This window comes from Mesoplodon mirus, assembly GCF_964341445.2.
Source record: "Mesoplodon mirus genome assembly, chromosome: 12".
Lineage (NCBI taxonomy): Eukaryota > Metazoa > Chordata > Mammalia > Artiodactyla > Ziphiidae > Mesoplodon > Mesoplodon mirus.
This window is the reverse complement of record NC_138988.1, coordinates 8,697,374-8,841,552: the sequence shown is the minus strand read 5'-3', so window position 1 is coordinate 8,841,552 and position 144,179 is coordinate 8,697,374. Positions and strand designations below refer to the sequence as shown.

At 42.7% G+C, this 144,179-nt stretch overlaps 1 long non-coding RNA gene across 1 annotated transcript; it reads right to left on the bottom strand.

The window, feature by feature from the left end:
• Nucleotides 1–57,822: 57,822 nt before the first annotated feature.
• On the bottom strand, nt 57,823–137,973 carry LOC309813962. Its single transcript, XR_014295565.1, has 3 exons — nt 137,753–137,973; nt 63,760–63,943; nt 57,823–57,953 (listed from the first exon to the last, which is right to left on the bottom strand). It is a non-coding gene; the product is annotated as an uncharacterized lncRNA (long non-coding RNA).
• Between the last annotated feature and the right edge of the window lie 6,206 nt (nt 137,974–144,179).

Below are 144,179 nucleotides of genomic sequence, written 5' to 3'. Positions count from 1 at the left end.
AAACAAATCAGATTCATCCAGATACAACTTCAGACAATACTTCCACACTCTAAAAGATCATGTTCCAACCAGAAGTCTTATTCTTTCATCGTATTTGATGACGCCATCAGGTGACATTGAGAGCCACCCGGTCAGCCCGTGAAGCCCTAGCTGACAATGATATTAGGTACATTTTGAGCTGACCACTGCGGGCAAGACCATGATGGACATAAAGAGTCACTTAAACGCCATGGGACATCTGAACTCAGAAGGCCAGCTTAATACCTTAGATATCAAGGTTCTACCAGTTTAGTTCAGCTCGTGTCAATAATTCTTCTAGTGAACTCTGAGATAAAAATAGAAACTTTACTACAATTTAAAGTTCAAGATAATTCTATAATTACTGTAACATTTCACAGCCATTGACTAAGTGAAGACACCCTGTTTTAACATAAAAAACAATGGTAATATCTTAAGTCAAATGTGCAAATGAATACTAAGTGTTAACCACCTAATATATGTCATACCATATGTATACACAAAAACACAGGATATTTACTAAAAATAACTAGAGCTGAATGGAGTATTAGAAACACACTAGTGTGTATCCCTAACTTTACAAGTGAAGAGACTTTGACCAAGGGAAGTCAAGATATATACACAGGATGTATATGTATAGTATGTATGTATACACACGACACACATACATGCATATATATATATATATATATATATATATATATGTACATACACACACATATATGGAGAGGGAGGGAGGGTGAATGAATGAGTGAATGTGCATCTGTACATCAATTAAAGTATATGTTGGTGGCGTGGTAGAAGCAATCAAGTAAACAGCAGGTATCAGAATTCCTGTTGGGGGATTTCCCTGGCGGTCCAGTGGGTAAGACTCCACGCTCCCAATGCAGAGGGCCCAGGTTTGATCCCTGGTTGGGGAACTAGATCCCACACGCATACTGCCACGAAGAAGTCCGTGTGCCATAACGAAGACCCAGCACAGCCAAAATGAGTGAATAAATGAATGAATGAATAAATAAATAATTGTAAAATTCCTGCTGGAAGAGAGGAGGGTGAGGCCATGATGAAATGGCTGAAGTGGACCAAACCGCTCTGAAGAGGAAATAAGCAAGATACAAGGGTGGGACAAAGAGAGAGGGGAGAGAAGACTGGAGAAAGGAGAGGGGGATGCTAGTGGGCAGCATGACAATCAAAAAAGTTTTAAAAGCAGAAATTTGTGGTATTTAACTTATTTGACATATTTAATGCAGCTGTGGTCGCCCTGATATAAGGACTCTCAGAGCCTCTAACTCTCAGCCAAGTCTGCGATGCATATGAGCCTTGTGCGTGGGTTTGGGATGAAATCAGGGTAAAGAGGTTGAGATCCAGGCGTAGAAAAGGCTACAGGAGGTGAGTATGCAGAAAGGGCAAGTGCTCAGTGGGGCAGAATCACCAGCAGCAGGAAGCATGAGGCTGCAAGGTCTGGCAAAGGTCTGGAGAACTTGAGAAGAGCATGGACCCGGGCCTGAGCTGCCTGGTGAGCTGTGTACACACATCTCACGGACATCCCACTATGGATGCACTGAGGATTTGGGCGGGTGTGGTCCTTCATTTCTGGGTTGCTGGCAGCAGTCTGAAAAGGTGGTAGTGACGTCTGAGAGTTGAGGCTCCTCGGGGGTGGTCAGATGAGAGGAGAGCCACAGCCCCATGTCCCCCAGAGGCTGGCCGGGAAGACTGAGAAGACTTGACAGCCAGGAAGGGAGTACCAGCCAGGGCAGGAGGGAAGCTCTATCCTGAAGCCATAGAAATTGGCTGAGGATGACGAAGCTATGGAATGATTGCCTTATCATCTCAGTGTCCTTGATTCCCAAACCCTTGGTTAGCCTTCTGTTATGGATGGTCACTAGCTATCACCTCAGTAAATCAACAGGATTTGTGTCCTAACAACCCAAGTTGAGCTCTGAAAGTCATATGCTACTATCAGCAGGGAAAGGAAGGTAGAGGGAGACAGGCATGTTTAAATTGAGTCAGCGTCCACTCCAGAGGACTGGCCGGGAGTGGTCATCAGGTGGAGTGGCGGGCTGTAATTGGAAGTCGGAGCTTACTCCAGCATTCTGGAAAAATACGTTTGCTTCACTGGTTGCCTTCTCAACTTGTAGACACACATTCTGGCTCTGTTTCTTCCTCTCACATCACTGGGAGTGTCTCAAATATGCCTTTTTTTAAAAAAAAACAAGTAACAGAAACCTAATTCCAACCAGCCACGTTTAGGTAGGACCAAGATCCAGGTGACGGAGTAGGGCTTGGTCTCTCCCTCCTGCCTGGCACTGCCTCCCTCCATGTATCCTCAGGCTGCCTTTCCCAGAAGGGAGATGACTCCCGACACTCCCAGCTTTACCTCCCACAAGATTAGCCCCTCCTCTGGGAATCAGGAACTTTCCTGTCTCCCAACACCCTTTTACAAATTTAAAAATGGTTTTGCAACTAATATTTGAGACTCTTATCCATGTTGTAAGTACTTACTGAGTTCTTTGAAGTAAAAGACAAATCTCTTCCTCTTGCGAAGCATCTATTTCTGTGCCTGTGCTAGTCCCAGGAGCAAGAGGTACTGTGCCTGAAATCATCTGGACCAGATACTCATCCCCGCGGGGCGGGAAGAGCGCACTGTGATTGACAGCCCCGCTCAGGCCTCATGGAATGAGGGAGGGGTAGCTTTCCCAACGACGCCGACGAGGAGAGCGCACAGAACACCACATGCACCATTCGCCGCCTCACTTCCCATTTTCTCTCTAAATAAATTCCAGAACTGTAACTTCAAGCCCACCAGCTGTATTTAGGCATTCAGACAGGAAAGGATGCCAATGCCAATGGTGGCTTTTTCTGGAACAGCTCTCTCAATCCCTGATAAGGCAGCAAACACACAGGTGTAGAGCAGACAGGCGGAATACTGCCCACAATCTCCAAGTCCGCAAACTAGGTAACCGCGTTGGCATCTTAGCAGCTGATCTTGTTTGCATTTATAAATTAAGTTTTTAATACCCACACTTGTAGAGGTGAATGTTTTTTGGCATTTGACTTTTGTCTCAGAAGCAAAATGTCATGGTATTTTTTAAAGTGCATAGATTTGAAGCAAATGCAAAGCAAGTGCCTTCTGGCTTGGAAAACAACCAGACTATACTCATCCTAAAATGAGATGTAATGAGTGGCCCAGAGAGCACTTATCATTTCTTCCTACAGGGGCCATGCCTTGGCTCGCCCTTTACTGTGAAATTCCAAATACTTTTAGCCTAGTACGTGTGCAAGAATGTTGGAAATATAATTTACAAGGCCTGGGAGATTCAGGAAATTTGAGATTATACCCAGAAGGGGACAGGCAGGTCTTACAGGTGTCACAAACATTTGGTGGGAGGTTGCTAAAGAAATAGCTTGTCTGTTTCACTGAATGCCAAAGCAAGTCACGTGGCCATGAGTCTGAGGTAGAAGGCTGATAGGAATACTCAGTATATGACTAAGGGGATGACACCCATCAGCAACCCTGGGCATCGCCCTTTTATATCTGCTTGATCACTTCTCTTTTTCCTACTCTAGGTTATAAATTCTGTGAGGACAGTGGACAAATGGTTCTTATTTACATTTAAAATCCCAAGGCCCAGCAAAATGCTTGGAGGGGGAGGGGGGGGAGGAAGAAGAGGAGGAGGAAGCGGAGGAAGGGGGGGGGTAATGATTCTCAAACAAGAGGATATAGAAGAATCACCTAGCCTTTGTTGACCACGCAGATTACCCAGGAACAACTCCCAGAGGTTCTCAGGCAGAGGGTCTGGGCTGGGTCTCAGGGGTGGGGCCGGATAGTGATCGGAAAATCACCAGCAGTACGATTGCTGAAGGTGCCCCTGAAGTGGGGTACGTGCACTGCCCCACTACTGTCATCTGTCTTTTCCTCTAACAGAGAAACGAGCTTTACTAATGATTAATGCGTGTGCTGACGGTAGCACTTGTGCATAATTAATAAACACACATAAGTTAAAGCTACATATGAGAAAGGGAAATTTTTTTTAAAGAAAATAGAAGTGTTTGGAGCCACCACCAAAGCGAGTGGAACAGAGTGCATGTCTCCTTCCCACTCCTGACACCCATTCCTCAAACGTCCCTCTCTGAGTTGCCCCATCAGCACTGTTGTCCTCTCTTTCCTTCTAAAGAGAGCCTGTGCACATTCAAGCATATCAGAACCTCTTTGTCTCTGGACATAGATGGTATATTATTAAATACATTGGCCAGTATCCTGCTTTCCTTTTTTTTTTTTTAACTTAAAAATACAAGTTGTTGACTCTTTCTTACCAGCACCTATTGATGTGTCTCATTCTTTTTACGTACAGGGAAGCAACACAATCAAGTGATTTTGAGCACTGACTCTAGGACTAGACTGTGTGAGTTCAAATCTCATCACTGCCAACTACTAACTGTGTGACCCTGGGCAAGTGACTTACCCACTATGAACCTTAGTTTCCTTATCTGAAAAGTGAGAGTAATAATAACAGAACCTATCTCATAGGGCTGAGAGAATATTAAATGAATTAATGTATGAAAAGTAATTAGAACAGTGACTTCTACATAGTAAGTGCTTTTTATTTAAAAGGATTAGCTGACTGGTGGGAGTGGGTAAGGAACATATTTTGAGAATCTTTGCCCTACATTAAGATGGTTTCATCCATTCATTCATTCGTCCATTCATTTATGTGTTGAGCATTTACCAGGTATCAAATAATGAACGTATAGAAGTGACTGAAAAGAATTCACTCTTCCCTTCATGGAGTTGAAACCCAATCACAGCACAGATCATGTAAAACTCCTTATCCCTCCATCCACCCAATTAGTCTGGAAACCTGTACTTTTCCTTCTCTGTTTTCATAACTGTATAATAAGGTATGCTCAGTAAATGCTTTACTATTGAAGTAATGGTAAATTTGTTACCATACAGACATGATCTCGAATATGTGTTATGCAATAGGGATTTAGCAATTCAGAAAATAAATGAAAATTTCTAAGACCTGGCTCCTGTCTGGCAAACTTGTGAAGCTGGGCCATCTCCTTCTGGCTCGGTCTCTCCCCCTTTCTCTCTTCCGCCACAATTTACTCTAAAGATCAGGGCCCGATACACTATGCCAGCAGAGAATCACTGGCCCGTATTAAAATGTCTCTACCTTTCCCCAAATCAAGATGTCTTAGCTCTTGCTCTCTGCCAGAGGCACCAGTCCCCAAAGTTAACACATCAAATATTGATGATTTGTAACTGTCTACTGGATATGTGCCGTTCCAGGGAAATGCACTCGTTAAAGATACAATTCAATCCAAAGAAATGAAGATCTAAGAGTAGAATTTTAGGAAAGTATACCATTCATGGAAGGTTTTTACAACACGAAGACTAACATGGTCAGCCTTGATAATAACCTCCCCACCCTTCATGGTTGTTAGTCCCTTAAAATTTACAAAATCCTTCAGCATTTTCTTTATCAAAATATTTCTAGGGGCTGATTTCACTATTCCTGCTTTACAGGTTAGGAAACAGGATGACACCAGATGTAAACAACTTATTTTAAATTCAAGGTGCCATAAGAAGCCAGAGCGATTCAAACTCTGATCTTCAGCCTTGATGTTCAGTCGCCTTCCCATCTCACTGTAGCCAGCTCATACTGGGGAGAGAGATGGCTTGAAGAAAGACGACATATTACCAATACCATAACCTGCCCGTTGTCTCTGAAAATGACACCCCCGATTCAGTGGTGATCACTTATGAACCCAGTCAACTGTTTCAGCAACCTGCGTGTGGCTGTGATAAGTGTAATTTACACTGAAGTACAAAAGGGGTGTCTGTGATCTCAACTGGAAATGCAATCTCCCTGCAGCAAGCTTCCTAATTCACTAGTTTGGGGCCAAAAAACACTTTTCTCTTGTTCCTGTAGCTGCATTGCCCTCTAGTGGGAAAAGCTGGCACCACGCCCTGCAAAGTTACGCTGAATGAGGGGATGTCAGTCACAGCCCTTCCTTATGGGGATGTAACAATCCCCAGGCATAAACTCCAATCCGCCTGGGTGTAACTCAGCCGTGTGCATTATTGAAATAATGGGTCACGTCCTCAGGTATAAGAGTGTCCTTAAAACCTCAGCGCGCAATATGTATATGTATAACTGATTCACTTTGGTATAAAGCAGAAACTAACACACCATTGTAAAGCAATTATACTCCAATAAAGGTGTAAAAAAAAAAAAACACCTCAGTGCGCAGAATTATCTTCATTATAATGAACATTATAACATTTCCCCTTTTATTTTAAATTACATATATTTCCTACATTTCACGGGATAGGGTCCTTATACACACACACAAATCATAGAAAGTAACAGCTAAACTTTAAAAGTATCTGACCCAGAGATTGCACAGAAATAAGGCGAGACTGAAACTGTAGAAGTGCTTCTGCAGAGTCCACACAGAGCTTTTTGCTTATGTGCTATTTTTCTAAAATGAATGTAAATGCTTTCAGGTGGATTTGCACTTTCCGGCTACCCCCAGGTTTTTCTCACTTCCTATTTTCTCAGTTCACGTTCCCCAAAGCAGACCCAAGATAAGGACTTGGCTACAACTGGTATACTAGGGAGAGGACCTCGGAGAGTAGGGAGACAGAAGGGAAGGAAAGAAATGCCAAGAAAGGGTGTGTTATGGGATGGATTGTGTCCCCCCCAAATTTATATGTTGGGGTCCTAACCCTAGTACCTCAGAAGGTGTCTGTAATTAGCAGTAGGGTTTTTCAGGAGGTAATGAAGGAAAAATGAGGTCATATGGGTGGGCCCTCATCCAATATGACTCGTGTCCTTATAAGAAGAGGAAATCTGGACAAAGACACACACACACAGAGAAATTCACATAAAGACACAAGGAGAAGACCACCACCTACAAACCAAGGAGAGAAGCCTCAGAAGGAACCCTGCTGACGCCTTGGTCTTGGACTTCAGCCTCCAGAACTACTCAAGACGATACACTTGTGCTGTTGAAGCCTCCAAATCCATGGTCCTTTTTTATGGCAGCCCCAGAAAACTAACACCAGGTGTGTGAATGAGGGGGTCACCACTGTGGGCAACCAGAGCTCAGCCCTCCTGGGGATTCTCTGAGAAACCGCAGGGAACGCACCTCAAAATTGTGCCGCCAGAGAGCAGGGAGGCCGGGCGCTTCTCTTGGGATGGTTCCCTCTTGGCTGAGGGCTGTTCCCATGAGCATATCCAGTTTCCCAGGCAGAGAAGGAGACAGAGTGGGAGATGGAGGTGAGACGCTCTTAGCAGGTTAAGGGAAACTGTCCACCTTCCCTGCAGGCAACTCAGAAGTGGGTGAAGGGGCTACAGGGCAAGCAGCAGCACTCAATCTCTATTACCTGTATTAACGTCTCTGAATATACTGCGCTGCTACGTCACCACTGAGTGCTGTGCACATTCACGTCAACGACGTGACTCCTAAAGTGACCTGGCACTTGTGCACGAACTGCCCCTTGCCCTTAAGCACCCCTCCCCCAGACTACACATGTCTTCCTCCCACCAGCTCACGGGTCTCTTCCAGAGAGCCCTCCTCTGACCACACCAGCTGGTGCTGCTGGAGAGACTCGTCCAGCTTAGGATCCCCGCCCCTCCCTTCATCACGCAACTGTGCACGTGATGCTAACCACCCCTGGGCCTTTGCACGTGAGGCCTTTTATATGAAGACATATGTGATGTTTCTGAACCTTAATGAGAGGACAATGCTTGGCACTGCTGGACAAAACAAGGTAAATGACAGCTATCACTTCACTGTTTCCACTTGTCCGTTTGTCACACCCCCTTCCCATGACATGCCTTGTTCCTTTAGTATCTGGGCGGAGCTAATGGTGATGCCCCTGCATCAAGTGGTGCTTCTCAGCTACTAGTCACTTTCAGATGCAGAGTCTCAGGAGCCCCCAAACCCACGGCTGAGACGTGACAGAGGGGCCACACCACCTCACATCCTACAGACTTGCAGACCAGAGGCCGGCGCTGCTGTGTGAGGTGCCCCAAGGTCACCCTACAAGGTTGTGACAGAGCCACACTGAGAACCCAGGTCTCTGGATTCCCGCCATGAAGTCCTTCAATTTCCAGAGGCTGGTCAGAAACATGAACCCTCATTTCCCATGCAACACAGGAGGACCCTGAACAAAAGCACGGCAGCGAGTCTTGGCTTCCAAGGAAATTCCCCACGAGAATGGACTCTTTCCTTGGCAGGAGCTTCTTCTCTCTTAATTGAAATTGTTTTGTTATTTGGTTAACAATGGTCTTCAGCTGCCACTGTGCAATTAAGCTCCTTTCTGGTTGAGAAAGAAATTATATGATAGAATACTGGAGGGGCTTATTCCTCCCCCCAGGGAAGAATCCATCAGCCTATTTGTCTAAAGTCTGTTTTCTATCAAAATGATGTCACAGATTAATAACCAACTATTACACTTGTAATCATGCCAAAGGAATCTCAGCTTCTATCTTTGCACTTTCTCCCACCCCACACAGCAGGCACAGAGTGATCCTTTGAAAGCATATGACAGATTGTGACGCTGCTTTGGCCAAAAGATCCCAGTGGCTTCCTATCACAGTCAGAGTAAAAAGCACAATCACCACAAGGCCCTACATGCCCTGCTCCCCGCCCACTCCTCACCTCTCAGACCTCACCTGCTACCCCCTTCCTCATTCATCCTGCTGTGGCTTGCTTCTCTGGCCTCCCTTCTACTTTTTAAACACATCAAATGTGTGTATGTTTCTTGTGTGTGTGTGTGTGCATGCGTGTCTGTGTGTGTGTGTGCACGTGTGTGTGCGCAGGGCCTTTGCACTTACTGTTTCTTTTGCTGGAAATTTCTCCCAGCTTTGTGCATGTCTATCCTGATGCAACCTTTAGGACTTTGTTTAAATATCACCTCTTTACTGTGTGCTTCCACACAGGAAAGGATTTGCTTGTTTGATGTGCCGCTGAATCCCCAGCTTCTACAACACTCAATAAATAAATATTTGTTGAACCAAAAGACTCAGTAAAAATGGGGGGGCTAGACGTAGTGTTTGGGTGTTGGTTTACTTGGGTGTTTGTTTGGGTGTTGTACATTTACTTGAAAATAATTCCAATAAGGAATCAAATGTATGCAACGGATAGGTTATCGCCCACTTTAAGTATGTAAAGATCTTTATGACTGGCCTCTTGTACTGTAGGGAAGTGAGCGCAGATCTCTGACCGTTGCAGAGAGAACTGATGGTCTGTGAAATTTCAAGCTCAAACGTTAGCGATGACATCTGTCAGGCAAATAAGACAGGGAGGAAACAGGTGTCAATGAATATGCAGCCCTTGAAATGGATGGTTTTCACAATCTGAGGTTGCGTAATCCTCTATGAGTCTGACTTAAGTCTCTCATGTCAACTGTCCATCAAGCACCTATGACGTGATTAAAGGAGAAGATGCTCTGAGGAGTCACACTGTTTGGGTTCGAGCTTCCTCAGAGCAGCCCGAGAAAAGGATTGGAGGGACGCAATGTACTGGGGAGGTGATGCCTGGAAACAACAGGAGAGAAAGGAAAGGAAACCAAGGAAAGGAGCCTTAACAAGCAAATTATCACTGAAGACAAGAGGGACTCAGCCGCGCCGGGAACTCTGGGAGACAGAGGCTCCTGGAAAGGACAGTGCGTGGGGTCTGTGTGGTAGAAACGAGCTGGTCTGTCAGCGCTTCCGGAAGCATCCAGAGGAGGAGACGGTCAAGAGGGGCCCTGCCAGCCAGAGACGTTGAAGCCAGTGTGGGCAGAGCACAAAGGGTCTCCTGACACAGATGTCAGGTCACACACCTGGGTGTTCCAGACACGTGACAGTTTCTCCAGCAGCTGAATTTAAGGCTTCCTTTGAGCCCCCATCCCCTGGGCGGCAGATAATCTACTTACACCTCCCCTCACTCTCTCACGCCAGGGATGCATAACAGAACTCCAAAGAGAATATGGGAAATGAAAGCATCTGGGGCTCTGGTTTAGGGTCCTGATGGTTAATTTTATGTCTCAACTTGGCCTAGGACACAGGACCCAGATGTTTTGTCAAACACCAGCCTAGATGTCATGGTGAAGGTAATTTTTAGATGAAAGTAACATTTAAATCAGTAGACTTTGCGTAAAGCAGATTGCCCACCGCAATACAGTTGGGGATCCAATCAGAAGTAAGAGAGAAAAGACTGGCCTCCCCTGAAGAAGGAATTCTGCCTCCAGACTTGAGGCTGAAACGTCTGCTCTTCCCGTGATCTCCAGCCTGCCAGCACACCCTGCAGAATTTGGACTTGCAGGTCATGTGAACCAATGCCTTAAAATACATCCCCCGCCGCCGTACACAGACAGACAAACAGACAGGCAGACACACACACACACACACACACACACACACACACACAGCCTATTGGTACTGTTTCCCTACAGAACCCTAATACTGATCATCAGCTATTTGCTTAGGAATTCCTGGGAACATCACTGTTCCTTCCAGCCTCTGTTCACACTTACCCACAGATGTAAGACAAGGTCTGTATGGGTCTAGCTGTCACTCAAGTACTCTGTGCCCCTGTAGGAGGGATGGAAACACACCTGGCTGTTCTCTCGTGTCTCTGGGACCAGAAGGATCTCTCTGAGGTGTGTGTGGCCTTCTCTACCTGAGCACGCCAAGGCAGCTGTTTCTATGATACAAGCCCCGTGACATACTGAGTACAGAGGAATTTGACGACACTTGCTACCTCACCAGTCTCAGCCCAGGGCGCTCCAGCTTGGAGTCCCCAGACTTACATTTCTATTCCCCCAGCCCCTTGCCAGAACTGGGTGGGGAGTGAGTTTGCAGAAGGCATGAAAGGAGGAGGGAGTGGGGCTTTTTCTCAGAGACCCGGTTAGCAAATGTCCCCGGCTCTCCCCCACCAGGCATCAGCCTCTCTCTACAATCTTTAATTGTCATTTGTTCCTCCTGTTCTCTACTTTTTTTTTTTTTTTTTTTTTTGCCTTGTAGGATGTTTTTATAGTTTTATGCTAGTTCCTCTTAATTACTCATCTTTGAAGGAGATAAATTCTTCTGAACTGGCTATGGAGACGTCAAGAGTGTGTTTCAGGCATGCAGGAATTTCCTTTGACCCAAGTTTTGGTTTGTTTAGCCTTTAAATCTCTCCAGGCAATGGAAAAAAAAAATGGCTATGAGATTGCTCACAATGTAAATTCTCTCTTTCTTCCACTACACAATGACACACTGCGGTCTGCAAACATGGTTGCTCTGTGATGCTTCACTTAGACCCACCTCCTTGATTTCTCAGATTGAAACTGAATCCAGGGCGACTCCATCTGTCTGCCCATATTCTTGTTTCCCAAACCCTACCTCCAAGGAATTGATGTTCTTCACATCAAAGTCTGCTTTCTCGGCTTCAAGAACTGTCCTTTCCAGGTGTTTCCTGAGATCTGCAGTTTCTTAAGACACCCACTTCCTCTGACACACACCCCTATGAAACTTCGATTTCTTTGGCCTGCCTTTCTTTCCACCTACATCATGGTTTGGGTTTCAACAATCTCCTCCTTCCACTGTTTGTATTTCTGTTTCTTCAGGTGATTTTCTGCCACCATGTTCAAACCAGATGTCTCTTATGGGCTCACTATCTATTCTGAGTGGGCAAGGGGACTGGCTCTGCTGAGTCCTGTGTTCTGCTATACCTGATTGTTTATGTTTGAAAATGCAGGGCCTGAGTTCTCAGAACTGAGAAGCTCGAAAGGTCTGGCAACTGAAAACCCTTCCCTCTCAAAACTTCTCTATCTGCGATGTACTTAAAAAGTCTGCTTTAAAACTCAAAAGCCAAGACTTGACTTCTGTGTTACCTGAGGTGTGCCAACACTGCCATATCCTCAAACAATGGACGCTTTAACTTGCCTGGCAGGACAATGGATTTAAAAAAGTATTTACTGGGAATAGAAACACACCAGCTAACATATCAAATGATTACCCTGCTACACAATGTAACAGATAACATTTCAGAGCTAAAACACTAAAGCAAGGGCTAAATAGCTTTCTTTTAAAATAAATTTATTTATTTGTTTGTTTATGTTTGGCTGCATTGGGTCTTCGTTGCTGCACGTGGGCTTTCTCTAGTTGCAGTGAGCGGGGGCTACTCTTCGTTGCGGTGCACAGGCTTCTCATTGCGGCGGCTTCTCTTGTTGCGGAGCAAAGGCTCTAGGCACCCGGGCTTCATTAGTTGTGGCTCGTGGGCTCAGCAGTTGTGGCTCGCGGGCTCTAGAGCGCAGGCTCAGTAGTTGTGGCGCACAGGCTTAGTTACTCCACATGTGGAATCTTCCCAGACCGGGGCTCGAACCCGTGTCCCCTGCATTAGCAGGCAGATTCTCAACCACTGCGCCACCAGGGAAACCCTAATTATCTTCTATTATGATGCAGTGAATCATTTCAGACAAAATAAAAATTAAAAATAGATAAGTACCAAGGAACTGCAAAGGACAGCATTTTGGTAAAGAATCTTTAACCATCTTTCCTAAAGCAATCAATCTCTCATTCTCTTGCTCTCTCTAAGGCTGTGTTCTGACTTAAAATACTAAATCTTTTATCCCCCTTTTTCAGTGATTTGACCACCATGTCAGATTTGTTACACAAAAGACATGATAAAATTTGCTATGATTTTGTCAGAGGCAGTGTTATCTAGAAATCAATGATAGTATAGTTAAAACTATTTTCATAGGCATCTACTCTTGAGATACATATTACACTTCTCCCTTTCCCAGTAAACTATTATTCCCAAGGCCTGCAAACTACACCATAGCATATTTTTAGAACCAAACTAATAACTGCTTGGTGGTAACATTAACTAGCATCAATTAATATTTTTAAATGTTACTCTTTCTCTGACACAGACTTGGAAAGGACTTAAATTTCTCTTGGCGTTATCTTGTCTGAAAAATAAACTCTGAAAAGTTGTTTATTTGTATATGCAAAGACTTTCTTTCATTCTGTTTTGTATGAAGTATCATAGCCTTTCCTGCAGAACACATTGCAACTGTTTGTCTTTGGTCAGGCAGTTTTGCAACGGCCTGTGCCCAAAGCAATAACATTCTGACATTTAGAAGGTATCGAATATCTCAAATGGGTTGTTTCATTTTTGTTTTTTGGTCTAAAGGAATCCAAAGTGATCCAGAAGCTTCAGTGCTCAAAAGTGGATGGCAAAGCAAGGTCAGTGATTCTGCAGCCACAAAACAAAGATTTCAACTGAAAAAAGTGCATCAGGAGAGGAAGTCAGACCGGGAGGTGGACAAGGATGAAGAGCACAAAGCATGGTGCCAGAGGACCTGGTTCATGAGATTATTCAAGTCTTGTAACTGCCCTGGGCCTTGTTTTTCTCATTGTAACTCTGGGGAAAATAATAACCCCCCAGTGGAACTATTTTGGGGGAAAGTTGGCAGATGAAAACACCATGCAAACTGAAATATATATATGCCAGCTGCCATTATTAACAAAGCATTGCTTTGTATTGAAAACCACACACAAGACAAGGCATCTCTTTGCTGTGTCTTCAGATCCTCTCTGTATTAGGCTGGGATCCCTAAAAGCAGAGTCTGAAACTGGAATCCTTAATCAGGGAGGAAGATGAGACAGGGCGAGGGGAGAAGCCCAGCCGAGATGTGGTTTCGGCGATGGTCCAGCCTCAGCCTGACCCCACAGGGAGCTCTGAAGCGTGAGTGACACCACCGAGGCACCTTCACTGCGGCAAAGGGAACTCTGGGATCCCTCCATGCGCCACAGGCTGCAGGGGATGTGGGAGTGACATAATGTCCCAGGCATTTCCAGGTGAGACAGCCCTGTTTGCCAAGGGCAGCTGTCCAAGGAAGGGTACAGCTGTAAGCTGTCAGCAGCCAGCCCTCCCTGTACTGGGGGAAGGATGCCCCAGCTGGGCAAAGGAAATCTGGACGGGCACCAAGAGCCTCTCCTACGATCACCCTTCTGACCCACAAACATAACATCACCCAGATCTTTCTCACACTGACCCCCTGTGTAGCATCGAACTCTCTGCTCGTCTACTCAGAGCCTTCAGCTACAAAACCAGCAGCAACTTAAGTAAGAGAAACTGGGAATCAGTTCAAAAGTCACTAGCTACGTACTGGGTAACACCACCATTCACAGGCAAAAGCGAGATCGAAAAAGAAAGGTTTGCTTCTGTTTATAGGGCCAGCTGACACCTAATGAATTCCCACTGTGTGCCAAGGCCTCTGCTAGTTACTGCCACGCGGGAAGTCACGCTATCCTTATAACCGCCCTATGAAATCACTAGATGTTATCTTCCCTCCACCCAATTTTTAATTTTATGATTCAGGACAACTGACGTTCACCTGGGAGACAGAACGTAAGATGTAAGTGCTCCAAATCACCAGGAACTGAGAAGCTCTTTGAGACCTCCTAGTTCATAATTAGAGGATGCTGAAAGTCACTGCTGGTACCTACCAACATTAAGTACAATAAGTAAACGTCTGGGAGCCTCTATGCACGCCAGGTTGCACGCAGGGGCCGTGAAGAACAGAGCAGTCAGGCCTGGTCCCTGCCTTCTAAGAGTTTACAGAAGGGTGGGGGGAGGTTGGTGACATGCATGATTCCTCATGGAACGTGGTATCTCCAAAGAGAGCCAAAGCATTAGTTCAGGATGCCTTTACTGAACACCTACTATGTGCCAGACCTTGAACCAGGAGTAAAGGAAAGTACAGAAAGGAATAAATGACAGTCTCTGCTGCAAAAAGGTGTATGATCTGATTTGTTCTTAATGTTTCACTTTCTGGCTCTTAAGTCTTTATCTTTAAACCTTATCTCCACCTCAGTGTTGTGTCTCACGTATTCCAGAATGGACATGATGGCAGCGGCACCATAGGCTACATCATTCCACAAACTCATTCACATGCAGTGTGTCAAGTCCTTAGTGGAGAATAAATACGGACATTTGTCCTACTGGGACCACATCAGGCAAAATAAGAACTAAATTAGATATTTTTTACTTTGGTAAAACAGAAAAAGCACCTTCCTAGAGAATGAGTTAAACATCAGCCATAATCTAGAATAATCTGAATTGCAAGAGCTGCCATTTCAAATAGATATGTTTAATTTATTGGAATAAGAACTTTGGTTATGCCAAGCATTTCAAGTATCCCAAAATGCAAACACTAATTTAATTTAATTACTCCCCCCTTTCCACCAGATTCCATCCTGATTCCACCTGGGAAACCAGCAAGTCATTTCTCTTTCTGAAACGAGTGGGGATTCATCTATCTCTGACTAATGGCACTGGTCGATTTCTGCCTCACATTAGAGATATTTTTGTACATATCTTGCTTTTTTCCCCTAAAAATCCTCTTTTAGATTTTCAGCCTTTTGAAGTCAAAATACTTGTTCGGATTACTCTTTGCCACCTTCACAGCACTCAGAAGGCGTTCAATCAATGATGACTGAATGGCTGGCTAGACTGGTGCAAGGATGGCTGAGTAAAGGAATGAAGAACACTGCATTCATTCCCTGCTAATATTCTCAGGGGTCTGACAAAGACTACAGGGCATGATCTGATTCATCCAGGACAAAGAATGAAGGGAGACGGACTTAGGGATAGAGCAGTTGCCAGTGGTAGGAACCACTGGCAGAGGACATAAGCCTTGCACATAGTACATGCTCAGGACTTCTCTCTGCATCGTGTCTGAATTGCACAGATGCAGACTGGCTTAGGGATGTCCTGAACACATAAATTAGGAGCCAACATACTGGCCAAGAAAACCTAGCAACTCAGGCATGGAGCAGGGTCCACTATCTCCTGGGCTACATTAGTGACTACTGCCCACTATACCCTGTGCCACGCCTGCTCCCAGACATCTAAAACACTTTCAAGAAATGACATTTAGGGATAAATATTGGTATCTAGTTTTCCTGGATGGTGGTACTGGACGCTGACTGTTTGGCATCTCAACATCTATTATTCCTTCTGCAGGGGACAGTATCAACTTCCTTTTGAAGATCCACTTCTCCCCAACTTGAGCCTATCTGGACTCACAGTGTGGCATGGGATATAGGTCTAAGACAACTGATGCATCACATCCCCTGAGCCATAATAGGTGGTTCAAAGGTGGATATGTGACGTAGAGGAGTCCAGTAAGAATGAAGTTTAGAACTTTTGCTACGCATTCTAACTAAACAAAATGTTCACTCTTCCACTGGATTTGAACCTAGAAGGATACAAAAATACATGTTGCTAGCAGCCACTTTGACCATGAAGAAAGCCTTTCTGAAAATAATGCTACCACACAGAGGAAATGGGAGACAATGGGATACAGGAGCCCCTGCATCAGGTAGCACCTAAAACAGACCCCACTGTGGACTTTGCTTCTACATGATCCAAAAAATTCCTCTTGGACTTAGAGCCAATTCGCGTTCAGTTTTCTGTCACTTACAACCAAGCGCCCTAAGAGAGGATACCAAATGCCTTGAAAGAAGGGTTACCAAACAATTAAAATTCACACTAAACAATGGCTACAGCCGATGCAGTGGGTGCCCACCCCCGGCCCTCTGTCCACCCAGGCAGAGGTGAAAACCACAGCTTCAGTGCACAGAAATCATACACGCTCATGGCTTCCTTTCTCAATTGCCCAGATTTCTGTCTGAGGACTTTCTCTGACCAGAGGAGCATGACTGACAGCCCATTCATATGGCAAAATGGGAAGTTAATGCCCCCAAAAGCAAATGTCAACCGGTGATGGATAGGAGCTGGCTACCCCTTCGTGGGACCGTTCTGAGCTGGGTTTTACAAAGCATATCTGGTAGAACAGAGCTCCGGTTGCTCACAGTGGTAACTCACTCACGGAAGCCCTCTTTACTGATTCTCCTCCCTTCCTGTCTTGCTTCCTCATTCCCTCACCGTGCTACCTGGGATCATCTCCCAAATAAACAATCTGCACTCAAAACTTGTGTCAGGGTCTGTTTGGTGGGGGACTCAAACTTAGAAAATGATTAAGAGAAAAGTGCTTCTGGACAGCAGGAGGAGGGGGAAAGGGAATACCGAGTGGCCCCAGACAGAACACAAGTCAGAGAGAGAAGACACCACCACTCAGAAGCCATTCTGAGAGGAGCAGCCCGCAGCACAACTGTTAGGACAGCGAGTTCATCTTTGTCACCCAAAGCCTTCCCTTCTCAGTCATAATGAAAATAACGTGAGATTCGGAACCCCGAGATCTTACATCTCTACCACTTTCTGTTAGTGTTAATTTTCAGGAAGTGACCCAACATCTTTAAATCTTGTTTCTCCTCATCAGGGGATAATGATACCTTCGGTAAAGAGTGGTTTTAGGATAAAGAACAAAAGATGGGGAGATGATTTGTAAACAATAAAGCACTAGGCAAAAGCAACAATTTCTGATTCTTGAGTACGAAAGAATCTTGAGTACATTTCCAGACTAAAGCCACATCTGAACATAAAGGAGAAAATCACACTGAAAATGCAAAATGAAAACATTCTCCCCCAGGAGATTACTCCGACTTGAAAAAGGGTAAGAACGTGACACAAATGTGTTACGTTCATATTAGATGGCGCCACCTCAGGAGTTACCAGTTTACTCTGATCCTTCAAATGAGAAGTAGAGTATTAATACAAATTCATCACCTACAGATACTGCATAAATAAGATTGGTTGAAAAGAAGATGGGATACGTGATTCTTTGAAGGTCCCAGCTGGATATTTTCGAAAAGCAAGGCAGCAGTAGGTGTTTTATAGCCTTAGAAACGTAACTAACTTAGAATCAGAAGTTTACTGCTTCACCAATATTTATGGCATTACAAATCTATCTACAACTTTGTTTTTGTCCCACACACCCAAGGTTATTCATGGGCCAGCTACTGGTTACTAATCTTCATTTCCTAAAACAAAACTAGCTCTGTGTTTCTTGCAGACTGTACATCACACACACAAACCATATCCTGGAAGCCAAATTAAGTTGGAGTCAACAGCCCATTAGAGCCAAGAGCTGTGGGCAAAAACTGTGGGGAATCCCATGTCTAGAGTTGCGGTGATCAAACCACACTGAAATGTAGGAAGGTTCTGGAAACACTGTATTTTCTCATTTAGCAAATAGCACGTGGCTTTACACCTTGTTTTCTTGTTTTGTTTTGTTTTTTTCCATTCCACTCTATTTTTGTATAAATGTTTTCTCTCTTAAAAACTGGGCTACAAAGACAAAGTGAAAAGAAGGGCTGAGCCAACATCCATCTAATGACTGGCCAGAAACAAGGAAATAAGTTCTTATGAAGCAGAATATTAATAACATGAATATGGATTGTGAGTTTAGCATGTTTCAAGAGGTGCTAAGTGTTTAGTTACCATTTTATGTCCAAATCAAATGTAGAAACTGAGACTCAGAGAACTTTAGTGATATGCCCAATATCATATAGATTATTTGTGGTACATCTCAGGTCTGAACACAGTTTGTTCCAGAGCTCTGCTCTTAACAACTACTCCATCTATACTACCCACAAGAAACAAGCTATTTGACTTTAATAACCCTTATTAAACATAAGGAATGAAAGAATGCACTAGAAAATTGCTCAGACTTTCACTACTCTTTGCCAGAGGAGATGGTCTTCTACATAAACGTTCAAACTCAATTTGAAACTGACATACTGCAGCCTGTCACCTGCCACTGGGTGGTGGTTGGTCTTAAACTGTTTGTCACTAATGGTCTACCAGATGCCCAGAGTGAGATGCAGCTTGGATTGCTTGGAATGAGGCTGGAAAAGCTTAGAACAAAGGAAGTTTCAGATATAAGTCCAATTTTTACCTTTTGTCATGCCAGATAGGAAGTTATTCTATATGTATGAGCCAGTTTGGAACACCAGTTGCTGGAGTTGACAAGAGATCCAATACTCATCATCAGAGGGGCTTCCTCCCTCTGCTAGGTGGTACAGGAATCCCAAGGAGGTTAATTCAACATAAGAAATTTGAGGGACTTCGCTGGTGGTCCAGTGGTAAAGAATCTGCCTTCCAATGTAGGGGACCTGGGTTTGATCCCTGGGTCAGGGAACTAAGATCCCACATGCCACGGGGCAACTAAGCCTTCACGCCACAACTACTGAGCTCCCCTGCCTCAACGAGAGAGCTCACGTGCCACAAGCTACAGAGCCCATGCGCTCTGGAACCCGTGTGCCAAAACTACCAGAGCCCACCCATCCTGGAGCCCATGCACCACAACTAGAGAAGAAAAAACTGCACTCCACAACTAGAGAGAAGCCTGCACGCCGCAACGAAAGATCCCGCGTGTCTCAATGGAAATCCTGCGTGCCGCAACTAAGGCCCGATTCAGCCAAAAATAAATAATAAATAAATCTTAAACACACACACACACACACACACACACACAAGAAATTTGATGAAGGGCTTTTCGATTTACACTAAAGTATTCACTGATCAAGGTCATTAATTCGTTCATAGTTGTAGGTCCCAAATTCCCCAGGATTCAGACCTTTCATGTTCAGATTAGCGACTGGGTTTTGACACTGAGGAGTTTATGATCGGTCCCCACCTTAGAGGACCTGCACCGTCCGTGGGTGCTGCATGGGAGTGAAACACTGGGCTACAGCAGTCTCAGAACGGGTCACCTTTACTCTCCTGCCCGAGTCTTAGAAACTCAAAATCTCTCCTTCAAATGAGGCTGAACTTCTTCTAGCTCTCCCTTTCTCACACAAAGAAACACTTAAATTAACTTTCCCACGGGAAGCCCCTGGGAAGAAGCGAGGAAATATGGCTCTCATTCTTTCATGATAAGAGTACAGAAATTAAAGCATACTTAATTTCTCAATTCTCATCCCTTGCCACATCTATTTATACCACACTTCATGGACTTTCCTTGCCTTGTGATAGGGATGCAGCAAGGATGAGTAAGCATTCTCTGCTCAACTCGTCTTACCTCTGATGCCCACTCCCCAGAGGAAACCGCTCCTCCCACCTTTTAAGATTTACCTCCACATTCTATATAACATTTATCTGCTATATGTTAATATTATAGTTGTTCTAGTAGTTGTTAACTTAGTCTTTTTTGTTGTTTTTTTTTTTTGCGGTACGCGGGCCTCTCACTGCTGCGGCCTCTCCCGTTGCGGAGCACAGGCTCCAGACACGCAGGCTCAGCGGCCATGGCTCACGGGCCCAGCCACTCCACGGCATGTGGGATCTTCCCAGACCGGGGCACACACCCGTGTCCCCTGCATCGGCAAGCAGACTCTCAACCACTGCGCCACCAGGGAAGCCCTAACTTAGTATTTTTAAAAATGAAAATTCGACTCTTTTACCTTACCCCACAAAACAAACACCCCCCCCCCACTTCTTGGATATTAAACCAATAGTCAGTGGTATGGCTTTGTAAATACTGTTCACAGTTAATCCTGTAGCATTCTATGATTTCACTGCCTTCTCTATATAGCTTTTTGCTTTCCCTGGAATTAATCATTGCCTCACTTTTTATTCATCCATCTAGCTTTCGATCTTCCTGTTAACAAGCCACTGCTTGATCTTGCAGCATAACCATAAATCTCCTCTCAATACACTTTTATCTTATTAAGTAGCCTATCAGTCTTCTTTTATTCTTGGAAACATTCTGGATCCTTCCTTCTGTCCTCCTTAACCTTGGACTGGCTGCTTTCTAGGCTACTACATACCCTTTGTTCTAACACTTCACCTTACCATTATCTTGGGAATTTCCTTCTTACTTCTTCCTGCTGAGACATGGAGATGAGGAAGGGGATGGAGCAGCTCTGCTACAAGCATGAAGCAATAAGCATGAGCACAAGGGCCAACATGCCAAGGAGGGCAAAACTAAAAGAAAGAGCGAGCTTGGGTTTCCAATCACATGGTTAACCTACCCTTTCAACTCTAGTCTATCTTCCCCAGATGCTTTGCTGTTTGAGAGGAATAATCTTTTTTTTTTTTGAGCCACTGTAGTTTTCTGTTACTTGTATTAATAGTAAAATGCATTCCAATCTAAAACAGACACTGTGAGATTAAGTGACTTGTCCTCGTTCACACAACCTGCAAGTCAAAGGCAAAAATGGAACTTGATCTACATAGGTCACACAAAATACTGTGACTGTTACTATCTACTATGTAGTGAGCAACATGCTAAAAATGTTATATTGTCCTACCCTGTGAGGTAGAAATTATCTCCATTTTTCAGATAGATATTGAATATCTTGCCCAAATTCTTATAAATTTGGGCACTGCAGAGTTAGAATTTGAACTCCAGCCTGTCATCTACGTCTATGTATTTAAACACCATGATATATCATCTTTCTCTACGTGATTCAGTGCTGTTGCTCTGCATCTGGAGAGTCACCATAGAGTCAAAACAATTTTAGATTTTTGTTCTTGGCATTTGTGCCAGGCAATGGCCCTCAGTGAGCCCTGGATCCTGGTATTCATGCCCGTGGGAAACCCCTTCCCTTTGTGTGTAAGTGGACCTGGTACTTGTTTCTAAAAAAGAGAATATGGCAAAAGTGATGAAATGTCACTGCCAAGATTAGGTAACAAACGGCTGTCTTCCATCTTGCTATCTTGCTTCCTCTCTCTGACGATGCAGGCTACCATGCTGCAAGCTATCCTATGGAGAGCCCCATGTGACAGAGAACTAAAGGAAGCCTCTGACCAACAGACGGTAAGGAACTGAAGCCTTTAGTCCAGCAGCCCAGGAGGAAGGGAATCCTGACAACCATCACTTCAGTAAGCTTGGAAGTGGATCCACCCTCAGCCGAGACCTAAGATGCGACAGCGGTCTCAGGAAGTACCCTGATTAAAGCCTCGTTAGGAACACACAGGACTCAGCTAAGTCATGCCCAAAGCTCTGAGCCACGAAGCTGTGAGATTAAAAAATGTGGCTTTGTTTAAGTCACTAATTTGGGGGTGGATTTGTTAAACACCAGCAGATAACTAATACAGCAATGTTCCTACGTGTGCACATCTGCAGAGCTTGGGAAATCCACACGGAAAAAAACAACGCAACTGTGGAGGTTATGGTTTTGAAGAAAGGCTTTCCACAAGAGAGGGGCAGGCAGTCAAATTTTTTTTGCAGCAACCCATTTTTGAAACATGAAATTTATACACTTTTTTTGTTAGATGACGCATTTGGCTGAAGTTCTTGCCACAAACAAGGTTTTCCATCATTCTAGGAAAGTCTTTTTAAGTAGTTAGAGGCAGAAGTAGACTTTCACATTCAATTATGACTTAGGACGGTCCTACAGATTCAATCATAAAGCTTTTATCCATAATAACGCAATGAGCATGGAGCAGTGATATTCTTAATGAAGTTGGGTTTCCAGAATGTGTATGGTTTCTTACCTGTTGATGCAATGCATCTTTGTCTCCTCCTGATTTCTTTTCATGGGATATTTGGAAAGACAACACTTCATAATCAAGGAATAGAGAGAGGCCAATGACGGGTAAATGGCTTTACTAAATGCTTTCAAGCTTTTCCAAAGATCTTAGCCTGCAGAGAAGATGAGTCAGGGTTGATTCCTAAACAACAGCTTACTTTACACCACTGGCTTTTATTCCAACTTAATGAATCTAGAGAGATGCACGAGGCAATGATTGCTTACCATCCTCCACAAATCCTAGTGATTATGTCTGAGCATTTTATTCCTCTGTTTTCCTGTACTTGCTTCCATCTTTTAAGAGGGCTTTCTAACTTATGTTCAAGGTCTTGCCAGAAAAGTGAGTGGTGAGAAATTCACTTTGAACAGTGTGAGGGCTGAACTGTTTAAGGGACAGCAGTCTATATCAGAAAGGCAAGGACCTGAACTGTTGAGTATTTAACTTACATGAAAACAGAGAAGGTGGGAGGGGTTAGGACTTAGAATTCACTAGCACAATGCCAAGGCAGCAAGCGAGACCCAGTGTCCCAGGTGAAGGCATCCTCACACTCCATTCTAGAAAAGACTGGGTCAGGCGTTGAAACGGCTCAGCCTTAGTGCTCTGCTAGCTAAGTAAATAGACCCATGCTGACTCTTTGATCTTGCATTAGGTTTGAAAGGTTTACTGTTCCCTCCATGGATTTGCAGAAAGCATGTATTTTAATCCTATCAGAACATTTCTCCAGAAACTCTACATCTATCACCAGAGATGGTACCTGAGCTATGAGGCATCAGCAATCTATGATGCTGATGGCTCAGCCTCGGAACCCCTCCCCACCAGGGAGACTAGGAAAGGGAATTCTGAGGTTGGTGCTTTAATGAGACGACACACAGAGCTATGGCTCTAAGCCCTATGATCCAGCTGCTTCTTTGTTTGGGTCACATTTACAGTTTCTGCAGAACTGCAAGGCTGTCACTCAAAATGATGCATGACCATTAATTCGTTGGTCAGTCCAAGCATGGAGGTTTGGCTGGGACAAGGCTATGCAGGAAGGAGGGTGAAAATTCATGGAGCTGAAAAGATCGAGAAACTTGAAGACAAGTCAAACTGAAAGTGTAGCCGACTGTCAGTGTCAAAATTGTTACTGTGCATTTCCTGTTATATCAAACCCTTCTGATGTAATATCTCATTTAATCCTCACGGGGCCCCTGTAAGACATGACTACTTGTTGTTTCTCTCTATGGTATCTATTTATGGTTGAGGAAGCTTAGGATCAGAAAGGCAAGGCGACTTGCTCAAGGTCAGGATCCTTAGGTAGAAGAGCTGGGATTTGAGCCTGGATTTGCCAGCATCTAAAGCTACACTGGGCTGCCTTCTAAACCCGGCTCAGAGCGTGAGGGAGAGATGCTGAGACAGCGGGACCCTAACCAGGAAAGGAGAGGAAGGGAAGGAAGCACAGCCCCGTGAGGAGTCCTGAGCCAGCAACATGGCGACAGTGGCTTTATCTGTAGCATCAGGGTCCGAGTCCAGATGGGGTCTCAAACTCCACTCAGCAAACAGGGATTCTGTGGAGGGCCACTGTGTCCCCAGGAAAGGACAGATCCGGGTGTTAGTTCATTCATTCAACCTGCCATCCATTCATTCAACAAATATTAAGCACCTACTGTGCACCAGGTACTAGATACATAGTGATAAGAGGAGTGGTAAAGTTTCCTGCTACAACAAGGGTACGTTCTAGTGTAGGAGATATGTAGGGAGGTTTGTAGATAGATAGACGATTTCAAATAGCTGTAAAAGCTTTAAAGAAAACGAAAAAAGTCATAACATAGATTAATATAGATTTCTTAGGGTACTATTGAAATGGCGGTAAGAGAAGGTTTCGTTGAGCTAAAAGATCATAGAAAGAGCCAGCTAGGCTAGGGTACAAGGTAAGGGATGTGCATTCCAAGCAGGAGTGGGATGTGCAAAGGCCCTGAGGTGGGGACAGGCTTGGCATATTTGAGGAGCAAAAGAAAGTCAGTCTGCTTGGAGCACAATAATTAACAGGGAGGCAGAAAGAGAGAAGATACGATAAAAAAGATCTTGTCTTCTAATGGTAAGTGTGATAAGAAGCCACCGGAAGGTTCAAAGTAGGAGACTAGCAGGATTTCAATGGGGCCTGGAGGCTGGGAGGAATTAAGGGCTGCTGCCCTTAATTCCAACCAGAGCACTGGCCGGTGCTGAGATGTAGGTCACAGGAAGCTGGCGTGAGAGTGTGAGGTCAGGGCTTGGTGGGAACAACACTTCAGGGGGGGGAGGGGGGAGGCAGAAGGCTCAGTGGCCACATGGAAGAAACCCAAGGGATCTCAGGGTCAGGCTCTGGAACCTATAACCGAATGCCGTGCCTTCCTGGTCACTGATTCAGCATCCGTTTTGACACTCGGTCTGGGTGCAGGGATTTAGTGCACTGAGAGAGTTGCTTTTCTAGTTGGAGAGAGAAATTAAACAACTAAATGAAATAATTACACTTTAGACTAAGTGCTCTGAGATAGAGCGGCTGGATGCTGAGCTGCTTTAGATCAGAGAAGGTCCCAGTGAAGAGGTGACTCCTGAAAGAACCAACTCGCAAAGGAGAGGTGAGAGCACTCGAGGCAGAGAGAAGACTGTGGACAAAAGCCCAGAACCAGGGAAAATGATGCCCTGTTTGAGGTAAAGGATGTCAGACAAGGGCCTTGGAGCTCTGCCAGCAGAGTGGAGATGCCTAGTAGATAAAGCTGAGGCTGGTCGGGGCAACTCATGTTGCCACGATCAGAGCATGGAATTTATCCTAAAGCATATAAGGGTTTTCTTGAGAGGAAAAGCACAAGTCACTCTTTTTTATTTTTAAAAAGTAATAATAGTTAAATGTTAACTGAGGACTTGATCTTGAGCAAATATGTCTCTGTTGTTTTTACTGGGTGCCATTAACTGTTGTAAGCACTTCACTTATGTTAAAGCTTTTCCTCCTCAAAGCAGCTCTTTAAGCTAGCTAATCCTTTCCTCATTTTGCATATCAGAAAAATAAAGAACAGAGAGGTCCAGCAAGTTGCCAAAGGTCACACAGCTCATAAATAGCTTAGCCAGAATTTGAACCTGCCTTTGACTCCCAAGTCAAAGACAACCAAGGGCAGGAAGTCACAGGGAGACGTGAAGAGAAAGAACATGGGCAGGGTTAGCATCTACGTTCATCCTGAACAAAACAAGTAGAGCTTTTTTTTTCACTTTATCCCTCTCCTGTGGATTCATTCAAAAAGTATTTATTGAGCATCTACTATGTTCCAGACCCCATGTTAGATGTTACAGATCTAAATCAGACAAGAGAGCAAAATCAGACAGAGATTCCCCTTTGTGGAGTTTCTGTCTGTTGGGGGTGGTGGAACACATATATTTAAAAAGTATAGAAATAATATGAAATTAAAACAGCAGTAAGTATTGTAGGGGACAGGCAAGTGATGTTTCAAGAGCAGATGACAGGCAAGGCCACTATGAAATAGTAAAACTGGAGAAGGATTATCCACTTGGGAGATTATCCCTTGTTGAGGAGGTGCTTCTTGCTCTGGATTGCTGAGCGGGGCTGGGAACGAGGAGGGCTGGGTAAGGGAGGGATGGTTAGCATGCTGACACGCCAGGTGGCTCAAGGTGACTCTGGGCTCTAGATTTACATACAGGTGAGAAATAAATTTTATCTTTAATCACCATTCCTGACTTTTCCAGGTCAGCCCAGTCCAGCAGACAGGAAGGCCAGATTCAGAATAATTGGACCAGGATTAAATCTGGCATTTGGCTGCGGTGCCCTGTGGACCCTGGCTCTGGTGAATCTGCTTCTTCTCCAGCGGGACAGACGAGGAGGCCCCTTGGGAAGAAGGAGGTCAGCTCTCCCAGAGCTGTCACCCGTCACTGAGATGTTGGCATCTCAGCACTGAACGAGGAAGAGGAAGGCAAGGAATGAGCTCTAGGAAGCAGGGTGGTGGGTGGAAAAAGCAAGCAGAGCTCTGGACTCTGACCAACCTGTCTTAGTTTGGGTCCCCCCAGAAGCGGAGTTTGAGGCAAGACTTCAGTGCCAGTAATATATCTGGGAGGTGATGGCAGGAAACACAGGTAGAAGCATGAGGATTCAACAAAGGGCAGGTTTCAAGTCCGTTACAACTGAGGGGAACCGAATCCTGTGAGCTGAATCCTGCTGGACAATCAGTGTGAACATGCAATGCAGGATTACTTCATCCGGTGGGTGAAGCAGATAGGGTATTTATCTACTAACTCCCATCCGTCATTGGATGAAGGCATCTCCCAGGGAATGCTAATTCCCCAGACCCTCCTACCTGCCCTGCTGATGAAGAAAGCTCAGGTGGGCAGAGAGAGCTACAGATAGAGTCACAGGTACAGACAGATGTAAATCACGCCACATGCACAGACAAGGTAAATGCTAAGGGGATGTGGGCATGTTATCAACAGCAGCTTCTATATTGTCTCTCGGGGCCTCAGTTTCCACATCCACAGAAGGAACACAATTCCACCCAAATCTCTAAGGACTGAAGAGTCCAGTTGAAAGCCTGCTTTGTAAGAAAGGCTGCTATTTCCCTAACATTTCAGCATACAAATGGTGCCCGTAAACATCTGCTGGATGGATGAACCCATGCAGTTGTACGCTGGAGCCAGCCTGTCCGGGATCACAAAAGCAGACGGTTAAATGCTCAGGAATTTTGCAAGTCAGTTGTTAAACTGTTGGTAGCTCGAAACCAGCCATGCTGGGTGTCTTTACACATGACAAAGTCAGCAAACACTGCAAATGGGCTTTTGGTTTTCCTTTTTTGCCTTGGAAAGCCAGTTTTTCAGCACAGTACTGAACGAATGTGAAATGGCAGAATGTTAGTCATGTAAGACATGCTCGAAAAATGTGTGTATTTTTTCTTCCATTGAATTTGAAGTTGGCGTTGAAAAAGCTACCCTTTTCACTGTTTTACTTTTCATTTCTGGTTACCAACATGTGTTCCTCAAAGTGGGCCACAACTCTATCTGTAAACCTGTACGCATTTCAAGAAATTAAAAGGGGGAGTTAAAATAAGTATAATGAAATGTTAAATCTGGGTGATGAATACATGGGAGCTTATTATCCCCTGCAATTTTCTGAATGTTTAAAATGCCATCAAACAAAAGGAAGAGGAAAAATTGAAGATGCTTCTCAACTCAACTCCCAGTCTGATGCCCGGGGGCCCCTGGGAGTGGATGGAATGAGAGTTTCAACAGCAACACACCGAGAGACACCTGAGCAGCACGAGTGCCGTCCGTGCACTGCGGGACCGAGGCAAGGCTCCAATTAAGCCTTCAGCTGCCTGCAAAGTTGAGCCTAGAGAATTACAAGAGCTCCCCAGACTCAGATGGGGCCTTCCTAACATCTATAATCAGGGGTAAAGGGGTAGAAATGATAATTAACACATGTCACGTACACCTTGTAAATGTCACCAAAAAGCATACCTGAGAAATTCAAAATTATTTGTTGCTTTCATCATAGAAAACTTTTTTCACTGCATGGTTATTAACCATTACAAATTGGTTAAACCAATGAAATCTTGCATCCTTGACTTGGTTCCTCTTCATTGTAGAATGATCAGTAAACATGATATAGGCAAGCAATTGCAGAAGGTATTTCTTTTCCTCTCATGGACCATATCCCATAGAAGTTTTCAAAATAATCAATTAGTAATATCAAAAAGTTTACACTAAGTTTTTTTTTTTTTTAATTCACTTCCCTGTATCTCTACCAAAGAGTCATGAAGAAGACCTCAGGCAGTATGAAATTCAACACTTGTCACATGCACACATCCCTGTTTGAGTCTCTGACAGAGGGACATATCCAAACTCTGTTAGAATCCTTCTAACTTCAAAGGCCTGATTTGTGATCAGCTGCCTGGACAGACCTCTTACATCTCCCACCCAAGCATCAGCGCATCCCTGTAGTCTGGCCTTCTCAAAAGCTTCTCAAGTGAGACATTTTCTGGGTACGCCACTCCTCTGGCCTCTGTTCCCCAGACGTTCTAAGTCATCATGCCTTTTGGAGAAGCCAGCATCTGTCCTGAATAGAGCGGATGAAATGTGACCACTCAGGGGATGCAGGACTATTCATTTGTTTTCATGCCTTCTTTCAGCAAGCCCTTAACTAACCCTGTGTGGATAATGTTAAGTTTCCAAATATGTTTAAAAAGTGACTGTAACAAAAGCAATATATCTAACTTGCATCACTCTGGTAATCTGATTTTCCGTGGAGCCTAAAGGCGGGTTTTATGCTCACTGATGTAGTGGAACTGTGTGGATTTTGCCTGCCCAGCGCCTCTTCCCTCTTCTTCCGGGAAAGCACCCGACTGTGTTTTGGAGAATTGCTCTCCCCGCCCCCCAGTTGAGTATGGTCTTGGTGGGACTGTTCCTCAAGGCGGTCACCTTGGGGATGGGTGTCAAGACCTCTCTCCTGGGAATGTGAGCCTTGAGCACAGAGACGGTGGCTGGGAGGGGCTGAGACAGCCCAGTGGGGGGACCAGCGCTGGCTTTTTCCATTTGTGCCTTGACTCCCGGTCCTTGGAGCTCCTGTCTCCCCTCGTTCCTAGCACTCATGTCCTCCCAGCTGATACATCTCTGCAGCCAGTCTCAGCTTCTGTTTCTTAAAAAATAAAGAACCCAAGACAATACAATTGCCAAATAAGCCACAGACTACATTGCTAAAAAGAGGCCAAAAATGGCAAAAAGCGATGGCATTTTTCATTTCTTTACTCACTGAATTACTCATTCATTCAACCATTCACCCGAACACCCGTCAGTAGGTCCCCACTAAGTACCAGAAACCAGAGACCCCTTCCAAGCCAGAAACATTTCTTGGGAAGAGCTGTTCAAACAGCTTCAGATGCACTGCATACTAGCAGCATGTGATACGTATGTACCATTTTATGCAGAGAGTTATCAACAGACACTGTCACAAATGTTCCTTCAAGTCCAATCTCCTTTGAAGGCAAAGTACTCCCCCACCTCCCCAAAAAGAAAGAACTCACCTAACATTTGCTTTAACTTCAGCTTTTATATATACTTATATTTATAAAATATAAATTTAAACCAAACACATACTCCCTTTTACAAACAGTGTCTGAAATAAATACTATAACAGACATGGTTAGGCTTCCAGTTTCTACTTAGGTATGTGTGACTGAAAGCACCTTCGTCCGGAGTATTTCTCAGCAAACCAGATGTTCCCACCTCTCCGCATTCAGCCCCGGGACTAACGTTCATCCCGGCGGTCTCGGCTTCTTGTGCTCTCTGGAGGCCTTTTCTGAAAGTGCTATACCTCATTTAGATACACCTATGTTTCCACCGCCTGGGATTAAATTCCTTCTAGCTCCATATTTTTTCTGATGGGAGTAAACTGATTTCTCTTTTTAACTGTGGCTGCTTTAACCCAGTCCTTATGTATTACATGTAATAATTTTGTTTAACTTAAAATGTCCCCTGAAGCTTAGAGAGACTGGAGCGGGCAAGGAGGTGGGAGTTTCAGATCTTGCAGCAGGAAGATCTAGTTCCTGGACCTGCCTCCGTCTGGAATTTCCCTTTGACCTTGGGTCAGTAACTTAACCTCTCCAGGTCAAGTTTCTTCATTTGTAACGTGCACTAGACCCCAAACCAGGCATAGTTTTTGAAAGTTTCTATTTCTATATTTTACCCCTGATCTGCTGAAGCAAAAATTCGGGGGCTGGGGAATCAGGAAAGTCTATTTTCCAAAGCCTCTCTTAATGGTTGTGAACAAATTGATCCACGGATGTGTGTTCAGGAAACATTAAAAACCTAACAAGAATGGCTAACACGTGTGGAGCGAATCATAGATTCGCAGACTGTGGTTATCTTGCTTTCACAGCTAAGGAAACTGAGGCCCAGAGATGTTACGAAACTTGCTTGAGGGCACACAGCCAGTCAGAAGGGAGCTGGGGTCCCAGTGTAGCTAGTCCATCCTTGGAGGTCCAGCTCCTCATCACCACACTTGACGATACCTGGGAATCACTGTGTTAGGTGATGTAAATGATCTTTTCCAAATTTATTACGAGCTTTGAGTTTACTCAAAGCTTTGATTTTACTCGAAGTTTTACAGCTTTTGAAGTGATTTCCGAAGGCTCTACTTTGTTTGTGACGTCTTAAACATATTTTAAAACAACTGACAGGGAGAATTCTTTTACCATTAAAAAAGGTTCTCTGCAAATGTTGTTCCTCTGCCTGGAATACCTCCTTCCCTGTTCTTAACCATCATTGCTTTTGTCCTCCAAGGCCCCACGTAGATGCCATTCCATCCAGGGAGTCTTAATAACACTCTGTCCCTATTAATTAGCATGCCAGAGCCTTAATGTGGGGAATATAACGTTACCTTCAATGACAGTGCACACGTCCCCAGACTTTCAGTGTCTGGGCTAAAAATCATGGACCCTGATCAGCCTCTCCTTTGGCTCTTTGCCCAGGAGATGGAGCCAAAGGAGCCAGGGAATGGATCAGGCCATCTTGGAGGTCAGTGTGATCCTCACAGCCGTGTGCTTTGCACCAAATCTTCAGAACCCGATCCTCAACTTCCACTTGCTTCTCCTAGAAGCCTTCCTCACCGTCCAGAGTGTGGGCCTGGACTCCTCTATCTTTTGCCCACAAGGTGTATGTTCTGGGGTATCATCAGCAACTAAGACACACACACATACAAACAGGCACACACTCTAGTAAGCATCATCTAATTAGGCAAGAGCCTTTCCATTAGTCCCCTCTCTTCAAAGAATATCATACAATACCTTCAAAATCCAATCCAAACTTAAAACTCAAAACGCATGATGACTGCCTTTCCAAACTGATTCCAGCCCTAGTATGTACCCAGAGGCCCTAGTCAACACCGAGGCATCCTCCTCCACACCTCTCTCACGTCCAATCTATTCCTATTCCAATCTAGGCCACCGTCATCTCTTACCTCCTAAAGATCTCACTGCCTCGAACCCTGCTCCACCCCAATCCATTCTAAAAAGAGTGATCTTTGTCAGGAGCCTCCCACTGTCCCAAGAATACAGTCCAGTTTGAGTCCTGTTTCCCTCAAAACAACTCACTCTCCCATTTTACTGAACCACTATATCCTTTCTATATATTCCCTAGCAGGGATTCCTGTTCATACACCTTCCCCATATTTCGCTCTTTTGTCAACCTCTTTCTATTTCCCCTTCAGTGTCCAACCTCGGTGTCATTTCACCCAGGAAGCCTTTGCTGACACTTTCAACTCTCACCACGAGAACATGACGCACCTTTTCTATGGCCCCCATGCTTCCCACTGTCACTCATCACACTTTGTTGTGACCATTGGCTTATTTTACTCTCCACACAAGCTATTTAAGGAAAGGAACTATGCATTCTGTGATCCTGCTTATATGGTTCAAGAACTGGCAGATGTTTGGCACTCATGAAATCTTTATTGAACTGTTTGCCTTTAATCAGCCAAAGGTCTTTGGTATATTTAATATCCAAGATGGCAGCCCAGTTAGAACATTACATGAAAAATAAATTATCGTGAAAGGATAGACACAATTTAGTCTCATGCTTCCTGGAAAGGTATGAAGCCCTGAAGCCACTAACCCCATCCATTTAGATAAATACTGTAAGGTGTAAGTAGTCTTCTATCTTTAAAATAGAGACCTTCTTTCTTTCCCTTGGATAAGGCACAATGAAATCCATTTCTCATTCTGAAAATAAGAAAAAGAACAAATTTCTTTCCAAGTTAATACCCAAGAATTTTCCATCAAGTTTAGCAGCCATAATTTGACCCAGAGTATATGTGAATCCTTGTGATAATATGTAACATTACAACAGGTCTGTACTTTCAGAGTAATGTGGGACTCAACTAAATTTATAATAGGGCCACAAAACGATACAGATTTCAAAGACTATTTCTTGGGTATGGATTTCAAAGACCACAAACAAAGTATGGGCTTTTTTTTTTTTCTATTTCTGTTTACCTTCTCAAATAAGTTATGAAGAATTTCTCTAAGATACAATCATTCCTACCATCTCAGGGACTATTAAGAGAAAGGATACTGTAACAGTTCAGACTGGAGGCCTATATTAAAGTACATGGCTATTTACACAGGACTAACTCCAATTGCTTAAGAGGAAAATTTCTTTGGTGGCTGAGTCAGATAGCTTAGCTGCACAGTTCTCTCCCCAGTCACCCGAATGACCAGTTTGAATCTTGGTTCATTTAGCCGCATGGGGACCTCATTACATGCTGTATACTCAAAAGGTCAACAACTCCTCACACTGAAAAAAAAAAAAAGAAAAAAGAGAAACACCTCCACCCAAACAGCTGAATAGCACTGTAAATGTTAACAAATGAGAAAACGCAGAGAAGTCCCTGCTGGAGGAAGACACACGGCAAAACAACAAAAGCACAAAGGGAAATTCTCTGTCATCCACCCTGGCCCCTAAGCAGGTCTGCTGGTCAACCCATGTGTTGCTTAATTAAAAATTTATCACTTATTCAGATGTCTAGCTTTCAAAAAGACGCAACAAAATTAGATATACTTAAACTCATTTACTTCCTCTGGGGCTTCAGGACATGGCAAGAACTCAGAGAAATCCAACAGGACAGATTATCCATCCATTCTTACCATTCTTTCCCCCTAAGATCAAGCTTCCACAAGAGTTCCGCCACCAGGAACCTCAGAAAGTCAACTACACTGGGCCTCCCTGCTGCCATTGCCATTTAAAAAATGACAGTGATGGGGGGTTGGTGTCTCTCCCAGTTTTAACTCAATAAATAATATATTCTCTTGGCTAGAAAGTTATACTGATACAGGAAGAACCCAGTTATTGGTTTCTGCAACCACAGTTATTTTTTTCTATGTAAATAGTGCTAAGGTCTTTTACCGTTGTTAAATTTCTTAATGGAGTTGTTAGAAAATCAGATTCAGAAGACAATTTGTAAAGTTGTTAGATCAATTAATTCAGAGAAAGTCGGTTGGTGCTTTTAAGTGTGTTGAAATTTTTAGATATTTTCTCAAATACAGTTCCTTTATCACATCTTTGTGGTTGTCTTTAAAATTAATATTCTGATGCTAAAAAATCCATAGTGGATAAAATGGGCAAAAGATATTCCATAAAGTGAAAAAAATACAGTGTCTGAGTAAACAACTGCTAAGTTATTTTTATTTTTTTCCTAAGAGAAGGCTGTAAGACCCATCAAACACTATCTCAAGCAGGGCAGCGCATTTATAATTAGCCACTGAATCCAACCCTTTTCTTAAAATTTTCCTTATTAATGACAGTTCCTAGGGATTACTCCCATTTAGGAGGTTAGGAATCATTATGCTTTATTATCTTCTATGTCAACAAATATTATTAGGAACATGTAAATTAAATATTCAAGGCACTTAATGCATTTATTTACAAACCCCAAAAATGAATTTATTCATGTTGTCCCATTTGGAGTCATGCTTCATCAAGCATTAAGAAGCCTTCTACCACAGGCCTTTCACACTTTGACAAATCTGTAAGCCTGGCTCTAGGCATGAGAATCAACAGGTAAATCTGTAAAGACACAAGGTGAGCTAAAATAAAACCCTAGTCGTTTTCAAATGACTGCGCTAATCATTCCAATTGTGCTTCTGCTGAAACATCTTCTCCTTAAAGAACTCCAGAATCTCATGTCCACCCTGTCCAAAATAACAACAAATTCTCCTTCCACATCAAGTTCAAATTACCCATAAGTTTGCCATTCACTTTGTCTCTTCTTTTCAAATCCGTGGATGATTTCTTTAAAACGAGCCACTCAAAAGAGGGCCAAAAATTAAGGGCAGTCATTTTTCAAAACAGGTATCTAAATCACTGAGACATTTTTGCCTTGTAGAAAGGTTGACACATACAGTGTCGATTCATTTTTATTTCTAAATTTGATTTGTTGAGTGGGTTGGAACCCTGTAAGGCAAAAATTCTCTTAGGCACCTGAGATGTTTTCAAAACAGCATATTAGGGCCAGATTGCATCAAATATAGAAGAACACTGAACTATCACTGTCTCTAATGGAATTTCTGGGGAACCCTCTGAACAAGGTAGGCCACTTGACTGCCCTAGTAAGTGGAGACTAAAGATGACTTTTTTTTTTTTTTTTTTTTTTTTTTTTTGCAGTACGCGGGCCTCTCACCGTTGCGGCCTCTCCCGTTGCGGAGCACAGGCTCCGGACGCACAGGCTCAGCGGCCATGACTCACGGGCCCAGCCGCTCCGCGGCATGTGGGATCTTCCCGGACCGGGGCACGAACCCGTGTCCCCTGCATTGGCAGGCGGACTCTCAACTACTGTGCCACCAGGGAAGCCTAAAGATGACTTTTTAAAAAGAGCTGAGATTTTGTCAACGGTGGACATCACAGAGTACTGCAAGGATGATCTGCATTTTCACATTAACAAAATTCTCAGTGAAGAGGAGAAATCAGAATGAAGACTGTTTACCTGCCAATGGAGATGAGAAGCTTTGGGAAGTATCTAAGAGGTGCACTGAGATTTATTAGATAAAAGTTGACCATAAGGGCTGTGAGAAAAACCTGAAAATATTCAGGCTAAAAAGGCAGGAAAATGTGGAGAATCGATGAGAGAATTCAGGAAGACCAATTTTTCAGTACTCCTTTTCTAAATATACTGTCAGGGATGCTAGTGATTACTCTCTCAAACTGTGCTTACGAATGACCCACTTTGACGTCCTAATGTCCTATTTCCTCATGACACCTCAAGTAGATGAATTTCTGAAAAGCTTCCTTACAGATCGAACATATAGCAAACGTGACAACAAAAGGCAGATCTGGAGGGAATCAGACCTACAGCCACGGCAACCAGTGTAATCAAGCAGCACATTTTCTGAGCTGGGAATAAGGAAGATCCCAAAATTACAAAGGCAGGGTTGGGGTAGGAGGCGGAATTCTTTCCTAGCTCACTGTGGGTGAGCGATGATGGAGAACGTTAAGTTTGGATGAATTTGTGTTGGATAGGAGAGTCAAAAGCAGTGCGACAAAGCTAATGTAGGACGTCAGTATGTTAGGCAGCACATGCTCACCCACCCATGTAAGGCACAGAGTCACATGGGCTGTGTTCCTTCAAACAAGAGGAGGATGTTCAAACTGTAAAGCCTCGATGAGAATGAGAGAAAAGTAATGCTTGGCAAAGGGGATGCTCTATTGAAACCAGAGAGAAGGTGAGCACTAGTATCCTTGTACCTGGTCTTTCACCCAACGTATATACCTTAGGCACCTGCATCACTGGGACAATCCATCCAATCAGGATGATGGCTGCCTAAATGGGAGAATGACCAGGAGGTGACCAGCACACCAAAGAGATCCATCTACAGAGAACAGGATTCCTCTAAGTATGTAAAAGCATACAACTGTCCTCTGGCATCTTCTTCCAGCTCGTCAGAGCATGCTCTCCCCCTCTCCATCATCAAATTCCTCTGCAACATGGGACCCTACACGTATGAGACTCTATCACAGCCAAGAGCCGTGGTTTTTAAACATTAGCATGTCTAAGAATGACCTGGGAAGTCAGTTATATATTTAGATCCTTGAGTCTCAACCCCAGTGGTTCTAATTTACTAGGTCTGAGGTAGAACCCAAGAACCTACATTTTTAACTGCAGGGAATCCTTGGACCTCAGTTTGGCAAACACTGGCATAAGGAAACCATTCTTCCTTCTTGGAAAGATGCACCCTTGGAAAATGCAGATCATATCAGACAGAATCTACTTCTTCCAGACTTTGTAGAGGGAACAAGGGAGAAAGGCAAACCTGTGCTTTCGTTAATAAAAGGTAGTTAATACATGGAATAAGGGTTAAAATTTAAGCCCTGCTATTATGAACACTTCAAGCTTATCCTAGAAAAACTGACCACCTCCTATAATTAGTCATGGTAATTGTCCACGAGAGGTCTTGATCTGATAAAATGGCGGTGGACATGAATGGGACTTCGGGAATCATGCTTGATCTTAAGAAACCCCTCCTTGGTAAGCAAACCATTCCTAGTAGAAAGGGTTTACATACACAGTGGCCACGTAGACTCTCTTCCTTTGCGTATCAAGAAATCATCCATGGGGCTGGGTCTGAATTCTAAACTAGGGCATCCTGTTATGATCATGGCATGGCCAGTAGAAACAAGGAGAATATCTTACTGCTGGAAAGACAAGAGATGCAATAATAGGTTTCACTCTGTTATCAATGATAGGGAATTGTCTTTGCAACTATTTGACTTCTATTTTAATTGCTTTAAGGAAATCTGTGGATATCTGGTATGTTTCAAGTAGGAAAAAAAAGGAACTTTTACACCATTAAAACAGAGAAAGGTATGCAAGTATCAAATTATAGAAAGTCAATAAGATTTTAATTCACATGTTCCTATTTCTAACTACTCCAGGAGAGTTGTGATCTGGCTGATTTTTTCTGCAAAATGTGAGTATCCAGCCCTGACCTGCTTTGTTAAATCTGGCTTTGCATATAACAGAGCTTAACTTTCTGACTTCTGAAGCACCGAGAAGAAACAGAAAAATGTGTAAGGACACTTTTTAAAATTGAGAGCTTTTTATACACAAGGGATTATCCCTCTCTCTCTTTGATAGATTCATTATTGTTGCCCTACGCTCCAGGCAGTGTTATTCTGACAGTCTTAAATTCTGAACTCCTAGAGAACTGAAATTACACTGTAGCCTTGTATTTTATCTTAAAAGGGTCACAAGAAATTTGCACTAATGATCAAAATACCCCAGACAGATCTCCTTTCTACAGTTGTGACCTAGACAAGTAAGCTTATACCCCTATACCAGGGGATTGGAGGAAAAACAAAACAAGCATCCACTTCAACTGTCAGTGGAATATCTCATTCAGCTGCCTTCTGTTGCTTCCTAGGTTAACTTCAAGACAGCTGATCTTGCTAGTACAGCTAGAAAACAAGTTTATTAGCTATAGAGGAGACTAGCTGATATTTTCCAAAGTGCACTTATACTTCTTTTTCCCCACTTACTCTAAAGCACTATTCTAAGGGAGCTAGAACAGAAAACAATATTCAAACTGGAAACAGAGGAAGCTTAGAGTAAAGGAAGTGACATGTTTTGTGTAAACTAGTGATGGTAGAAGTGGATCTAGAAGTTTGATCTCTGGATCTCCTGCAAGCCCTGGCCAAGTCTGTTATTTTCCCACTTCTCTTGTCAAAGTTCCTCGCCCCAAAGATTTATCATTAAACATGTATTGAGCATTGAGGATGAGGCAAACACTTAGTTTAGCTGTACACGTCAAGATCTCTTCTTGTCTTTGACTTGCCCTATCCGAGAAGGCCACCATATCCCTCATCTGTGCAAATGGAGGGATGGACTACATTTTCTCTCAGGTTTCTTTCTAGCTGGGACCAACCCTGTAGTTTGTCTTCAATATACAGCAAAAAGGAGGAAGAGACAAGTTACTCAGATCATCATCAAAAAGTTTGCCTAATCAATTCCCATTTGTATTTGCAGAGAGGTTGAAAGACCTGGCATCCTCACCTATTTCTGGTGGGTTAACAACTTCTACACTATATGAAACACTGGGTTGCTTAATGATATATCGTAATAAAGGGTTGTAATAGCCAGAGTGCGTGCTGGTTCTGACCATTTGTCACGCTGCTGGCTTGAAATCATTTATTTCTCTTAGTCACCATGTTAATGCCCAGGTTTGTACTTGTCCTGTTACATAAATCAGTAGTTTAAATGGAAAAGAGATCAGATCCTTATTGATTGCAATCAGCCTTTGAGACAACCTCCCCCCACACACACACACAAAAACCAGACATAGTCTAGTCTCTATCTGGTCCTCATCTCAATCATTTCAGAAGAAATTGCTCTGAACTAGTACAATTCTGATATCACATCCATTTGTATATAACAAGAAAAGTTAAAATATTTTTCCAATAAATGCTTAAGAATGAAAACTTGTCTCTTATGTATCTGCTGTCGTGTAAAGATCTGGCTTCAGAAGGTCTAGCTTGTACCTCTGAGAAGGCTGATTGCTTACCCTGTCAAGTATTCTTTACTTTTCAAAATGTTCTCATGCTTTTGATCTCAACAGACCCTCACCACAATGCAAGGAGGTAAATGGAACACTTGCAAACGAGGAAAATGCAATATTTATAGAGGACACATAGGGTCCATAGGGAACAGTGTGTATGTAGTCTTAAGTCAGCCTGTCAATGATAGAGACAGAAGTCAGACCGAGCACTGCTAACTATCTTCAACAGGGCCATGATTTTACTCAAAATAGGGTGGACGTTACACAGGGCACAGGAGCTAAGTTTCCGGGCTCTGACTCGGTCCTCTCCGTCAACCGATCACCCCGACCTTTTCTCTTCCCTGGTATCACCCCATCAGCCATCTGACTCACACTCTGGAGCTGGGCCCTTGGCCAGATCTGAGTAGGATGCTTAGAGTCTGAGGCAATGCCAAGGTTCCTGTACACACTTCAACCCAACCCGATGACAATCCAAATACTAAACCAGAAAAGAAGCATGAGAACATTCCAATATGGTTCTTGGTTTTCCTACAATGGCTACTTGGATGCTTTCTTTCACATATTAAAACTTTTCCAAGAATACTTTGGAGGGGTGCCCCTGCTTTGTGGATACCCTACGCATGAGCCCACGGGGGCATCAAAATCAGCCACTTGGAAGTGAACGGCAAAGAATACAAGTACACACTTCTCCTCACCTACAAATAACCAGTGCCCATGGCAGGGCCTCTGCCACACCAGTGCCACCTCAGACCCAGATCCCTGCAGGGGTCTGCTGTCTGCTCTCTGACGAAACCTTCCATGAAGAAGCACAACAAACAGTGAGCTTCCCTGAGGTGCCATGCTGTGGCTTCCGGTTCCTGCCACCAGGGCCAGAAGCCCAGGTGCTCTTCTAACTGAGTCAGAATCATTCAGCTCATGAATAATCCTGTCACAACTAGTGACACGCTCCATAGAATCGTTCAAAGTTAATACAAGTCTAAGTTTAAGAACCTGATGGAATCCAAACACAGCTTCCTCGCTGGGGGCGGCAGCAGTGGCCAAGAGAGGAGGAGTCACGGGCCCAATAACTTCATAATAAATACGCTCCTCAAACTGCCGGTGGGAGGGTGAAATTCCCATCGTATCCATCAAAACTCAGGAACTGTTCCTTCCATTTGCAAGTGAGTTTTAAAAGGAACAATTTGCATTTCCAACCACAGTGTCTGGAGCCAGAGACAAGATTTAATTCCATACCCAACTTCACTTTGGCAACTGTGTATTATCCTGTCCTCACTCTTTGATGAGACACTTAGTTATGAATCGATTTCCCTGGCAGTAGTTAGCAGTGTGCGGTGGAGGAAAGGTAATGTACTGCCGTGTAACCCCCCTTCTTTGCAGCTCTGATTTGCTTGTCCAGACATGCGTTTGCGGCGGAACCGAATGGTCCAGTTATGTTTAAATTCCAAGTACAAACTTTAACAAAAATTATTCATGGTTTACTATGGAAGAAAGCCAGGGTGACAGTTAGACACTTTCTTTGTAAATAAGCAAGATAATGACCGGGGCAGCAAATGCAGACGATATAGCCACTGCATATTTTAAGCAGCTATGGTGTCACTGCTAAAACAATACTTTAAATTATGTTTCATCTGAGACCAATATATGGGGACTGGGTCATGAGCCTCTGTTCCCCTTTGAGAAGAGCTGACTGTCTGATATGTATTCTAAAGACCTACCTGTAGTTAAAGCCATGAGCTGCCCTCTGAAGCCATCAGGATGCTCACCTTGTCCAAAAGAACAGTCCCCACAGACCTGGTGTTAGGTGCCTCCAAGGAGTGGGCACCCACTGAAAAGCAAGGTTTGCACATTTAGGAACAGGAAATGAGCCCATTGTAACCTCGTCGCATACTGGCTGAGGGCAGGGTCTTATGAGTTTGAGAAAGAAGGGAGGGGCGGTTTGATGCTGCCTGATCGTCCCTGTGCACACGTGTCTCCACGCGGGGATCAGCCTCACCTCTTGCAGCCCCTTCTCACTCAGCCCTCTTCCCCCCATATAGACACTTCTGCATGAATCCTGATTTGAGGATAAAAGGAGGAAGCAGTCGGCCCCGACCTTATCCTCTGCAACGCAGCACCTTCCCCCATTCTCGCCCTACTCTCTTTCACCCCTGGTCTGAATGGTGAACTGATACCATCGTGAGATGCAAAGAGCCTGAACTCCTGAAAAACCAAATGAAGAAGAATTTCCATGTACTTGCACTGAAACTTACCTGAGCCAAAAGCAAACCTGTCCTGTGATAATTCACTGAGAAGGGGGATTTATTAGTTGCTAACAAGTGATAAAAGAGAACACCCCCCGTTCCCTGGACCCCCACCAAGCACCGTCACTTAGCCAGCGTGCAGATATGCTGTCATTTCAAATGCCAGTCCTACCCTTTAAAATCTACCTCAATCGTTAGTCTTCGTTTTACTCCTGGCAGGTCGCCACCGCCCATTGAAACGTTGGCCGTCCTTCCACTGTGTGAAGGGGTCAGTAGGAAATGAAATGAATCAAAGCTTCTGGCTGTGCCCCAGCAAGTCGGCTGCAAGTACAGCCAGTCTTAATTGATGGAGCAACTTAGTGAGTCTCTAAATTAAAATATTCGATTGGAGCCACATGACAGCCCCAGGATCCGCCTGACCTCTCTCTGGAGCTCAGAGGTGGTGACATCAGAACACAGCAAGCAGCGGTAAGTGCATCTGCTCTGTAATTAAGGTACTTCCCCACCCTCCAGCGAACGGTGCCAAAGCTTTGACTTGAGACACAGGGCAGATAACATGTTAATTGCAACCGTGTAGGAGGAGGTATAGGGTAGGAGTTGCGCTTCTCACCTGGATCAGTCACATTTCAAGAAGGCAGCATCTGAGGTTTGATCACTCTATTAGTATTCTGACTGTGCCTTCAAAGCGTGTAATGTTTGCAAAAATCTCTCCTCCAAATACTCGGTTAAGGAAGAGAAAAAGGTGCCTGTAGGTAACAGCAACAGGGCTTACAAATGGTGATAACTTATAGGATTGGGGGTGTTATACAGGGAGAGTCACTACTGCTATGCTTCCTACCTTAAGCCTGCAGGGGCTGGATGATTGTTACCTAATTCTATCGTACACAGAACATCAAAAAACATATGCTCTCTTAAATATGTTCCCTTAGAAAATATCCACAGGAAGATATTTTCTCAATAATTGGTAAGCATTTTGTCCCTTAGTATATCCGTCAGTACTGACAAATCAGCAGGTGCATTCTGAAAAGGCTGCCTCTGCTAGTCCCTGCACCCTCAGGGGAGAATCAAGCCAGGTCTTCTGACAGCAGCCTGCTGGCTTTCCCCATCCCCTTACGTGGTCCCACTGTGGTCACACCCTTCTTATCAATAAACTAAGGATGTCAAATATATGGCATTTGCGCAGCCACCCTATCTTCCCTACATCAGATATAGCGAATCAAACTCAGCACCGTTTCTCAACCAAGTTCTTCAGATGGCTACTTCTAATTGGCCAAGGTTAATAAAAGAGATGAAACCAATTGTTCATTCAGATACTAGATACTGTATTTCTTTTTCTTCTAATAACTGCTTGAAGCTAGCCCACTAGCCTCCATCTCTCTCCCCACCTGCAGGATCTCCCCCTAGTCTGCCCACAGGAAGTCAATCCACCTTCATTATTCACTCAATTCAACTCAGTTCTGACACTGTCTACACAGAGGTAGCATCAGATTGCAGAGGTTAAAGGTTCAGTCCTACAATACTGCTCCCCCGCCCCTGAGGTCAGCAGCCAGTTGCAAGTCTAGGCTGTTAGCTGCGCGTCTGGCCCTGACCAACTGGCTATAAACCAGAGGTTCCCATGGCCTCCTCCTTGAGATCAATTAATTTGCTAGAGAAGCTCACAGAACTCAGAGAAGCATCTTACTAGATTACTGGTTTATTATAAAAGGATATAACTCAGGAACAGCCAGATGGAAGAGATGTATAGGACAAGGTATATGGGAAGGCATGTGGAGCTTTCTTCTCGTCTTTGGGCACATCACTCTCCCTGAATCTCTGTGTGTTCACCAACCAGGAAGCTCTCTGAACCTTGTCCTTTTGGGGTTTTGTGGAGGCTTCCAGACATAGACACATACATCCACTACACAGTCGTGGTTGATTAAATCACTGTCAATTGGCAATTGATTCAACCTCCAGCCTCTCTTCCTCCCTGGAGGTCAGGGGGTGGGACTGAAAATTCCAACCCTGTAATCACATGGTTGGCTCCTCCGGTGACCAGCCCCCATCCTTAGGTGCTTTCCACAAGTCACCCCATTAACATAACAGATCATTATTGCTATGATCGCTTAGGAAATTCCAAGGGTTTTAAGGAGCTCTGTGCCAAAAAGGGGGAGGAAGACCAAACATATATTTGTTATAAATCATAAGAGCCCAGTTCCCAAAAACGTTGGCCGAGAAAGTTGGTAGAAGGCAAAGGGTCTCATACACTGCTAAAATGATGTTAAAAGTTTCTGCATTTTCTCCATCGAAGTTAAGAGACTAAGAGATGCAGGTTAGAATCTTTGGCACGCCTTGACTTACATAAGCTATGCTGGGAAAAACCCGAGAAAAGAAGAAGACGAGTCTCTTGTTTTCCTAGAACAACAACTGGAATTCAGAGCCCGCAGAACTCTGCCTGGAGCATTGTTGACACTCTGAAAGGAGAAGAGAAGCAGGAAGCCTGCAGGACTGGCTCTCCGTGGGCTACAGCACGGCAAGACTGAAATCCTTGGGCAACAGATGATGCCAGCAGTTTTCAACCAATGAAAATCCTCCAGCACTACAGAGGAGACCAATGACTTTGGAGCAAGCCAGGTAGATCAAGACATGAGAGACTTGTTGCCATCAGATAGGCACTTTAGGGAAGGAGCTCTGGAGGCCAATTTACTGGCTCCCATAGTCTTTAAGATGAAGTCCGCACTTCTACGCGTGACCTACAAGGTCACGATTCCTTCACTTTCTGGAGTCTTCTCTCTTACAACTCTCAGCCTCTTACGGCAGCTCCGCACTGCTTGTAACTCCGCGCATGCCATGGTGTTACTCTTCCCTGGGCCTCTGCTCATGCTGTGCCCTCTAACTGGAACTCCTTCGCTCCCCCTTTTCCAACAGCCTCCAATCTTTCTGCTTGATCCCTTGTCTTTTAAAACTCAGTAACGTCAGGGAGCCTCCCAGAAGCTGTGTTCCAGGCTCTTCCCAAGAGCCCTATAAATTATTGAGCATAAGCTCTGTCACTGCACTTACCGTCCTGCTTTCTGACTGTCCATTTGTGAATCTGTCTTCCAGTCTAGACTATAAATCAACTGGAGGACACGGACCACTCCTGTGCCTTTCAGTGTTGTAGCTCTTATGCCTAGCACTGTGCTTGGTGCAGAGAGGGTAGAAATGGGTTACTGAGTGAATGGATAAATGAATGAGGAATGACTGAATAATGCATGTGTGCCTCAGACATGGGAAGCGGGAAAGGCAGGACAACCATAACTTAGAGACCAACTAATACCCACTCCAACCAGCCCCACCCAGAGAAAGGAAAGGACCCAGGTGACTATAGACAGTAAACCCGTAAGACTAAGTCTTCTGGGGTTATTGCACCAGCCGTCCTACTACACACAGGGGCACCTGCCCTATCTGGGCCTGAGTACAATCCAGTTTATTTTGTTTTCCTGGACTTAAAGTTACATTTCTTTTTTTAATCTCTTTCAATATGGAAAGGTCCCCAGTGCTCAGTCAAACACAAATCACGACTGTTTGTCACTTCAGTCAACACCAGCGGTGAAGCTATGCCCATGCCAGCCTCCGCTCCACATCAAACTGATAACACTGCACTGATAAGAAGTGACATGAGACATGGCTAGCAGACACACGCCACCCACTCTGGGCAACGCATGAGATTTAGCTTAAAAGCATTACAGGAGCAAAGGAGAGGAGGGTTCTTTCCCAGGATTTATGGCTGGAATGGGAAGGGTAGGTGCACACTGCACTCCAGACAACAGTGTGATAACAGACGTTTTGAAGTCCTGTCGTGTTCTTCTTCGGTCACTGAACCCACCACTCTTTCCTCCCTGACATGATAACCGTGTGTCACAAACGCGCAGTTCACATTACGACCTTGCTTTCCAAAGACTAGCTGATCCCTTACTGGACCACCCGGCAGTCAAAATGGGGGCTACAGGAAACTGAAAAACATCTATCCTATGGCTCCTCAAAAGCTTGTCCGTTCAGCCTATTTGCCATAATGCCTACTTTTTTGTTGTTCATATATTGAACAGATATTTGCTGTGTCCATCCTCGCAAAACACGGTGGAGGCATTGGGGGCACCATGGAGTCAAGAGGTAAAGGGGAAGACAGGACTGGGAGGGTGACCTGACATCTAAAATGGAAGCCAGCAGGATCCTTAGATAAACTCTTCTTTGGCAGTTCTTTAGGAGTGTTCCCTTGAACTCTGTGGCTGCAAACTGGGCTTGCAACATTTCGGACAGGATGTGCCAAGTTCATGTTCTGTCTTTCCTGAGAGGCAGGTAGGAGCAGCTCCTGGTTACAAGCAGAGATCTTTACCCAAGATGCAACAATTGGTTCATTCGTTAATGAAAGATACGGCATCCTCAGTAGCACTGATCTAGACTAGTCTGGTAAGAAAACTAGGAGGAATGGAAAGGTTATGAAGGACCTTTAGGAGCTTCAGAGATTTCACAGTAATGAGAGAAGCTGGAAAGGTACATGAATAAATAATGTGTGATAAAATTAATAGTGATTAATAGCAAAGTGACATTTCATCCTTACACTTGGTACTAGATGTCATGCTGCGGAGAGAATTAAAATTGTTGCACAAATGTTTTATAAGGACTTGAGTGGGTGATGCAAGCCTAAGGATGTAGGACCAGGATGTCCGAGAAGGGCAAGAGAAACAGGAAGGAGCTCATGTTTCTCCCAAGGGCAGAAAAGATGAGTGAGAAGAACAGAAAATGGGGAAGGGAGCGGTGAGATCGGGCAAGAGCTGGTGGGCCCCAAGAGCCACCTGGCAGAAACCTGGCTCCAAAGAATTTGAGGAGAAAGAAATTCTAATATTCAATATTAAAGTTGTTTCATGTGAAAGCACGGAATGCAGATCTCTCCACCGTCCCTCTAAAAGACTTTACACTGCTGGAGTTTTCATGGAATTCAAGGAGTTTTATATCCGATTACACAGAGGAGCACAGAAAAAATAGGTGTGAGAATGGAATCCCTGGAGGCAAACAAGGGCAAGGAGACATAATCCTTGCAAAGAATTAGCTGGAGTCTTGAGAACCCCCATAGACCCTTTAGCCATAGGGAGCCAAGCCAATTTTACCTAGATCTTGAGGGGCTGCTGACTTCTAGGTTACTTTCTGCTTTGTTTCATGTGGCAATCCCTGCCTTTGGTGGTTAGGTGAAAGGCAAGTTGAGACTATTTCTCAGATCTTTATGGCCACTGGCATTTGGTTCCAGGGGCACCACTGTTGTGCATATATCTGCAGTGTTACGATTGTGTCAACTGGTCTTCCAACAGTCAAAATCTGCAATGGCATCTTTCTGTCTCTGCTGAAAAATAAAAGTTTCTAGTCAAAAACAAAACTCTGCAATTAAAAGTACCATTAAATCTTAACCAGTGGGAATGGTCAAGTAAATGCTGCATTTTTTTCCCTAGTGTGCCACTGTGTGCAAATAAATGATAAAGACAAATTGATGTACATATGCCCATTTAATCTAACCACAACTTTCAAAGGGAACTTGAAATCAGCAAGTGAAATAAGCCTCAGTTTTCTCATCTACAAAATGAAGTTACCGATGGTGAGATCTGAATTCGATTTGCAGTCTAGTTAGTAGCCTTGTATCATTGTCACTTTCCTGGTTTTGATATTGGACTGTAGTTATGTACGATACTACAAGAAGCTGGGTGAAGGGTACATGGGACCCCTCTGTATTAGTTTTACAACTTCTTGTGAGTCTATAATTATTTGAAAATTAAAAGTTTAAAAGCAATGAGAAGAAAACTGTAATTCAAAAAGATGCATGCACCCCAATGTTCACTGCGGCACTATTCACAGTAGCCATCACATGGACGCAACCTAAGTGTCCATCGGCAGAGGAGTGGATAAAGAAGTGGTATATATACATACGGTGGTGTGTGTGTATGTGTGTATATATATATACACACATTGTGTGTATACACACAATGGAATACTACTCAGCCATAAAAAAGAATGAAATAATGCCATTTGCAGAAACATGGATGGACCTAGAGATTATCACACTAAGTAAAGTAAGCCAGAGAAAGACCAGTATCATATGATATTGCTTATCTGTGGAATCTAAAGAAAATGATAGAAATGAACTTATTTACAAAATACAAATAGACCCACAGAAAACAAACATATGGTTACCAAAGGGGAAGGAGGGGCGGCGGGATAAATTAGGAGCTTGGTGTTAACATATACACACTACTATTAGAAAACAGATAACCAACAAGGACCTACCACATAGCGCAAGGAACTATACTCAATATTTTGTGAAAACCTGGAAGAGAAAAGAATCTGAAAAAGAATATATATATATATATGTGTGTATATATATATATTTATATTTATATATTTATATATATTAAAGAAAATGCCATATCCATCCTCAGTTCTCCTTCCTCTCACCCTACGCCTGGGAGACCTCCCACTCTCCAGAGAGACCCTCATTACCAAACTGGTTGTTTGGATTTGTCAGTGCATAATTAAAGAATAGGCAGAAAGACATAAGGCTGAGAGGGAGGAAGAGGTACGACGGTGCTTTATAAGAAAGACTAAGTCCAACTACAGAATTAAAAGGTGGCAGAGAAAGGAGAGATAAGAGAGAAAAATGTATGCAAACTGAAAGTTGAAAATGGGGTGGGGGGTGCTTAGAAAATGAGATACTCCAGAGAACAGGGAATAAGAAGAATGAGGAAGGAAAATATAAAATATATGAGGAATTTCATTTGAGAGTTCCAACTGAGAGATTAGCATTACAGGTTAGAATTCTTTAGGACAATAATTACTCTTGGCTATTTGGAGATCATACCATACAGATTCTATCTGGGTCTTACATGAATTTTTCCCCTAAATAATGTATACTCTGTATTTTAACCTCTTTGAGAAAAACACCTTAACTCACTATAAATAAGTGCTCTTAAATCTGTGGAAACTATAAGTGAAATTGTGTGTGAACATACTTTTATTGAAAAGTATTCCATAACTTTCCTAAGATTCTGAAAAGATAATTTGATTCCAAAAATATCATGGGAGGGGTACCATGACTATGGAAAGATCATCAGAGAAGTCCCACATTCCTCTGAAGAAGACAACCAGAGGGTTATTTTTATAGTAAAGGACTCAGACAATCACAGGCATACAGATCCCTGAAGACTTGTCACCAGCTTCACAGTCACATGCGACATGACATACCTAGCCGATACATCATAAAAATGTATCCAATCTCTGATGATTAAAAAAGCTGGCCTTAATAGACATTCTATTGTCCCTTTTTAAAAAAAATTTTTTTAACATCTTTATTGGAGTATAGTTGCCTTACAGTGTTGTGTTAGTTTCTGCTGTATGACAAAGTGAATCAGCTACATGTATACATGTATGCCCATCTCCCCTCCCTCTTGCGTCTCCCTCCCATCCTCCCTATCCCACCCCTCTAGGTGGTCACAAAGCACCGAGCTGATCTCCCTGTGCTATGCAGCTGCTTCCCACTAGCTATCTATTTTCCATTTGGTAGTGTATACATGTCAATGCCACTCTCTCACTTCTTCCCAGCTTACCCTTCCCCCTCCCTGTGTCCTCAAGTCCATTCGTTACTTCTGCGTTTTTATTCCTGTCCTGCCCCTAGGCTCTTCAGAAACATTTTTTTTAGATTCCATATATATGTGTTAGCATACGGTATTTGTTTTTCTCTTTCTAACTTACTTCACTCTGTATGACATACTCTAGGTCCATCCACCTTACTACAAATAACTCAATTTCGTTTCTTTTTATGGCTGAGTAATATTCCATTGTATATATGTGCCACACCTTCTTTATCCACTCATCTGTTGATGGACACTTAGGTTGCTTCCATGTCCTGGCTATTGTAAATAGTGATGCAATGAACCCTTAATGTCAGTTCATGGCAGCCTCCAACATGGCAACCAATGATGCTTGCTTTCTGGTTTTCACACCCTTTTGTACTCTCCTTCCACACCAAATCAGGGATGGCCTGCGTGACCAACAGAACACAGTAGAAGCTACTGAGGTTAGGTCCCCAAAGGCATTGTGGATTACTCACTCTGAAAAAGCTAGCCACCGTGGCAAGACGGCACTCAGGCTGCCCTGCAGAAAGTCCATGTGGAGAGGAACAGAGGCCTCCCATCAAGAGCCAGCATCGACTCATGAGTCACGCGAATGAGCCAAACTGGAACCAAACCCTCCAGCCCCAGTTGAACCTTTGGATGATGGCAATCCTGGCTGACATCTGACCGCAACCTCATGAGGTACGCAAGCCAGAGCTGCACAGGCACGCTGCTCCAGGACACCTGGCCCACATACCTTGTAAGAGATAATAAATTATTATTCTTTAAGCCACTGAATTTTGGAGTAACTTGTTGTCCAGTATTTAGCTAGTTAACACATAGGCCAATGTGCAGAGTTGGTGCTCAACTATTAATTACTAACATTGGTACCTGTTGGGCTGTACCCCGCAGGCCTACAAGGTTTACACCTGCCCAGTTTCAAGACCGAAGAAAGAGCCCGCAGTCAGCAACAGGGACATCAGTGGTTTAATAGATGGCGGGGGGGATCTTACACGTCTGAAGCAAGGTCCTGGAGCAACACCCCACCACGTGTGGCAGACTGTGGGCAGGATATAGCAGCACTCTTCCCTCCCAAGCAGAAGGGGAGATTGCCAGCTATACGGGAAACTGACATCAAGTTGGCTCATCGGTTACCAGGGAAACTAGCAGAGAGGCACGCCCCTCACTAACCCTTTGATAAGAACCATCACTAGCTGGGACCTGGGGCAAGTATGTAGGAAGGTCAGGCAGGTGAATTGGGTGTAGGTGAAGCAGGCACTGGTCGAGCAAGGGATGTACAGAGAGCAAGAGAATAGCCATCTTGAGTGGCCTGACTGTACGATATTCAATCCAATGTAAACAAAAGGTAACAACTAATCTAGTAAAAAAAAAAAAAAAGTGGGGTGAGTCTACTAATACTGGATAATAATGGTGCCCTAACTTACAGACATATAGTAACATGCTTTTACCATTTGCTGATAATCATGTTTATTCTCTTCTGGTTACTGTGGGAAATTGCAATACTTCTATTTTCTCTTGATATATTGATATAAGCATAGATAGGTCCCTCTAACTCCTACTACCTCCTTAAAAACATCCATATCTTTTTCACATTACTTGTCTTTATAGTAACAGAGGGAAGAGCTTATGACAATCCTCAGCTGGATTTAAAAGCAGAACTGAAATTTGGCAGTATCTTTAGTGACATAATAATGAAAATCATCAAATTGTTATTAATACCTGATAGAATGTGTTTAAGTAATAAATTGAAATGAATTCACTGCACACCTTACTTAACATGATATTCACTACAATCAAAAATTAATAAGCATGAAACCTACAATGTATTTATTCCTGATAAGTATAAGCATTATGGCCTCATAAGAACTGAATGATCTCAATAGTTACCCCCCTCACACCTACAGCAATTAAAGATGAACCAATGAGGAAGAAATATAAATAATTTAAAAGTATATACACCGAAGAGAAACTCACAAATAATGGATTGTGTAAACTAGATCATTGATGACTGGTCATTTCCAAGGTCTTGCTTGCTAAACAGATAAAATATCACTTATAATATGAGGAATTATGGTCCTTCACTGTTGCAGTACTCTGCTAATGACAAACTGTGTCATTTGGGATATTTCTAGAAGGCAAACTACGTATGTCTAGAAGTAAACTAGATCTGGATTTCAATGAGAAGTTCAAGAAAAAAAAAAGCTAAGCTGATTGATGAGCTATTATTAATAATCTTTTCTAAAGTCTAATAGCATGGACGATCATGCCTACAGCAAGTGACAGGAAATAAGTTAAACTTGTTTAGGCAATAATAATAGGAGCAACACATAATAAGATTTATTAAACACTCACTGTAGTAGATTGAAAAAGTGGCCATAATTATCCGTGGCTCTCCCTCCATTTAGACTTTCTGCAATGGGACTGAAGCTCTCCCCATGAAGTAGAGTCCTACATTCCCCGCTTCCTGGATCTAGGCTGGCTTCATGACTTGCTTTGCTCAACAGAACGCAGCAGAAGAGAGAATGTGCCAGTTCTAGAGGCCTCACGTGCTTCCTCTCGGTGCTCTGTTCAGCCACCATGGGAAGAAGGGTGTGAGCAAGGCTGCTGGACCATACTGGACCACTGGCAGGCAAACGCAGCCACCCTGCAGGCTGACCACAGATAACACGTGTGAGCAGAGCTGAGGTCAGAATCACCACCCAGCAGGACCCAGCCCAAACGGCCAACCCATAGAATTGTGAGCTCCATTAACAGTTGTCTAAGTCACTAACTTCAGAGTAGTTTGTTATGCACCAAGAATTAACCGATAAGCGCCAGGTTTAAGTATCTTACACACGTTACTGAATGTCATCCTTGCTACATGCCGTGAGGCAGGCAGTAGTATTATTCCCACTTCAGAGGTGAGAACCTGAGGCATAGGACAACAAAGCGAATTCACTGCTTAATGTAACGGGAGTATCCCAAGGGGATGATCTTGCTGAATTCAGGTATGACTGCTCTAGAACTTTAGGCAGTATCACCAGGGCTCTGCTTTCATTATCCTCCATTTTTTTGGCTCCACTTGTCCCTGGATTTGTTCTCATATGGCTTCTCTCCATGTGGACACAGGCTGGCTCTCTGCAGCCGTAAGTTTACTTGATCCTTATTGCTCATGATCCAAAGAAAAAAAGCTCAGATGAAGCCTAGGGAGCCTCTGATTGGCTTGACCTAATCATGTGCCCTATTCAGGGACCGGGGGTGGGGGGGCAAAGCCTTGTGATTGACAGTCCCATCAGAAGCACCTGGTGGGAATGGGCGGGAGGATCATCAGTTCTGGGATGGACAGGGGACTGTTGGGCAGACAGGAGCAGTATGTCCTCCACCATGGCTCACAGATCCAGAGAGTGGATTTCAGGACTCCTTAGCGGTGAAGTGACTTGAAAACCTCTGAACTATAACACCAAGTCCGTCTAGAAGCTGGTGCGCCCTCTAGCCAGCAAAGCTGAGAACCCTGGTCTGCTGGTCCCCTGGCTGCTTTCTTTTCCTACATGTCACCAGGCCACCTCACCAAAGCCCCTCCCCCTGAACAAGAAGAACATTCTCTGGGGCTTTTTAGTTTTCTAGATTTACCTGATGTTTGAAGAAAAGCATTTTCTCCGCAGTTAAATTGGAGAGTGGATTATTTGCTTTACCAAAGGATTCTCAACTTTACAGAGGATTTCCCAGAATAGGACTTTAAATAGCAAGCACCCCTCAGTGCATTTACACTGTAATTCCATTTGCAAGCTACTGCTTCTGAATACCTCAAATTCAGTTTGAGGGCTAGGCAGTTTCTAAGAGCCTTTCCAACTTCAAAATTACATGAGTCTATGGCACATATGGAAAAAAAAAAAAAAAAAAAGACCAGGATACTGGAACGGAGTGACATGGGTTCTACCTCTGGCACTGTCGTTGATTTACCAGCAGTGTGATCACTTTTATTAAGTCACTGAACCCCTCTGAGCCTCGGTGCCCTCACCTGTAAAAGGTGTACAAGAACGTCACCCACCTCAAAGGTTTGCTGTGAGGATTAAACGACTGAAGACATATAAAATGCGTAGCACACTGCTAGGAACATACTAAGTATTCTGCCTGCATCTACTGTGACTCGTTTCAATCCACGTGTCCTCTGCAGCAGACGGATCCACTCAGAATGGAAATTCTATGTTGTCCAACCATTCCCCTCAAACTCTCAATGGTTTCCCACTGCTGTAATAAAAACCCAATTCCTGAAGAGGTCCTACTAGGACCCAATGCCGCCTGGCCTCCGCTCTGGCTGCCCAGTATTATTACTCACCGTGCTCACTCCCATCTTTACACAACCTCCTGCCACTTCCTATTCTCCCCACATCACCACGCATTCGTTTCTTCTCTGGGTCTTGCTTCCCCTGCGAGCCTCAGCCCACTGCTCTGTTCTCCTTTGCAATAAACCTTCTTGAAAGCTTTGCCCATGTTCCCGGCCCTCAACGCCTCTCTCCCACTGCCTGCTGGCACCTCCACTCGGATATAAAAGGGTTCTCAGGAACCCTCCTGGCCTCCTCCTTCCCCAGCCGGCTCCCCCGGGACCCTTTCTCACATCAGGTCGTGGCAACTCCAACCTTCTGATGGCTCAGGATGGGAATCTCGCAGAAATGCCTGACTGCTCTCACCCAGCCTCCAAACCCACCAGCTAATCCTGCCGCCTCGCCTTCGGAGTGAAACTGAAAGGTGACCGTGTCTCACTGCCTGCGCTGCCTCCAAAGGGCCCAGGCCACAGCTCTTTCATCGAAATCACGGCAACCGTCTCCTCCGACTTTGGCTTCTACCCTTGCCGTCTACCCCTTTATTTCCAGTATGGTAGTAAGAGAAATCCTTTCAAAACAGAGGTCAGATCATATCCTGACTCTGCTCAGAACTCTCTGCAGATGCCCACTCACGGAGAGCAGAAGCCAACGCCCAACAAAGGCTCTAAGACCCTCCATGATGTCCCCAGCAGACCTTTCTGGCCTTGTTTCCTGCGACTCTCCCCTTGTTCACTCTGCTTCAGCCACAGTGGCCTCCTCTCTTTCCTGAACCTGTCATGCACACTCCCACCTTCCTTTGGAACTGGATCTTCCCTCTGCCTGAAACACAGTTCGGCCAGTTACCTGTAGAGCTCACTCCCTCACCTTCAGGCCATCACCCAACCATCACCTTCTTCACCTTGGTAACGAGGCCCACCTTGATCATTCTGTTCACATGTGTGAGTTGCCCCCAACCTGGAGATACTGTTGATTCTCTTTGCTCTCCACTCTTTCCCACGTCACCTTCTAATGTACTATATAACTTAATTATTATGTTTATTCCTCATTGATGACTGCCTCCCCCACCCGGTTTTCAAATATATAAGCTTTTCAAGGACTGGTATCTTTGTCACTTTTGCTCACGTACCCTAATCAACCAGAAAAATGCATGGCAGGTAATAGATGCCCATTAAGTAGTTAACTAAGTATATGGTCTTGCCATGCTGGTCTTCTTCCATCCTCTCACAACTTGAGGTCGTAGCTCCTATGTCACTCCCTCAGAGAAGCCTTCCCTGATCTCACTAACCAATTTCCTCAATTATAGACCCAGTGTCTCTCTCCTTCATAGAACTTTCAAGAGATTCATTTTTTTTTTTTTTTTTTTTGCTGTACACGGGCCTCTCACTGTTGTGGCCTCTCCCATTGAAGAGCACAGGCTCCAGACGCATAGGCTCAGTGGCCATGGCTCACGGGCCTAGCCGCTCCACGGCATGTGGGATCTTCCCGGACCGGGGCACGAACCCGTGTCCCCTGCATCGGCAGGCGGACTCTCAACCACTGCGCCACCAGGGAAGCCCAAGAGATTCAATTTTATATTTGCCTTGTGACTACCCAAGCTCTATCAAAACACGGAAAACTCTGCTTTTACTTACCATCTTATCACTAACACCTGAGAGTATCTGCATATAGTAGGCATTCAATAAATAATTATTTCATAAATGAATATTAGATAGTGATTTATATTACTGTAAGGAGTTAACATTCTTTCACCTACTAATGGCCCCCGAGCACATACACAATTAGCATGATTAAAATCAACTCCTTTATTTGCCACTTGAATAACTGTTACTTGCCCCCAAATAGACCAGGGTTATCTGCAAGGCTCCTATAGATACACTGCTTTCTACATTATGGGACTAAAGGATTGTACCAAGTGACCTACCTATCTTTTATTCGATTTTACCTCAGTATTATTTGTTCACATCTGAAGCAGGCCCTCTGATTTCCATTTTAAAGACATGCAAACATTTTTATTTTATGTGAGTGACAAACTGAAATTTGCAGATTACACCCCCAAAAACCTGTTTTTTAACCTTTCCAATAAGAAGTGTTTTGTTTCTAATCTACTTTACGAGAGATCAATCCAAGATAAAGCACTGTTAGAAAGATTAATATAATAAGTCCATTACGAAGATGATGGTATATTTCTGATCTTCTAATAACTATGTAACTCCCATAATTCCATGCACATAGAATTATGACTAATTGAATCAGGGCTAACATCATCTATCCTGGTTTAGTTGGCTGCATCAGTTATTTAACACAGCAAAGTATTCGTATAATACTCTGCTCACTAAATCTAAATAGAGCTTCCTTCTTAATACACAACAGCCATTTTTGTCTTGGCCTTCAGAACGTTCAGAATGAAGAGACGTGGGTTAACTACTTATATATTCCTAGCTTTCTGCTCAGAACATTTACATAGCATGTCCCTGTTGGGCTGTTCGAGATTGACTGCTGAGCCCTAAATAGACTGGGCCCAGCCGCAGGAATAGATTAGTACACAGTGACCTGATGGAATTTTCCTCTGACGAAGGGCTCCACCTCTCCTTCCCACCCCACTCTCAGCAGACACTATAACTCTTGTGTGTGTCTGAGGCTTTGGTAAATACAGCAGTGGTAAAGGGAGAGGGCTGGACATCTTACCTTTGCCAGTGACTCTTGAGGGAAAAAGGAGACGCTTAACAATTTTACTACCAAATATTTTAAGCATATAAAAATGTACGCAAAATAATAAAATGAACACACTGGCACCCACCACCAAACTTCGTCAAATCTTACTATATTTCACCTTATATCAAATCCACTAGAAATAGGAAGGAAACATCAGAATGTGGTTGAAGCCCCCTGAGGACCCCATCTATACCATTCATGACCAGCCTTCCTTCTCAGAGGCGTTTACTCCCTGGACGATGTGGTTTACATGGACATAACGCTTTTATTCTCGTCGCTCATCAACTCATTTTTTAGTCGTTAAAAAATTTCCATAGTGTTATATTCTGTCTCCTTCTGCAAGTTGTGCACACATGCACGCACGCACACTCTCTTTCTTTCTCTCTCTCTCTCTCTCTCTCTCTCTCTGGCTCACAATTTCTAAGATGTATCCATGCTAAAACATGAAAAAATAACATTCTATTTCATTCACTTTAAGCTGCTGAATTGCAATACAGCATTTAAATCCACAGTTGATATACTCATTCTTATGGTCGTGGGTGTTTACGATGTTTCCTTTTTCCTGGTGGGGCAGGGGTGCTGGTGGCAGGAGTGAGGGGAGGGTAAAGAGCTGCTTTTTCTTCCTGGCAATTCAGCTCTGTCCTCTGCAAGAGGATCTGGCTAACTTTATGTCAACCCGGCTGAACCATGATGCCTAGATATTTGGTCTAACATTGTTCTGGATGTTTCTGTGAGGGTGTTTTATGGATGAGATGCTTATTTAAATGGGTGGAATGTGAGTGAATCAGATTGCCCTTCAGAACGTGAGTGGGCCTCATTCAATCAGTTGAAGGCCTTAAAGGAAAAGAGACTCAGGTCTCCTGAGAAACAAGGAATTCTGTCAGCTGACCACCTTTGGACATGAAATGTAAGTCTTTTCTGATTCTGCAGACAGCCAGCCTATGCTATAGATGTCTGGCTTATCAAGCCTCCACAAACCCATGAGTCAATTCCTTAAAATAAATCTCTCTCCTATATATGTACACTCTCACGCATGCGCGCACACACACACACACACACACACACACTGTTGTTTCCCTGGAAAACCCTGACTAATATAATGTCAAAATACAACTTGCACTGGTTTTCATTTGTGGCCCTTTGGTCTTTGGAGGTAAAGAAACTTACCACAAAAGGCAAGAGTTTCAAACAGGCAGGGAGCAAAAATGAAGGAGACATGTTGCTTAGAGTAGTCTTTTCTAATTCACCAAAACTTGTACTTTCTACCCTGAGCCACGCCTTATCTTCTTTACCTACTGTCTGTACTTTATCAGAAGCTTTGAGGTTAATCTCTCTACCCTCAATACACACTCAACTGATGTCTGTTGAATTATTAGGTGGAGAAATGAGTGGTAATTTCCGAGAGCCAAACACAAACCCCGTTAACCAACAAATCCATCAGTAAAAGCATATCTTTGGGGGATAATCATATATGTAACACTGTGCTGAGAACTGATGGGTAATGGAGGTTTACAGAAACTTGGAAAAATAATTGCAATGCTGGCATTTAAGGTCAAAAGAAATAAATGCAATCAGAAAATGCTGGATCCAAAGGAGCAATGATGAAAACAGATATAAAACCTGTCATAAGAAAGTAATGATGAAAAGTAAATACGATGGGAGGAAGTATGAGAAGAATGAGAGGTAGCATGATAGAATATGAAGAATGCTGGATTGGAGAACTCGAAGTCTGCATTCAAATCATAACACCGTCCCTCACTCTCCCATATAACCCTTGGCCAGACAATTAGCTCTCCATCCTCGGGTGATTCTTGCACAGAATGGCTTTATACCATCCCTCATTGTGTTCCCCCTCTCGATTACCCATGTATTATCTAGTGATAGGTTAGTTATTATACTAACATCAGGTACTAATTGGTTGATTTTTCTCCTTACCCACTATTCCCCCCAAAACAAAAGCTTGTCAGTAATGCAGACATCGTAGCATTCAGTACTCAAGGGTGACGTCTTTAAAAGAAATTATCGATCTCTGTCAACATCCAGTGACATGACCAAACGTAGGGTGAACCACCGCATCACCTCCTGCATGATTTCACATTTCACATCCTGTTCTGGAAACTCTGAAATCCTGTGACACGTCAGATAATTGGAACATGGGTCAAGTAAGTGCCAAGAGGTTGCTCCAATCAGCAATCCCGTAACAAGATAGGCAGTCAGGTGAAATTATCAAAAGCACAGATGGCACTCAATTGTGTTTATCGTGGGAGAAGTCCTTCTCAAAACACAGAGGTTGAGTTCTCCTTTGTGCTGCCCCCTTGGTGGAAGTGTTTTATGCTTAATCAACCTCACTTTGCCCACATGCCTGAGAAATGCAATTCCCTTTTCAAAAGGGAAAATTGGCCCCTGACTGATTTCCATTATATTTTTACATACTTACCCTTGCTGTGCATGCATCAGCTGGGTCTCTGCAATGACAAGTGATGGATGAGGCTCTCCAGGGTAGACAGGAGATGGATTCCTATAGGACAAGCTTCTTCTCTCATCTAGCTGCTCGGAATGTATACCATCTCACACCTGGTGGTCACAGAAACACAACACAGAGATCCTGAGACACAACAAAATGCTTTCAGAAAGAGAACTGCAAAATGCAAAGTACAGTAAAAGGGGTCGGAGTATTGCATTATAGTCCCAGCTCAGCTACTAGCTGAAGAGGCAACCTTGGGTAAATCACATTAACACTTTGGTAAAATGGGATCCTTTCTGTCTCACCTATCACAGGGAACAAGCAAATGGTGAAAATGATACTAGGAATGCAGCTTTTTTGATAAATATTATCATACACAGTCCTTGAGGGATAAAAACTCAAGATGCTCCCTAGGGCGCCCCCAGTGGGCCCACAGTAGTAGAGCCTTGAGGTCACACACAGGAAGGGTGTTGGAAGCGACCAGCTGGGCTTAAATCTCCCCTCCAACTCTGGCTGGATGTGTGACCTCAGGCAAGTTACTGTAACTCAGCTTTAAATTGCTTTCCCTTACCTACAAAATAATGAACTCACAAAGTTACTGTCAGGTCAGTTCCATAGATGACAGCATTAACACAGCTAGGTTGGTTCTGGTTCTGGACATTCTGTTAATTCTGGACATGCTGATTCCATGTGATACAGTGTTTGTTTAAAAGTTTCAAAAGAAGTCAACTTGTGGAATGTTAACACGATAAAGCAGAAAGGAGGCAAAGTTCCTTTCTGCACCCCTGGGCCAGCATTCACTGCCAGACCCGCCTTCCTCCTCCTACCATCCCTTCAGTGAGCTCGAAGTGTCGTGCGTTTATACAGCAGCATCTTCCCTCACACTGCCCAACAGAAGTATAAACCTTAGATGCAGGATGCTGTCTTCCAGCATGTGCATCTCATGGGGCCAAGAAGAGGACACCAGGAAATCAAGGGGGAAAATTCTGCTGTGTACATAAATACGCTCAAGATGAAAGAAGTCAACGATGAGGAAGCAAGAGAAATAGCCAGCTGGAGTAGTGATCACTGCGGCTGTCTTAGAAATAATCACAGCTGGGACTTCCCTGGTGGCCCAGTGGTTAAGAACCTGCCTGCCAATGCAGGGGACACAGGTTCAAGCCCTGGTCTGGAAGATCCCACATGCCGCAGGGCAACTAAGCCCGTGCGCCACAACTACTGAGCCCACGTGCCACAACTACTGAAGCCCACGTGCTCTAGGGCCTGCGTGCCTCAACTAGTGAACCCATGTGCTGCAACTAGTGAGCCCACGTGCTACGACTACTGAAGCCTGTGTGCCTAGAGCCCGTTCTCTGCAACGAGAAGCCACTGCAATGAGAAGCCTGCACACCGCAACGGAGAGCAGCTCCCGCTTGCCGCAACTAGAGAAAGCCCAGGCACAGCAATGAAGACCCAATGCAGCCAAAAATAAATAAAATAAAATAAATAAACACTGGGACACGGGGGCTGATTCTCAACCAAGTGAATCAAGACCCAACGCAGCCAAAAAAACAAAGTCACAGCTACGTTTATTGGATCTGTATTGTTCAACATACTTTAATATCTATAATCTCATTCAGCCCTCATAAAGCTCCTTCAGGGTGAATATTATTGTTTCCCCTTTACAGAGGAGAAAAAGGCTCAAAGTGATGCCTCCTGGCTGAAGTCACACAGAAGTAAGTTATGGATGGAGAATGAGTCTGTGATAGGCTGTACCTTAGACTCCCCTCTCCCACTCTCAGTATTTTAGAAGTTCACTTGCGGGGGTCACAAAAATACAACCCACCCCAAAGTGGCCAGAGCAGCCATCTACATTGTGTACTGATGTTTTCCTGCCTTCACTGACCCACTGGAAGCTTCAGTTCCCGAAATCTCTAGATAGAGTGATTCCAAGGGCTCTCTGGGCCAAAAAGGGAGAAAGAAATAATAAGTAGAAAAGATCTCAATGACACACGAAAAAAGTGATGGTAGAAAAGAGCACTAAAAATGGGAACCAAAATTTCCTAGAAAATGGGTTAAGAAAAGGTTTGGGACTTTATTTTGAAACAATAAAACTAAAATATATTAAAATAAGTTAATTTTATATTTAATAGAAGATAGACTATACTGCAATTATTTGACAATTATTAAAATTAACAAAGAATTTTTTAGATCACTTTCCAAAGAAATTACATAATGGTATGATATGATACCCTTCAATGCACAGCTATAAAGAGACTCATTTTTGCCAAAAAAAAAAAAGTTGAAGTTTCATCAGTTTCCCAAAGGCCTCCCTACATCTTCTGATATTCACATACATCAAATTATTCTCTTTTGAAGCCTATCGTGTCATCATCCTTGTCGACGGTGCTCTTCTTCCATTATTAACTGGTCTAACTCTGTCAGATCCTCGTTTGTCAATTATTTTGCAGGTGATTAGAGAAATTCTCCATCATCCCTTTCAACTTTACAAAATCCTACATCTTTTTCCAAGATTCACAGTTTCCTTTTGCCATCAGGTCGCAAGACACTTGTGCTGTGTTGTCAGAGAAGGTGCTGATGTGGACAGAGAGAGAGTGTGTTAAGTGAAGATGGATACTCCAATGGAAACTAATTTTAATGAGTGGACAGTTTATTGGCACGTGCTGTCATGCCACAATGCCTTTCATCTTGCTCTCCTATACAACTGCAACTTGGGGGATGATGATAATTCATGCTGGGATAAGAGGACTCTCTGTAGTAGAAAGAATAATAACTCCTAAGTCCCCGATAGCTCTTCACAGAGGGCACGCTAGCCTCACATCCATCACCTGGTGTGATCCTAACAGCATCCCACAGAGAGACGTGGGGCAAGGATTTCAGAGATGAGGAAACTGAGACTCAACAAGGTGGACATTTTTTTCGACTTCTTTTCTAACTCAGTGTCTTCACAGCAGTAACTTTCATTCATTGCTCTCTTATTTGATATTGAGTAGTACACTAAGTACATATATCACAACCTGTTTATTCCTGATAACTGGACTACCGGGCGATTATAACTAAGCACTCTTCACTGCACTTTTTCAAGAACAAAACTGAAGGTAATTAAAGTGAAGGAACTTGCTGTGTTAAGTCATTTATTGCCACAATAACGCTGCATAACAAACTACCCCAAAATCTCAATGGCTTCCAACGGCCAACATTTATTTCTCACTCAAAGGATCCGTTGGAGGGCTGAGTGGACTCTGGTTCAGACTGTGGGTCACGTTCCGGTCTGCTCCCAACCTGCAGGTGCAGTACTCACCTGGGCAAGATCTCCTCGTGACTAATGGCAATAGTGCCCGAGGCTACGCTCATGTCAGATCCACTAAGCGGTCACTGTCCAAAATGAGTCACTGGATAAACACAGCATCAATGGGATAAAGATGTAGAATCTGTCTACTCTGCTGGGAGGCACTGAAAAGTTACGTGACTCAAAGTAGGGATGGAAATTTTTATAACAGGCGTAGGAAGCCAGTGAAGGTGACAGTTAAGAACCTTCAGCAATAGCCCTATCTGCTCCACTGGCTCAAATGCCCACAGCCAAGTGCTGGCTCCAGAGACCATGCTGTTAACGACCCCACTGTACTTCCGTGAAACTGCCCCCAATACTCAAATGTGAGTTCTCACGTTCATGTTGGTGTTATGGCACTCCTTCCTCTGACCAAAGTTGCTTGGCACCTGCTGGCTGAACCCTCTTGATCCTGTTCTATATGACTGGCTTCACATAGCTCTGGGACCAACCAAAACCTGGATGATTACTTTCTATATCTTTAAGCCAGCAGCTAAGCAAGAAGAAACGACTTCCTCCTGGCCCTGCTCTGACCTTATAAAAAGTACATTTGAATAGCCATTTTCAGTTCACAAAACATTTTTTATACATCTTTTCTCAAAAGAACCCTCTCACCCAAATTCCATGGAGTAGACATTATTAAAGCTATTTTACAGATTTAGAAGTTGAGGCTCAGCAAGATGAAATGACTCGCTAAATACACAGCTCACGAGCTTCATAGTTCTGATGTGACCTGCAACCTTTTGTCTGATGTACTTCTACTGTTCACCGAGCATTTCCGCTGGGCCAGGCAACTTGCAGGGACTGCTACAGATGAAATTTTATTTAATTTTCACATCAGTGCAGTGGGGGACATGTTCTTATCCTTTTTTTTTTTGTTTTTTTTTGTTTGTTTGTTTTTGTTTTTTCGGTACGTGGACCTCTCACTGTTGTGGCCTCTCCCGTTGTGGAGCACAGGCTCAGCGGCCATGGCTCACGGGCCCAGCCGCTCCGCGGCATGTGGGATCTTCCCGGACCAGGGCACGAACCCGTGTCCCCTGCATCGGCAGGCGGACTCTCAACCACTGCACCACCAGGGAAGCCCTCTTATCCCTTTTTGTACATGAGACGTTAAAACAACTTTCCCAGCTTGTAAGCTCAGAGGTGGCAGAGCCAGAGTCCAACCCAGCTCTGTGTCGCTGCAATGCCTACGCCCCTAAACCCTGCACCAGCCTGTTTCTTTTCTTTTATCCTTGTCCACCTCCTCAGTAGTCAGTTGTCAAGAGCTGGACGATCTCTGGCCTTGAACCCTGTGATGCAGCCCAACCATGGTTCCTCTTCTCCCGGCTCTGGCCTTGGCTCCACGCCTGAATCTCACTTTTGCTTCCTCTTCTGGGATCCTGGTACCCCACCCTGTCATCGTATCCATCTGGGAATAGTTGTTTTCTGACCCTCAGGCCCACCGGCAAAGTCCCAGTGTCTGTTACCTCTCATCCCGCCACACAGAAATCCCCCTTCTTCTCTGCTGTCCCTTGCCAAGGCTGCCGCTTTTGCATAATGTCCTATTTTCAGGCAATTCTGCATTTACAACTCCTTTTTTTCAGTTTGGATTGAAGCTGTTCCAATTTCAACTTTGGGAAAACAGGTTGTCAATATCTACAAGCATAAATCTATCACTGAAGCATTTATCCACAATATGTCTCACATATTTAAATTAACATACTGTAAAATGTACAGTTTTGAGGTGTACAGTTCTATGAGTTTTAACACATATATAGATTTGTGTAACTATTAGTATAATCACTGCACAGAATCATCCCATCACCCCGCCCAAAACTCCCTCCTGCCATCCCTGTGTAGTCACACCTTCCTCCACCCCTAATAACTGATAACCACTGATCAGCTCCCCATCACTACAGTTGTGTGCTTTCAAGAGTGTCGTATAGGGGGCTTCCCTGGTGGCGCAGTGGTTGAGAGTCCGCCTGCCAATGCAGGGGACACGGGTTCGAGCCCTGGTCTGGGAAGATCCCACATGCTGCGGAGCAACTGGGCCCATGAGCCACAACTACTGAGCCTGCGCTCCGCAACAAGAGGCCGCGACAGTGAGAGGCCCACGTACAGCGATGAAGAGTGACCCCCACTCGCCGCAACTAGAGAAAGCCCTCGCACAGAAACAAAGACCCAACACAGCCAAAAAATAAATAAATTTAAAAAATAAAAAAAAAGAATGTCGTATAAATGGAATCATACAGTACGTAACCTTTTGAGAATGGCTTCTTTCACTCAGCACGATGCCTCTGAGATGCACCCAAGTTGCTATAACATCAACAGTTGACTCCCTCTTATGGCTGAGTGGTACTCCACTGCATGGATGTACCAGAGTCTGTTCATCCATTCACCTGTTGAAGGATATTTGGCTTCTTTCCAGTTTAGAATTATTCTGAATAGAGCTGCTCTAAACATTCACACACAGATTGTTGTATGAACATAAGCTTTTCTTACTCTAGGATAAATATCCAAGAGTGGATTGCTGGGTGATATAAGCATATGCTTAACTTTATAAGAAAGCCACACTATTCTCCAGCGTTGTAGCCAGTTTTGATATTTACCAGCATGCCATTTCATAGAGTACGCAGATTCTGTCACAGTCCTCATGAGGGCTGTTTGCTCCTCCAATTCCACTCTTGGCCCTTCTCTACTCTTCTCCAGGCTTCAGAAGACTGACATGCATGGGCTATATCAGCAGGTTCCCTTGTCCTCTTGCTTCCAGTTGGGTTTGGCTTGTGGGAGGGACTGTGAAGAGAAAAAGGACGTCTGAGGATTGACTTGCTGCCCCCTCCCTGCTGGCTGCACAGTGGCCGCATCCCCCAGCACGTCAACTCCTTGTGTCCAGCCACGTGCCTTCACTCTCCTCACTCCCGAAGGGCTGCTCTTGGTCCCCATGGGTCACTGCACTGTCTCCATTTAGTCATACATTTGGTATCTTACTTAAAATCTTTCCAAAATCACTATGAGACAAGAAGACAGATGAAGAAACTGAGGCACGAGGATAACTTGTCCCAGGTCACATAGCAGGGAAATAGCAAAGCCAAGACTAGAACCCAAGTCTTCTGACTCTTAAGCCCATGCTCTTCCCAATTAAGTCTGATTTCACCCCATTTGTCTCAATGCTCTTATTACATAGTTCTATAAGTAATTCATTGCACATGCTGGAAAACTTAAATTATGACCCAGTTCTTCTGAGTAGGTTGTCTGGATTAGCATAGTTTCCCTTATTCCTGCTTATTTGATTTTGTTCCTTAATTCTTTTTCTTTTTTTTTTTTTCGGTACACAGGCCTCTCACTGTCACGGCCTCTCATTGCGGAGCCCAGGCTCCGGATGCGCAGGCTCAGTGGCCATGGCTCCGGGCCCAGCCGCTCCGTGGCATGTGGGATCCTCCCACATGAATATCCTCCCACGAATCCGCATCTCCTGCATCGGCAGGCGGACTCTCAAGCACTGCACCACCAGGGAAGCCCTGTTTCTTAATTCTTAATAGTCATGATATCTTTCATATCAATTCTAAGTTTCATAAAAATGATCAACATTCCTAAATAAAACATGGAAAGGCTAAAAACACATTTTTATTCTTAAGTGAACACTGCATAATGCTAATAAGCTCTGTATTCATTATTTGAATGAATTATTGATTAATTAATAATTTCTTTTAAACTTTAAATATTTTAAAATAATCTTCTACTGACATAATTACCATTGGTGAAACTCAAAGCAACTGATTTTGTTTAAAAAAACAACAACAACCAACGCCTATATTGGGCTAGCCTTTCCACCTTAGGAAGCAGCATGAATACAGGTGCCATGGACAACTGTACATGTGAACATACACCTATTTTTCTTTGCAAAGAATTACTGACTTCACTTAAACCCTTTCCCGAAGGTCCCACTGCTAGTCAACAGACGAGCTAGTTCTCTTGATTTTCAGGTCAAGAGTCTGCTTGCTAAGTGAGTATAATTTTAATTGGGGCCTGCAGATCACCAGGGGTCCCAAGATGCATTCTTAGGGGTCTGCTAGGTTGCTCTAACTTGGGGTGACTAATGTGTCCAAGAAAGAGGTTTTCCAAGCTGTAGGAGTTTCAATGCTAATACTGGGAAAGTCCTGGGCAAACTAGGATGAACTAGTCACTCTGACTAGATAGCATGTGTCTGAATTCAATTATAAGAAGGTCACCCTTCTTATAATTGAACCCAGTATATGCATTAACATATAGATAATACACACACACACACACATATATACTCATATTATTATTGGAATTCAAGCAAACAACATCATCTATAGCTTCAACTGGCTTCCTTACTGCCCTCCTTCCCCCTCACCCACAACCCTACCGGAGTCAGAAGTAGCAGCCTGAGCTGGGGACATCCTCCTCCATCTGCTTTTCCTCATCTGCCCCATCATGCTATCTACCACCTACCCTTGAATTCTGAATCTTTATTATATCTGGACTTACGCTGGGTTGCTGGGCTTATGTTGTCCCTCTCCAAACTGACTATCAGTTCCTTAAATATGAATGTTGGTTTGTCTATATTTTGTTTACCCCACAAGACCTAGGATGAGGATCAATTCACAACTGGTGTCAGTAAGTACACTGTGGCTCTTAGTGGGCTCATGAGTCCTACCAGGGGAGTCACCACTACCTCTATCATCCTTGTCACCTCCACCCAGGGGATTTAGCTCTAAACTTGATGCCAACTCGTTCTCTAATTAAAAAAAAAAAAAATTACTCAGGTTTTCTGACAAGGCCTCCCCAAGCACATGGAGCTACAGAGTCCTTGGTCCAACGGTTCTCAAACCGTGTACCTCAGAGCCCCAGGGTTCACTGCAGTATCTCAAGAGCTGAGCAGACATGAAAGCTCAGTGGAGAGCCCAAAGAGAGTTTCTAAGTTTCCTCACCTTTCCTTTAAGCCAGGCAGCTCTTCTCTGTTTTGTTTATTGAGGTTTCAGGTTAAGACTTCACTGGTTGAAAACAACTGCTCTAGCCCAATCTTATCATTGTACATAGGAGAGAACTAAGACAGGGGAGGGAACTGGCTGCTGAAAACTCACAGTGGAATTCTACACATGAGAAGAATAAAATAATAATCTCCTCCAGCTGGAATAGTTTCCAAGTTTCTATGTGACCTAAGCCTCACTTTCTATTAAAACCACAGCCCCCAAGGTCCTCTGCGTATCACAGAGTCTACAGTTAGGCTGATTTGGCAGCATTATTAATAACATCACTTCACAAGTGTAATTTAATAGTCATCAATAGTGACTTGCTGAGAAACTCAATGTGTGGGCCCATGTCACTCTCTTCACGAGAGTGGGCTTAGGTGTCTCTTCCTTACAAGTAATCATCCTGTCATTAAGTCTGTGTATAGCCACACTTGTCAGCAGTAATCACTGCAACATTTATAACCGGCATGACGCAGAAGAGATATTTTGGGGAAAATGGACACATTCAAGACTTTACAAAAATAGAACGATCTCTAGCATTTGCATTTGTCATTTTGTGCATGTGGTTTCTATTTTCATCGACGTTGCTTTCTTTCTCATTTATTCTTTTTGGCTTTTCCATTGCATACAAATTTATAATACTGTTTTTCCATTTCACAGTCCTACATGGGGATTCACTGAAAACATAAAATTAAACCAGCAGAAGAGAAGGAGATTATTTGGGGAGCTATAAGGCAGGGAATATAGAAAATCTTCCAGCACAATGGACTTTCTCTTGAGAAAAACTGCCATTAATATAACCATGAAAACCTATCTTCCAGACCTAAATACTTATAATGGAAAGAGACAAACAGACAAAGAAACAGAGAGAGACACATACTGAGAAAGAGATCACAAAGGGAAAAGTTCAGAAATAATGGAGAAAAGTTGGTTAGCAAAAGGCCTCTCTCTCTGAGTCTTAGAGTTCATTAAAATGGGGAAAAAAAAAAAAAAAAGCTCTTACATGAGTCATTCTCAAACTCTTTTGGTCTCAATACATCTTTACTTATATTACATAAATACATCTTAAAAATTATCAAAGACCCCCAAAACCAAATGTTTATCAGAGCTCTATCTTTCACTATTTACCATATTTGAAATTAAAATTGAGACATTAAAGGATATTTACTAATTTATTTTAAAATTACAAAAAGACCTCATTACATGTTAACATTCATAGCATATTTCTATGAATAAAAAAGCTGTGTGTATTGGAAAGCTGTCAAGCTCAGGTCGGCAGACATGTTTTCCAAAATTCTAGAAGTGTTTGCATGGACGCTCAAATTTGTCATTAGCAACAAATGCTGTCAGTTGTTTTTCTCGAAGTGACAAGCTCACTTCATTCATGTTAGAGAAAATGTCTGCCAAATGCCCTCGACTCAATAACCATCGTTTGTCTGTCAGTTGTTCTTTCAAGTAAAAATGGCGTTCGGGGAAAAAAGCAGTTAATTCTGCTCACGGCTCGAAGGGCCGTTAGTTTGCAACAGAAGTATTTCATGTGTGTTTCTTTCTCTTCACACAGAATAATATTCAAGGGCCAAAATTCAATGAAATTAATGATTTTACTGCTTCATCAAGAACATTCCTAAGTGAAACTGGCATTTTTTTCTTAATACTGTAAATGCGTGGGTGAGGAATACAATGGCAGCTCAAACAATCTGATGCTGCTGTCTTGATTCATTCTAAAGTAGCAGTAGTTTCAGTCCCATTATTTTTGCATCGTCAATGCAAATGTCAGTGGAAAAGGCATATCCCATCTTAGTATTACCGTGAAAATACTTTTGACCTCTCAGAACCCCTGAAAGGATCTCAGGGACCTCCAGGGGGCTACTAACCAAATCTTGATGACCACTGTCTCAAATCATTTCCTTCTTCCCTCTGACTGTGAACAAAGCAGGTGGAGGCTTGGAGCCAAATACTAATGGGCAACCACGGATAAATACAGCAAGCCTCCTCTCCCCACAGACCCCAGCTGCTTCCCTGGTGGCCTCATCTCTCAGTGGTACACCCTCATTTCTCCCTGCTCTTCCTAGTTGACTTGACTCTGTCATTTGCAAACAAAAATTTCCAATCAAGCAGAGCATTCAGGAAGCTAAACCTGGAGCCCTGGGTCTGATTCCATGTTTAGACCTTATGAATTTTCCGCTGCCTGCTTAATCTGTTATCTAGACCTATCATCTATTAGCATTAATTAACTGATTAGTATTCAAACACTCATTCTCATTATCTCCTTCTTTTTCTTATAAGTATTCTGCAATGTGTTCATGTATTTCTTAGATTGAACCATTTCATACTGCCATTCATGGTGGGTCAAAAATGGCTGAATACCATCAATTTCATGCAGTTCGACCTAATAATGGTCCAACTGTTTTCTTTTCCATTACTAGAAAGAACCAAAATACATCAACTGAAAGAAAATGGACTGATTCCAAGCAGTTGGTGGACATTTACTCAAATAAGAGGGAAAGCCAGTGTGGTAAAGATCACATGACCTAAAATGTGTCTCAGTTAAAACCAATAGAGCAATTTGGATCATACTAGCTTGGTTCAAATATTGAGCTGCTGTGTGTTTCCATGACTCAGTGTTATTGAGGGAAACAGATTTTGTTACTGAACTTGGGTCCACTCACAGCTGGCTGTGGTGAAGGAAAGTGCAGCATTTATTGCAGGAGCCAAACAAGAAGTGCTGGCAGCAGTCAGCTCAAAAGACCCGAACTCATTTCTCCGACTGGCTGCTGGTGAGGTAACAGGGTGGTGTCACAGGAATTAACATCACCAATCCTCAGGCTCCAGCTGGTCTGCGGGCTACATGCTCAGAGTCATCTTACAGTTCAGTTAGCTTCTTCCATTGGGTGAGGGTTTAAGTATCTACAAAACAACACAGGAATGTGCACCATCTATATCCTTCACCGTGGAACTAAAGACTCTGCCCTATGGCTGATTACTGTTAAAACTCTTACCAGGGCCTCCCTGGTGGCGCAGTGGTTGAGAGTCCGCCTGCCGATGCAGGGGATGCGGGTTCGTGCCCCGGTCTGGGAGGATCCCATATGCCGCGGAGCGGCTGGGCCCGTGAGCCATGGCCGCTGGGCCTGCGCATCCGGAGCCTGTGCTCCGCAACGGGAGAGGCCACAACAGTGAGAGGCCCACATACCGCAAAAAAAAAAAAAAAAAAAAAAAAAAAAAAAAAAACTCTTACCAGTTTTCCTGGCCCAACTTCTATTTTTTGTCACTACATGGTCACATCCTTTATATCATTCATTTTGAGCCAGCCTTTTGCGACTCAGGGGAAGCCTGGGAGATGAAAACTTTTCTACGGTAAGAGGCAGGTAGAGGACGTGGAGGGAGGGGGTCTGTGCTGTGAAGGCCCCACAGGTCCTGCTCGGTTATACGCTCCCTCTGATGAGGTCCTTCCATGTGACTATCCAGCCTCTCTCCACACATCACCCTCCTTGCTCCTTCTCTGGAAACTCTGACCAACAGGGCATGTGTGGCCTGGCCTCTACCTTTCTTTTCTCCTAACATGACATTTCTGGTCTCCTCCTGTGTGTTATACAGGGGCAGGCTCCTAGGTAGGAGGGGTGTGGGCTGTCTTGATACAGCATTGTCTTCAGGTAGAAACGTTTACAGTATTCTGGGGTTCACAGTAAAGATTCCATACATCTAACAGTGCTTTCTGATTCCTCAATGGCCTGCTTGCCACTTGGCAGGAAAAGGTAGATTATTTTTTCAATTCTTTAAACACCAGCATGGTGTTGTTCATAGTTGTTTACCCAGTCCAGAGCATACTGCCTAGCACACAGAGCCTTTCAGAAAGTATTTGTTGAATAAGTGAATGTTTGCAAATATAGAGCTTCTTAAGAATTAGACTCTGGCTTATCTATGCATGAAGACCATGCAAAAAAGTTTACATTTTATGTTAAGGGAGTGGGAAACCACTGGAGGTGTTAGGCAGGATGGTGCAGGATCAGATTCCTGTTTAAAATGTTAAGTAAATAATCATGAAGGCAAATGGGAGTTTGTTTCTAGTGGAGATCCAGACAAGGACAGGTGGTGAGAGGAGGAGAGACGGTGTCACATGGGTCTGTTTCCACCTCATTACTTTCATGGTCTTTTTTCCAGAGGTGAAACGGGGAGATCTGCATCCTGCTTGATCTCTGTGGGTGGATATTGTTACTTCCATGACATACCTCACAGTACCTAGCTATCTGTCCTTGATACAACCAGGCCTCTCTGGGGCTTATCATGACGATGTCAATATTTTTCCCAGTGTGAAAATAAGATTGGCCATGAAATTTTATTGATGAGTTTAGGCTATCTGCTTCTCAGAGATAAAAAGCCTTCCACATATTATATGACTGGCAATTTAGACACTCTTTCGTAGCCCTTGTAGTCTACTGATACTGGTGTCAACTGGGGACACACCATAGATTTGTCTTTGCTTCTGTCTCTGAACTGCTCTGTAAGTTCAGACACATGGAACGTCCTAGAAATGGCAAGGGGCCCACAGGACCTTTTTTAAGGTTTTAAGGATAACTTTACTACTTGCCAACTAGAGAATGGGTCTCTTTTCTTTGAAAAGTCACCATCTTTAGTAAAAGCCACAGCATCTACAGCAGAGAAGGAGACAGAGAACGTCAGCCTAGTCGACTATCTTAGCTGAATGAATCTTGACCATTTGTAGGGTAACAGATATCAGAGGAAGCCCTTCGTCACAGACAAACTGCAAGGGAAACTTGAAGTTGGAATTAAAGCCAATAGGAACCATGAGTAAATGAAAATAGGTCTGACATTTTCACAAAGTCATGAGGCTGTGTGTTATAAAGTAAAACGTGAACAGGAAACATAATAGCTTTTGACACTGTTTTTTCCCAAAGTCCCCAACACTTTGCCCTTGGATTCCTGCTGAGAATTGGCGGTGTTCAGATCATCCCCACCAGAGAACGCCCTGAACTAAGGCCACCCCAGCCTTCCAATCTCTGGCACAGCAGGGCTGAGTCCTCTCCTTTACTGTGGCCATATTCTCCCAAGAAATGTTAGCTTACAACTTCAGCTGTATGGCTTTTTGCGTGGATAAGCCATGGAATCTAATTCTTTTTTTTTTTTTTTGCGGTACGCGGGCCTCTCACTGCTGTGGCCTCTCCCATTGCGGAGCACAGGCTCTGGACGCACAGGCTCAGCGGCCATGGCTCACGGGCCCAGCCGCTCCGCGGCATGTGGGATCTTCCCGGACCAGGCACGAACCCGTGTCCCCTGCATCAGCAGGTGGACTCTCAACCACTGCACCACCAGGGAAGCCCGGAATCTAATTCTTAAGAAGCTAAATATTTGCAAACATTCATTCACTCGACAAATATTTACTGAATAGCTGCTGTGTGCCAAACATTATGCTATGGACTAGGTAAACAGATATGAACAAAATAGAAACAGCCTGTGACTAAGGCACAAGTTTGCTGAGGGGTCTCTTCTAACCCAGTGTTCAAGTAACCCAACAAGGCTATAATCAGATAAACCAGGGGCAGGTTATCAACCTTTACATTTTCAGTGAACAATGTAGACAAGCTGGGGTTGCAAGCCTCCTGAGGAGTTTTGATCTTTAAGCATAACATTAGAAATCACTAGTGAGTGCATTTTATCCCTTTCTTGGTCAAGGGTAACTACCTTGGTTCTAGGCATGGTTCCAGGTATCCCCAAGATACACAGATCAGCAGCAAATTATCCCTATGCGATGGCATTTCTGGAATTACTATTATTTTCCTTATACAAAGAGATTGATTCAGCCGGTATATTCCTGTTCCTTTCCCCTTTTCTTCTTCCTGGAATGCAAACACAATCTCTGGAGTAAAACAGCCATTCTAGGATCCTGAAGATGGAGTCCACACTAAAAAAGGCTGAAGAGAAAGACATAATAAGTCCAGGTTCCCATGACATCTCTGAGACTCTTCCAGATTTGTTAAATGAGAAAAATGGACACTCTTTCTTGAGGTGTTGTTCCTGCAGGTGAAAACAATCCTCAAGGAAACAAAGAGATGAATCAACATTTATTAACATTTCTTCTTTGCTACATGAGTGTGACAACTCTTCTCCGCCCAAGCACCCTATGACGTCGAGTGTATATATCCACTTAATAGACGTAGAAATAGAAGTTCCAAAAGATAAATAAGTTACTCTCACGTCTGGTAAATGGCAAAGCCAGAGTTAACTCTCTCTAAAGCCTTGAGACATACTTTTACACTGGGGTAAAGTAGGGACAGATGCAAGTTTTGACAAGTCTGAAAGCTATACAATTTCAAGGCCCCTCTTGAAGACAAATTAGAGGATATTATGATTAGAATATTGTTAAGATCCTCCCAGGGCCTTGGGAGGGGGGGTCCGCGAAAATGAAGGGCACTTATCTTTACAGGAAATCAGCCTCTATTTTAACCTCTATTGTCAAGAATAATCATTTTCTAGTGTCTGCATCCCTCCTACATGAAAAATTAATATAGCAAAGTACCAGAGAACAAGATTTCAGGCATGTTCTGGGAATCTCAAAGCTATTTTTATTTTCTCCTGGCTGCTATGGGCTTTCAGGCAAACAAATGGAAGAGGATGCTAAAGAAGAGGCTGGCTCTTTGGCCGAGGTTTTTTAAAACCCATCTCAGAAGTGAAGAGTGAGACACATTTGCCAACTGCCATAGAAACAACAGAGAGGAAAAAATGACAGATGAAAGCTAGGGACAGCCAGTTCTGAAAATGCTATTTTCCACTGTGAAAATATGGTCAGAGAGACCATGTGTTCAGGAAGCCGCCAAGCTGGAGCAACAGGAAAAAGAGGGCAGTGGTGTTCTTAAAAGAGATGTTGAGAAAGGATGTTCACAGCCTTGCACCTCAGGTCTTCCATCTGCTCCAGCAGGAAGAATGTCTGCACCCTGGGTTACCATGCAAAGGTCTGGGGCTTCCCGAGCAGTCATGGGAGCCAGTCTCTAAATCTAGCCTGGCTTCACTTGACAAATGCCTCACCGGTCTCCCGCCTCCTGAGTTCTGATGACCCATTTACCTGCATCCTGTTTGATAAAGGTTCACAACGCCTTAGAGTTTGTAACTCATTTATGGTGGAACTTGACCTGATTACATTTGGCAGCAATGCCTGATGTAAGCTGAGTTAAAACGATTCACAGTCTTTAAATTTTTCTTATTTGGTATGAACAGTTATACACTTCACTGCAGAGAAATTAACACACTTGATTATGAAGTCCTGCCCAGACATGCTGGGGGATTTTACGTATTCAGTGGATTGTGCATTATGTTACCTCCCAAAAATAAGAAAAATTCTCAAGTCTGAAACACGTCTGGTCCCAGAAGTTTTTAATATACTATTGTGGAACTGATCTTTGCTTTGCCTGGGCATCCTTTCGCAGATCTCCAAGTACATTCCACTGGACACTTTTTCAACAAAACCCAGATACTCTTGAGTTCCCTAGCAACTGGGGATTGGATGCCACCAGCCCTTGGCTGAATCATATCTTGAACTCAGCATTAAGCCTTGTTCATGAAGTCCGTTCTCACTGACTTGAAAGTCAGGAGAGGGTCTCAATGTCCTGACTCTATTGCTTACTTTGGGAAAATCAACTTAATAGTTTAAGCCTCCAATATCTCTCCTTACACTGCATCCCATTCCATCTCTTTATACTGAACAGGAAGAAATCAAGGCTCAGAAAAGTTAATCAAGTTCTTATACTACTGTCCCAACATGATTCTAAGACACAATGTTGTAAGCAACTTGAGACAAGAAACAGACTCCGGCACCTTCTATTCAAAACAAGCGGCATAATTTGCAGAGACCCATGTAAGTAAGGTTCACAGCCCCTTGTCCAAAATGTATTCAGAATTTCAAAATGGCAACATCAGAGCATTAAACCAAACACAGGATCATTTAAGTGTGAGGTCCTGCTTGACTGTACAAGTCGCATGCCCATGAAGCCAGCACTGCATCTCTATTTCCGCAGCACCTAGTACAGCATGACTTGATGAAGTATGGCTTTAATTGAATGCCATCAACAACAAAGAATGGGAGGTAATGCCAAGCAATAACATCCACAAAACGTGAGAGAGCTGACTTCACAATATTCCTCCCCACTTTAGTACTATCCATTAAACAGTCTGCTTCACTTGCTTTTTTATGCCTTGAAGCAACACTTCTGTAGCAGGCATATTGCCCAGGAGATGGCAACACGGCTAAAAACCTATGTGTGCTCAAAGCAACTGATTATCCTCAAAGCTGTTCCCCTCTTTCTATGCACCAAGTTGTAACCCCTTTCAGAATCTATCACCCACCCCTTTCTCAAAACACTTTCTTTTGGTCGCGTTGCAGATGGGATGCATGTCCATTTGTCATGGTGAGTTTATAGATATCCAACTTCACTTCCAGTGAATATTCAACTTTTTCCAGCACGGCTAACTCATGACCAGAAAAGCAAGCGAAGCAGCCAGTAAGGCCAGAATCTACATAATCATGTCTAATCGGTAGATAAGGTTGGTCTCATTACGGCTGAGCCAGTGATGTTCAAATATCTGTACAAATGAAAAGGAAGTATGTGGAATATGAAACAACACACAATTCAAAAATCTCCTTTGTAACTGTGGGGTGGCTGTGGGGTTCTTTTCCCCCCAGTGTTCTCAACAACTATGATTTGTGTTTATGTGTGAAGGATTCCATGTACACAAAGTAAAGATGCATGGAGCTGAGTCAGGGACTTGTCTGGTGTCCCTATTTTGTCACCTGGTAAAACTCGAAGGACAAAAATATCCGGGGGACCTTCATGATCAACTGTGCCAGCTTCCTCATGTCAGAGAGGGAGAATCTGAAGCTCCGAGAGGCTTCTTCCTGCAGTTCTATCTGCACCAGAAATGGAATCAGATTCCCATCTCTCCCCACTCTCCTGAAGCTCACAAAGTGGCCAAGGGCTTGGCTTCTACCATACTGGTCTAGAGTCCATGTCAAAGTCAGGTTGAGATGTCAAGGAAGCTGTTGAAAGCACATCAGGCACCATAATATTTTGACTCCTGCAGTGTCCACAAAATAAGTGTCTAAGGAGGGTAAATGGTAACTGTCATAAGCTCAAGCCAGTTACTGAATCAGTAAATAGCACCAAACACTGGCTAAACACTTAGCACTCTGCCGGGCACGGAGGGAGTTAACAACAACAAAACATGAGGTAATAATATAGCAATCCCCCTCATGAAAGGAGCAAACAACCAATGTGGGAGATCAGAGTGAGTTCCCACTGGATCCTAAGCTCCTGTGGGGCATGTACCATCTGTGTGAATAAATCCCAGAACCTTGATGCTGTTTTTGAGGCACAGCACAGTACAAACTAGGAACTGGAAAAGTTTTGTGTAAAGGGCCAGATAGTAAATATTTTCGGCTGTGTGGGCCAAACAATCTCCATGGCAACCTCTCCGTTTTGTCACTGCAGCAATGAAAGCAGCCACAGACAATCGGTAAATGAACAGGCATAGCTGTGGTCCAATAAAGTATGTACAAAAACAGACGGTCGCATGATTTGGACTGCAGGCTGGAATATACGGACCTTTGGTATAGACTATGCATCTCAACTTGGTGCCCGATTATCACCTGGGGGGGCTTGTTAAATACAGACCCTACATCGTTAACAAGTTTGTAGGTGGTACTGGTGCTGCAGGCGCTCTACCCTGCTGGCCTCAGCTTATACCCAATTTCCCCTCACTTTCTGTGATGGTCCACACTGGCCCAGTCAGTTCCTCCTTCCTGTCATGTTTCCTCCTGCCCCAGGGCCTTTGTGCATGCCGTATGTTGGGGCTGGCTTGCTCTCCCTCCTTTTCCTTAATCTACTCACTTAAGTCTCATCTCAGGATGCCTTCTTGAGAAAAGATGCTCCAGATCAGGTCAAGGACACCCCTTTCCCATTCTCACTGCTCCAAATACCTCTCCATCAGAGTGATTATCACAGTTATAATTTTACATTTGCTTGTCTCATTCCTGATCAATATCTACCGCCTCCACTGGAATGGCAGCTGCTTGAGAGGAGACAATATGCCAGTTTTGCTGATCATTTTACATTGTGTCCCTGGCACAGTTTCTCAATCATGAAGGTTACTACTCCATAAACACTGAATAAATAAATGAAGCAACGGAATAATCAATCCCTATTGTCCAGCCTGACCCATAGTATTCAGATAGACTCTCAGTAAAGATTATTAGGTAACTTTTAGAAGGTTGCAGAATTTAGAAGAGTTTTTAAATTTTGGAAGGTTTTTATAGACACCTTTACTGTTCCCCTTCCTTTGTGTTCTCTAGTCATCTCTCCCTAAGCCAGCATGTCCAAAAGAACTTTCTGTGACAATGGGACTGCTCTGTGCCATCCAATATGGTAGCCAGATGTGACTACTGAGCATCTAAAATGTACTGGTGCAACAGGGAAACCATTTTAATTTAATTTATTTTGTTTGCTTTTAATTATATTTTCTTCTTCTTTTTTTATTTTTTATTTGTTTGGCTGCGGTGGGTCTTCGTTGCTGCATGCAGGTTTTCCTCAGTTGTGGCGAGCGGGGTCTACTTTTTGTTGGGGCGCGTGGGCTTCTCATCGTGGTGCCTTCTCTTGTTGCAGAGCATGGGCTCTAGGCATGCGCGGGCTTCAGCAGTTGCAGCACATGGGCTCAGTAGTTGTGGCGCACAGGCTCTAGGGTGTGCGGGCTTCAGTAGTTGTGGCACACGGGCTTAGTTGCTCCGCGGCATGTGGGATCTTCCTGGACCAGGGATTGAACCCCTGTCCCCTGCACTGGCAGGCAGATTCTTAACCCCTGTGCCAACAAGGAAGTCCCTATTTTCTTCTTTTTTATTATTAATTTTTATTGGGGTATAGTTGCTTTACAATGTTGTGTTAGTTTCTGCTGCTCAGCAAAGTGAATCAGTTATATGTATACATATCTCCACTCTTTTTTAGATTTCCTTCCCATTTAGGTCACCACAGAGCACTAAGTAGAGTTCCCTGTGCTATACAGTAGGTTCTCATTAGTTATCTATCTTATATATAGTAGTGTGTATATGTCAATCCCAATCTCCCACTTCATCCCACTCCCCCACCCCTGCTTCCCCCCTTGGTAACCGTAAGTTTGTTCTCCACATCTGTGACTCTTGTTTCTACTGCGCGAATGAGTTCATCTGTACCATATTTCTAGATTCCACATAAAGTGATATTATATGGTATTTGTTTTTCTCTTTCTGACTTACTTCACTCTGTATGACAGGCTCTCTTCTAGAGGATCCCTTGTACATGATGATATGCTTTATTTATTTATTTATTTTTTTGCTGCTTTCAAGATTGTCTCTTTGCTTCTGGCTAACAGTTTAATTATGATGTGTCTAGATATTAACTCTTTGAGCTTATCCTACTTGAAATCATTGTTTCTTTGTTGTGTAGATAACTGTTTTTCATCAAATTTCAGCTATTATTTCTTCAAATATTCTTTCACTTTCTCTCTCTTCTCTCTTTCTCAAACTCACATTGAGAGTAGTATGTTGATATGCTTCATAGTATCCAACAGGTCTCTTAGGCTCTATTTTTCTCTACTCTTTTATCTTTCTGTTTTTCAGACAGAATAATTTCAATTAATCCATCTTCAAGTTCATTGATTCTTTCCTCTTCCTGCTGAAATCTGTTGTTGAGTCACTCTAGTAAATATCTCCTTTCAGTTATTATACTGTTTGAAAATTTCTGTTTGACTCTTTGTTTTAAATAATTTATATTCCTTTACTGATATTCTCTATTTGGTGAGACACTGTCGTAATCAGCTCAGGCTGCCATAACAAAATACCATAGACTGTGTGATTTCAACAACAGAAATTTGTTTGCTCACAGTTCTGAAGGCTGGAAGTCTAAGATCACTGTGCCAGCATGGTCACGTTCTGATGAGAGCTCTCTTCCTGTCTTACAGGTGGCCACCTTCTCCCCATGTCCCCACACGGTGGAGACAGAGGGAGAGTAATCTCTCTGGTACCTCTTCTTATGAGGGCACTGAGGGCCTCATCCTCACAACAGCATCTAACCCTAATTATCTCCTAAAGGCCCTATCTCCACATACAGTAACATTGGTGGCTAGGGCTTCAACATGAAGGCACTGAAAGCAGAGAGTCTGGAGCTGACTGCCATTCTGAACACAAATCCGTACCTCATTTCCAGCCCACCTCTCTTTGTCCTGTGCTACTGAAGCTTTAAAACAGTAATCTGTTTCTGACCTATTTTTCTAAATCTTTAACTCTTTCTTTTAAAATCTGATCCAGGAAGATTCAAAATGGAAATTCAATACAGACATAAGAAATAATTTCAAAAATACCTGTTACGGAATTCAATCCAAGCCAGTGAAGTTGCTAATGAAGCATTTCCATGGGTTTCCATGATCTTCTCTGTATTACTGTACCTCTGCCCCATTGATTTAGCTTCTTCCCACTCCTTATTCCATCACTTCCTTCTATATCATTCAAGTTAAATAAGGACCTTCCTTTCCCACAGGAAACAGCCTGTAATGTGCTCATGATAAAGTGTTAAGTGATGGGTGATACAGTAAAAAGAAACACTGGGACTTGGTTTCCAGAAATCACTTTTCTGTCCAGACTTGATCCATAATTTATGTTGGAAAAGTTTTCTTCTCCCGCTTTGTTCCTCAGTTTCCTCATCTACCAAATGAAAATGCTGATCTCCATGGTTTTACTTTGAATGTCCCGTAAGTCTATTACTATTAAGTCATCACCCCTGGGCACTACATTTTTAAGAGTATATGCATTTAAAGGAGAATACAGAAAAATGGAAATGTTGTATCTTAAGGCAGGACTCACCTTAAGATACAAAAGTGGTGATATTTTGCGCACCACATGTTTATTATACAAACATTTATTGAGGGTCCATATTTAGGGCTCTCCTTATGTGTTAGTGATACAGAGGTAAGTGACTACTGCCCTAGGAATACAGATAGTCTCATGAAAAACTAATTTCTGAAGAAGACTTAGCCTAACCAAAGTTGGTTAAAAAATTATCTCCCTTGTTAATCATTCCATTGGTAATGCTCACCTGAAAAATTGTTTTGTCTCTTCAGAATACAGTGCTGAGATTTACAGGTCATGCCTGCTATGCATACCAGTGATTCCATGGTACAAATGTCAGAGACTTGCTATCCCTACTCTAATGCATTATTACCACATAAGGTAGTGACTGCCTTTTTGCATTGGTTTCCCATCTCTTTGCATCAGTTTCCTCCTTAGTCACTAGGCTTCACCTCCTTGAACCTTCTCTCTCAACTACATGATGGAGATAATAATAGCACTCATTTTATGAGACCTTGTGAAGATTAAGTTAGATGATGTATGTAAAACAATAAACACAGAATCTGACACCCAACATTGTCCATTATCCTTTAAATCAGTGGTTCCCTATTGGGCAGCAATAGGGCTATGCCACCCCCTAGGGGATATATGGCAGTATTTGGAGACATTTTTCGTTGCTACAACTTGGGGAGGCACATTCCTGGCATGTGCTGAGTATAACCCGAGGATGCTGCTGAACAGCCTACAATGCACAGGACAACCTCTCACAGAAAGAATTCTCCAGCCGAAAATGTCAATAGCGTCAAGGTTGAGAAATCCTGTTCTGTATTAGTGCTAAGACAAATGCTGAAGCAAGTTTTGAATGTAAGTCATTAATTCTTGCTACCTTTTCAAACTAAGTATTCCTATTTTATTTTCTTAAAATTATGATACACAAAACTTAAGAAAATTTATTTTCTGCTTAGTGCTGGGTACTAGGTAAGACAGAAAAAAAAAAGCCTATCTTCCCTCCCTCCTTCCCTCCATCCCTTCTTTTCTTTCTTCTTTGCCTCTGTCTTTCCCTCTTTCCCCTCTCTTTCCTTTTCCCAAGCTCTATAAAGATGGCTGTCAGCTGCAAGCAAAGATTTGCAGAGACGGTCAAGGCACATAATTTGCATCTCACGTTCACCATGAAAATTTATGCTCCTGCACAAGGCAGGAAGCTCCAGAAGCTGATTCTCTCCAGTGACATATGCACTCCACAAAGCAGAAACTGTTGTTGTCAGAATAACTGACCTAAACCATCAGGATATTTGCCTAAACTTGGAGAGCCTATCCTATAAATTGCCACTGAGCAGGGACCACATATGGGATTAGAACCTGCCTTTTGGAGGGGTGATTTGTCAGCCTAAGTGGCAGAACCAGAACCATAGTAAATAACGCTAAAACGAAATGAGCTACGTTCTCAGAAATGCTGTACTTTATGTTGCAATGGACAGTTAGGGAAAAGGAGATAAGTAATGACTGCCTGCTGCATTCTCACATTTCTACCCAGCCATGGCCTCCTCAATCACAGGCACTGTGTACCACTGTGAAAACTGACCATGGGTCTTATGTCCTTGATGGAGAGGAACACGTGCATATAACTGATAAAAATATGGCCGGGGAAAAAAACATGGACCTTTGAGGAAAAAAAACAAAAACGAACATAGTTCCATGTGGGGATAAAAGCGGTAGGTTAATTCCAACTGGGTGAAATTAAGGAGGACTTTGACAAAGCATATTTGAACTAGGCTTTAAAATATGAGTAGGATCTGGGTAATGACTTTTTTTTTTTTAACTTTGAAAAAAGTTTAATCAGATTTCTTGGCATGGCATTCAAGGTCACCTATACTCTGGCCTCAACTTTGTACTATAGGAATTCTGACCTCAGCTGTCACACAGTTTGGGGCAAGTATCAAGAGTCCAGGCTTGGCATTGTATTGACCTGAGTTCAGACTCTCCCTCAACCACTTATTCATTATCTGACTGCTGTGCAGCAGTGTAATAATGTAGTTGGAATCAGCTTGGCCTCTTCAAATAGTCACCCACTTCCACCTCTTACTGTGACCACGGGCAGGTCACTTAACCTCTCTTTGCCTCAGTTTTGTCATCTCTAAAATGGGGAAAATCATCATAACTGCCTCATAGAGTTGTTGGGACAATCAAATTTTCTAGCGTCTGACCCATCGTAAAGCACTGTAAAGACATCAGACCTTATTCTTGTTATTCTCAAACTAATCATGAAGTCAGATTGCTGTCCAGTCTCCATATTCTGTCTGTCATGGGGTCTTAGTTTCCTTTGTGCTATGATCCATCTGGCATCTGGAGAAGTCTATTCACCTCTTGTCAGAACAACATTTTAAAATTCATAACATAAAATCCATAAATTTACAAAGAAAACCAATGAATCAATTTAACTATTAAAATAGTCTTTAAAATAGTTTTAACTATTTTTTTAAAAACTTAAATTGTGATATAGCAATGTCTGCTTTTCTAATGGACTCATGCATAACAAGATCTAACGATTAGTCTAATAGTTACTGCAATTTCAAACGAGGGATCATAAATAACATTTCAATTATCTGTAGTGCAGTAACATGCCATGGAAATACCTGTGATTTCTGCCAGTGACAGGTTCTACTGGTACTCTTGTGTGGGAGGCTTATATTAGTAATTGTAGGAAGTGCTAAATGTCAGGTAGAGATGGGTGAAAATAAAGGTCTTTTGTTTTTGTTCTTTCCATTCAAGTTCAAAGACTCCACTCAAAGGTTCGTGGAGTTCAAGTTAAGAAGTCATCATCTCAGGGACTTCCCTGGCAGTCCAGTGGTTAAGATCCCGTGCTTGCAATGCAGGGGGTGTGGGTGTGATCTCTGGTCGGGGAACTAAGATCCCCCATCCCACATGTGATTTAACTCTGTGGTCATGGGGAGTTACTGATGGCTTGTGAGCAGGGAACAAACATTGCATGATCTATATTTCAGGCAGATCATCATGGCAACAATATGGAAGATAAATCAGAGGAGCAAAAAGTCAGAGGCAATGGGACCAGTTAAGCAGCCACTGGAGAACCTGTCCTAGGAGAAGTTGAGATAAAGGTGAGGACAGACAGGAAAGACATTTGGGGAAAGAATGGGATCTGGTACATATCCGAGATCACAGGGGAGCTAATGTGAGGAAGTGAGGATGTCAAACATACCACCCAGGTGTGTCCAGCTAGAGTGATTACGCTGGGACCAATAAATGAAGCAAGGAACAGAGAAGGAAAAGCAAACTTACTTTTGAGGGGCAGGGACAGTAAAAGTCAATGAGTTCTTCCTTGAATATATTGAGTTTGAGGTACCCATGAAATACCCTGGTGGATATATTCAATTGAAAGCGGAAAGCTTGGGTGTGGTCCTCTACAATTGAGATGTCATTTATGTCCTGGGGATGCTCCTACATTTCAGAACTAGACCAAAATGGTGGAGTCAACAGAAGAGCTAAGAAATGGATAGACAGGTAAGGGATGTAAAAGGCAAGGGGGGAAATTGCTCTTATGAGTGCAGGGAGGTAGTGGAGACAACAGAAAATTAAAGAATAATAAAACACTGAAATAGAACCCCAGAAATAGTTTAAGTTTTATTGTCCGGAGGCTCCTTAAGGCAGATAGGAGTAAGCTGCTTTGGGGTTTATTTAAGTTTTGATTTTGCAGAGGGCCAAGAAAATGACATTTCTAGCTCTTGCTGACCCATTTGCAGACTGGAAGTTGTAAGATAAGTAATGAAAGAACCATTTGGGTTTCCAGACACAGGGAGGAGAGGTGAAGGCAGCGAGCAGTTTTCTAAGGAATCTTCTTTTCACAATTGTAAAACTGCCACGACAGAGTGGCATGTGTGTGGGTATGCTGGGAGTAGCCTTGAGTTGTTCACAAATGTATATGCCCATGTTACAACACTGTGTAAACCTGGAAACAACTTTCAGAGGAACTGAAACCATGGCAAATGTAAAAAGCACCCATATATGAATGTGGCAATATCTATAAAGAGCTTTGTGGGGATGGGAAAATACAGAGTGGTGGATAATAAACTAGTCAAACAGTTGAATCATTTAAATACCTGGGAAATCTCATTTGTCCAGGAGGTGAAAGAATCCTGAAGCGAAGAGATTAAAATTTGTTACAATAAAGAATATTAAAGGAGATTTACAATAGAGTCACAAAACCGATTATTAAATCTGGCAGGGCAACTTAGATATGGAAAGAAGAAGATAAAAAGACGATATGGCAGAAGTTGTTAAAATTTCCCATTTCACTGGAGACTTGGATAAGATTTAAAGGGTGGAATCTTTAAATTCAAGCAGGGTGCTGAATATTGACAATCAGTGACCAGAATTTACTTTTACAAAAAAAAAAAAAAAAAAGGAAAAGATCAACTAGAAAAAGATGTTGAGAGAATGAATTAAATCCAAAACTACAATTAGTAGGAGAGAAGGAGGTAGAAATCACTGCATGGAAAGAGATCTTGCAATGCTAGTTAGTCCAAACCAAATAAGTGATGCCAGATGAAGAACACCTGTCCATTCATACATGGGTGCCACCAATGCAGAGGGTGTGTGCTAGTTTTCTTGGTGTCTGACTCAATTAGAAGTCTACTGATTTGCCAGTTACAAAATAATTGAACTCTCCTTGGAGGAAAAATGAAAATGCTCAACTTCCAGGCTGGGAAGTTCTAGGGCTAGCAGTATATTTAAACTCAGCTTAAGACAGAAGCTCTAATGGTTTCCCTAGACCTCTGCTCTCTCTGTTTCTGACATCAGCTCTGCTTTCTCCCTCATGTGATTTCTTTCTCGCTCAGACTCTCTCCTCCTGGTCTCAAAGTGGCTGTTGCAGTTCCAGACCTTACACCCTTTCAGCTTTGCACCAGTGGGATAAAGCACTGCTCTCCCCACAATGGTCAAGCATGAGAATGGGATATGATCATTGGCTTAAGCCAATCTGGGCCCACACCTGGAGTGGAGGGGACTGATGGAGAATAATCACATGACTTAAGAGTGAGTGAGGGGTAGTTCCCTCACTTTTCCAGTGAAAGAAGGGAATGTTTTTGGCTTGTTTGTTTGTTTTTACAAAAGAAGGGAGAAGGATTACAAAAGTAATAAATGTTCCCTACAGTTAATAACTTTTAGTTCTGAAAGTCCTACTTTTTGTCTCACCTAAGCTTCTTGTGCTAAGGTTTTAATCAATTCCCTTTTGTTTTGATCAGTGGTGGTGTCAAGTACATATCAGTAAGCAAAAAGCCTCATTATGACAATGGAGAAGAGCCTCTGACCCTTTGTAGTGGTGGTCTGCCTAATCGGAGTAATTCTAGTTATTGTAGGTGAGCTAATCTTATATTTTTCAAACAACTGAAGGAAGATGATGAAGAATATACATTGAGGAAGATAAAATGACCTGTCCACACAGTCAAGAGACTACTGTCTTGCTTATTATGTAAAGAGCTATTCGTCATTCATTTGCACCCGTCTGGTTACCCTCTGTGCCTCTGTATTGTGAGATGTCCACCCCTCACTCACTCAAGCCTCACAGAGGAAGGTCGCAACACATTAATTACAAACTGTTAGACCTCGGTGCAATCAATGCTGTTGAAAACATCAAATCATTTGGAAAATAACTAAGGAGGAATGGTTGTGAGCATCGCAGAGGTTCTGTGCAGCACACGACAAAGCATCACACACTCATTTTTTCTTTTAAGTCAGGAGAACGTGATTATCATACAGAAGAAAGAAGTCAAATGGAGCTTGGTCTCTCGCACCTCAGGTGGGGGTATCTGAACACACTAACACGTGAAACTTTTTTTAGAACTAGGAGAAGAGTTAGACTTTCTCTCTCCATTATATTTTCACAGTGTATAATTACAAATGCCAATCCAGACACAGCAGGGGCTGCCCTTGAATATATTAAGGCAAAACCACACATCTCTGGAGGGGAAGAAAGCAAGAGAAGCAAATTGCATCGTGTCATCCATTAGGCTGGGGCAATTCTCGGCATAGAAAGTACAGGAGAAGAAAATATATACCTATGGGAAAGTCCCTAAGCAGGAAGATAGTATCAAGAGTGGCATTTTGTTTTCTCTAATTAGTCCCACCTCTGTCGACCCACACTCCCCATCCCCCTGGCCTAAGAAAACCTCTAAACAAAATAGCTAAGAGAGAGGAGTCATTAGAAAAATATGCTTCTTTGTTGAAACCAAGGTCTGATTCCTTTGAAGCTTACTTAAAATATGAGAGAATTTTTTTACAAAAAACAAAAAGCGCTCTTTCCAGGCGTCCTCATAGTGTGTTGTCATGGCTTTCAAGTACAAAATGAATTGCAATTCTTTTTGTCACAAAAGGCAAAGCAGAATGAAAATCTTCCAAGAGAAGGTATTCAAGGAACTCAGCAAATCATGTAATACAGATAGACAAGAGAGAGGCTGCCCCAGAAATACACATTCCAGTTCTCTGTCAGTTTCTACAAGCGCGAGACTGACGTTCAGGACCACAGTTTTCCACAGGCACTGCAAGGAGTTCTGAAGCTTATTCACTCATTTGCTGAAGGAGCATTGCTTGATGCCTATTATGTGCCAGACGCTGTGCTATTTACCTCTATATGTTATTTCATCCACTCCTCACTTTATTCTCATTTTAATAATGAAAAAACTGGGGGATCAGAGAGGTTAAATAACTTTTTCAAGTTCAGAAATCCAGACAGTGGTAGAACTGGGTTTTGAACCAGTGTCTGTCTGATTCCAAAGCTCACATATTTCCAGTGCACCATGATGCCGTATATGGAAACAAACCAGAAAACTTTAACTTCCTACCCTGGTGCTAGGGATTCATGAGGATGATGCTAGCTACACTGTAGCGTGCCAGGATGAAGAAGACTCAGGTGAGACCAAGGGCTATTCCAGGACCTCTGATCATCATATGTTCATCACTGTCTGCATCTAGGACCATGGAAAGGAGAGAGGGGTCTTCCTGCAGAAGACACATCAGTACCCAGCAAAGGGTAGGTCTGAAGGGACCACCAAAGCTTCCTCTGGACCCACCCTCAAGAATATAAGCAGAGATTCCAAGGGTGATGAGACATCCATCTAAGAAAGAAAGTCGTGGACTTAACAGACCATGGTCAGTGGCTCTGAGGATGCTGAGAACCTACAGAAATTGCCCTTTCCCTTTGCATCTTATTTATATTAAATCTATGCTGTTCACTGCATCTCAAAGATTAGAAATAAATATCCTGAAATGGGGGGGGAGGGGAGAGGAGGCACAGGCACATGCTTGCCTGAGCAACCAGGGGAGGGAGGGCCATGAAGTGGCATTTACCCCCCAGCCCTACAGCCCACTCAGGGGAAGGTGAGGCAGCTTAAAAGTATGTCTACAAATTGATACTCTTCCTCCAAGAGGTAGAGCCTACTGTCCTTTCCTCCAAGTGCCCAGTCAGCTGGGCTTAATGACTCACCTCTAAGGACTGGTAGAATAAAGCAGAAGTCACAATGTGTGACTTCAGAGACCAGGTCATAAAAAGGTACCGCGACCTCCGCTTTAGTGGCTCTCTCCCTTGAATCACTTACTTGGGGGAAGCCAGCTTGCATGGGGTAAGTAGCCAGATGGAAAGACTCGTGTAGCAAGAAACTCAGGTCTCCTGACGACAGTCACATGAGTACGTTTGGAAGTGAATCCTCCAGCTCCGGTCAAGTTGATGGCTTGATTGCAGCCCTGTGAGAGAGCCTGAGCCAGGCCACCCTGATAAGCCACTCCCAGATTCCTGACCTCAGAAACTCTGTAACGTAATAACTGCTTGTTGTCTTAAGGGGCTAAATTTTGGGATAATTTGTTACATAGCTATAGATAAATAATATGGAGAGATTTAACTATTCAGAGAAGAGAAAGGCAGCTTTAAAGAGTGAAGGAAAGCTGGATGATTCTGGAGGCTTCGTTGATTCTTGAAGCATGGCTCAAAGACCTAATCTGAAAGGAAAGAGCCTTCCTGGATCTTCATCTGGAAAGAAGCTGGAGAGGTTCCCAAAAGGTAGCAAAGGGAACTTGTCTTTTTTTTCCTGGTGCACATACTACATACAAGATCAACTTGTTTAAAGATCTTCCAAGTGTGCCACATGGAATGATAGGAAAGGTATCTAAATCTATGTTACAGAAGTGTCTATGTAAAGAGGAGTAATCATGTACTATTAGCTGTTGGAAAATTACATTAAGCCATCACAAGAAGTGCCACAAACATGTATCAGTTGTCTAATCTCTGGAAGATGCTAACTAGACGTTGTGGGAGAGAACAGGTGGTTCTTGTCTTCAGGGAGCATGGAGTCTTCTTGGAGAGCAGATAGATACAAAGATTCAGCATCTCTTCAACATATATTTCTACACCAGTAACTATGTGCCAGGTCTTGCATTTGCCTCTGGACAGATGACATGAAGTCAGATACAACATCTGCCCTCAGGATCTTCAAGTTCATGTGGATACAGACATGTATACATGTATGTATACATGTATACAGATAGTGGCATGATACTATGTGTGGTAAAAGATAAGCCCCAGAGGTTCACAGAAACACACCTAAGAAACATAAGAGCAGAGGGAGCTAACGGTCCCCCAAATATTCCTTGTGCCCCACTAAACTTCACAGCCTTGCTGGCAGTTAGGTTGAGATCTTGGGGCTAGTTGGAGCTGTGAGGAGAAGGGTACAAGGCTGTATGTCTAGATGATGCAAATCCAAGATGGCAGAGCTCCTCTCAGCCTGGGCCCATAAGGACTGTGAAGCCCATAAGGACTGCAGTCAGCATCATAGACATGAATATGGGAAATACACCTTTGCTGGTAAAGCCACTGAGACTCTGGTGTTGGGATGTTTCTGCAACACAGCATAGCTCACCTTTACTGAGACAAGAAACATCATCCGGCCACAGGGTGTAAGGAAGAGTTTCTATGACTTAATTTCAAATATATATGCATTCAGGGGTGTGTTTAGGAGAGAGGAGTGGAGGAAAATGTGGTCCAGGCAGAGGGAACAGAATGTACAAAGGCCCAGAGGCAAGAGAGAGCATACTGTGTTTGAGAGAATGCAAATTACTCGATTTGGCTATAGCAGAGTCTGTAGCAGGGGGATAGTGACAAAGGAGGCTAGAGCTTCCTGGTAAGGAGCCTGGACCCTGTCCTGAAGGCAGTGAGGTTTCTTGGGAGGATTCTGAAGAGGGAAATAACATGTTATGATCAAGTATATGCTTCTGGATAACTAACAATACCAGACCAAATCTGAGGTGAGAAACAAAAGACATGGACACTGAGTACTCTGAAGAAGGGAGATTTCCCAATGAGTTGTGGTCAACAGAGAAGAATCTACTGGAGAGAAAAGAGATGGGGCCTTGAAGGTGAGGGAAAAGGACAATAGGTGAGCAAAGTAGCCAAAAAAGTGAAGGAGAAACGCTCTAGAGACCACTTCACCAACTTCCAGTCTTTATATAGGGGAGTATTTAAATGATGAGAAAGGGTGTTTGAGAAGGTCTTGAACATCTGCGTATTAGTTTACTATTGCTACACTAATTCTGTGTAACAAACAACGCCCAGTTCCCAGGGACTTTACGACTAATTTATTTTTTCCTGCTCTTCAGTCTTCAGTTCAGCTGAGGCAGCTCTTCCTCAGACTGTGGGCTGGGCTCAGGTTCACTCATGTGTCTCTCTCTGGGGCCAAGGCTAAAGGGATGGTGGCTACCTGGGACATGCTCTTCTCAGGGTAGATCACAGACAGGGAAAGTCATGCAAACAAATCTCTGGTGGCATCATTCTCACTACTCTTCTCTCAGCCAAGGCAGGTCACATGGTCAAGTTCAATGTCAGTCGGGTGGGAGAGTATACTCTGCTCACATGAGAGGTAAGGCAAAGTTACCCAGCAGAGGCTGAGGTTCACGGTCCTACTGTGAAGAAATGGAAACAGGAGCCCAACCTATTCCAGCCAGTCAGAGAATTTTAACTTTAGGGTCCACTGAGGTCTCTGCACATCAGAGTGGCAGGAAGTGGAAACGTTTTAGCTGGGCAGCGATTAGAGGTCTGAAGATGTGGGAAGCTAGTGCAACTGTAACTCTAATGTAACAATGTAACTGAGGAGAATGAAGGGGGGTGGTGTCTGAAGGGCGAAGAGGACGTTAATGGCTGAAAATGATGATGACAGACAGGAGAGGCTAGAAGACAAGTCAAAGATGATTCTGATGCCTCTGGTTTGGATGAGCAGAGCTCTGGGTGGCACTGGTCATTTAAAGAAGTGGAGCTAATTTGGAAGATGTGAAAAGAAGAGAGGGTTGTGTATGACGTGGGGTCCTTATGGTATATTTAATGTAAATGTGGAACAGCCAAGTAGAAACATCTGGAAGTTGGCAAGGTCTGATTAACACCTGGAAGAAAGGCCAGATCTGGATATGCAGAACTGAGGGGCACCCACAGGAAGAAGTAGTTGAGGCTCCCAAGGAAGTGATTTAATTTTACAAAAAGGGGGAAACGGGGAAGGAGTGGATGAAGAAATATTGTGACACAAGGCTAGTGACACGACTGCATTTAAACAAACAAACAAGCAAACTGCAGATAATAGTACCTAGGAAGCAACCCTCTCAATATAATTCTCTGAGATATGCCTTTGTCCACATTAAAATTACTTTGGAATTTTAAAAACAGATGGCATTTCTGTTGCTTTGTAGAACGTAATCTATACCACTACAGGTAAAAATATGAATTTACAGATGTTAAAATGCTAGAAGAGAAATGTAACAGCTGGAGTGTTAATGAAAACATAATCTCTCATGTGTGGAAATAAGCAACATACATCTGCTGTGATGGGGCAACGCTTATGAAACTTCACTGCATCAAAGTGAAAAATCTGAGCAGAGAAACTTTTCCAGCCAAGAGGGAGAAATGTGATGAATTCTTTTAATTTTCTTTAAACTCAAATGTTCCCTTACATATGGCCAGCATGGCAAGAGGGAAACAAAACTGGCTGTGTACTGGCATTGTACACTTCTTTACAAATTAAATGAAACCACTTCATGTATTAGATACTCATCCAATCGTTTATTAATGACCACATTATGTATGATGTCAGGTCTGACATACATAATAGAATCTTCACTGAATCACGGAAACATGTACCAACAAGACAACACCCACCCATTATATGAGAAATGCACACTGCAGCTGACAAAAGACTTTTGTACACACGATGGTCCATGACTAGACATAATACCTAATACATAGTCTCGGCCAATTTACAGCTGGGAAAACAAAGTGTAAAACTGATTAAATGACTTGCCCAAGATCGTGCAGCTGCAAAGTCAAAGTGCATTACTGAAATCCAAGTTGGATGGATGTCCTTTCAACTACCATCAAGATACTTATCTACACAAAAAGAGAGTCCTCCTCCCTGCATTCACCTTCTCCCTTCCATTAAGACTTCTGTAGGCTATTTATTGCCTAACAGTCAAAATCTAGCATCCTCTGCAGAGCATATGGGAGTCTCTATAAGCAGTCCTTCATTTATTATTATCTCAAGCTCTATCGCCACCTTCTCACCCATGTCATCACACCCGTCCCTGAGGACTAAAGCTGAAGGATGCTCAGTGCCAATATGGATAATATTTAATATTAGAAGTATAAATATTTTACATTTATAGTTTCAAAATTTCACATTATACTTATGTTTTGAAGTGTTTATAAATTTCTGCTTCGAAACTATTCAATTTTTAATTTCCCTTACTTATTAAATTTATGAATTCTAAACCATTTAAGTTACAATGCTAGGGCTTCCCTGGTGGCTCAGTGGTTAAGAATCTGCCTGCCAATGCAGGGGACAAGGGTTCAAGCCTTGGTCTGGGAAGATGCCAAATGCCGCGGAGCAACTAAGCCCGAGCACCACAGCTACTGAGCCCGTGTGCCACAACTACTGAAGCCCACGTGCCTAGAGCCCGTGCTCCGCAACAAGAGAAGCCACCGCAGTAAGAAGCCCGTGCACTGCAACACAGAGTAGCCCCCGCTCGCGGCAACAAGAGAGAAAGCCCGCGTGCAGCAACGAAGACCCAACGCAGCCAAAAATAAAATAAATAAAACTTAAAAATAAATAAATAAATTACAATGCTACTCTTAGCACTTTTATTTTAATATTATGTGGAATAAAAAGTAAAATGCTGGTAATGACACCTTCTCTGGTACGGGAGTCACTAATCACATATCACACTGTTCTTTGAAACATGTCAACATCTAGATATTTTTGTCTTCATTTATTTCTGATCTTTTAACAAAGAACTCTCTTCTGGTGCATGTCGAGCAAGACAAAAACCACCCTTGATCACTGAGATACTACAAAAACTTGGACACTATAGAGAACACCAGCTCACATCAAGCAAAGTTTGGTATGCCCCTAGGCTACTGCTCAACACGACTACCAGCAAGTCATCCTTGCACATTGTAAATACGATACTGTAGAGCCCTACACGTTCACAACAAAATCAAAGACACAAGTTAATGGAAACCCAGGGGGTTTGGGGATGTTGAGTGGGTCAGCAACATGCGTCATAAAGTGCCACGCTGCACAATGGAAAACATCCAGACCCACTGCATAGAACAAAGATATTACACCATGTCCAACTGCTCTTCTAAAAATACAGATACTGTCATTTCAGCAGGTGGATTTTATAACCACAGGCTATGACTTTTTTGCCATGAAATACTCATTAAATCTACCATTTTATTTTTGTGTTTGATAATAATTACTTGAGAAAAGGTAAAAGGTGAATTCTTTTTTTTTTTTTTTTTGCGGTGTGTGGGCCTCTCTCTGTTGTGGCCTCTCCCGTTGCGGAGCACAGGCTCCGGACGCGCAGACTCAGCGGCCATGGCTCACAGGCCCAGCCGCCCCGCGGCATGCGGGATCCTCCCGGACCGGGGCACGAACCCGTGTCCCCTGCATCAGCAGGCGGACTCCCAACCACTGCGCCACCAGGGAAGCCCCTAAAAGGTGAATTCTGAAAGAAGCTTCTAGGGTTTCCAATTACCCCACTTGGTGATGATGACTAATCCACAGTGATAATAACAGAAGTAATTCCCTTACTATAGACATACATGTAGTTCTTACTCCACATTGCTCATTCCAGCTACACTGCTGTGTCCGCAGAAAACTAAGTGGCAGGAGAGAAACAGCTGCTATTATACCCAACCCAAGCAGGCTACGTCCAACATCATCTTTTTTTTTTTTCCAGAATTCTCTTTAAGTCTTATCTTGCTAGAAGAAACCTGCATCTCTGACTTTTAAGACCCACACGTTTGCTCATGATGTCATCTGATGAAGAAGAGAGGCTCCATATTCTCCCCTTCCTCAAAGCCTTCCTGATCACTCCAGCCACCAAGAAGAGCCCTCTCCACCAACTCCTAGGAATTACTGTCATAAAATCAAGGAATCTCCAAATAGGACAGGATCCTCACTATTTTTACCTGTCCTCAGATGCTTGAGTTCATTTATTTATCCATTCACCAAGCATTTGTTAATCCTTACCCTGCTGACAGGCACAGTTCTAGACATGAAGATGTAACAGTGGAGGAGACACACAGCCCATTCTGTAAATCTTCTCTGATCATCTTCTCTGGAGCTGAAGTCTGTCTGCTACTTAGGGTCACACTGAAGGAATCCTCTCCCTCTTTCACATGACCGCCTTTCAACACATAGCTCACGATGGTGACACTTTCCTTCTTATCTTTTTAGTCTAAGTGTCTCCAACCCTCCTGAACCACTGCCCTGTATTTTTAATATCTGCCTATATGTCTCTCTTCCCAACTAAACTACGAGCTTCAAAAAGTCAAGGTTCACATGTTCCCTCCACTCATCTAGGACAGGATTTCTCAACTGCAACACTATTGACTGGATAATTCTTTATTCTTTACTGTGGGTGGCTGTTCTGTGCATTGTAGGATGTATAACAGGCACCCCTGGCCTCTACACACTAGATGCCCATAGCAATCCTTCTTCCAGTTATGACAAGTGAAAATGTCTCCAGAGATTGTGAAAGTGGCCTGGAGACAAAATCACCTCCTACTGGGAACCACTGCTCTAGCACTGTATCTTGTAATGGACCACACATTGGTAGACAATTCCCATTTACAGAGTAATTTACCATTTGCAAAAGTGTTCAAGTACATTGTCTCATTGATGCTCGTGATATTTTTGAATTATGTTTTCATGCCCATTTTGGATTTGAGATTCAAATCTGGGTGGTTTGAATCCAGAGCCAGCACTCTGAACCTAGCTGTGTAACCTTGGGAAAGCTACTCAATAGCCACAGTTTCTTCATCTATAAGATGGAGGAAAATGGGCACACCTATCTCAGAGTACTGTGATGAGGAGTAAATTAGATAAACCTGGCACACAAGGGCTCAATCAATCTTGGTTCAGAAATTTTGCCATCTGCAGCAACATGGATGGACTTGGAGAACATTACGCTAAGTGAAATAAGCCAGTCACACAGACAAATACAGTATGATCTCACTTATATGTGGACTCTAAAAAATACAATAAACTTGTGACTATAACAAAAAAGAAGCAGACTCATAGATATAGAGAACAAACTAGTAGTTACCAGAACAAACCAGTAGTTACTAGTAGTTACCAGCAGTTACCAGTGGGGGCTATATAGGGGTGAGGGAGTGGGAGGTCCAAACTATTGGGTGTAAGATAGGTTCAAGGATGGGGGGGATACAACAGGGGGAATATAGCCAATATTTTGTAATAACTGTAAATGTATAGTAACCTTTAAAATTGTAAAAAAAAAAAAAACTTGGTTCACATTATTCCAATCAAGCACAGACTTTGTGTGTGTGTGTGGTGGTGGCGGGGGGAGGTTGAGTGTTCCATTAAATCCAGAGGAGGGCAGAAAACTTATCAGAAAAGACTCTCTCTCTTTATGGAGACTCAAAAGGTGTTAGAACTTAGGACAGTCCTTGATACCACAGGATAGTCATCTTGCAATCACATGAGAAAGGCCTGTCTGTGACATTTGAGAATTCGGCTACATACAAAGATAAATAACAACAAGTTAAGAAATGAGAAAGAGAGACAGACAGGGAGATGGAGAGTGGGAGAGAGGACGACTGACATTAAATGAAACTCTGGTTCCAACTATGCAAGAAATTAATTACGCCCATGGACTCCTTGGTACCTCAACTAATAAATTACCTTTTATGCTTAAGCTAGGTAAAGATGACTTTCTATCTCTATCATTTGAAAGGAGTTTAACTAAAACAGGTCTTCAGAATGACTGTCTACACTCACCCAAAGAAAACTGTTCCCTTACAATCATGAAACCATTACAGAGACCGTGTATCGTTTAATCTGGTTCAAATCAACAAATGTTTGTTGAGGGGTAACCATACACTCTGATTTTCCCTCTATAGTCTTTGTCTAATCTGGTTTTCTGAAATTTATAATGGATAAAGGTGTCTCAGTTTGGATAATAAATTATATGGCCACACAATTTAATTAGCACTTGTTATATACAAAACAATCTTCTGGGTCTCTGATGGTATACTGAAAAGATGAGGTCTTCTCTAACCTTATATGTATTTTCTAGACAGATAGACAGGTAAGCTTAAGCAATGACACAGTGAGGCATGAATGCAGTTCTTTGGAACTGAATTGAAGGGGAAAAGAAAAAAATCCCAGGGCTTGACTGATGACAATTTTGTCTCCCAATGTAGATGTTCATGCATGTTGTGTATCACCCTCCTGCAAGCACGTGCACACGCATCTCAATTTTAATACTCTCCTGATCAAAAGGAAGGACAGAGAGAAGTATACAAACATCAACATGAAACCATGAAAATTATGACCAACAGAAACAGTCAACACAAGCTGTGCGAAAAAGTTCATCACATCATTGTCACCTCAAGCACAGTTATTTCATTTGTGGCCACAGTTCTCATTTTTTGTTTGCATGCTGGAAGCTTTCATCTCAACCAGAATGGAGCTGGGTTGAAGATTAAAACCAGAGAGTTACTTTAATACAGCAGAGAAAATTCATCTTCACACCGTAAAATCACTCAGCCAGAAGGTAAATTTGGGGCTAGTAAGTCTCCTGAAATTATACAAATATATTTTTTCTCAGGTAATAATTCCCTTGCTTTCCAACATTCTGGCTTTTGCTACACCTCTGTTGTATCCATATTAAGTTCACGTTTCTTTTTAAAACACTGACTACTGTTTTAAGTCTGTGATCCTACAGCTTTCTAATTTACCATTTCTCAGCTTGCAAGAAAAGAAAATCAACTTAGGCAAGTATCTCAAGAAACAGATTAACACAGTAAGCTACTGCTCAAATTTATACACTTATTGCGGGAAGGAGCACATGTGAACACTGAAAAAAAATTTGTTCTCAAAATTGAATGTGTCTATTATCCTGGCCCACCTATTCCAGGGGAGCAGGATGTAATGCCATACGGAAATGAACATTTTTACAGAACTTCAGAGTTAAAGAGCGTTTCCTCACCTCCATCATTTGATTCATTTCTCTTGCAGGGTTGGGATTTTCTTTTTCCGGATGGGGAAACAGAGGCTCAGAAAAATGAAAGAACTTGACCTGAGTTACAAGCTACCAAGTGATGGAGTTCGGACTCAGATCCAAGCCCACGGAGCCTATATTCCATGATGTTTCCATCACACCTACTTACATCTGAGCCTTAATTTTGAGACAGCAGGTGGTGTCACCCCCGGGTGAATTTCAGAAGTCAAGATGGATAGGAATGGGGGAAAGGAGGCTGAAAAGATAAAACATCCGTAGCTACCACCCACCTGTAGAAACCAGGACAAATCATATTGGGTTGGCCAAAAAGTCCGTTTGGGTTTCTCCGTAACATCTTACTGAAAAACCCAAACGAATTTTCTGGCCAACCCAATATTTTGATCCCTATTCCTTTCCTTCCCCACCTACATCCGCTCCCCCAGATCAGTTATCAGCTTTACATGCATTCTTCTTACACCCGTATGTGTCTACATATAAAACTGCTTACGTCATATATACCAGTCCTTGTCTCATTTTGATGCAGTTATGAGCTGACTCTGCATGAAAATGCAATACTCTAGTAGAACAATTCATATCCAGCCTGCATTTAGCAGGTAGTTTTGTTGCAACAACAATTAGAGGAAACAGACACCTTACATCTGAGTCTGACATGGTGCTCACTCTGCTCCATACCTTGTGTCTCTCCGCAGAGGAGACACCGCACTGGGCCCTGCATAGCCCATGAGCATTTCCTTCTTTGCTTTGTGGGTGAGTCTATACAGGGCAGGAGGACTTTGCCTCATGAAGGCTAATGCATTAATAGTCAAGAAATCCCAAAAGGGAACCCTGCTGCACTGCTGGTGGGAATGTAAATTGATTCAGCCACTACAGAGAACAGTATGGAGGTTCCTTAAAAAACTAAAAATAGAACTACCATACGACCCAGCAATCCCACTACTGGGCTTATACCCTGAGAAAACCATAATTCAAAAAGAGTCATGTGCCACAATGTTCACTGCAGCTCTATTCACAATAGCCAGGACATGGAAGCAACCTAAGTGTCCATCGACAGATGAATGGATAAAGAAGATGTGGCACATATATGCAATGGAATATTACTCAGCCATAAAATGAAACGAAATTGAGTTATCTGTAATGAGGTGGATGGACCTAAAGACTGTCATACAGAGTGAAGTAAGTCAGAAAGAGAAAAATAAATACCGTATGCTAACACATATATATGGAATCTAAAAAAACAAAAAAGGTTCTCAAGAACCTAGGGGCAGGACAGGAATAAAGATGCAGATGTAGAGAATGGACTTGAGGACACGGGGAGGGGGAACTGTGAGCTGGGACGAACTGAGAGAGTGGCATGGACATATATACACTACCAAACGTAAGGTAGATAGCTAGTGGGAAGCAGCTGCATAGCACAGGGAGATCAGCTCGGTGCTGTGTGACCACCTAGAGGGGTGGGATAGGGAGGGTGGGAGGGAGACGCAAAAGGGAGGGGATATGGGGATATATGTATATGTATAGCTGATTCACTTTGTTACACAGCAGAAACTAACACACCATTGTAAAGCAATTATACTCCAATAAAGGTGTAAAAATAAATAAATACATAAATAAAAGAAATCCCTCCACAAAGCTGGTCAAGAAGTAATGAGTGTGGAAGGCCAATCATAATACCATAGGGAAACATCACATTTGATAATACAATTAGATTCAATATAAAGACCTGAACGTGAAAATTAAAAACCAAGACCTGTGTCTGCATACTTTTGTCTCCATCTTCAAGGGTGAGACATAGGCCAATAAGCGAGCAAAGAGAGACAGGCCCCGCCCAGGGGAAATGGGTCACATAAACTATCTCAGCTGCGCCAGACGCTGGGCAGAAGAGGCAGCCACCATACACGTAATTAAAAATAAATCAGCTAAAATTTTAATTAACTCGTTAAAGGTTAATTGTAGACTAGAGCCTCGTCTGCGATACCTAGGGGTCCCAAACACAAGGGGAATCCACACTTTCTCACAAGCTATTTCTCACAGCCCTCCACTGGGGACTCACAAGAAATACTGGGGATAAAAAAGGATCCCAGAGACACTCCCACTTGGTACAGAATCCCAAAGCAGGGGATGATCAGTGGCTGCTGGCAGAAAGGAACAAAGCTCTGCCCATTTTCCCAGACCCCTCTTTCCTACAAAGCAAAAGTCTTAAGCTGCTGGGGGTGAGACAACAAACTTTGTCACTGCTAGGCCTCAGACAAAGAACCAGTGCAACTGGGGTACGGGTAGAGGAAACCCCACCCCTAGGGAAGGGCTGAAAACTGTCCTGGACCAAAAATCCTAGAGCAAGGGGAGGTCTGCTGTGAATGAAGATGAGGCAAGAAACTCCCACGTCTAAGTGCAGCAAGAGTCCAAGTCAGAGTTCTGTTCTCATGAAAAGAAAGGAGGAATGTGAAGAAAGCATCATTCCTGAGACCCAAGTGCTTGGGGCCTATGGAAATCTGAGGCTGGGCCAGGACAACAGAGAACCCTCCTTACCCCACCCCCCAGGAGGCTAAAACTGAGTACAGAGCAACAGCAGTCTGACCCTGGAGGAGGGGCAGAGTCTGGGGATGCCATCTCTGCTACCAGTGTGTGGGAACAGGCAAGAGCTGAGGAGGGATATATAAAATACATACCCGTGGGTCCATACTGGTAGAAATCCATGGTTAAATACACAAATAACTAACACATGGGGGAGGGGGAGGGATAAGTTAGGAGGTTGGGATTAACATATACACACTACTATATATAAAATAAATAACCAACAAGGACCTACTGTATAGCACAGGGAACTCTACTCAATATTTTGTAATAGCCTACAAGGGAAAAGAATCTGAAAAAGAATACACACACACACACACAGACACACAGTATATATAAAAAGAATAGATATACATATACATGTGTAACTGAATCACGGTGCTGTATACCTGAAACTAAATGATATTGTAAATCAACTATACTTCAGTTTAAAATAATAATAATAATAATAATACATGGGGGAGAAGAAAGAAGTTCCAGTGCAGAATTCTAAACCCATTATGTGGATACTTTACCCTCAGAGGGTGGAGCATAATTCCCCACTCCTTAACTGTGGGCTGCCCATGGGAAGTACAGAATGTAAATAGGGAAAAAGAAGTAGCTTACAGTGTTGAAACCTGGTAAGCACGATCTCAGCCATGATCAAGGTCAAAGCAACCACAATAAGTCATATCGACAGCATGTACCCTTGGTGGGACATGATACGATGAGAATGGCACTTCACCTCTGTGCTGTTCCTCCCAAGAACCCACCACTCCAGTCTAATCATGAGAAAAAAAAAATCAGAGAAATCTCAGTTGTGGGACATTTGACAAAATAACTGACCAATATTTCTCAAAACTGTCAATGTCATGAAAATCGGGAAAAGTCTGAGCAACTGCCACAACCCACAGGAACCCAGAGACATGTCAACCAAACGTAATGTGGTTCTGGACAGGATCCCAGGAAGGAAATTAGTCCAGAATAATAATGTAATTAATACTGGTCCATTAATTTTAATAAATGTACCACAGAGATGTAATAATGATAGTAAAACTTTTTGAATTCTTTATATTCTACATTTTACAGGTAACTTTATATGCAAATAATGATAATAACACTGTTTCAATATTGTACCAAAATGTACCCTACTGATGTGAGATATTAATAAGTGAAGCAGGGTATAAAGTATATAGGAACTATCTGTATCGTCTTTGCATTTTGACTATTTATCTAAAATTGTTCTAAAACTAAAAGTTTATTAAGAAGTAAGGTCAACATAAAGGATCGGTCAGACTAACAAATAAACAGACATTTTTACTGCCAGCACACATGTGCTCTAAGAAATGGCAAAGGTCCTCTTTGGGCAGAAGGAATATGGTCCCAGACAGAAACCTGCATTTACAGAAAGAAAACAAGAGATCTGGATATGATCCAAATTAAGGTAAGCGTAATTTTTTTTCTTACCTCTAAGGCTCTTAAACAAACTTCACCGTCTAGAGCCAAGTTCATGACATTGCTGTGCAGTGTTTCTAACAAAGTCCATGTATAATGACAAGAGCACTACAGATGGGAGGGAGGAGTTTAAGATTCCTTCACTTCAGGCCCCGTAAGTCCACCTGCAAGCAGACTGTGACAAGTTGAAAGAGTAACGCAAAAGATTAAATTGCAGAATTACAGCTGCCACCGCAAAGTCAACTCATGACTCAAGGAGTAAGTCATGAAATAATTCAGAAAAGCATTTGAGGAAAAGACCAGGAAAGAAAGGAAATGAAGAAAGCAACAGTCACTTGATTTGTCTGGTGAGGTTGTGCTTTTATTTTCTTCCTGGTTTTTATAACTAGAGAGATAATAATGTTTAGAAGCAACAACCCCCAAAAGACTAGTGATACAGTGATTTTTACCCATAAAGCTTTAGGACTATGATTTTGCTTACTGCCTTTTTGCCTCTGCCTTGCTTGGGTCAGCAGGAATTGAAGGTGTTAAGCTGAGGTACGTACTTTTATAAGACTTCATAACTCTGGACCCTCTTGAGAAGGTAGGGAAAGATTAGGGAGGTGATTATTCAGGAAAGGAGTGAAAAGAACATAAGCCGACCAGGCCTGGTTTCAGCTCTTAACCTCTTCAGGGTGTGACTTCGGGCCATACTGGACTTGACAGAACCCTTAACTGCTCATGATATCCTGAGGCTAATACTCTCTACTTTACAGGAAAGCTATAAGGATGAAATGACTGCACACAGTAGGTTATCAACAAACAAACGTTAGCTGCCTTCGCTAAGAGAAAGTGCAGATGAAGTACATTTTACTCAAAACTAGGGATGAGATTGAAAACATGTAATAGACAAGCCAGTACAGGCACTGTCCAATCAGATAGATATCACAACCCATCCAAACAGATTCCACCATGAAAAATTTCACCAGGACTTTGCCAGGTCAGACTGTCTGATTCTCAGCTGTGCTTGAAACTACCAGTGACTGATTTCTAATGCCGACCCAACCATCCTGTCCTCATTACTGTGGACTACTTCAAACAGAAGAGTTTGCTATTTTTTATTTGTTTCTGTGACAAGAAAAGCAAACACCATTAAAGAACCTATCTCTACATAAAGGCTGAATTTTAAGTGTTTAGCAATAAATGAACTGTAGTGTCATATTATGCCATGCAGATATTTGTTATTTCTCTTCTAACTGGAAGCCCAGGATGTGGGCCTATTTCTAAATTCTATTGTTAGTATTCTCTTGTACTAAGTTCCCCCTCTCCCTCTTTCCCCTCTCCTCTCTCCACCTCCTCCTTGTCATCCGTATTTTTCCTCCTTTTTAAAAAAAATCTCTTCAAGACGTTAAAGCTTTGACTTCTATGGTAGGTATACATCCACCAGCTATTTAGTCTAACTTTTGTCTGTTTAATTTTTTTCTTTGCTTGATTTTAATTACTTTGTCCAATTAACAATTACTGAAGATCAACAAGATACAAAGTGCCAAACCACAAGAGGAAACTTGTAAATACACATATGGAGTCTTGGAAGAATTTCCGGTAGTGGAGACGGACTGGGTAAGCCACTAGAATGGTCACCATCCAAAGTGAGATGCTGACATATTCATGCCTTCGCCCGTGTGAGAGGGTTGGCAACGTGGCTGTGAAAAGGGAAGCATGAGTGAGAAATCAAGAGAACTAAGCAAAAGAAATGCAAAGTCCAGGAGGAGAGCAGAAGAGAGCTCTCTCCTAAGAGGCCACGCTGAGCTCATGGACCACGATCCAGGGTCTGAGCCTCAGCCTGGCCAAAGTGGCAGAGTTCCCCGACATGGGAAAGCTGACTTGTGCCGATCGAATGGAAGGCATGGAGCACGTGGACCACTGGGGGGTCACCATATTCTAATGCCTAGACATCTCAGTCCCCCATCTGGGGCCCCTCCTTCCCAATTCAGAAGACCGAGACATCAAAAGGTGGCTATGTCACAGACTGAAAGTTACATTTCCAATGCTAAGTGCCCACAGAACTTGGCAACTACAATTCTACATGCGTGGGATAGCATGCCCCATGCTCAACAATGAGGAAAAGCCACCTTGGTCCCAGCATTCAGGAAAGCACCTCGTCCCAGTCCAAGGATGCAGTGGAGACTCAGTAAAGACAGAAAACAGAAATATGTTTTTTCCTTTAAAATACACATATGTTTTCTTTGCCTTCAGCCACCTTAATTTCTTGCTTCCTACAACACCTGAGATGCTTAGTAATGCTCAAAATACCTGAATTTTTCAACTGCCTGAGGACTCATCAGGAGCTGGTTTAATCTTCATCCCACCCACTCATCCACGAGCAATTGGTGGAATATTTCTGTTTACAAGAACGGACTGGCCAATGCATAAGGACCTGCCATTTTAAATGACTTCTGCAGAAACCATAACTCTGGGCTATACAAAGAAATCTGCTGATCTCATCAGGGTCATGGATAATAAATCCTCATGTCACTTCATCATCAGAGCACCAGCCTGCAGCCTGCCCTTCTGGCTGCACTCTGAAGATTTCATGATGAACCACTGACAGATATACATCAAATATCAAATAAGGCCAATTGTAGGCTGGATCCTGGCCTCTGAAGGCACTAAAACCTGGGCCCTATTTCTGCTGATAGCGTATTCCCAAAAAGATAAAGATCCCTTTGGTTCAATCATTAACGTCTCCTTTAAGAGTGTGGTTTTGTTGCGCTTGCTTTTGGCAACACCATAAATGGAAAATGGGGACTCATATGGTCTAGAATGGAGGTAATTGGTCCAGATTCCTCAGCAGTAGAGCCATAGACAGAGACATTGAGGGGTATGATTCAAGAAAAAAAGGGTGGGCATTTTTAAGGGAAATTTCATTAAGGCCATGGTAAAAACTCACGGATTATGCCCGACCTGCAGTAAGAATTGATTTTTGCCAATGGAAGGTGCTGGACACGCACTGCCAACATCTAGCTCTTGGCTTTCTAGACTAGCTCTGTTCTAACCATGCCCTTCTTACGATCTTTTTCCGCCCGGATATAATTGCTTCTATTTCCGCTTACTGTTTTACAGTCCTTGTTTTGTCCTGTCCCCTGAGAAATGCAGGCTACCTCGATTGTATTTCTGCAAACTTCCTAGTCACCTGTGTATCACTTTTTGGTCTACTCCCTCAGATAAATAAATTCATCCACGCTGCACATATTTTAGGTTGACTCTGAGAAGGCGGGTACTCTACTGACCTCAGGAATATGCATATGTAGTCATTTCAACTCAATCCAATTATTGTGGATTACTGTGCGAATAATTTCATCTGTCTCACTTTGGTTTCCTCATCAGTACAATAAGAGGACTAAACTCAGTGACCTGAAAGCGCTCCCATCCCGTCCTTCTGTGACTACATGTACTCCTTCTCCTTTCTCCATTATGAGCACTAAACATAGAGAGATGGAGTAGGTAACCGTGATATGATGACCATGTATTATTGAGGTAAAAGTTCCATATGTGCATTAAAAAACAAGGCAGACATTAAAATATCCATAGCCCAAAGAAACAGAATTCTTTCTACAAACGTAGGAAATCCCCGCCTTACCACAACTCCAACTTAATGCAAGGCGCACGAATATCAAAGATGTATTCAATATGTTCCCTTTACATACTGCTGTTAAAACTGTTTATACCCTTGAGCATCGTTTTTATTGCTCTAGGGGCCACTGTTTTCCTGAGGGAACACATCTCTGAAACCTTGTCAAGAGGAAAGAAAGGTTCAATTTACAAAAAACTGCTTTACAAACAACTCTGAGATACATATTGCACGCAACCACTTTCTGAACATGCTCTTGGTCGTCCCCTGGCGGCCAGCTGGAGCCAACGCAAGCTTTATGAGAACACAAGTCCCACCACCAGCTCTGCTGCTTCCCTCTTGGCACAAAGCTGCAGCCCCAGCCCGTCTTAAGACCGGATATCATCACAGAGTGCATCTGAGGCTAAATTAGGTATCATTCACCTCCACTTACTTATTTTGAACCATGGGACTAATGGCAAAAGCCTCGAGAGTTCTGCCCAGGATCACAGAACCGGTCGCAGGCTGAGCGCGAACCATTTGGGAGCCTGACAACCAAAGGTCCCACGGAGTGTTTTAAGGACTCCCAGCTCTCAGCACACCAAGAAGCCTGTGCTTCCTTGCTTTCTTCTTCTATTGTGAAAACATACAAAACAGCGAAATTGCAAGAATTGTACACCCTCATTGAGCTCATTTGGTTTAAATGCAGAATGCTACGATCCTTGTCATTTATTATCCAGAACTAAAACTCCTTCGTGTGTTTTGAAAGAAGGAAATGAAACAGCAGAATGAGGATGCGTAAGTCCATTTAATTACTGTTTACAAGTCTCAGCGGGACGGCGTGCCAAGTGCTTCTTTGGCCACCAGCCTGTGTTCCAGACACGGAGCCACAGCCTCATCACTGCCAAGGATGCTGGACAGTCCTGCCAGGTTTTCAGCAAGTCAATCCGTCAAACGAGAACGGAGAATGCGCCGAACACTACAGTCTCTACAAATACAAAGGAAGGATGACAGAGGCAGACCTCATTTTATCGCGCTTCACTTCACTGCATTTTTTTTTTCAAATTGAAGCGCTGTGACAGCCCTGCATCCAGCACGTCTGTGGGCACCATTTTCCCAACAGCATTTGCTCACTTTGTGTCTCTGTGTCACATTTTGGTAATTCTCACAGTATTTCAAATCTTTTCATTAGTATTATGTTTGTTCTGGTGATCTGTGATCTCTGATGTCATTACCATCATTGTCTGGGGATGCCATGAACTGCACCTGCATAAGACAGCAAACTGAACGGATAAATGTTTTTTTCTGACTGTTCCACAGACCGGCCATCCCCTGGTTTCCCTCCCTCTCCTCAGGCCTCCCTATTCTCTGAGACACAACGATGTTGAAATTAGGCCAATTAATAACTCTATAATGGCTTCTAAGTGTTCAAGGGAAAGAAGAACCGCAAGTCCCCCACTTTAAATCAAAACCTAGAAATGATTAAGCTTTGTGCAGAAGCCATGTCGAAAGCCAAGACAAGCCGAAAGGTCTTGCACCAAACAGTTAGCCAAGTTGTGAATACAAAGGAAATGTTCTTGAGGGAAGTTAAAAGTGCTACTCCAGGGCTTCCCTGGTGGCGCAGTGGTTGAGAGTCCGCCTGCCGATGCAGGGGACATGGGTTCGTGCCCTGGTCCAGGAAGATCCCACATGCCGCGGGGCGGCTGGGCCCGTGAGCCATGGCCGCTGAGCCTGTGCATCCGGAGCCTGTGCTCCGCAACGGGAGAGGCCACAACAGTGAGAGGCCTGCATACCACAAAAAAAAAAGTGCTACTCCAGTGAATACGTGAATAATAAGAAAGCAAAACAACCTTATTGCTGCTATGGAAAAAGTTTCAGTGGTCTGGAAAGAGGATCAAACCGGCCACAATGTTCCCTTAGGCCAAAGCCTAACCCAGAGCAAGGCCCTAACTGTCTTCAATTCTGTGAAGGCTGAGAGAGGCAAGGAAACTACAGAAGAGAAGTTTGAAGCTAGCAGAGGTCACTTCATGAGGTTTAAGGAAGGAAGCAGTCTCTATAATACAACAGTGCAAGGTAAAGCAGCAAGTTATCCAGAAGATCTAGCTAAGGTAATTAAATGAAGGTGGTTACACTAAACAAAGATTTTCAACGTAGCCAAAACAACCTTCTGATCTAAGTAGACACCATCTAGGACTTTCATAGCCAGAGAGAAGTCAATGCCTGGCTTCAAAGCTTCAAAGGAGAGATTGACTCTCTTGTTAGGGACTAATGCAGCTGGTGACTTCAGTTGCAGACAATGCTCACTTACTATTCCAAAAACCCTAGGGCCCTTAAAATATATGCTCAATCTCCTTTTCCTGTGCTCCAGAAATAGAACAACAAAGCCTGAATGACAGCACACCTTTTTACACCATGGTTTACTGAAAATTTTAAGTCCAGTGTTGCGAGCTACTGTTCAGAAAATAAGATTTCTTTTGAAATACTGCCGCTCGTTAACAATGTACCTGGTCACACAAGAGCTTTGATGGAGAGGTGCAATGGGATTAAAGTTGTTTTCATGCTTTCTAGCACAGCATCCATTCTGCAGCCCGTGGATCAAGGAGTAATTTCGACTTTCAAACCTTATTATTTAAGAAATACGTTTTGTAAGGTCATAGCTGCAATAGTGATTCCTCTGATGGTTCCAGGCAAAGTAAATTGAGACTGTCTGGAAAGGATTCACCATTCTAGATGACATTAAGAACACTCACGATTCATGGGAAGTGATCAAAATATCAACATTAATAGAAGTTTAAAAGAAGTTGATTCCAACCCTCGGGGATGTCTTGGAGGGGTTCAAGATTTTGGTGGAGGAAGTAACTGCAGATGTGGTGGAAAGAGCAAGAGAACTAGAATTAGAAGTGGAGCCTGAGGATGTGACTGAATTGTTTCAATCTCATGATAAAACTTTAAACAGGTGAGAAGTGCTTTCCTACAGACGAGCAAAGAAAGTGGTTTCCTAAGATGGAACCTACTCCTGGTGAAGATGCTATGAAGATTGTTGAAATGACAACAAAGAATTTAGAAAAATTACATAAACTTAGTTGATGAAACAGCAGCAGGCTTTGAGAACACTGACTTCAATTTGAAAGAAGTTCTACTGTGGGTAAAATGCTATCAAACAGCACTGCATGCTACGGAGAAATCATTCATGAAAGAAAAAGTCAATCGATGCAGCAAACTTCATAGCTGTCTTATTTTAAGAAACTGTCACCAACCTTCAGTACCCACCACCCTGATCAGTCAGCAACCATCAACACCGAGGCAAGGACCTCTACCAGCAAGAAGATTACAACTCACTGAAGGTTCAGGCGATGGTTAACATTTTTTAGCAATAAACTGTTTTTTAATTAACGTATGTACCTTTTTTATTAGACGTAATGCTATCGCATACTTAATAGACTAAAGTATTAAGTATAGCTTTTTTTTTTTTTTTGCGGTACACGGGCCTCTCACTGTTGTGGCCTCTCCTGTTGCGGAGCACAGGCTCTGGACACACAGGCTCAGCGGCCATGGCTCACGGGCCCAGCCACTCCGTGGCATGTGGGATATTCCCGGACCGGGGCATGAACCCGCGTCCCCTACATCAGCAGGCAGACTCTCAACCACTGCGCCACCAGGGAAGCCCAAGTATAGCTTTTATATGCACTGGGAAACCAAAAAATTTGTGTGACTCACTTCATTACAATATTCACTTTACTGTGGTGGTCTGGGACCGAAACCTTAATATCTTCAAGGTATGCCTGTACTTGGGTAATTTGAAATGGTTTTCTCAATGCTGGACATCTTCTCATGGGAGATGGTTCAAATCCTAGGACTGTTCAAATTCTGAGTCAGGATTACATGCACCAGAATGGTTCTCGTGACCATCCTAATGGATTTCCAAGTGATCCCAAACTGACAGATTGGAACACAAATGCCATGGAAAACAAAAATGATAGAGATTGAGGAAAGAAGATGTTAGGATCACCAAGAGATCTAAGTCTTACCTATTAGATCCATGTCCTTTTTTACTGTTGGGTCCAAAATCTAAAGCTCAGCACCTATTCTTCCTTTCAGATCATCAGGTTACAAACAGGCTCTTTCTATACTCATTCATTCCAATTAAGTGTTTAATACCCTTGAACATCTCTAAGAATTGGGTGTTTTTTTCCAATAATAAAGTCAGACAAGGGCCACAGTAACAAGCACAGGTGGGATTTACAGATTCTGAAAAGTTGATCAAGTAGTTGAAAAACCTTAATACACATCTCACCAAAGAAGATATACAGGCGGCAAGTGAGCATATGAAAATATGCTCAGTATCATTCGTCATTAGGAAATTGTGAATTGAATGAGTTGCCACTACACACCAATCAGGATAGCTTTTTTTTAAAACCTGACAATATTGACTGTTGGCAAGGGTGTGGAGCAACAGAAACTCTCTCTCACTCATTGCTGGTGGGAATGCAAAACGGTACAGCCACTTTGGAAGACAGTTTGGCAGTTTCTTACAAAAACCAAACATACTCTAACCATACCAGCAAACAACTGTGCTCCTAGGTACTTACCCAACTGAGTTGAAAACTTATCTCGGCACTGTGAAATGCATAGTATCCTTATTCATAGTTGCCAACAACAGAAAGTAACCAAGATGTCCTTCAATAGGTGAATGGATAAACAAACTATGGTTTATCCATATAGCAGAGCAGTATTCAACATAAAAAAGAAATGAGCTCTCAAACCATAGAAAGACATAGGTGAACGTTAAATACATAATGCTAAGTAAAAGTAGCCACTGCAAAAATCCTCCATACTACATGATTAGAATTATATCACATTTTGGAAAAAGCAAAGCCATACAACATTAAAAAAAAAAAAAAGATCACTGGTTGCCAGGGGTCCAGAAGGTGGGGAGAAGGGTTAATAGGTAAAGCATAGGGATCGTTTAAGATGGTGAAACTATTCTGTAAGATACTGTAACGGTGGGTACATGACTCTATGAATTTGTCAAAACCAGGAAACTATAGAGAACGAGGAATAAACCTTCATGGGTACAAATTTTTAAAGAATCATTTAGTATGAAACAACCTAGGGTAGAGGAGGAGAAAGGTGTTAATCTAAGTAACTTTGGAAATGAGTGGAATCTATAAGACTAAAGACAAAGTAAAGTGTACGTGAGCTCTGTACTCCTGTTGACAAACTTCTTTCCCACAAGTACAGGTTAACAATTCTGACATTGCTACACATGTTATACTGGAATTAAACAATTTAGTGAAGTGTTTAATTCAGATGGCAGATGGTGGGGGCAGGTGTCTCACTGCTGGAGTGGGAGTCTGCAGATAAATGTGGGGAGAAGGCTAGAATTAACCACGTGGTAATGGATTAGATTTGGAGACATCAGTATGAGCTCATATTTAGATTAATATAGATATAGTGACATAGAGAAATATTTATAGATATGCACATAGACACAGGTTAGCATACACACACGTAAGTCCTTACTGTCATCTGACAGGGCCTAGATGTGAAAACACCCAAGAGTTAGGGCACTCCTAGCATCCAGATCTTGGTTTCTTACACCATTCTCCAAGGAAAGGAACCATGGCTCATTGGAGCAATGGCTAATTCAGGGACTGGAGCAGGAAATAAGCAAAAGTTGAGCCCGTAGCAACATCTTGTAGCAAAAAAATAGTGATAAAATGCAAGGAGTTGCTTAAAAAAACAGCCACACTGATGATGGAAAGTCAAAGGAATTCAGGAATCAACTGAAAGAGCTCCTGATGGAAGAATCTGAACAAGAAAATTAAGTAATATTGGATCAGAACCCAAAGTATAAAATAAATATCCATGAGTCCATACGGATAGAAAGCAATGGCTGGATACACAAATAAATAACACATGGGGGAGAAGAGGCAAATCTCTGTGCAGAATTCTAAATAACACAGATACTCTACCCTCAAAGGGGTGGAGCTTAACTGCCCACACCTTAAGGTGCACACAGTGACCTCCTTAAAGAGAGGACAGTATGAAAATGGGGAAAATAGGAGTAACTTTACACTGTTGAAACCTGAAAGACACTACCCCAGCCACGATCAAGGTCAACGTCAACAGTAATAAATGTTGATAGTACTTACACTAGATAATGATGTGATGAAGATGGCGCTTTATCTCTGTGGTCTACTTCCCCAAATCCCAAAACCTCAGTCTAATCATGAGAAAAATAACAGAAAAATCCCAACTGAGGGACATTCTTCAAAATAATTGACCAATATGCCTCAAATCTGTCAAGGTCATCGAAAACAAGAAAGGTCTGAGAAACTGTCACAGCCAATGGGAACAAAAGGAGACATGAAGACTAACTGTAGTGTGGTTATCTTGGATGGGATCCTGGCCCAGAAGATGGACATTCATTAAAGACCAAGGAAACGTGAATAGAGTATAGACTTTAGTTAATCAGAATGTGTGAATATTGGTCCATTAATTATAACATGCACCATACTAATGTAAGATGCTAGTAAGAGGGAAAACTGCATGTGCGGTATATAGGAAAACTCTTTACTATCTCCACATTTTTCTCTAAATACAAAACTCCTCTAATATAAAAGGTTTAAAAAAAAAAAAGGTGATCAGTGGAAGCGTTCCCTGTAAATGGTGCCATTTGCCTACTTAATTTAATGATACCAATCAGCTCTCCCAGCCTCTCCTTCCTCCTTCATTTTCTAAATTGTCTGCTTACTCACTAACACACACACTCCAGCAGAACCACCACCCCCACTGCCTACTTCTTTCTTTCTTTACCCCAGAGAAAGGAAGAAGAAATGTGAGACAATGGAAGCACAAATGCACTGAGTATGTATGTTGAGTTGGTCAAGGGCCTGAAATAAAATACAATTTAATCTAAGAGAAAAAGCCGAAAGACCATATCCCTGCTCTCAACAGCTCAAGGATTCACCTAGGAAAGACATCTTAGCGCATTACTGTGACAGAGAAGAACAAACCTGACTCCACACTGGATCTATTCCTTTAGTTCTAACCCTTGTGTTCTGTTGCCTGTGCTTAGTCATGTGGGCTCTGCACTTCTGTAAAGAATGTTGCCTACGGCCTGAAATATACAGGATAGCCCATTCTCAAGGCTCTGACCTTTAAAGGTATAATACTTTTCCATTCATACAGAGATTAAAAGTTGCAGAACAGAGAATAACATTTGTCTTGTGGGAGGTTTATAGGAACACTGTGACCAGACGCACATGGACAACTGCAAGAACAAAAAATTCTGGAACCAAGTCTGTAACAACCAGCCAGACACCCCCTGCCCTTTTAGTATAAAAGAAGCCTGAATTCTATCTCAGGGAAGATGGTTCTTTGGGACACTAGTCCACCATCTTCTCACTCTGCTGGCTTTCCAAATAAAGTCACTATTCCTTGCCCCAGTGCCTTGTCTCTTGATTTATTGGCCTGTCATGTGGCAAGCAGGACGAGCTTGGACTCGGTAACATTACCAAGTGGATCAAACCAGCTTATAAATAAGAGTCAAAATTTTAATTATTGCTTTTTCACGAGCCAGTCAGAGGTGGATAGGGCAACAAAAGATGGATTTGTTAGGTTTATTTTGGGCTATGATAGAAAACCCAAAACAACAGGGACTTTAAAATGGTACAAGTTTGGGGATGTCCCTGGTGGCGTAGTGGTTAAGAATCCGCCTGCCAATGCAGGGGACACAGCTTCCATCCCTCGTCCAGGAAGATCCCACATGCTGCGGGGCAACTAAGCCCGTGCACCACAACTACTGAGCCTGAGCTCTAGAGCCCGTGAGCCACAACTACTGAGAACCGTGTGCTACAACTACTGAAGCCCGCGTGCCTAGAGCCCGTGCTCCACAACAAGAGAAGCCACCACAATGAGAAGCCCACACACCACAATGAAGAGTAGCCCCCACTCGCTGCAGCTAGAGAAAGCCCATGCGCAGCAACGAAGACCCAACGCAGCCAAAAATAACAAATAAATGAATAAATTTGTTTTTTAAAAGGTACAGTTTTTTTTTTTTATCTCTCCAATGTAAAGACAGGAAGTCCAAGACGGACAGGGCTGCTCTATTACTACCATCAAGAACCCAGATTCCTTGCATCTTGTAACTCAGTCATCCTTGGCAAATGGCATATACTCATGGCCCAAGATGGTTCCTCCAGCCCCAGTCAACATGGAGGGGAAAAAATGGGAGGTGAAGGAGAAGCACATCCTCTCCATGGAATTATCCTAGAAGTGAGACTTACTATACACACTATATTGTATTGGTTAATACCATGTGACGTGATCACTTCTGGCTATAAGACAGGGTAGGATATATCATCTTTATTCCATGTGGCCATGTGCTGGTCTAAAAATCTAGGGTTCTATTAACAGAGAAGAAGGAAAAAACATGTATTAAGGAACGAGCAGTCCCTGACACAGAGGGGAACCAGTCATGGTCCACTAAGAGATACTATTCCTTACAGCCAACGCTGGTCAGGAGCTTAGTAAATACTGTTCCTCTGTTTAATGCGCATCTCTGTCGTCTCCATCCCTCTTTTTCCTAGACCAATTTTACTCATTATTCTGCTCTCACCATACACATCAATTCTTCTGGAAAGCCTCGATCGACCTTATGACCTAGGACCCTAAAAGCTTATTGACTAGGGGAGTTGCCCTCTTTTGTACTCTCATTACACCTGCTCATACGCTCTGACAGCACATAACACATTCAGTGGTAATCACTTCTCCCACTAAACCACAAGCTCCACTAAGGCAGAAACCATGTCTGTCTTACTTATCCTGACAGCCTCAGGCCTGGTCTACGGCACTGAGTCAACACTAGTTGAACAACTATGTACGTGGAAGTTTTGTTAGCTCTTCCAGTGAACTAGTAGCTGCTGTGAACACTCACAGTTGCTTTAACCATTTTGTCTCCCCAGCATCTACCACAATGCCTGGAATGTAGAGCTGAAAATAATACAGTTGAGTTTGACATCAGAGCGATGATATCATAGAGAACTCAGGGAGGAGAAACTTCCCCAAAGATGTGGCTTTTTAGGGCTTTACTTCCTCCGATTCACTTGCCTCAGAAGCCACGTGTTCAGGTTACCCTGTGTGATATGAACATTCACATAAACACGAATTACCTATTTAAAAAAAAACAGGGGCACCACTGAGATGTTAAGGAACAGACATAAAAATCCTTAAGGATGAATATTTGTGGTCAATTTTTGGAACCATATCAAAGCCATCATCCATGCGGCCGAGCTCAGAGTAATAGGAAGGTTTTAAAAACTGTTCAACAATCAAAGCATGATTTCACAATAATTGCAACATCTTTATCTGTGTTTCTTAAATACCATTAAAAAATATCTATTAGTACCATTTCGTTTCATTACCTTCCCTCACACATCGTTACTAGTCCTGCACTCTTCTCTCCAAAATGTCACTAGAAAGTCCCTGCCCCAGCTAACACGATGAACTCCTGCTCTTCTGCCTTCTCGCCACTTTGTGAAAATGATGACCCTGTAGCCAAGTTATCACATTCCCAGGCCAAAGGGTCATTCGACTCCCATTACTGCAATTTAGTCACAAAAGAATGGTGGAAAGTACACTCAGCTGGATTATTCATTTTCTGTGTTAATATGTTTTGGGGAAAAAAATCAACCATTGATATATGTGTCTCCAGTTCCTTTTTCCTTTCTCTTACCCACTGAAGAAGGTAAGCCCTTGCCTGTGCATTTGGTGTCCTCTCCTGCCCTTCCAATCAGTGGCAGGACACCAAAACTGTGTGCTTACGACACTATGGTCCTGGGAGTTAAACCTCCAGGCTCAACCTTGAATCTGACCCTCCAGGCCCTCCAGTGAGGCTGTTAATAGCTAATTCCCTGAATTTCTGCCATATAAAGCCAGAACAGTCTGTATTTCCTAAAACTCAGCTTGACTTATTCAATCCTGATCTGAATTTTTTTTTATGAATACTAAGTGCTGGAATCATAAAGGAAGGAACAAAGGGAAAATCTATGTATAGATATGCAGACCCTGAAGGTAACTATCAAGCCTCGACTAATCAATGGGGAAAGAAAGAATCATAAGGTGTCCCGGGCATTGCCAGGTTGAATGCGTGCTGTTCACAAGTAACTTGTGATGCTAAGAGAATTGTCTTTACACATGAACACTGAACAGAACAGTATAGCTGCAGCTGTGCATTACATAGATTTAGATTAATTAAATTAGAACTTCTTTGAGGTCTCTTCAAAGTACCTAATGCAGTACTTTGTTGCCCAGTGAACTCCTGGTGAAATAAACAATTCACCTGGTGAAATAAACAATTCAAAAGTCTTAGGAACAAATTTAAACCTAAATTTATTTAGCATGTAAAAATGCTTTCACGCCCCTTTACACCCCTCCATACACACCACAAAGCTTTTCAAATCAAAACACTACTTACTTCCTGCCAAGTTTTTTTTTAACTTTCAAGATCTTTTAAAATCTTATTCCAAATATAGTTATTACATTTCCAGTAAAAAAAAAAAAAAAAAGTTTTCATATTTAAACTTTCAAAAGGAAAATGAGCCCAACAGGCACCCACCAAGGAAACTGCATGCTGAAATAGAACAAAAAGATAAATATTTGCACATAAAATATTAGATTTTTTCTTTCCTACAAGTGAGAAAGCTCTGTTGATTTTTCTCAAGTCCAAGCCATCAGGTTAATTAAAGGTCTAATGATGTAATCTAGCTCACTTTTGATGAGCTCTCTTCTTCCTCTGAGCCTTTTATTTTTTACATTATAGATGTTAAATCTGCTTTAGCAAGTCTGGGAACAACTTGGGTTACTGATCTTCCGAAACACATCAGCTGGGAGCTGGCCTCTTAGATCCATGGCAGAATACGCAGTGCCTACCTGGGAGCTGCTGAAAGCCCCACCCACCACTTGAAATGAAAATCAAGGTGTTATGCAAGTGTAGAGAGGAAGAAGTTGTGCAAGAGAAGTAAGAATGAATGGCTCATGGACATCCTTTCACATCCTGGCTATGCCAAGTGATAAGGATCCCACATCCTTGCTCCCATTTATAGGACAGGGCCCCTGTGCTCTTCTTGTGATGGAAAGGAAGGATAAGAGGGGAAGAGTTTTCTGTCACTTCTTCCTCAGTGTCCTTATAGCACCAGCTCCCACTCCAGTTGGAGCACAGCACTTACACGATGGATTACGGTCACTTGCACATCTATTTCTAGGGCTCGACTGTGAGCTCCTCAAATCAGAAGGTCCCTCAACGTCCCACTGTTTCAGTTTGGGTTCCCCAGGAAGCAGACCCTGACACAGACACTAGCATGCAGGAAGGCTACTGATGAGGACCCCTGAGAGCACCCCCTGAGGAAGGAAGCGGGGGGAGCAGAACTGGGCAAAGGGAACAGCTGGGCTGCAATGCAGTCTCAACAGGGCCTCAGCCAACCCTGTGGGGAACTCTGAAGCTGGGATGGCCCTTCATGGTTAGACCTTCAGATCAGTCACTACATATGGGCTGCCATGGGATGGGGATGTGACCTTGGGTGATGCAACCTGCTCTAGCTGAGTCAGCTCTGGAAGAGGGTTGACAATTGAAGTCTGTCAGCCAACAGCACTCAACAACAGCTGGAAGTTAAGTCCTTAAGTCCTCAAGGGGGGTCAGAGCATCCACTGTTATTTTGTTTATTGTTTATATCCCTAATTACCTAGTACTGGGCATAGAATATTAACTGTTCAATGAATATTTGTTCAAATGAATTATTCTGCACCGAAGTGAAGATGGCCAGAGATGGGCCTTGGGACGCTCCAGCCTCAGGTACCCTGCTTCTTGTGCCTACAATTTCTCAGGTATTACAGTGCAGTGGTTATAAATGACCTGGGCTAATACCTTTTCAGCAATTCTGAGAGGCCGTGGAGTGCCCCAAGAATGCTAATCATCAGGAACAGACACAGATCTTTTTTTTTTTTCTTTTTTGCGGTACGCAGGCCTCTCACTGTTGTGGCCTCTCCCATTGCGGAGCACAGGCTCCGGACGCGCAGGCTCAGCGGCCATGGCTCACGGGCCCAGTTGCTCCGCGGCACGTGGGATCTTCCCGGACAGGGGCACGAACCTGTGTCCCGTGCATCGGCAGGCGGACTCTCAACCACTGCGCCACCAGGGAAGCCCCCAGACACAGATCTTATGTTGATGGTGTGCCCTATCGACTAAATCTTAGAGAGTAAGGTATGTTCGCAAGAGAGAAGATCTGCACAGCCTATACGGAGACTCTCCGAGGGCTGGGAGGGTCACAGTCAAGCAGAGCTGGATACTCTCCAACCTGCCACCCAGCTGGATGGCTCCTCATGCAAACGGACTGCCTGGCTTGAGTGTCCAGTTCTTCCTTCCCCATGCAAACCCCAGAACGTGTTTGATTCTGAGCCAGCCTCTGTGATCAAATGGGGACACCATTAAGAGACCCACCATATAATAAATCTTCCTCCAGATAAAGGAGGAACATGTTGAGAGCTCCTATGATTTCTGTGGGCATATTAAAATAAAAAGCCTTAAGCATCCACATGGACTAAAGCCAGTAACTGTCTACACATGTTGTACCCGTGATATATGCTTTTTGTTTTTTCTAATGTGACATAGAAAGGATTGCAGAATTGTGGGGTGGTGCTGGGTAACTGTGTTCCTTCTATGACCCAAATGACCCCAGAGTACAGACGAGAGCCCAAAGAGCACAGGGAACACGTTAAATGAGAAATGATTAAAATGTGCCTCCCACCAAGAAATCCAGTTCCTCTGTATCAGGACAATTTAGCTTCCACTGGGGACCTAGAAGAGAGCATCCTGGATCAAACAGTCCACTTTCCAGAAAAGATCTAGGTGCGAAAGTGATCTGGGTGCCCCGTGAAATCTTTATCTGTGGGGTGTCTTCATAAGGAGTTAAGACCCACACTAGGGGAAAAACAGGGTGACCTGGGAAAAGTGACCTCTGCTGGCCAAAGATTTGGGGAGACAGTATGCTGAGCACTGCTTTGCAGACCTGAGCCATACATACATGACCTGGCACCTGCGTGTCTCTCCACCTATGGGCAAGATGGGTTAACTGCCCCCCACAGACTCAAACTCACTGTCCAAAGTGTAGGATTATTGCTGGGAAGTACGTGCCCAGCAAGGGGCAACATTTCTTAGCACCCCTTGCATCCAGGAAGGACCAAGGGAGTAACAAATGGCAAACGGAATATGGGTGGAAGTGATGTATGTTACTCCAAGCCTCGCCCATAAAAGTCTCCCACACGATCCTCCCTACTCTTTCCCCTTTACTATAACTATGATACTGTTAAGCCACTGAGATTTTGTGATCACTTCTTGTGGCAGTTAATCGATCCTAACACCCCGAGAGAGTAATCATTCACTGAAGAAGGAATAGTAGGTGTCCAGTGCTTATGAGGGCAAGTAACATGGGAATAGCGCATCAGATCTGGAAATATGGAAAATGTCCAGTTCTTTGTCAAAGACAGTTTGAGCAGAATGGAAAGAAGAGAAACCAGTGTAGACTGGATGGAGGAAAAAGAGGAGGTGAAATGGAAAGCAACAGTTGTAGACAGTTCTCTTAATAAGGTTTTCAGTGAATGCGGAGCCGAAAACAATGTGGCGGAAGCTGGGAAGAGGCAGGAGGTTAAGGGTAGAGAGATGGAAATTGAGATAGAAAGAGATAGAGAGACAGAGACAGAGAAAGAGAAAGAGATAGAAAGAAATAGAGATAGTGAAATAGAAACTAAAACAGAGATCAAGGTATAGAGTTGGAGAAAGAGAAAAAGAGATAGAGAGACAGAGAAAGTGATAGAGATAGAGAGATGAAGAAAGAGAGAAAACGACAAAGAAAAAGACAGAGGTATGGGACTTCCCTGGTGGTACAGTGGTTAAGAATCCACCTGCCAATGCAGGGGACACGGGTTGGAGCCCTAGTTCAGGAGGAACCCACATGCAGCGAAGCAACTAAGCCCGTGTGCCACAACTACTGAGCCTGCGCTCTAAAGCCTTCGAGCCACAGCTACTGAGCCCACGAGCCTAGAGCCTGTGCTCCACAACAAGAGAAGCCACCACAGCGAGAAGCCCATGCATGGCAATGAAGAGTAGCCCCTGCACACAGCAACAAAGACCCAAAGCAGCCAAAAAATAAAAGACAGAGGTAGGGAAAGACACACACACACACGGGAAATCCTAAATATGTTACCACGCTGACAGAAATGAGCTGCCAAATCCACCCCAGGAGACCACCTCCAGCTAGGAGAGCAAACCGCAAACATACACTTCAAAGATACTCACTTTCCATGTACGATATACTACTGCTCTCACCCAGATATGCAACATTTTAGGTGCTCCCTACCCTGCCCTCTATGAACAGAGAAAATGAATATATCCTTAAACAGAGCTCCCTCTCTCCCACCAATTACTCAAGTATAAGTTTAACTATTAAAATGACTATTTCTAGATGTTCAGACACTTCTGAATGAAAACTTGTTGGAACAGAAAGATCATCAGGTTTCAAGTCGGAAAGACTGCGTTTTGACCCGGCTTTGCTGATTCAGAACAATCTGTGATCCTGGGGACAACGCTCACATTTGACCTCACTAAGAAAAAATGGCAAAATATAACTTCCCACCTTACAGGGCTCTGTGAATTTCAGACAAAAGTTAAAAGCAGGGATGGGGAAAGGATTGTGAAACACCAGAATTCCCTAAGATTTATTGATCATTCATTCAGGAAATCAATACTGTGCATTTACTGTGCTTCTAGCTATGTGAGCACCGGGGAGATGAGAGCTGAGAGAGCCACGGGTTTCACGGAGGTTTCACTCTAGGAGAGACGGACAGAAAAAGCAAACAAATAATTACGAGTTGTCAGTTGTATGCAGTAAAAGAAGAGGATGCTAAGAGAAGGGGGAGCTATCTAGGAAAGAGGGTCGGTGAAAATCTCTTTGAAAAGATGATAGTTAAGCTGAGAATTCAGTGTTGAGAAGGAAACCGGGCGTGCAGAGAGTGAGGGTGGTGATAATAATTCCCCAATGTCATCAAATATCTGGTCAGCTTTCAAGTTTCTGTGCCTGCCTCACAGTTCTCTTTTTCATAGTTCATCGGATCATTTCAGCATCCAAAAGGGTCCCATCACCAGGATCACGTGTCTCTTAAGTCTCTTAGAATCCACACATTGCCTTCCTTCCTCTCTTTTCCTCCCAGTGATAAATGACTTGTTTGTCTTCAAGGGTTCCCCACAGCTGGGATTTTGCTGTTTGCATCCACGTGGCGACGTTGTTTAACTTGTTTCTCTGTCCCCTGTACCTCCTATAAACTGGCAGCTAGATCTGGCTTGACTGATTCAGGATCAATATTTCGACAGTACTCACAGGTGGTTTTACCTACTTCCATCGGGCGGTATACACTGTTTAGCTGCCTCTTATTTTGTGACATTACTTCACTGATGATCACTGCCTACATCTGTTATTTCATGAAGGTTTGCAAACCAGTGATGCTCTGATCCAGTGATCCTCCAAGTGTGGTCCTAGGACCAGCAGTAGCATCATCACCTGGGAACTTCTTAGAAATGCAATTCTCCAGCCCTATCCCAGACCTCTGAATCGGAAGTTCCAGAGTAGGGTCCAGCATCAGTGCTTTAATAAGCCCTCCAGGGGATTCTGATGCGCACTGGTATTTGAGTACCACTGTTCTAATTTCACCACTCCTTTTTTATTGAAACTTCCCATCACCAACTCTTTGGTTACCCTGACACAGTTCATACAGCCAAACCAGTTAGATGCTTGATTCTTTCCCTTTACATACCAGCTTTCAGAATAATGATTTGGTTCCCCAGCCAACCTTATTTTATTTATTTTATTTACTTTGTTTACTTTGATGGTACCAGTAGAAAGATGCCTTTGGAGGGGAACTATTGAGTTTATTTTGTATCTGTGGAGTTGTGTTGGCTCCTACAAAATCAAGCATGTTAGGGTGCTAGAGAATCTGAGCATAAGTCCCTGAAAAGGCAGCACCCAGGAGTATTAGCAGCCTGGACACCCCAGGAAGTCAAGGGCTCACCATTTCTCAGTACTTCTGCTTTGTCTTCCCTGCCGGCGTGTGTTACACAATACACTTCAGGCCTTCTTAATCCCATTTCCCCGTCCCTCTCCAAAGGAACGGAGGGCCCTGGGAATGATCAATACTCTTACTGAGATGATAAAGACAGATGAGCCTGGAAGGCCCGGCTGGTGTTGGTAACTACCGCCTCTGTAGGCACTCAATTACTGCTAATGAAAGGGTGACAGGGCTCCCCCCAGGTGACACAGGAGCCGTCTGCAGGCTGCCTGGCCTGGCGTGCAGCTGACAGCCGGCTTCTCTCCTCTCCTGACTGCAGTTCACTCCGCCAGTACAATTCCCCCGGTATATGGAAACTCTAAATGCCACGACACTTCCCCTAATGGAATTTTCAAGGAGGAAGTCCATTTTGCTCAATGTAATGCTATCTTGTAGAGCCACTCCGGGGCCTGCACACGGACTGTCAGCGTGATTCACTGGCGTCCCGGGACCCAGGTGGGTCGTGCGGGAGTGCACCCAGGTGAGCTTGTCCACGACTCTCAGCTGAAAGCTTTTACTTCTGAACCAGGCAGCAAGAAGGCAGCTGCTTCTGCTTTCCAATATTCCAGATGAGGATATATGAAAGTGTTTGTGTGCATGTGTGTGTGAGATATCTTTTTTTCGCTAAAACAGTTGTCATTAAGGGACAATTAATTCCGTGTCCTTTGCTGAGGAGCTAAGTGGAGAGGACATCCCGTAAGTGCTGAATGGATCCATTTCCCTTTCTGGGAACAGTATCTTTCAGGACCACCCCTGTACTGGACACTGGTGGGGCCCTGGCCAGACCCCTGACTGGCCCTTGCAGCCAGCCCTGGCTCCCGTTTCTTGGCTGATAATAATTCACAGCTGCCCAATTTGCTAAGTGTCCTCAGCCGGACCGAGCTGCCTCCCTCCCCGACCGCCAGGCCTCAGCCAGGGACTGGCGAGCAGGAGGGCACAAAGGTGGGCTCCCCGCTGCCACGGAGGGACATGACACTGAAGGCGGTCTTACCCTGAAACCACACGTTCACTTAGCCATCTTCCACCTCCTCACCCCCCATCTCCGGGGCACAACTCCTGCCCTCTCCCCGAAATCACCTGAACACAAATCCCTATTTCAGGCTCTGCTTCTGGGAAGCTGTAAGTAAGGCGTCCCTCCACCACGCTCTGCTCTCAGCGGCTGGAAAGGGACCTGATCCCACTCCCCGTTCCAGAGTCCAGTGAAAGCACCGCACTGCTCTTAAGCACTGCAATGGTTCAGGGATGCGTGCGGGGCCCATGTCAGGCCAATGACAGCGCTGCCTGGTAGGACTACTGTGAAGGAAACTCTTTGGAACTGGGGAAGGTCATTCTTCAGGACCGGGACTAGGGTGAGGAGAGGGGAGCGTGGCACTTGCTTCAGCTGCAAGACCTGAGGAGGGTTACCAGAAAGCTCTTAATCGCGGAATGTAAACTGGTGCAACCACTATGGAAAACAAGGTGGAGAACTACCCAATCCCACTTCTGGGTGTATATCCAAAGGAAATGAAAACAGGATATAAAGAGAGATCTGCACTCCCATGTTTACTGCAGCACTGTTCACAATCACCAAGATGTGGAAGCAACCTAAGTGTGTCCATTAATGAATATATATATATCCTACCTAACTGAATACATATACACACATATATTACGGGATACACATTATTCAGCTAGGAGAAACTAAGAAATCTTGCCATTTGTGATAACATGGATGGACCCTGAGGGCATTATGCTGACCTAAATAAACTAGACAAAGACAAATATTCTATGGGATCACTTATACGTGGAACCAAAAAAAAAAAAAAAAAAAAAAACCTCAAAGAAAGAGAATAGAAAAGTGGTTGAGATGTTGCCAGGTACTGGGAGGAACTGGGGGAAATGGGGTGAGGCTGGTAAAAGTGACAAACATTCCAGTATAAAATCAATAAGGTCCGAGGATCTGATGCAAAACACGATGACTATAATTAATAACACTGTATTATGTAACTGAAATTTGCTAAGAGAGTAGAATTGAAAAGTTCTCCACCCTCAGAATAAAAGATAAATATGTGAAATGACAGGTATGTTAATTAACTAGAGGGGGGAATCCTTTCACAAAAACCTTTTTAAAATCCTTTAAAAAACTCAGTAATCACAATACTTTATTTTTAAAAATCAAAAATAATGCCAAAAATAATAAAAAATATATCAGATCTTACCAGGAAGGCAGGATTAGTATTATACTGATTATTCCCTTTGCCTCAGACTCCAATGAGGCTTCATACTCCACTGTAACTCTGCCACCACTCTGGAGGCTCTGCCGAGGATCTAGCCAAGGCAGAGGAAAACAGAGCCAAGAGATGTGGAGAGACAGACTCCTACTGACATAGAAACTACCACATGGAATAGCGGTGAGGATTAAGTAAAGTATGCATGTAAAGCCCTTAAACATAGACCCGCTTGTAATAAGCCCAAAATAAATGTTGGTTATCGTTTTGCCACTACTGCCTGTCCTACTGCAATCAATCTCTGCCTCCTTTGAACAAACACGGTATTCTCTCTCCACCTCTTATGTTCTCATTATCTATTCAGTAACAAGGGAGTATATGTTGATGGATGGACGGATAGATGGATGTATAGACGGACGATTGAATGATCAATCAATAGATACATTATCTCCTTAATATAGAGCATAGTTTATCCATTTGTACTTGTACTTTCCTTCCAAGAACCTAGGACTCAGTCCAGTGCCTCACACATGCAAGATACCATTTGTGTTTGCAATAAGAGGAAGAGAGGTTTGGAGTGAGAGGCTGAGAAAACAGCAGTAAATAATAGGTTTGCGTCTTCTATTGAGCCGACATCAAATTATAGTATTAAGGTGGTGTGATTTTTTTTCACCCTCTAAACTTGAGGTCACACCGTTTTAATGACATGGAATGTATCTCCCTCACTCCTTCACTTACTCAAATCTCACCAGTCCTTCGGCTCAGTACAAGTTCCACCCAGCAACCCAGCCCCCTGTGCTTCCTTCTCCTTGATGATAGAATCTTATGATACATGTCATTGGTATCCACCATACATCAATATTCCCTTCCTCATTAATCCTAACCAGCTGTGTGACCTTGGGCAAGACACTTAACCCAACTAGTTTTGCATTTTGGGCATGTTTCCTGATTTTTTTTTTTAAATAAATGGTTTAAACTGGACAGCTCTGAGGGCCTCCCTGGCTTAGATTTTGGTTCTACATTTCTTTTCTGACAGCCTCTCACATCTCACTTTCACTGGGAGACATTTAACCTTATTAAATTGTTTGGCACTTGTTGATTTTTATCACAACCTTTGTGTTACTCTTTAAAGAGGATTTCTATTTAAAAACTCAGTACTGATTTATGTCGGGGAATAATTCCTTGCACTTAAATCTCCTCTTGGCTCCCCAGAGTTCAAAGCATTTTGCAGGCAATTGTCTCATTAATCCTTGTGCACTTCACAGAATAAAAAAAAAAACTGTCGAAAACAGAAGTTTTCCTCAAAGATCACCTGCTAGTCAGGGTGAACCCAAGAAGGGCAAAGAAAAAGATTTCTGATGTTCTCTGTCTCAACAACCCAAGACACTGCCAACCTAGGGAATTCTGACGTGATTGAAACTTGCTACTTGGTCAATTTGTAGAAAGCTATTCTGAGGGCAATACAAAATATCAAATCATGCAAACTTTAGATTCAATTGTCTTTGAAATACAGTATGTGACGATGATACAACGGCATAAGAACACAATTCTGTGATCAGAGTATCTGGGCTCAAAATCCTAAAGTTAATCACTAACCAGCTGCAGACTGAAAGTTACTTTCTCCTCTGTTCAAAAAAGAAAAAAAAGAGAAATACTACTTGAATTTACTTCATTGGTTTGTTTGTGAGATTTAAATAATAAAATGGATTAAACTACTTATCCCAGCATTTAGCACATAGTAGGGACTAAGTCTATATATACAACTGTTATTTTTAACAGTATTATTTCTTTATAACATTTTCTTCCCCTTACCTCTTTTGTACAGGTTAATTTGAGACTGTAGAGAATAAACTCAAGAGACCCGAGGGTGACAGATTGGGAAGAACCAGTTGAGAGTTTAAAAGGTCCTCTTTGGGGCACAAAGATTGAATGTGCAGATCAAGCTAACTATTCATTCATCAAATATTCATTGTATCTTACCCTATGCTAAGTACTGAGGATACCAAAATGACTAGAGAGGTTCCCAGCCTTGCTGTCAAGAAACTCAAAATTTCTGGGAAAGTCTGTCCCTCATACTGATCTTGATGGACAATGTGTCTACTATGGAGAGAACGGGACAAAGGAAAAAGTAGTTTTATTTGTTAGTATTCTTTGGTATATAAGTCAGTTTTTGCCAAGTAACAAATATCCCAATGTCACAATAATTTACAAAAATACACATTTATTTTTTGCTCATGTTACAAAAGGGCTACAATTGTGCCTCTGTTAGGCTTAGCTCCAGTTGTCTTCTCATAACAGACTCCAGCCTGAAAGAAAAGCCAAGTTCTAGAGCATGCGAATCTCATGAAAGAGCAAGAACAAGAGGTACAAAGCCAAATAACTTAAAGCTTCTGTTCAGATAGGTTCCTTTGGCTAAAGAAGATTATATGGCCAAGCTTAATGTCAATGGGTGCGGAAATATACTAAGGCTGTATAGATGTGGGTCAAAAAGGGAGCACAAACAAATAACTGTGAATAACACAATTTACCACACCTACAATGAGAAATGGTGGTAAGCTGTTAAAATTAAGAAAAGGAAATGGAAGAAAAAAAAAACATAAGGGGTATTACTAAGTAACTAGAGGCTTTCACTTACAGAATCTGTAGTATTCTAGAGACAAACTATCCTAAGACTATGTGGCTCCTTTTGTGAAGCATGGAACAGGTTAGAAAATAGGGTTTTGAAGTATAAGTGTGTTTGCTGCTTTTCCCAGTTAAAATTCTGGTTGTAAGAGACACACTCTTAAAATAGATTCCTTTCAAGTTTAAAAGGAGGAATTACATGTCACCACTTGAGCACAACCGTCTTACCCTAGTGGCCAACTATGAAATAATATAGATCACAAACTATAACCTAACCCTCCAGGAACTACATCTAGTTATATAGTCATTGTCCTATGTCATATTCATTTGCCAAATAACAAGATTCATAACCAGGTATAGTTTTTTTTTAACTTTACACATCATTATATATGAAGTAAGTGAATAATACTTTTTGAAGGTTGGATTTTCAATTGAGATGCCTTTCAGCTTTTGGAACAAAAGAAAGCAACTGGAAAAATTACTACTTTGTGGGGGACAATGTATGAAGGAGTCAGATTTTTCTATTTTTTGTTCTGAAGAAAAAGTTAATAACCTCATTTAGAGATTTCATGCCTACGAGTAATTAATTTCAGTCTGCTACAGAATTCAATAGTGCATATTTTAAATGTGTTATTCTTGCTTTGATAACAGCAGCTCTGCATCTCATTGTTCAATATTTTCTATCACCAGTCAGAATGTAACATATGGCTTCTGGTGAGAAAATAAAAGAATGTACATAGCATCTGTGTGAACTAAATGTTCAACTTCAAAATAACAAATGTTGTTTGATCCAATGACAAACTTTTTGACTAGACACCTGAAAGAAATTTGGTAGTTGCCTAAGCAAGAAGGGACTCAGGGATGCTTTGAGACTCTTCAGCCTCAAATTCTGCTTTTCCTTTAAGCCCAGCATGTGAGTGCATGATCTGTGTTTAGGAATCTAAGGCAACATTTATGGCACAGGAGGTAATCTCAAGAAATGACACTAGTTTTTGAAGGCTCAACCCTGGAAACCCAGATGAGGATACTGAAGACTCTCTTTGATATTATTCCATTCTAATTTTAAGTTTCAAGCAGTCTAAAGTAAAAGATGTTAATGCATTAAATTTACTAGTTTGGAAGAGAGGCTCAAGACCAGCTGTAAGGCCTTTTGCGGGCTGCAGCAGAGAAAAGAAGCACCCTTTCCTTCAGAGAGTTCTGTAATTCTGTAATCTCTTAGACTCATGCTATGGATTATTTAATTTCTCATTATCTGAACCCTCTTGATATTGAATTGTCATGAGGTCTAGTTTTCTGACTGGCCATCTGGCTTTAGCACTACCTTTTCATTTATTATTAACATATTTTTATTAAGACACTGGACATAGTTATAAAAGCTACTTTGAAATCCTTTTCTGCTACTTCCATTATCTTTGGGTCAGTCTCCACTGATTGTATGTTAGAATTTACCAATGTAACCATTTCAAACTGTACCACTCAGTGGCATTAGTACTTTCACAATGTTGTGCAACCATCACCACTTACCTAGTTTCAGAATTTTTCATCACCCCTAGTGAAAATCTTGCATCATTTAAGCAGCCAATCCCCATTACCCCTTCCTGACAGCCATAACAACCACTAATCCACTTTCTATCACCATGGATTTGCTTATTCTGGATATTTCAAATTAATGGAACATACAGTATCTGGCCTTTGGGGTTTGGCTTCTTTCACTTAGCATAATGTGTTCAAGGTTCATCCATGTTGCAGCATGTGTCAGTACTTCATTTCTTTCTCTTTTTTTTGGCTGCATTGGGTCTTCATTGCTGTGTGTGGGCTTTCTCTAGTTGCAGTGAGCAGGGGCTACTCTTCGTTGCAGTGCGTGGGCTTCTCATTGTGGTGGCTTCTCTTGTTGCAGAGCACGAGCTCTAGGCGCAGAGGCCTCAGTAGTTGCAGCACGCGCATCCTTGAGTGTGCGGGCTTCAGTAGTTGCAGTGTGTGGGCTCCTTCGTGGCAGCATGCGGGCTCTAGGGCATGTGGGCTTCAGTGGTTGTGGCGCTTAGGCTCAGTAGCTGTGGCTCGCAGGCTCTAGAGCGCAGGCTCAGTAGTTGTGGTGCACGGCCTTAATTGCTCTGCAGCATGTGGGATCTTCCCGGACCAGGGCTCGAACCTGTGTCCCCTGCATTGGCAGGCGGATTCTTAACCACTGTGCCACAGGGAAGTCCCATTATTTCATTTCTGTATATAGCTGAATAATGTTCCACTGTATGGACTCTTTGCATAGAATATCTTTTCCATCATTTTAATTTTAATTTCCTTTTTCTTTGGAACTAAAGTGATTCTGTTGTAGACAATGTATAGATGAATCATATTTTTTATCTTTTCTACCAACCTCTGCCTTTTAATTAAAAGTTTAATCCATTTACATTTAAATAATTATGGAAGAAATTCTGACATTTTGCTGTTTCTTTTCCATATGTTATATATTTTTATTTGCTTCTTAATTCCTCCATTACTGCCTTTAATTGATTTTTATAGTATACCATTTTGATTGTCTTCTCATTTCCTTTCCTGAATTTTTTAAAAGTATCTTCTTAGTGGTTACCTTTGGACTTGTAATTAACATCTTAAACTTATGTAACTTTTTTGAACTGATACCAATTTAGGTTTGATAATATACAAAAACTCTACTCCTACATATCTTTGTTCCTCTTCCCATATATTGCTATTGTCACAGATTACATATTTATATATTACATGTACCAGGGAAGCCATTTGGCAGTTTTTAATTTTAATGTAGTCTGACTTAATTTCTCTTTCATGGTTCATGCTTTTAGTGTTACATCTAAAAAGTCATCATCAAACCCAAGGTCATCTAGATTTTCTTCTACGCTATCTTCTAGGAGTTTTATAGTTGTTTTTTTTTTTTGCGGTACGCAGGCCTCTCACTGCTGTGGCGTCTCCCATTGCGGAGCATAGGCTCCGGATGCGCAGGCTCAGCGGCCATGGCTCACGGGCCCAGCCGCTCCGCGGCATGTGGGATCTTCCCGGACCGGGGCACGAACCCGTGTCCCCTGCATCGGCAGGTGGACTCTCAACCACTGCACCACCAGGGAAGCCCTAAGAGTTTTATAGTTTTGCATTTTACACTTATGGCTATAATCTACCTGATTTTAACTCAACTCTGTTGAGTTGCCTTTGTTCTTTTGTCAAAAATCAGTTGACTGTATTTGTGTGGATCTAGTCCTGGACTCTCTGTTCTGTTGCATTGATCTGTTTGTCTACAATTGTCTTATCTTTTTAAAATGGGTCATACTTTTCAGTTTTTTAATATCCTGAGTAACTTTGGATTTATCCTGGGTATTTGAAATCAGGCAGAGAGTCTATATTTGTTATGTTATGGAAAGCTTATATTGTGTTTTATTTCTCTGAAGAGTGTTGGATTTTTTTTTGACTATTTGAGTTCAAACTGCAAACACTATGTCTTAGACATAATTCAAATTTCAGTTTAATTATTTTATCCTTAGTTTGGTAGTTTGAAGTTTATACACACTATCAGTACCTCCCTTTTTCCGCATCTCTCTTTCCAGGATTATTTCCTCATGTTCAAATGCCTGCCATTGCTTTTATCCTCTGGTTCTTCCAGCAAGAAAAACTGAGTTTTCTATCCTGCCTGATGCAGGCTGGAGCCTTCCCTCAGCCTAGAAGCTATGAAAAAAGGTAACTCACCCAATGCTGTTCTCTGTTCTAAGTGTAAACTCCCATCTAGAATCTGCTTGTTTTTGCTCTTTCTCCAATGCCTTCAGGTAGTCACATCTTGTATTTTGTCTACATTTTATGGTTGTTATCTGTGTGAGGATTATTTCAAAAAGAGCTTACTTAGTTATACCTGGGTCTAATACTTCTACAACTACCATCACCACCATTATCATGGCTACTAGAGATTGAGTGTTTACTACCAAGACATCAAAATCCAACTTTATTTGATGTGTAGTTTTATGCCTGGAGGCTTTTGAGCCTGAATACTAGCTCACTGGGACAGATGTTGTGATCAATTACTTGTGCCTGCCATGAGCATCAGAATGAGAGCTGGGTAGCATGGCACACATGCCACCTGACTGCTATCACTTGACTAGTATGGATTAGGGATGGACACTAAATGTCATTCTAATTTAATCCTCATATTTCTCTTATGAAACATTTACTGTTCTTATTATACATAAGAGGAAATCCAGCCCTAGGAGTGATAACTAGGGACTGACTCATTTCAAAGTTCACTATGCATGCCTTCTCCCATGAGCTACACATCAACCGCGGTATCTCTTCATCTCCTCAGCACCAAGATACCCGATTCTTTTCTCAAATAGTTAGAATAACGTCCATTCTTGGTATTTGTAACCAAGATACAGACAGACAGCTCTACTTATTTCTTAAGCATTTTTAAATTCTATTTAAGTAATCTTTTTTTATAAAAAACCAGCTTTTATAGTACAAAAAATGCATATTTAATTTAGAAAATTCAAAAGGTATGCTTAAGCAAAAAGATGATGATATAAATCACCCAAAAAGGTGGCCTTTTTTCTTAAAGAATACTGTCATGTAGAGTTATAAGTGCTTGCCTAGAGTCCCACTGATCCAACAGACTTTAAAACGGAAACTAAAGGAGAGAGGGAAATGGGTAGATAAAGCTGTAAATTATGGATGTAAGGAGTCATCATGTATAGTTTGGGATTAAATACAGAGAGGTGCTGGGCAATCCATAGGAGAAAATGATGAGAAAAGAGGCAGGGAGAGTCTTTATCACCTTAGATCTCTTCAGCCTTCTGCACAGAACATGGAGCACCAGTTAAATCCAGCAAGGTGTCAGGCTCAGAAATCTCCCTTCTGTCTGCTAATAGCCATGATCAACAAAATTCGTTCATGACCCCAATAAAACTCAAAGTATATGTGTGATAACAGCTCTCACATCCCCACCATGGGAAGAGATATTTAGGAAGGAGAGAGACTCAGTCATTAAAGCCATGGCGTTGACCTAAGAAATCTTTGTCACAAAGCCGACACAAATGCACTTTTTTAAGAATTCATGCTTCCAAGTCAAACTCACATTGGGGCTCCCACGCTAACCAAAGGCAAAATTCTTCAAGAGTAGACAAGTAGTCTAGGAATCGGACAACCTCTCCCTCTACAGGGCATCCCTGGTTTCAAGTGCCAATGCTTTTTCAGACTACTGAGGACCCGTTCCAAGTCTATTCATGACCAGATGTAACCCCTTACAATACAGATTCACAGCCAAGTTCAGCTTTCCTGGCTGTGACGCTAGAGCAGACCAGGCACATAAACTTCTATCTCCAACTAACATCTGTTTGTCTCTGAAATAATTTTCTAAATATTGTGTGATGGCTGATTTTATATATCAACTCGAATGCGCTAGGAAATTCCCAGATAGCTGGTAAAACATTATTTCTAGATATGTCTGTGAGAGTATTTCTAAAAGAGGTTAACATCTAAATTGGTAGATTAAGTAAAGATTGCCTTCACTAATCCCATGGGCATCATCCAACCTGTTGAGGATCTGAATAGAACAAAAAGGTGGAGGCAGGGAAATTTACTCTTTGCTTGAGCTCCTGCCTTCAGGTACTGACAGCTCATGGTCCTCAGGCCTTCAGACTTGGACTAAATTATACCACCAGCTTTCCTGGTTCTCCTGCTTTCAGACAGCAAATTGTGGGACTTCTCAGCCTCCATAATTGCCTGAGCCAATTCCTGTAATAAATCTCCTCGTATATGGCTGTTCTCTGGAGAACCCTAATACATATCATTTGCATACACAGCACTTCATAATAGTACACTATTGATATGTATTCTTCTGATGCTCTGACCACAGCTTTATGCCCTTAGCCAATGGAAAGCTAGCCTGCAAGACTGCCCTACACACTCTCAGCCAATGAGCACTGTGACATGCTGTCCTGAGTAAGCAAGTTCGTAGTGCATGGTGTGCCCTACACCACAGACACATCTTCAATTTACTTTCTAGCTGGTGCACAGTTTTTCCCCCTAATGGCTGACAAAAAGTTGTATAATAGTAGCACTGGACTTACCGTAAGGAAACCAATATCTAATGTATGGGTATGAAAATGTAGGACAACTCAAAGGGTCTTTCAGGAAATGGTCAAGGAAACAGAGGCTAAAGATCTGGTAAGCTGTTAGGGAATAGTGGCAGCCACTGGGCATTTTGAAGGTCAATGTGAACCTAACTTCAGCCTGCAGGATGGGCCAACCACTGTATACAGAGTAGGAGGATGAACCCACCACGCAAGGCATGTGAGAACTTGAGATCTGAAAGAAATGGAAGACTTATTCCTAAGACAGAGGGCTGTGTCACAAACTGTCAAATACAATGCTGATAAGTGACTGTACTTGTGTCTAAATGACACATATTTGCTAAACAACATAATTTTGTATTGTCAAGTGCCAAAGGAAGAACTGCATTTTGAAGCCTATTCTAATTAATGCTACCTGCTACAACAAACAACCTTATGACCTTGGTGTCTTAACCCAGTAAGAATTTCTCTCTTGATCATGCAAAGTCTAATGTCAACACTCCTGGATGAGTGGCTCTCTTGCCTGGCTTTCTTCCAAGCAAGGATGAGGAGCAGATCCAGTTCCTCCCGTTTACATGCTACTGTCTTCTAAGCTTTGGAGCCCTTTGCTTCCAGCCATGCAGACGGGGACAGTAAGAGAGCATGTGGAAGGTTACATGGGATGTCTTATGACTAGACCTGAAACTAATGAACATCACTACCACCCACATCCCGCTGTCTAGAATTAGAGATGCGAACTCATGTAGACACAAAGGGACTGAGAAATACCCAATTCCTTTCTTCCCAGTAAGAAAATGAAACAGTGGGGTAAATTCATGGTGTTATCTCTGTTGCAAAGCTCCAGTTAATCCCTCCTTCCTACTTTCAAACATTTATTGAGTGCCCCCTACCTGCTGGATATGGTGCCTGGTGCTAAGGGCTATAATTAGTAGGACACATTTCCACGTTGGGTGACTCCCAGCTTTCAACCTTAGTTGACTGTTGAATGATACTACCCCCAACCATGGAACAAAATAAGGGAGAAGGAGCAGTTTAAGAGGAAGGATGTAAATTCAGTTTTAAAAACATGCTCAGTTTGAAGTCCCAAAGGGACAGCCACATGGTACCTAAAGCTAGGAAGGAAAGTTCAAACAGAGCTCGAAACTTGGGAGACATTAGAAAACAGGCCATTGAAGGATGAGGGTTGATGAGGTCACCCAGAGACCATGTGGCAGGTAGAGGGGAGAAAAGTAGTGACCTCAGGACAGAACCATGAAGAAGCTCATGGAAGGGGTGGCGGGGGGGGACACCAGATGGCTCTGAGCAGAGCCACCCAGAGAAATAGGAGGAGATGGATGTCCTCAGAATGCATGGATGAAATCAGAGCAGTTTCAGCAGCACAGAGGCTAAAAGGCCAGATGGGCTTGGGTACAGGACCAAATGGGAGGTAAAAAATCAGAGATTCTGAATGTCCATGACTCTCCCCAAAACCTTACGATGAAGGGAAAGATAGAAGAATAGGTCTGTAACCAGAGGGTCTTAAGGATAAAGGAGGATTTTCATTTATTTTAAAGTCAGAAGAGAAACTGCTGTGTTTAAAGTGGAACAGAAACATCTCACTGAATAAGAAAAGTTGAAGGTAGGAGAGAGAGGAAACTCTTTCCCTTCCCTTTAAAAAATAACGAAACTGGGCTTCCCTGGTGGCACAGTGGTTGAGAGTCCACCTGCTGATGCAGGGGACACGGCTTCGTGCCCCGGTCCGGGAAGATCCCATATGCTGCGGAGTGGCTGGGCCCGTGAGCCATGGCCGCTGGGCCTGTGTGTCCGGAGCCTGTGCTCCGCAGCAGGAGAGGCCACAACACTGAGAGGCCCATGTACCGCAAAAAATAAATAAATAAATAAATAAATAAAATAATAATAATAATAATAATAATAATGAAACTAACACACATTCATTTGAGCAATACAGAAGTAAAGTAGAAAATGAAAGCCCTGCCCATTCCCCCAGGACCCACCACTTTCAGCCTCAGAGGTTTACCTATTCACTCTATACTTCTCCTTAATGTTTATCATAAATTTTACCATACTATGTACTCCTATTGATTGTGTTTACTATTAATTTCCCTGGATGAAAATGTAAGCTCCAGAAAGGCAGATTTTTTTTTTTCTGTGTGCTGTCTGGCACACAGTATACACCAATAAATATTCATTGGGTAAATGAATGGGGCATGTGTTTCTGGGTTTTTCTGTAGATGAAAATAGGCCACACAATATACATTATTCTACAACTTCCTTTTTCAACATAATAGAACTATATCCCTGCATAGAGATCTACCTTATTCATCTTAACAGTTACATAAAATGGCTATGGCAAGATTTATCTACGTAATCTTTTACTGATGAGCATTGCAGATATTTCTAATTTCTATTATTATACATAAGCCTATGCATGTACTATACGTTGCACTTTCTTGAAGCAGAATTTCTATAGGAGAGATTCCTAAAAGTGGAATTAGTAAGTCAAAGACTAAGCTCATTAAGATGCTGACAGTGCATCTTAAAATTCTCCTTGAAAACAGGTCGAATCAGTTTGAACATATGACAGTGGAGAGGAACCATGGACAGAGCCAAGTTCTAGAGGATACGGAGTACTTTAGACCAGGAGGGGATTCGGACAAGGTCATAAGGAGAGGTACTACAAAAGATACTTGGGCAAGAAGGGTACCTGTGGAATCATCATCAGAACAACAGGGATGAAATCTCTCTCCAGATGAAAAAACATCACAATTACCTTTCATGAATCCTCTCCCTTCCCAGAGTTACACAGAGAGCTGGCAACTCAAATCAGGGAAAGTATTTAGCATTCCTTCCCTGGGCCGTCCCTCTCCCCACTGCTTTGTGCTAAAAGCAACCAGGGCTCCCTGTCTCCCTTTAAAAACATAATTAACATTCTCAGTGGGGTGGGCTGTGCACATTACTTGCACATGGCTGCTTCCTGTCTTGTTAGCTCACACTGGCTTTGGAATAATACCCCAAGCAATGCTCTTTTTTTTTTTTTTTTGCGGTACCCAGCAATGCTCTTAGTTCCTTTTTCTTTAATTAAGGGAACCTTTTAACTCTGCTGCCTGCTGACTCTTCCCCTCCCTAATTCAACAAACCTGCATTGAGTACCTACTATGTGCCAGACACTGTGCCCACCTGGAAAAATCAGACCAGGTCCTGCTTTCAAGATCTCGCATGCCTTCAAGAATTCAGACCCATGTCTAATCACAAGGTAATATGGTAAATATCACAGAAACAGTACATACGGAGCACTTTACAAGGAGAGGAGAAAACAGGAATTGATTCTGCGTTGGATGTAGAATAAGGATGCTTTTGCAAAGTGCTGACAGTTTAAAACAAGGGAATGAGCAAAGGATTTGGTGTCAGAAAAAAGTCCAGTTCCTAGTTCCAGCTCCCCACTGACCAGCTGAGGGCTCCATTTACAAGACAGAGATCACAGTCATCCCTCAGCTCTTGCAGTGATTGGGAGGATCCCTTATTAACCACAAGAGAGCACACAGATTTGAAGTAGCACAAGCAAAGTCATCGTTTATTTAGCATCTACTAAGTACTAGGCATCATTTAAGCATTTTATATACTTTAGCAACTCCAAGACACTCTCTTATGGTGAATGTTGCTAGCTTCATTTCACAGCTGAGAGAGTCAGTCGTTAAATAAATTCTAATGGGCAGAGTCAGAATGCGAACACACAGCTGCTAAAACATGTGCTCTTTCCAACGTACCAGACTGCCTTCTACTCTTATTACTAGGCACTGGAATGGCCAAGATGCTGTTGGCTAAAAGTGGATTCTGGCAATTAGAGGTGTGCTGCAGGAGACATTATAAATCTACACAATGTGAATATTCTCATCAGCGCCCCGCCTGGATACACCACTTGCTGTTGCCACCACTGTTTTCCAATCAACAGGAATTTGTTAAGTGTGTACTACACTCCAAGCCTTGTAAGGGAATGATGATGAAGGCATGCTGTCCTCAAGAAATGTCAACTATTGCTGGCAAGGGAGAACTAGCACCTGTACAGCAGAAGCCAGTCTCCTCAGTTTAGTCCAGCACACACTGTGTATGAGACCCTCAGATGAAGACATCCAGCAGACACACAGAAATCCATACTTGCAGCTTTGGAATTTTGGAATCATCAGCATGCAGGTAATATTTGAAATCAGTTGTGCAAGTATTGACCTGGTTACCAACCTCACTCTGAATTCCCAAGTCCAGAGCAGCCCCGGAGGAAGTACAAAGGAAGAAAGAAATTCAATCTCGAGCAATTGTTTACATTCAGTTACCAGGAGGAAAATATCATATGGTTTGTCTTCCTTTTCTCCATGTTTTCCAAACATCTCACCATTATCCTCAAAGAAAAATCTGCCCTGAGAATGGAAATAAAAGAAAACACATCTTCCCTCTGGCTTTAAAATTATAAATAAATAATTATGAGGCATACTGGATCTAACAGGTAGTATGTGGAAGCCACAAAGCCATGAGAGCAGCATTACTAAGAACCATGTGATATATATTTAGCCCTACACAACTGGAAGTGGCACACGAATCAAGCTGCCAAGTATTCATTCGCACTCCAAATGCAGTTGGTCAAATCCCGTAAGGCATTTCTATAATGCCAGTTTTCTACATGCCTGATCTCGACCAGAAATTATGGGTTCCATAAAAAGTAACAGCAGGATGATTTTAGTCAAAACCCAATTTACATTCTGCATTTCTGTTCAATAGTCTAGTTGACTGAGGCCCTTTGGGAACAACTCTCATCCTGTGGTACTAAAGCTCATTAAATAAAACCATGAATTGTGCAAAATGGTTACACACTTGGCTTACAAGTTCCTTAAATATTATCTACCTTTCTCCTTGACTTAAAATATCAAGCAGAAAAACCACAGACATACTGTGACTGATGAGACACACAGCAGGAAGAAACCACCTTAGCCTACTGGAAATAGCAACCTCGCCAGTGTGTGCGGGTATAACTTGATGTAATTGCCTCAGAGACTGGAAATAGCACATACCCACATGTAGCCACTAAATTCACTACGTGTGAACTGAGGCTCACTTAAATGCAAGTTCCGTGAGGTGCCACCTAACCAGGCAGAAGAAAGAACAGTTGGAGTGAGGACCTGGTTTTAAAGCTAAAAGCATCTGCAGAAGCCCCACGGTTATTCACCACCTCTGACCATTACTCAAACGTTTTGCTAACTCCATACCTTCCCCCATATTGTGCTAGATCGTTCCTCATCAACCTACGATCATGTCCACTCTCTCTGAGCTTCCTGTGTGTATTTCAGAAGAAAGCTGATAACTACATTTCCCATAATCTCCTCCCCCATAAGGTTTCTGATTAGACTTAGTCAATGAGAGCCACTTGAGTGAGATCTGGAAGGCAGAGCATGGACATGGAGACACATGGGTCAACACTGGATTGGAAGCCACTCTTAGGTGAGCTTCATGGGGACCCCTTGTACTTATGCTACAGACCTATGGTTCTCTAACTTTAGCATGCATCAGAATCTTCTGAAAGGCTTGGTAACACGCAGATGGCTGGGCCCCAGCCCCAGGGTCTCTGACTTAGGCGACATGGGGTGGGGCCTGAGAATATGAATTTCTAACAAGTGTCCAGATGACACTGATGCTGCAGGTTGGGAGACCACATAGTGAGAACTACTTCTGCAGACTGAGACACCTGGAGGAGCATCCACAAGTAGCTTCCAGAGGAACACCTGAGAGCTACCTGGATCAGAGCTGCAAGCTGAGATCATCAGGTCTCCAGCCAGACCTGTATCCCCGCCCCTCCTCTCCCAGTGGCCACGTAAGCCTCTAGTTCCCTGTGTGTAAAAGCCTTCACGTACCTAAGATAAAGACTGTCAATATACAACTCCTCAAATCCATAGCCACTGCCTTATATATGGTCCTTTTCCTAACTGGGCACTCCCTAACCCAGTCACCCTTCAAATGATAAAATAGTTCAATTCTCCTCTTAAAAACCTCTGATGCTCCCGAACTGGAAACAGGCCAAATGACTATGAACGCTGAATAAACCAAGAGAGATACAATGAAGTACCGCTCAACAATAAAAGACTACTGATGCTGCGACAACATGGATAACTCTCAAAGGCAATTTGTTGAGTAAAAGAAGCCAGACTCAAAGGCGACCAACTCACGGGCTTCCCTGGTGGTGCAGTGGTTGAGAATCTGCCTGCTAATGCAGGGGACACGGGTTCGAGCGCTGGTCTGGGAGGATCCCACGTGCCGCGGAGCAACTAGGCCCGTGAGCCACAACTACTGAGCCTGCGCGTCTGGAGCCTGTGCTCCGCAACAAGAGAGGCCGTGACGGTGAGAGGCCCGTGCACGGTGACAAAGAGTGGCCCCTGCTTGCCGCAACTAGAGAAAGCCCTCGCACAGAAACGAAGACCCAACACAGCAAAAATAAATAAAGTAACTAATAAACTCCTACTCCCAACATCTTCTTTAAGAAAAAAAAAAAGGCGACCAACTCTATGGTTCCATTCCTACAACATTCTGGAAAAGATAAAACTCTAAAGACAGAAATCAAATCAATGTAGCCAGAAACTGGGGTGAGAGATGGAGACTGACTACAGTGGGATAAAGGGAGAGAGATCCTGCATCTCAACTGCAGTGGTGGTTATGCATCTACATATATTTGTCAAAATGTATAGAACTGTATACCTCAATAGGGAAAGTTACTGTATGGAAATTATACCTCAATACACTTGACTTTTAAAAAATGGATGCTCTCTATTGTCAAGAGCACTAACTCCAAATTTCTGAGGAAAAAAAAAGACAGGAAGAGAGGGTTTGTGCTTACGAGTGGTGCAGAACACAGAAAAGGCTCAAGTCCACACTAGCACGTAAGAGTCCTCCGTATATTCAGAAGGGCTATCTCTCAGGACTGCTAACAGTGACCATGAAGATCTATAGAAACCACACAGTGTGGCAGAGGGACAAAGAATAGTCGAATCCTGCCATCTCATGTGACAACCCCTGAGAAAAATTAAATAACCTCCTTAAAGTTACAGCTACGGCACTTTCTTCTAGTTGCCCCAAAGAATCTGGCAAAAAAATGGAAGCCTGATACAGAAGTGAAAATCCAGGTTCATAAAAGCACAGAATTTAACTCTTACTTATCTCATGAGCTGGCAGAGTATTTCTGCAATTACGGAAGCCTGATCCCATTACCAACAGTCCAATATTCTTCTGGAAAACATCAGCCATTTGGCTCTCTGGAGATCTACACATCTAATGTATCTGGTTAAACATCTACTTCCTGCACTGTGGTAGAGGCATCTTATGTCCTTTTATATCTCGTTATCCTTCCCTTCTGGATGGATGGATTACACTTCCCTGACTCCCACCTGCCTGCCAGCCTAGGGGTTGCGAGAAGCAGCAGCATTTGTCACTTTCATGCTGGAGCACTTACTTGATGATGTGGAATGTTCTAGCACTCTTTTCTTGCTGCAGTAATCAGGGAAGAGACTTCATGTGGAAATAGAAGGCAGCCTCGATTACACAAAGTGCAGAACCACTCGGGATGCCACCAGGACCCTGAGAGAACCTGCATCAAAGAGAAATGGGGTTTTGTTAATCTAGGCACTGAGACCATGGGGCTGTTTGTTACAGCAGCATCACTTGGGATATCCTGACTCATATACCCACATCCAACCCCCAAGTTTAATGTTAACTGAGAGAGGTTATTATCCTACTCAGTTTTGTCTGGGGAAAGGATCATTCAGCCTACAGGCCTTGTAAACTCTGATATAAAAAAAAAGACTCATAAACTTTTTCTTTTGCTAAGGTTGCACAAATAGTAAGAAGCAGAAAAGGTAAAGATTTGAATCCAAGTCCAAAGTGTGGTCTCTTTCCTCCAAGCCACACTATCTACCAACACAGTGATGAAGAATTAGCATTGCTATGGAATACTTATAAAAATAAAAATATTTCTTATATGTTATCGCCATACATATTCATCAACCCAATAGACGTAGATATTGAGAAACTGTTATGTACCCGAAAATTTAGCTGTCATGGAGTATTAAAAAAAAAGGAAATCATCATCTTTATTTTTTTGTTTATTTTTTTATACACAGCAAAGGAAATCATAAACAAGATGGTTGTTTATACACATGAGTGTATATATGTCAATCCCAATCTCCAATTCATCACACCACCACCACCAACCCCCGCCACTTTCCCCCCTTGGTGTCTATACGTTTTTTCTCTACTTCTGTGTCTCAATTTCTGCCCTGCAAACCGGTTCATCTGTACCATTTTCTAGATTCCACACATATGCGTTAATATATGATATTTGGTTTTCTCTTTCTGACTTACTTCACTCTGTATGACAGTCTCTAGATGCATCCACATCTCTACAAATGACCCAATTTCATTCCTTTTTGTGGCTGAGTAATATTCCATTGTATATATGTACCATATCTTCTTTATCCATTCGTCTGTTGATGGGCATTTAGGTTGCTTCCATGATCTGGTTATTGCAAATAGTGCTGCAATGAACACTGGGGTGCATGTGTCTTTTTGAATGATGGTTTTCTCTGGGTATATGCCCAGTAGTGGGATTGCTGGGTCATATGGTAATTCTAGTTTTTTAAGGAGCCTCCATACTGTACTCCATAGTGGCTGTATCAATTTACATTCCCACCAACAGTGCAAGAGTGTTCCCCTTTCTCCACACCCTCTCCAGCATTTGTTGTTTGTAGATTTTCTGATGATGCCCAGTCTAACTGGTGTGAGGTGATACCTCATTGTAGTTTTGATTTGCATTTCTCTAATAATGAGCGATGTTGAACAGCTTTTCATGTGCTTCTTGGCCATCTGTATGTCTTCCTTGGAGAAATCTCTATTTAGATCTTCTGCCAGTTTTATGGATTGGGTTGTTTGTTTTTTTAATATTGAGCTGCATGAGCTGCTTGTATATTTTGGAGATTAATCCTTTGTCCGTTGATTCGTTTGCAAATATTTTCTCCCATTCAGAGGGTTGTCTTTTCATCTTGTTTATGTTTTCCTTTGCTGTGCAAAAGCTTTGAAGTTTCATTAGGTCCCATTTGTTTAGTTTTGTTTTTATTTCCATTACTCTAGGAGGTGGATCAAAAAAGATCTTGCTGTGATTTATGTCAAAGAGTGTTCTTCCTATGTTTTCCTCTAAGAGTTTTATAGTGTCCAGTCTTACATTTAGGTCTCTAATCCATTTTGAGTTTATTTTTGTGCATGGTGTTAGGGAGTGTTCTAATTTCATTCTTTTCCATGTAGCTGTCCAGTTTTCCCAGCACCACTTATTGAAGAGACTGCCTTTTCTCCATTGTATATCCTTGCCTCCTTTGTCACAGATTAGTTGACCATAGGTGTGTGGGTTTATCTCTGGGCTTCCTATCCTGTTCCATTGATCTATATTTCTATTTTTGTGCCAGTACCATATTGTCTTGATTACTGTAGCTTTGTAGTATAGTCTGAAGTCAGGGAGTCTGATTCCTCCAGCTCTGTTTTTTTTTCCTCAAGACTGCTTTGGCTATTGGGGGTCTTTTGTGTTTCCATACAAATTTTAAGACTTTTTGTTCTAGTTCTGTAAAAAATGCCATTGGTAATTTGATAGGGATTGCACTGAATCTGTAGATTGCTTTAGGTAGTATAGTCATTTTCACAATATTGATTCTCCCAATCCAAAAACATGGTATATCTCTTCAACTGCTGGTATCATCTTTAATTTCTTTCATCAGTGTCTTATAGTTTTCTGCATACAGGTCTTTTGTCTCCCTAGCTAGGTTTATTCCTAGGTACTTTATTCTTTTTGTTGCAATGATAAATGGGAGTGTTCCCTTAATTTGTCTTTCAGATTTTTCATCATTTGTGTAGAGGAATGCAAGAGATTTCTGTTCATTAATTTTGTATCCTGCTACTTTACCAAATTCATTGATTAGCTCTAGTAGTTTTCTGGTAGCATCTTTAGGATTCTCTATGTATAGTATCATGTCATCTGCAAACAGTGACAGCTTTACTTCTTCTTTTCCAATTTGGATTCCTTTCATTTCCTTTTCTTCTCTGATTGCTGTGGCTAAAACTTCCAAAACTAAGTTGAATAAGAGTGGTGAGAGTGGGCAGCCTTGTCTTGTTCCTGATCTTAGTGGAAATGGTTTCAGTTTTTCACCATTGAGGACGATGTTGGCTGTGGGTTTGTCATATATGGCCTTTATTATGTTGAGGAAAGTTCCCTCTATGCCTACTTTCTGCAGGGTTTTTATCATAAATGGGTGTTGAATTTTGTCGAAAGCTTTCTCTGCATCTATTGAGATGATCATATGGTTTTTCTCCTTCAATTTGTTAATATGGTGTACCACATTGATTGATTTGCATATATTGAAGAATCCTTGCATCTCTGGGATAAATCCAACTTAATCATGGTGTATAATCCTTTTAATGTGTTGCTGGATTCTGTTTGCTAGTATTTTGTTGAGGATTTTTGCATCTATATTCATGAGTGATATTGGTCTGTAATTTTCTTTTTTTGTAGTATCCTTGTCTGGTTTTGGTATCAGGGTGATGGTGGCCTCATAGAGTGAGTTTGGGAGTTTTCCTTCCTCTGCAATTTTTTGGAAGCGTTTGAGAAGCATGGGTGTTAGGTCTTCTCTAAATGTTTGATAGAATTCATCTCTGAAGCCATCTAGTCCTGGACTTTTGTTTGTTGGAAGATTTTTAATCACAGTTTCAATTTCATTACTTGTGACTGGTCTGTTCATATTTTCTATTTCTTCCTGGTTCAGTCTTGGAAGGCCATACCTTTTTAAGAATTTGTCCATTTCTTCCAGCTTGTCCATTTTATTGGCATAGAGTTGCTGATAGTAGTCTCTTAGGATGCTTTGTATTTCTGCTGTGTCTGTTGTAATTTCTCCTTTTTCATTTCTAATTTTACTGATTTGAGTCCTCTCCCTCATTTTCTTGATGAATCTGGCTAAAGGTTTATCAATTTTGTTTACCTTCTCAAAGAACCAGTTTTATTTTATTGACCTTTGCTATTGTTTTGTTTCTATTTCATTTATTTCTGCTCTGATCTTTATGATTTCTTTCCTTTTGCTAACTTTGCGTTTTGTTTGTTCTGCTTTCTCTAGTTCCTTTAGGTGTAACATTAGATTGTTTGAGATGTTTCTTGTTTCTTGAGGTAGGCTTGTATAGCTATAAACTTCCCTCTTAGAACTGCTTTTGCTGCATCCCATAGGTTTTGGATCATCGTGTTTTCATTGTCATTTCTCTCTAGGTGTTTTTTTATTTCTTCTTTGGTTTCTTCAGTGATCTCTTGGTTATTTAGTAACGTATTGTTTAACCTCCATGTGTTTGTGTTTCTTACGTTTTCTTCCCTGTAATTGATTTCTAATCTCATAGCATTGTGGTCAGAAAAGATGCTTGATATAATTTCAATTTTCTTCAATTTACTGAGGATTGATCTGTGACCCAAGATGTGATCTATCCTCAAGAATGTTCCGTGTGCACTTGAGAATAAAATGTAATCTGCTGTTTTTGGATGGAATGTCCTATAAATATCAATTAGATCTATCTGGTCTGTTGTGTCATTTAAAGCTTGTGTTTCCTTATTAATTTTCTGTTTGGGTGATCTGTCCACTGGTGAAAGTGAGGTGGTAAAGTCCCCCACTATGATTGTGTTACTGTTGATTTCCTCTTTTATAGCTGTTAGCAGTTGCCTTATATATTGAAGTGCTTCTATGTCGGGTGCATATATATTTATCATTGTTATATCTTCTTGGATTGATCCCTTGATCATTATGTAGTGTCCTTCTTTGTCTCCTGTAATAGTCTTTATTTTAAAGTCTATTTTCTCTGATATAAGGATTGCTACTCCAGCTTTCTTTTGATTTCCATGTGCATGGAATATCTTTTTCCATCCCCTCACTTTCAGTCTGTATGTGTACCTGGGTCTGAAGTGGGTCTCTTGTAGACAGCATATATATGGGTCTTGTTTTTGTATCCACTCAGTGAGCCTGTGTCTTTTGTTTGGAGCATTTAATCCATTCACGTTTAAGGTAATTATCGATATGTATGTTCCTATTACCATTTTCTTAATTGTTTTGGGTTTGTTTTTGTAGGTCCTTTTCTTCCCTTGTGTTTCCCACTTAGAGAAGTTCCTTTAGCATTTGTTGTAGAGCTGGTTTGGTGGTGCTGAATTCTCTTAGCTTTTGCTTGTCTGTAAAGCTTTTGATTTCTCCATCGAATCTGAATGAGATCCTTGCTGGGTAGAGTTATCTTGGTTGCAGGCTCTTCCCTTTCATCCCTTTAAATATATCCTGCCACTCCCTTCTGGCTTGTAGAGTTTCTGCTTAGAAATCAGCTGTTAACCTTATGGGAGTTCCCTTGTATGTTATTTGTCATTTTTCCCTTGCTGCTTTCAATAATTTTTCTTTGTCTTTAATTTTTACCAAGTTGATTACTATGTGTCTTGGTGTGTTTCTCCTTGGGTTTATCCTGTATGGGACTCTCTGCGCTTCCTGGACTTGGGCGGCTATTTCCTTCCCCATGTTAGGGAAGTTTTCAACTATAATCTTTTCAAAAATTTTCACGGGTCCTTCCTCTCTCTCTTCTCCTTCTGGGACCCCTATCATGTGAATGTTGTTGGGTTTAATGTTGTCCCAGAGGTCTCTTAGGCTGTGTACATTTCTTTTCATTCTTTTTTCTTTAGTCTGTTCTGCAGCAGTGAATTCCACCATTCTGTCTTCCAGGTCACTTATCCGTTCTTCTGCCTCAGTTATTCTACTATTGATTCCTTCTAGTGTAGTTTTCATTTCAGTTATTTTGTTGTTCATGTCTGTTTGTTCTTTAATTCTTCTAGATCTTTGTTAAACATTTTTTGCATCTTCTCAATCTCTGCCTCCATTCTTTTTCCAAGGTCCTGGATCATCTTCACTATCATTATTCTGAATTCTTTTTCTGGAAGGTTGCCTATCTCTACTTCACTTAGTTGTTTTTCTGGGGTTTTATCAATTGTTCCTTCATCTGGTACATAGCCCTCTGCCTTTTCATATTGTCTATCTTTCTGTGAATGGGGTTTTTGTTCCATAGGCTGCAGGACCGTAGTTCTTCTTGCTTCTGCTGTCTGTCCTCTGGTGGATGAAGCTACCTAACAGGCTCGTGGAAGTTTCCTGTTTTCCTGCTAGTGTTGGAGGGTCTCCTGCAGAGGCAGGGGGTGGCTGTGTCTCACAGTGAGGAGAAGGACAGTGGCTGCAGAAATTCTGGGAAGTACTCCTTGGCGTGAACCCTCCCAGAGTCCGCCAAAGAGCCCAGGTAGGGAAATCATCATCTTTAAAAAAAGCTTAGCTTAGCATCTGTTGATGTCCATCAACAGATGATTGGATAAAGAAGATGTGGTATATACATATACAACGGAATACTATTCAGCCATAAAAAAGAATGAAATTTTGCCGTTTGCAACATGGGTAGATTTGGAGGGTATTATGCTAAGTGAAATAAGTCAGACAAAGACAAATACTGTATCATATCCTTATATGTGGAATCTAAAAAATATAACAAACTAGGTAATATACAAAAAGGAAGCAGACTCACTGACACAGAGAACGAACTAGTGGTTACCAGTAGGGAGAGGGAAGTGGGGAGGGGCAATCCAGGGGTAGGGGATTAAGAGGTACAAACTATTAGGTATAAAATAAACTACAAGGATATATTGTACAACACAGGGAATAGAGCCAGTATTTTGTAATAACTGTAAATGGAAGGTCACATTTAAAAATTGTATAAGAAAATTAAAAATTTTAATTTTTAAAAATAATAAAATTATGTGACCATAAAAAAAACCTTAAAACTCTCTTAAGGCTTCC